At 38.7% G+C, this 115,126-nt stretch overlaps 1 protein-coding gene across 1 annotated transcript; it reads right to left on the bottom strand.

Annotated features, from left to right (window-relative positions):
* Window positions 1–20,471: 20,471 nt before the first annotated feature.
* Window positions 20,472–104,967, bottom strand: PPP2R2A (protein phosphatase 2 regulatory subunit Balpha). Its single transcript, XM_081238481.1, has 10 exons — window positions 104,643–104,967; window positions 102,722–102,796; window positions 51,376–51,473; window positions 37,337–37,502; window positions 30,533–30,645; window positions 29,644–29,821; window positions 27,676–27,840; window positions 26,580–26,749; window positions 24,004–24,095; window positions 20,472–21,470 (listed from the first exon to the last, which is right to left on the bottom strand). The coding sequence occupies exons 1-10, from the start codon at window positions 104,647–104,649 to the stop codon at window positions 21,191–21,193; spliced, it is 1,344 nt and encodes a 447-aa protein (XP_081094607.1). The 5' UTR covers window positions 104,650–104,967; the 3' UTR covers window positions 20,472–21,190.
* Between the last annotated feature and the right edge of the window lie 10,159 nt (window positions 104,968–115,126).

Raw genomic sequence — 115,126 nt, 5'->3', positions numbered from 1 at the left:
CCTACTCCCTATAATTTTTTTCTAATTTTCTTATAGATTTAATTTTTATATTTATACCCCTAATTCATCTGAAACTTATTCTTGTATGTGTAAATTGCTTAACTCCAACTGACCCAACGGTATTTATTAATTTTTAAGTCGTCCTTCCACCCTGATTTGAAATTGCACCCTTATCGCATTCTAAATTCCCACAAAAACGGGAGTTCATTTCAGGTTTCTCTACAGTAGCTCTATTAGATAACTATTAGAGGAAGTTTGTTAAAAATTTTTCTTTGACTGTTTAATTACTCTTCAGATGAACTTGGAGGGGATAACTGACATACAAAGTTGTCTTCCATTCAGACATATCCCTCCTTATTCTATTTTTATTAAAAATGTTAAAAGGTGTTCTTTAAAAAGATCTTAAACATTTCATAAACTTTTTTGAGTTTTAGTATAATCTTATACTCATTTTTAAAAAAATACATGATCTGTGGTTGGTTGAATCCGCAGGTGTGGAACCTCAGATACAGGGAGCCCATTGTAAAGTTATACATGGATTTTCAACTGTGCCCATAACCCCCATGTTGTTGAAGGGTCAAGTGAAGTTGGAATTGATACCGACATAGCTTCACTGACATAGAAAAACTCTGTTCCTGTATAGCTTCGCTCCCTTTTATGTTGTTATTGCTGCAACTTATGTCTTGATACATTGTATGCCCTTTAACCTAAACTTATAATTACTATTTTATGCATTATTCTTTTAAATCATATAGGAAACAAAAAGAGGAGTTAACAGACCAAAGCCATGGTAACAATGGTTTTATGTTTACCTATGTACTTACCTTTACTGGGGTTCATAAGTCTTTGAGTTACTGTCTAGTATCCTTTCATTTCAGCCTGAGGATTTTTTTTTTAAAGCATTTCATGTACTGAAAGTCTACTAGTGATGAATTCCCTCATTCCTTAGCTGGGAATGTCTTAATTCCATCTTCATCTTTGAAGGATAGTTTTGCCAGATACAGAATTCTTGGTTGGTAGTTCTTTCTTTCAGCACTTTAAATGTATTTTCCTACTATCTTCTTACCTCTGTAGTTTCTGATGAGAAATCAGCTCTTCAGAAATTCGTTTGTTTTATCTTTTAGATTCCACATATAAGTGATAACATACAGTAATATAACATACAGTATTTGTCTTTCTCTGTCTGACTTATTTCACTAAGCATAAATACTCTCTAGGTCCATCCACACTGTTGCGAATGGCAGAATTTCATTCTTTTTTATGGCTGAGTAATATATGTGTGTATATTACATATTCTTTATCCACTCATCTATTGATGAACACTTAGGTTGCTTCCATATCTTGGCTATTGTAAGTAATTCTACTGTGAACATTGGGGTCATGTATCTTTGCAAATTAGTGTTTTCATTTTCTTCAGATACATAGCCAGGAGCAGAATTACTGGATCATATGGTAGTTCTATTTTCTGTTTTTTGAGGAACCTTCATATTGTTTTCAGTAGTGGCTGCACCAATTTACAATCCCACTGACAGTGTACTAGGGTTCCCTTTTCTCTACATCCTTGCCAACATTTGTTCTTTGTAGACTTTTTGATGACAGCCATTTTGATAGGTGTGAGGTGATATCTCACTGTGGTTTTGATTTGCACTTCTCTGATGATTAGCAGTGTTGAACATTTTTTCACGTGCCTGTTGGCCGTCTGTATATCTTCTTTGGAAAAAATGTCTATTCAGGTCTTCTGCCCATTTTTTAATTAGGTTGTTTGGTTTTTTGTTTGTTTTTTGATGCTAAGTTGTATGAGCTGTTTATGTATTTTGGATATTAACCCCTTATTGGTCATATCATTTGCAAATATTTTCTCCCATTCAGGAGGTTTTCTTTTTGTTTTGTCTATGATTTCCTTTGCTGTGAAAAAGCTTTTAAGCTTAATTAGGTACCATTTGTTTAATTTGCTTTGTTTCTTTTGCCTTAGGAGACAGGTCCAAAAAAATATTGCTACCATTTATGTCAAATAGTGTTCTGCCTATGTTTTCTTCTAGGAGTTGTATGATTTATTTAGTAACGTATTGTTTAGCCTCCATGTGTTTGTGTTTTTTAAGTTTTTTTCCCTGTAATTCATTTCTAATCTCATAGCATTGTGGTCAGAGAAGATGCTTGATATGATTTCAATTTTCTTAAATTTACTGAGGCTTGATTTGTGACCCAAGATATGATGTATTCTGGAGAATGTTCCGTGTGCACTTGAGAAGAAATGTAATCTGCTCTTTTTGGATGGAATGTCCTATAAATATCAATTAAATCTATCTGGTCTATTGTGTCATTTAAATCTTGTGTTTACTTATTAATTTTCTGTTTGGATGATCTGTCCATTGGCGTAAGTGAGGTGTTACAGTCCCCCACTATTATTGTGTTACTGTCGATTTCCTCTTTTATAGGTGTTAGCAGTTGCCTTATGTATTGAGGTGCTCCTATGTTGTGTGTATATATATTTATAATTGTTATATCTTCTTCTTGGATTGATCCCTTGATCATTATGTAGTGTCCTTTTTTGTCTCTTGTAACATTCTTTATTTTAAAGTCTATTTTCCTGATATGTGTATTGCTACTCCAGCTTTCTTTTGATTTCCATTTGCGTGGAATATCTTTTTCCATCCCCTCACTTTCAGTCTGAATGTGTCCCTAGGTCTGTGAAGTGGGTTTCTTGTAGACAGCATATATATGGGTCTTGTTTTTGGATCCATTCAGCAAGCCTGTGTCTTTTGGTTGGAGGATTTATTCCATTCAAGTTTAAGGTAATTATTGATATGTATGTTCCTATTACCATTTTTTAAACTGTTTTGGGTTTGTTTTTGTAGGTCTTTTTCTTCTCTTGTGTTTCCCACTTAGAGGAGCTCCTTTAGCATTTGTTGTAGAGCTGGTTTGATGGTGCTGAATTCTCTTAGCTTTTGCTTGTCTGTAAAGCTTTTGATTTCTCCATCGAATCTGAATGAGATCCTTTCGGGGTAGAGTAATCTTGGTTGTAGATTCTTCCCTTTCATCACTTTAAGTATATCATGCCACTCCCTTCTGGCTTGTAGAGTTTCTGCTGAGAAATCAGCTGTTAACCTTATGGGAGTTCCCTTGTATGTTATTTGTCGTTCTTCCTTTGCTGCTTTCAATAATTTTTCTTTGTCTTTAAGTTTTGCCAGTTTGATTACTATGTGTCTAGGTGTGTTTGTCCTTGGGTTTATCCTGTATGGGACTCTCTGCACTTCCTGGACTTGGGTGGCTCTTTCCTTTCCCATGTTAGGGAAGTTTTCGACTATAATCTCTTCAAATATTTTCTCTGGTCCTTTCTCTCTCTCTTCTCCTTCTGGGACTCCTATAATGTGAATGTTGCTGCATTTAATGTTATCCCAGAAATGAATGTTGTCTTTATTTCTTTTCATTCTTTTTTCTTTATTCTGTTCCGCAGCAGTGAATTCCACCATTCTCTCTTCCAGGTCACTTATCAGTTCTTCTGCCTCAGTTATTCTGCTATTGATTCCTTCTAGTGTATTTTTCATTTCAGTTATTGTGTTGTTCATCTCTGTTTGTTCTTTAATTCTTCTAGATCTTCATTTCTTGTGTCTTCTTGATCTTTGCCTCCATTCTTTTTCCAAGGTCCTGGATCACCTTCACTATCATTATTCTGAATTCTTTTTCTGGAAGGTTGCCTATCTCCACCTCATTTATTTGTTTTTCTGGGGTTTTATCGTGTTCCTTCATCTGGTGCATAGCCCTCTGCCTTTTCATCTTGTCTATCTTTCTGTGAATGTGGTTTTTGTTCCACAGGCTGCAGGATTGTAGTTCTTCCTGCTTCTGCTGTCTGCCCTCTGGTGGATGAGGCTGTCTAAGAGGCTTGTGCAAGTTTCCTGATGGGAGGCACTGGTGGTGGGTAGAGCTGGCTGTTGCTTTCGTGGGCAGAGCTCAGTAAAACTTTAATCCACTTGTCTGCTGATGGGTGGGGCTGGGTTCCCTTCCTGTTGGTTGTTTGGCCTGAGGTGACCCAACACTGGAGCCTACCTGGGCTCTTTGGTGGGGCTAATGGTGGACTCTGGGAGGGCTCACGCCAAGGAGTACTTCCCAGAACTTCTGCTGCCAGTGTCCTTGTTTTCACGGTGAGACACTGCCACCCCCTGCCTCTGCAGGAGACCCTCCAGCACTAGCAGGTAGGTCTGGTTCAGTCTTCTATGGCGTCACTGCTCCTTCCCCTGGGTCCCAGTGCACACACTACTTTGTGTGTGCCCTCCAAGAGTGGAGTCTCTGTTTCCCCGAGTTCTGTCGAAGTCCTGCAATCAAATCCCACTAGCCTTCAAAGTCTGATTCTTTAGGAATTCCTCCTCCCGTTGCCAGACCCCCAGATTGGGAAGCCTGATGTGGGGCTCAGAACCTTCACTCCAGTGGGTGGACTTCTGTGGTATAAGTGTTCTCCAGTTTGTGTGTCACCCACCCAGCAGTTATGGGATTTGATTTTATTGTGTTTGTGCCCCTCCTACCATCTCATTGTGGCTTCTCCTTTGTCTTTGAGTGTGGAGTATCTTTTATGATGAGTTCCAGTTTCTTCCTGTCGTTGACTGTTCAGCAGTTAGTTGTGATTCTGGTGTTCTTGCAAGAGGGAGCGAGAGCATGTCCTTCTATTCCTCCATCTTGAACCAATCCTCTCCATTTTTTTTGTTTTTCATATATGATGTGAGGAAATGTGCTAATTTCATTCTTTTACATATAGCTGTCCTGTTTTCCTGGCACCACTTATTGAAGATACTGTCTTTTCTCAGTTTTATATTCTTGCCTCCTCTGTCGTAGATTAATTGAGCATAAGTATGTGGGTTTATTTCTGGGCTCTCTGTTCTGTTCCTTTCATCTACGTATCTGTTTTTATGCCAGTACCATACTGTTTTGATTACTGTAGCTCTGTAGTGTAGTCTGAAGTCAAGGAGCATGATACCTCCAGCTTTGTTCTTTTTTTCTTAAGACTGTTTTGGCAATTTAGGGTCTTTTGTGGTTCCATATAAATTTTAGGATTAGTTGTTCTAGGTCTGTGAAAAATGTCATGGGTATTTTGATAGGGATTGCATTAAATCTGCAGATTGCTTTGGGTAGTATGGACATTTAAAAAATATTAATTATTTTAATCCAAGAACACAGGATATCTTTCCATCTTTGTACCATCTTCAGTTTCCTTCATCAGTATTTTATGGTTTTCAGAGTATAGCTCTTTCACCTCCGTAGTTAAGTTTATTCTTAGTTATTTTATTTTATTTTTTATGAGATTTAAATAGGATTATTTTCTTGCTTTCTCTTTCTGATAGTTATTAGTGTACAAAAAAGCAACAGATTTCTGTATATTAAGCTTGTATCCTGCAACTTTGTGAATTCATTTATTACTTCTCCAATAGCTTTTTGGTGGAGATATTAGGTTTTTCTCTGTGCAGTGTCTGTCATCTGCAAATAGTGACAGTTTACTTCTTTCTATATTTTCTTTGGGAAGGTGTCTGTTAAGGTCTTTGGCCCATTTTTTAAAAATCAGATCGTTTGTTTTCTTTGTTGAGTTTTAAAAGTTCTTTGTATATTTTGCAGAACAGTCCTTTATGAGATATGTCTTTTACAAATATCTTCTCCCAGTCTGTAAATTATCTTTTCTTTCTCTTGTCAGTGTCTTTCAAAGAGCTGAAGTTTTTTATTTTAATGAAGTTCACCTTATCAATTATTTCTTTCACAGATTGTGCCCTTGGTGTTGCAATGAAAAAGTCATTGCCAAAAGCAAGGTCTTCTAGATTTTTTTCCTATGTCATCTTCCAGTTTTATAGTTTTATGTTTTACATTTAGATCTGTGATCTGTTTTGAGCTAATTTTTGTGAAGGATGTAAAGTCTGTGTCTAGATTCATTTTTCTTCTTTAGCCTATTGATGTGATGGCTTACATTAATTGATTTTCTTTTTTTTTTTTTTTTTTATAAATTTATTTATTTATTTATTTTTGGCTGTGTTGGGTCTTCGTTTCTGTGCGAGGGCTTTCTCTAGTTGCGGCGAGCGGGGGCCACTCCTCATCGCGATGCGCGGGCCTCTCACCATCTCGGCGTTTCTTGTTGTGGAGCACAGGCTCCAGACGCGCAGGCTCAGCAGTTGTGGCTCACGGGCCCAGTCGCTCCGCGGCATGTGGGATCTTCCCAGACCAGGGCTCGAACCCGTGTCCCCTGCATTGGCAGGCAGACTCTCAACCACTGCGCCACCAGGGAAGCCCACATTAATTGATTTTCTAATGTGAACTGGCCTTGCATACCTGGGATAAGTCCCACTTAGTTATGGTATATACTTTTTTTAATACATTGTTGGATTTGATTTGCTAATATCTTTTGAGGATTTTTAAGTTTATGTTCATGGGAGATATTGGCTTGCAGTTTTCTTATAATGTCTTAGTCTGGTTTTGGTATTTGATACCCCAAGTTTGGTATTTGGTATTAGGGTATGCTGGCCTCATGGAATGCATTAAGAAGAATCCTCTCTGCTTCTATCCTCTGAAATAGATTCTAGAGAATTAATATGATTTCTTCATTAAATGGTTGTTATAATTCACCAGTGAACCCATCGTGGCCTAGTGCTTTATGTTTTGGAAGATTTTTAATTATTAATTCAATTTTGTTAATAGATATAGGCCTATTTAAATGGCCTGTCGCTTCTGGTGTGAGTTTTTGCACATCTTATCTTTCAAGAAATTCATCCGTTTCATGTAGACTGTCAAATTTGTAAGTAGAGAGTTATTCATAGCATTCCTTTATTTTCCTTTTTTTTTTTTTTTTTTTTTTGTGGTACGCGGGTCCCTCACTGCTGTGGCCTCTCCCGTTGCGGAGCACAGGCTCCGGACGCGCAGGCCCAGCGGCCATGGCTCACGGGCCCAGCCGCTCCACGGCACGTGGGATCTTCCCGTACCTGGGCACGAACCCGTGTCCCCTGCATCGGCAGGCGGACTCTCAATCACTGTGCCACCAGGGAAACCCTATTTTCCTTTTAATGTTCATGGGATCTGTATTGATGTTCCCCTGTTCATTTCTTATATTAATAATTTGTGTCCTTTCTCTTTTATTCTTAATTAGCCTAGTGAGTGGTTGATTGATTTTATTGATCTTTGAAAAGAACCAGCTATTTGTTTCTTTTATTTTTTCTATCAATTTTCTGTTTTCTATTTCATTGATTTTTCTTTTAGTTTTTATTACTTATTTTCTTCTGTGTAGTTTTGACTTAATTTGTTCTTCTTTTTCTAGTTTCCTAAGATGGAACCTTACATTATTTATTTTAGACCTCTCTTCTTATTTTAATACATGCATTCAATAGTATAAATATCTCTAAAGCATTGCTTTCACTGCCTTCCACAGATTGTGATTACTTATGCTTTAATTTTCATTTAGGTCAAATATTTTTATATTTCTCTTGAGATTTATTTGTTGACCCATGTGTTATTTAGAAGTGTGTTGTTTAATCTGAGTCTTTTGTGATTTTCCAGCTTCTTTCTGTTATTGAATGCTAGTTTAATTCCACTGTGGACTGAGAGCAGTTATTATATGACTTCTATTCTTTTAAATTTGTAAAGGTATGTTTTAGGGCCAGAATGTAATCTAGCTTGGTGAATGTTTGATGTGAATTTGAGAAAAATGTGTATTCTGTGGTTTTGCATGAAGTAGTTTATAGATATACGTTATATCCAGTTGAACAATGGTGCTGTTGATTTCCACTATGTCTTTAATGGTTTTCTGCCAGTCTAATCTGTCCATTTCTTACAGAGGTGTGTTGACATCTCTGACCATAATAATGGATTCATCTATTTCTCCTTGCAGTTCTAGCTGTAAAGTATAAAGCTTTTTTAAAAATTAATTAATTTATTTATTTTTTATTTTTGGCTGTGTTGGGTCTTTGTTGCTGCACACGGGCTTTCTTTAGTTGCAACAAGCGGAGGCTACTCTTCATTGCAGTGAACGGGTTTCTCATTGCAGTGGCTTCTCTTGTTGCGGAACATGGGCTCTAGCAGAGTGGGCTCAGTAGTTGTGGCTTGTGGGCTCTAGAGCACAGGCTCAGTAGTTGTGGCGCACAGGCTTAGTTGCTGCATGGCATGTGGGATCTTCCCGGACCAGGGCTCAAACCCACGTCCCCCGCATTGGCAGGCAGATTCTTAACCTCTGTGCCACCAGGGAAGTCCCCATTCCTTTACTTTTAATCTATGTTTGTTTTTCTGTTTAAAATAAACTTTTTTGTAGGTAACATTTAGGTGGGTGGTGTTTTTTGATTCACTCTGACAATCTCTGTCTTTTATTTGGCACATTTAGGCCATTTATATTCAAAGTGATTATTGACATAGTTGGATTAATATTTACCACATTTATCACCATTTACTTTTCTTTTCTTTTTATTCAGTTTATTTAAACTAACTAAATAAAAACAGTTTACCCATTTCTCCTACCCCTGTATTGTGCCTCTGGTGACCACCAACCTCTTCTCTGTATCTATGTGCTTGGTTTTTTTAATTAATTAATTTATTTATTTATTTGATTCCACATAAAAGAGAGATCATATGGTAATTGTCTTTCTCTGTCTGACTTATTTCAGTTAGCATAATGCCTTCAAGATACATCCATGTTGTGGCAAATGGCATGATTTCATTCTTTATTATTGCTGTTGCTTGTTACTGTTTTCTGTTTTTTGCCCAGGTTCTTCCTATTTTTGTCTTCCACTCTTTTCCTGTCTTATGTAATTTTATGGGACATTTTATATGATTCCATTTTCTCTCCTTTCTTAGCATATCATTTATACTTTTTCCCCTCTTCTTTCAGTGGTTACCTTAGAGTTTGCAATATACATTTACAACTAATTCAGATCTACTTTCAAATAACACTGTACTGCTTCCCAGGTAGTGTGAGCAACTTATAATAACAAAATAATCCTAATTCCTCCATCCCTTCTCTAGTATTATTTATTTATTTATTTATTTATTTATTTATTTATTTAGGGCTCTGTCGGGTCTTCATTGCTGCACGTGGGCTTTCTCTAGTTACGGTGAGCGGGGGCTGCTCTTTGTTGCAGTGCATGAGCTTCTTATTGCGGTGGCTTCTCTTGTTGCAGAGCACGGGCTCTAGAGCGCAGGCTCGGTAGTTGTGGTGCATGGGCCTAGCTGCTCTGCGGCATGTGGGATCTACCCGGACCAGTGCTCGAACCCATGTCCCCTGCATTGGCAGGCGGATTCTTAACCACTGTGTGACCAGGGAAGTCCCTTCTCTAGTATTATTGTTGTCATTTATTTCACTTACATGTGAGCATATATACATCGTTGATATTATTATTATTTTGAACAAACTGTTATCTGTTAAGTAAGTTAAGAATAAGAAAAATACCTTTTTATTTCACCTTCAGTTATTCCTTCTCCAATGCTTTTCCTGTCTTTCTGTAGATCCGAGTTTCTGACCTGTATCATTTTCTTTCTCAAGAAAAACATTTCTTGCAAGGTAGGTCTACTGGAACAAATTTCCTCAATTTTTGTTTGAGAAAATCTTTATTTCTCTTTCCTTTTTGAAGAATAATTTCACAGTATACAGAATTCCAGATTTTTTTCTCTCAACATTTTAAATATTTTACTCTCTTCTTGCTTTCATGATTTCAGAGGAGAGGTCACTTGTAATTCTTATCTTTGTTCCTCTATAGATAAGGTGTTTTTTTCTTTAGCTTCTTAAGAATTTTTTTCTTTATTTTTGATTTTCTGTACTTTGAAAACAATATGCCTTGGTGTCATTTTATTTTGTTTTGTTTTGCTTTTTAAATTTTATTCAATTTTATTTATTTTTGGCTGCATTGGGTCTTTGTTGTGGCACACGGGATCTTTCGTTGTGGCCTGCAAGCTTCTCTCTAGTTGTGGTGCGCGGGTTCCAGAGCGTGTGGGCTTTGTAGTTGCAGCACGCGGGCTTAGTTGCACCGTGGCATGTGGGATCTTAGTTCCCTGACCAGGGATCGAACTCCTGTCCCCTGCATTGGAAGGCGGATTCTTACCACTAGACTAGCAGGCAAGTAGTCTAGGGCTGTGTTTAGGGCTGTGTCGGGTCTTCGTTGCTGCACGTGGGCTTTCTCTAGTTACAGCGAGCGGGGGATGCTCTTTTTTGCAGTGCATGAGCTTCTTATTGCGGTGGCTTCTTTTGTTGCAGAGCAACAAAACACCCTTCCTGTTTTGTTTTGCTTTTTTTTTTTTTTTTTTTTTGTGGTACGCAGTCCTCTCACTGTTGTGGCCTCTCCTGTTGTGGAGCACAGGCTCCGGATGCGCAGGCTCAGCAGCCATGGCTCACAGGCCCAGCCACTCCGCAGCATGTGGGATCTTCCCGGACCGGGGCACGAACCCGTGTCCCCTGCATTGGCAGGCGGACTCTCAACCACTGCGCCACCAGGGAAGCCCTTGTTTTGCTTTTATCCTGCTTGGTGTTCTGTGTTTTTTGTATCAGTGGTTTGGTATTTGACGTTAATTTAGGGGAAAACTCTTAGTCATTTTTTTCAAATATTTCTTTTTTTTCTTTTTCTCCTTTTTTCTCTTTCTGTTATAAGCTGTGTATGTTACACCTTTTGTAGTTGTCCTACAGTTCTTTTGTAGTTTCCCTAAACGGGAAAACGATGAAGGAGATCATAGCAAGGAACATCATAATTATGTGGCCAAAAAAAAAAAAGTGATAAAGAGAAAATCTTAAAAGCAGTAGCTAAAAAACGACACACGACTTACAGAGAGACAAAGATAAGAAAACAGCAAACTCCTCATTGAAATCTATGGAAGGCAGAGAGTATTGGAATTTCTTAAAAGTGCTGAAAGTAAAGAGTCTACCTAGACTCTATATCCAATGAAAATTTCCTTTAATAAATACATTACAAGATATCACATCATCATTAAATATGCCAACATCATAATAGCTACTGTTTAACGCCAGGAAGTTTGCCACGTAAATTACTTCATTTGATCCGCATCACACCCTGTGAGTTTAAGTATCATTATCAGTATCATTTTACCAATGAGGAGTCTAAAGCTTAGATACATTGAGTAGCTTTAGCAGGGTTATAGAGGACTAATCAAAAAGCCAGGATGTATTCACTCAATCATTCAATAAAATATTCTTTGAGCACTTATCAAGTGCCAGGCATGTTTTGGCATCCAGATCACTGCAGTTAAGAAAGCCTCTTTATTGTAGCTTCCTATCTCAGTAGTGAGACAGGTAATTATCAAGCGTGTGATTGAAATAACTTCAGATAGTAACGAGCACCGAGAAGAAAATAGAAGGTCAGTGGTTGGTGATTAAGACTCACTGAAGGAGATGTGGACTAGAATATAGTCTGCAGAAACCTCTCTGAGGAGTAGACATTTGAACTAAGACATAAAGGAGCAGCCTTGTGATGATCGGAAACTTGGCATGCTCAGAGCGCAGGCAGGAGGCCTGGGAACGGGAGCAGAAGGCACGGACGGGAGCACGAGAAGAGGAAAAGGGAGCGAGAGACAACGGGCTGTTCTTTAGCACTTGGTAAACTGCATTAGGGTTTCCTTGAGGTAGGGAAGCAGATTTCAGTTAAGGCAAAGTACATTACTGAGTAAAGCCTGAATTACTCCCAACTGCCCTGGTCAATGTCCCTTTCCCATATTTATTATGATGAGAAAAGCCACATGCAAGTGAGTTCCTAGTTAGGGGGGCAGGACATGTGGCCCAGCCGGCCCCACTCTGGGGGAAGGCCTGAAGATGAGTCTGTACCATAACACATGTTATTTACCATGAGGGGACATTTGTGTATTACGTATGAGTTAAGCTGTGTCTAGATGCCAAAGAGTTTGTAAATACTACACTGTATGTAGTGGATGTATACACATTGCCTTCATCCAAACCCAGTTAGCTAATACATCAGGTAGAAGGTGTTGTCAGACATTTACAATAGCAGCTAAAGTTATTGTGTACTTAATATGAGCCAGGCTTTATAGGTACCTCATATAGATAATTTCCTATTTAGTTCTCTCAACAATCTTACAAGTTAGGTATTATTACTATTTTACAAATAAGAAATCTGAGACGCTTGCAAAGTACCATACACAAGATGACAGTGATAGAGCTAGTACTCGAACCCAGAACCATTTGACTGCAAAGTACAGACTCACCGCTACTATGCTCCCTTTTCATTTTCACACACATGTGAATGAAGTGGCCAGTGTATTCTGGTTGTAATCTAGTTTCTTGGCCTCCAAGGCACTGTCTAGAAAAATGGCTCCAGTTGGGCCAGATTCTTCTTTACCTGGATTTACAGAGATCCCACCTGAAAACATCAGCTGCACTGCCAGGCACCCTTCCTTCAGAACTTTTTACTAATCACAGAGTTCCTACTTATTAGTTATGGGGTTATGCGAAGTTTAGTCTATGAGGTGTAATTATGTAGCATTTGACTTGTAGGAAAGGACTGGTTTCCTTTCAAATGCTCAAAAAAAAAAAAAATGCTGGCTGCCTGTGCATTCATCCGGGGAATGATTTCTCTCAAATTATAGTGTTACTCTCCTGTCAAGAGAAAGAGCCACGGTTGTATCATGCAGAAAATATTTTGCCTTGATCCCTGAAGTTTCATCGAGTTTGAGAACTCTGCAGTGTTACTGCTTTTGGAAAAATAAGGACCAAATGATATAAATCAGTCAGGAAATGGACGTACTGATCCACAATTTTGGGAACTGCTTTGGCACCTGTAATATTGATATCTAAATTAGGATCTTAAGGGAATTCCCTGGAGGTCCAGTGGTTAAGAATCCGAGCTTTCACTGCTAAGGGCCTGGGTTCGATCCCTGGTGGGAGAACTAAGATCCCACAAGCCACACGGTGCAGGGCCAAAAGAAACAAACAAAAATAAATTAGGATCTTAAGCTTGTCGCACTAACAAAGCTTTGTCTACACCATTTCTGGTGGATACTGTGTATCCAAATTTTAAATGTAGTCTATTGATCTAGAACTTTCACTTTCAGGAAATTGGCCTAACAAAATAATCAAAGAGTCTGTACATGGATAGTCATTGCAGCATTATTATCAACAAAAAATTTAGAAAAAAAAACTAGATGTGGCCAATAAAGTCAGCTTAATACGCAATGGTATATCCTTGTAATGCAGTCATTAAAAATGAAAATGTTTATCAGTGATGGGAAAATGTGGGCCATAATGTGAAAATAGTTTACAGAACAGTACGAATAGCACTCCATCTTTTGTATATATGAAAGCAAAACAAATGATCTCTGAGAGGTAGAACTGTGGATGGACTTTTTTTTTTCTTTACTGGCAGTCTAAAGTAGTGGTAGGACTGTGGGCTCTGGAGATGACCAACTGGGTAGTATTTACTAGCTGTGTAGCTCTAGGCAGGTTATTTGGAGAAAATTAATTTATGTAAAATCCTTAGTACAGTGCAATTATCATCATCGTCATCACCATTATAAAATGGAACTTAAGTAAAAATACAGATGTCTTTAACCTCAGAGAGGCATTGTGTGTAATGTAGCGCAAAAAACCATGGGACCCGGAGTACGAAAAACCGGGTCCCGTGTCCAGGCTTACCAGTGGTGAGACGCTGGGCGAGTCACATCCTCTCTGAGCCTGATCAAGGGTCGAACAGGGACAGTCATCCTCTCTCACTATCTCAGGGATGTAGTAGGGATCAAATGGGATGTTTCTAAGAGCGCTACATAAACCATGATGTACTCTGCAAACTATTTTATAATTATTAATTATATTGAGTATGAATTCCATGTCATACCCAATTACAAATAATTTTGCCTTGTTTTGGCCCTAATTCTAAAGCAGAAGAGGTGTAAACTTAGTGGTTTCGGAAGGAAGAGAAGTAAGTAAACATGGTAGAATAAATTGAAGAATGAGCTCTTGAGAGGCCTTCTCATCCAGTGACCAAATCAACTTTTCTGCAAGATCGGTCATCATTTGCTGCCAGCTGAGAGTGAAGGGAGGCTAAGAGGAGGAAAGAACTTTATAATATTTTCTTAGACTGGCAGGGTTCCAGGCGTGGCATCACACCACATCCTGACCACCTTGTTCTTTGCCACTTAAGGTAACAACTACATAACCTGATCAGTGGATTCTTCCAGGTGTTACTAAGTAAACTGTGGGCAGCAAGAGTCTGATCTAGATTGGGGCTAATAAATGAACATTTTCGTAGATACTGTGAGGAAGCAAAGTGTCACTTGGAAAACTTCAAATTATGGTGCTTCATTCCGCGGACTCTGCTGAGAAATTCAGAGAATAATACAATAATAATAAATTTCAGTTCTCCAAAGGGACGTATGTTACAGTTCTCTTTGTAGAGTGACTCACAGCTGTTGTGACCCTTGACAGAACAATTTTATATTGTGTCATCTTTCAAATGAGGAGTCTGGTTTAATGACATTTGAGGTCCCTTTAAGCCATAAAGTAATTCTTTATTGATGTATATAGATCAAGGTTAATTAATGCTACTGGGGCACATTATTTGGTATTTTGGAGTGAATACTTCACCTATACCAAATTTTCCCTCTTATAACCTTAATGGAGTTCAGAATTAGAACACCACTAATAGAAATGAGAATGCAATGAAGGAATAAAATGATTCATAATAAAACCATCAAACAGGGCTTCCCTGGTGGCGCAGTGGTTGAGAGTCCGCCTGCCGATGCAGGGGACACGGGTTCGTGCCCCGATCTGGGAAGATCCCACATGCCACAGAGCGGCTGGGCCCGTGAGCCATGGCCGCTGAGCCTGCGCGTCCGGAGCCTGTGCTCTGCAACGGGAGAGGCCACAACAGTGAGAGGCCCGCGTACCGCAAAAAAAAAAAAAAAAAAAACCATCAAACATAAAAATGAACATAAAATAACTTTTTCTCATTTTAAGTTGGAGAAGGACTTTCTAACCATAAATAACTCTTTGGTTTGACTATGAAATAATAAATGAAAACCCAGTTTATGGTATTTTGTTACAGTAGTCTGAGCAGACTAAGACAAAAGATAAGAGAATGTTGTGAATAACTGTGCTCATAAATGTGACAGCTTAGGTGAAATGGACAATTTCCTTGAAGGGCAAACTGCCAAAACTCATTTAAGAAGTGATAGATAATTTGTGTAATTTTATGTCTTCAAAACAATTGAATTCAGATAACAACCTTTCAGTAAGGAGGCCCAAGTGGCATCACTGGTGAATTCTACCCAACATTTAAGGAAGAAATTATATGAATTCTATCTACAATCTTCAATAATATAGGTGACGAGAGAAACATTTTATGAGGTCAGTATTACACTGACCAATGACATTAAAAAGTAAGGAAACTAGAGATCAATATCTCTCATGAACCTTGAAGCAAAAATACTGGTTCCACAATTAAAAATCAGTGTAATTCACCATGTCAACATTATGAAGAATGATCATTTTGATAGATGCAGAAAAAACATCTGACAAAATCCAACATCCATTCATGATTAAGAACTCTCAGAAAACTAGGAGTAAAAGGGAATTTCCTCAACCTGATAAAGACTATCTATAAAAATCTACACCTGATAACACTTAATGGTAAAAGACTGCATGCTTGCCCCCTAATACTGGTGACAAGGCAAGGATGTGTCTGATATCACCATTCTTTTCACCATCACACTGGAAGGTCTAACCAGTGCAGCAAGACAAGAAAAAGAAATAAAAGGCGTTGGAAAGGAAAACTGGAAAGACTGGAAAAAAATAAAACATTTATTATAAATAATAATCTGCAGACATGACTACGTAGAAAACTTTTTAAAAATCTACATAAGTGAATCTGGCAAGGTGTCAGGATACAAGGTCAAAATACAAAAATCAATCGTATTTCTAGATATTAGCAATGAACATTTTGGAAATTGAAAATTTTTAAAGTACCATTTACAAAAGCACACACAAAAAAACCCATAAAGTACTAACAATATATGTGCAAGATCTGTATGCTAAAATCTAAAAACACTGATAAAAGAAATCAAAGACCTATATAAATGGGGCGACATGCTGCATTCATGGATCGGAGGACAAATATTAAGAGGTCCACTCTCCCTGAACTGGTCTATGGATTCAGTGCAATCATCAAAATCCAAGCAGGTGGTTTTGTTCTTGTCAACAGGCTGATTCTAAAATGTACATAGCAAGGCAAAGGAACTAAAATTAGCAAAACAGTTTTCAAAAAGAACATAGTTGCATTACTTACGCAAAGCTACAGTGATCACGCAATGTAGTATGGGTGAAAGCTCAGACGTATAAACTAATGGAATAGTTCAGAAATAGACTAATGCTGTGTCAACTGATTTTCAGCAAAGGTGCAAAGAAAAATGAACCTCAATCTATATATGGTACATATATAATTTTTATATGTAAACAGATACAAAAACCAACTCAAATCAATCAGACGTAAATATAAAAACTGAAAACTATTAAACTTCTAAAAATATTAAAAATTTTTGTCACCTTAAGTTAGACAGATTTCTTAGATATGACACCAAAAGCATAACCCATTAAAGAAAAAGTTGAAAAAGTGGACTTCTGTGAAAATTAAGAATTTCTGCTCTTCAAAAAGCTCTGTGCCAAGACAAACCTCATACTGGGAGAAAATACTTATAAAGCATATGTGATAAAGTCTGGTATCCAGATTATAGAAAATAATGTCTGACTAGAAATATGCAAACACAAATTGGGTTACCATTTTTGACTTTTTCTGATTGACCAAGATAAAACACGAGGTTTTTGTCCATTATTGAGAGTGTGAAGATAGGGGTGTATTTGTGATGGAACTTCCATTTTTGGAACAGAAATTTGACAATATGTACCAAATCTTAAATACACCCATATCCTTTAATACAGTAATAACAGTTCTAGGAATGTATCCTAAAAATCTTACACACCAAGGCTGGTATGTATGGTCACTATTCCAATATGTCCACTTGCAAAAATGAAAATAAAAATCCATCTTGGTAACAGGCACCAGTTAAATAAATAAAGGATCAGCCACAGATTATGAGGCTATGCAGAGGGGAAATCTGGCTTAAAGTATGCCCAGAAGAGAGAGAACAAAAGAAATTCATACAAATGTGAATGGGAGTTTTCTCTGCATGATTAACTGCTGGGGTATTTTTTCTTTTTTTTTGGTCTATTTGAAGAACATGTATTCAGAAGGCAGAAGTTACTTTTTTTTTTTAGGAATTTAGACATTCCAGAGTTAACTCAGCATAAACGTGCAACCTGAAATTCCGGGTCTCCTTGTAAAGGAGAAAGCTAACATGGTACATAAGGATCTGATTTTCCAAGGGGAAGGGCGCAGACTGAGTCATCTGTGAGTGAGAGGGCAGTTCATAATTCTCTCCCAGTTTCATTTTTGCTACTCCTCCCGTAAGGTATGACCATGACAGCTTAGTTGATATTTGGGTTCCCCCTCTATCACTCACTCCAGGATCATGCTGAATAGCGGTTTTATCTGGGCATAAATACACTTCGGACTTTCCCTTTATCAGGTTCCCAATTTCGTTTTTAATAATGAAGCTCTTTCAATATAGAAACAGAATCTCATTTATGCATTCTCAAAAATCAAAAATTGTGTTGGTCAAGGCTTAACTGGTGTCCCCTAGTGGGAAAGTCCTCAACTAACTGGCTGCTGTTCACGTAAGTGCAAAACATTTTAAAAAGGTAAATAAATACTAGCTTTCTCCCTTTAGGCTAGTTTAATTATTTTTGTTTGCCAAATTCCTCCTTTTGCAGGAAACTAAAGTTTGTAGTGCCTTCCTTTTTATAGGTACGTGCTAAGGTGGGCCTTTTCATACGTATTATTAACTTTAAGTCTGCAAGGTGGGCGTTCATTTCTTACACAGTAGGTCACAAAGTTCAATACCATTATGCAGTAACATGTCAAGAAGACAAAACTCAATTTATCATTACACTTAAAACCAGCATCTGAGAACCTCAAGATTTTGTAAATTCTCTAAGCTTTTGATGAACACCAAAGAGTGAGACATAATGTCTTGACCTTATATGCAGTTACAAGATGAAGCTGAACGAGTTTCCAAGGCTTTCTGGAGAGGAGGGGTGTGTAAACCACCTCTTTTAACCATGGTGTCTCTCTCACACACACACAAAGCTTTAATTATCAACCGTCTGAACAGATAAATATCTAAAATAGTAGTGCTCTCAAATACTACAGTAAAATTGACTTGATTCTTGATTACCTAGCATATACCTGTCTTTTCTTTCTGTTTTGGGGGTAGGGGTTGGGCTTGGCTTTGTTCTTCCAGAAGTGCACATTACTATCTCCCCTTGAATTTTTATGTGGTAGAAGGAAGATGCTGAAGCAGTGTTCCCCAACAAGGTAATGGTTTAAATTTCACTAAAATACTTCTATCAGTAACTGTTTAGCTTTCACAAATAATTTTCCAAGAATAAACACGTTACTTGTATAAATACTGTTACAAACTAAAAGAACCTGTTTTATTATTTTTAGCTTTCCTTAGGAATGTCTGTGAACAGAATAATCCTCACATTGAAGGTTGTTTTTTTTTTTTTTTTAAATCCTCACTTAATTTGAAAGGAAGAAGAGTGTGAATGTACTTTTCCAGAAAGTCTCAGGGCTTCACAGAAGAAAGCTTAATATCCAATAGTTAAGTTATATAAACATGAGTTTATACAGATACAGATTTTATATAACTATTGCCCAGCCACTAAATAAAGATCAAGAGATTAACAGAATGAAAGTTCTTTTTCCTACCATAATTTTTCAAAAAGGTTAAGACAGAGGAATAGAATATGTATATATTTGTAGGTGTCAAGAGAAGAGGAGAATACAAGCAACTTGACAAGACTAAGTTTATTCTATAAAAGATTAACCACGACCATGAGTGGCCGGGCTTATAGTCTGCTACACCAAAGAAATTAAAAGTTGATACTTGAGAATATTGTTATAATAATTTATAATAGCATTCCTTTATAGAGGCATTTTAATTTAAGCAATGTTTCTCTCTTAAATATATAAAAGTAACCCCTAGTGTCATGGATGAGAATCATCATAGCTACTGCTAAATGAAACAATTTCCAAGAGCTGTTTGATGGTGTTATTTCAATACCTACACCCAAACTTTAGGGAAACAATCTCCCAAAAAGATCTTCTGGAAAACTGCCTGATCAGAGATAAAGAGTATCAGTGTCTGCTCATGGCAGGGGAATAGCCCACTTCCAAGTCAAGCATGAAGAAAAACACAAATTATGTATGTACCCAAGATCCCCAAATAAATTAGTAAAAGTACCATTAAGAATTATCAGACATATAACCAAAGTGTTTAAATACAAATTCAAATTTGTTAAGTCCAAAAGATACAGTAATTTTATTACATATAATTTCTCCTGTGTGCTAAAAACGTTAACTTACAAGACATAATATCTGTATAAGTGTAGAGGGAATTACGGTGGAATTCTTTAATCATTTTTCATTGGTGAGAAGAGAACAATAAGGTAGTGGACAAATAAGAAGAAGCACTCAGAGTCCTCAAAAATTCAAGGTTGTATATTACTGCTCAACCAAAACATACTACCATTCTCTAATAGAAATGCCTACTCATTTATCTTTTAAAAATAAAGGTCATTCTTTCTCCATTAAAGCTTCTGCAAGACTGACACAAAGGTTCATTCTACCTATTAAAAATAGGGGTACTCTTCATCTTTGGATAAGGTATCACCATTTAGGGACAATGTAGTCATATACATATTACTAAATTTTTATTTGAGACAGCTGTTAGAATCCATTAAGCACTTTTGGAACACTGTACCTTTAAAGTTTGTCTTTAACATTAATAGCTTTGGAAAACCAAAAAGAAAAGAAAAACATCTATGACAAAGTACATTTCATTCAGATTTGATAGCAGTAAAATACAAAAAAAACATTTAGTGCAGTCAGTGTCTATTTTATCTATATGTAAATCACTTGAAGATAGTTTTATGTTATGGTGTATGACTGACTGATAAAAAAAGTTTTAACTTGTTCAAAAAGTTTAAGACTTTGACTTAGTATTTAGTAACGCAAAAATGAGATTAAGCACTGTAAAGTCTTTAAAAATGAAGTTCTACAAATTTGGTTCCCATTTACAACCGTTTCATTAACAGATAATGAATGAAGTGTAGATACAATGTATCCAATACCCTTATAACTACAGTAAAAAAAAAAAAAATCTCTAGTAGCACGTATAGATCATGATATCCTTAGCAATATCAATATATAGTCAAAACATGTTCGTACAGAACCGATACCTCTCCTTCTCCATGTGAAAGAACACTGGTTAAAAATAATTAACAGAAATTCCCATAAAACAATGGAACCTCATTTCATTTCACTGCACCCAAAGCTATGACACAAAATATTGGCTTAAAGGGGTAGATGATTAAAAAGAAAAAGAAAACCAGATTCTCCATTCTTTGTCACTTTTATTCAGTAGTAGTTTTTTTTTGTCCTTATTTTCAGTGCCAGACACGGCAAGGAGTGATTACAGCCAACTGTTATGAAAACATTTGTTCGCAACACGCACCCCCTTTACCACTGACCCCAGACTGACTCGTTCCGTGTGCTTTCGTTCCTGCCTTGTTTATACCACCACCAAGACTGGGTGGAGGGGCGAGGGTAAGAGAGATGAGGGGGAGAGTCCAGGAGGCCGGAAGAGGAGGAATGCTACAAGCCACAGTAAGAAGGAGCTGTATTTAATTTAAAAAAGGGGGGAGGGGTGTACCCCACAAATGATACAGTAATGAGGATACACAATTAAATCCCATAAGCATGACTGAAGGCTTTCACTGTGTTTGACGTCATCACAATGGAAGGCATAAAAAGTGGAGTAAATCAATGTTGATACAGTCCAATCTAGTCCATTAGGCAAGATGGTGCAAGAAGTCATTTAAATTAAAAGTGCCCTACCCTTACCTAAATGGCTAGCAGACATGGAGAACACCACAGGGAGGAATCCACAGAGCTTTCTCCATGTAGCTATTAAAAATGTGTTGTCGAATGGCACATTGTCAAACACTGGAAAAGGGGCGCCACAATGGACCTCTCTCTTTTTTAAGTATGAATGCTAGATTCAACTATCTCAACTAAGCAGGAAGTGGGCTCTTCTGCTAGGAATGCCAACCCTAATTCACTTTGTCTTGAAATATATACAGATTGTTTGTAGTAGCTACAGCAATGATATTTTCCTTGGGGTGCCAGGCTGTATGAAGTATTTTCTTGTTGAAGTCTAGGCTGTCAACGCTTATTTCATCTTTCTTTCGCTTGCCACTTGCACACACTTTGCGTGGCTTCAGAACTGTGCGAGGTTTATTGTTTTCCCGTGATGCTTCTAGGGTTATGTCTCGCTTTGTGTTCCGGTCAAACATTCTGAAGAAATTATTGTAAGATCCAGTCATGACAACACTGTAAAAGTAGACAAAGCACTCAGTCAAATAATGAACATTAGTCTTCATTGGTGAAACCTTGCCTAGTACTCCAAAGAGCGAGCTACTTCAAGCAGATTTGGACTTAAGGAGGGGTCGGCTGACACCAACCCAGGGAACAATCACTGGAATAAACTAGGAATATAGTATTAGTAAACTTGATTTTCTATTAATGACTCCTTTTCGTGACTACCAAAACTGTCAGCAAAGTTGAAAGCATCCTCAAGTAAAGCTTGTAAGCACTACTGAATTATCTTAGTTGAATATTTTTGCAACTTCAGTCTATGCAACCAACCAGACCAGCCAGCTTCTACCAACCAACCAACAACAAAAAACAAAACAAAACGATGGTATACAGCTTTCTGTAAGAAACCAATGCTTTATTTTATGATTTACATTATAAGCTATTTATGTCCCCAGGACCCTGTCTGGTTCAGACAATAACGTCTTATGTATGCTTATAAGAAATCTGCTTCAGAGTATATAAAGGAAGTAGCATATAATACAACTATTATTAACAAAATCGTTTAATCTATAACACTAAACATATTTTAAGCAAGTATTTTTTGACAAATATTTTTAATAGCATCAGCCTGCAGGGGCGCCACGTTCTTGCCTAAACCCTAAGACAAGTTCTCTGTCAGTCCTACTCGCCATCATCCATCACGGCTCAACATCTGCAAAGCAGCCCAATGAGCAAAACTTCACATGTTTGAAACCATTAATAACTTACTTACATCCTTCCCACATGGTTTAAATTATTATTGTAAATAAGATTATAGGACACCGGGAACTGTTTAAGGTAATGCTTGAAAACATCTCTGAATATTTACAAATATTATACATTATACAGGGTCACATATTAAATACAAATGATTAGGACCTATTCATTAATGTCAGTTCTCCCAAAGGACACGTCACAACATTTTAACCAAACTCAGGTCGGTGCATACACCTGAAGGTAATAAAACTATTTCTTTTAAAATAATTTCTGTAGTTGAGACTGGCATCCCCCATGTTAGCTGAACTTGTGAGGTTTTAATGGATTAGGGCACCTAGTCTATGCTATTTTAAAAGGTGTTGTTAGCCAGCATTTCTGTGGTATTCTTGCCAAAAATGTATAACTGGAATCTAAACACGAGAGAATATTAGACAACACTCAAATTAAGGAAAATTCTACAAAATAAATTGCCTGGGGTTTTCAAAAAAGCCAAGGTCATGAAAGACAAGGGAAGAAGGAAGAACTCTTACAGATGAAAGGAGACGAATGAGCTGTGACAATTAAATGAAACATATACTTTTGGACTGGATACCAGATTTTTTTTCTCTGCTAGAAAGGACATCACTGAGAGAACTCGTGCTATTTATGGGGCTCTGTGGATTAGACGGCAGTACTGCCTCAATGCAAATTTTTCTGCTTTAGATGCCTATACTGTCATTATATAGGAGAGAGTCTTTCAAAAAAAATTTTTTTATGTTCAGGGAAATGAACAATTTTCCCTGACAATGGAACACGACGTTGAAACACTAGGAGGACGAGCTGGCCGTAGCACTGTGCCATATCCTGCTCCACCAGTGTCGCCTTCCCTTTCCTGTCTCCTTGACGCCTCGGGTGAGCAGTGGCGTTCAGAGACGAAGGCTGCTTGCTCCTACTCCAGGTGTGCTGTGGCCAGCCTACGGGGCCTCATATTATAATCAGATAAAAACCATTTTAAAAATCAGACAAAAGATAAATTATCCAAGTTCTATTATCTTCAAAAGCACCATGAAACCTGACTCATATCAAGCTTCAGCGATAAAACTATTGTTGAATAAAATACTCTAATGAGTACCTTGAAAGCAAGTTTAATAATACCAGAATTATGTTTTCTTTTACTATTGTCTGTTCTATTGGAACATAATAAATGAAATACATTTAAAAATGGAATGATTAAGACTTACCTATCCTTCGAAATAATGGTACACATTTTGATGAAGTTGTGGATTATAAAAAGCTTAATTACTTATGGTAATAGGGTTAAAATAATACATGGTAATTACCTCTTCTCTTCTATGAGGTATTAATGTAGTACCTGGAAAAACCAGTGTGTAACGCTGCAAATGAAGTATCTACTGCCTAAATATTTCTAAAAACAATTTAATAGCAAAGTAACAACCAAACTGAAATTTCACCATTTTAACCACTGGCATGTCAAAAATGTGATTGATCTGGTTCATAAAAGGTAAAGTTTAAAATTTATATCATAATATATCTAGAATTTTTTGGTATACTTTCACATTTACTAGTGAAACATAATGTTTAATTTTTATCTGCCAACTGCTGTAAGATTACTAAATTTATTTCAAGGAAGCCCTAGGAAAAATGAAGTTGGGAAATGTAATTTATGTCAGTTTAAATACAGGTTGGCCGTTAGTAAATGCAGCAACCATACTAGGAGTGAAGTAGGAAATTTCTCTCCTCTAATGAAATACAATTTGAATAAGAGGTTCAGTTCAAATTAAAATCAATTTACCTGTCAGATCCATTCCAACAACATTCAAATTTGTCAAATATGCAGTCATTTTCATATAGTGAACAAAGTTTACTTCTGAGGTATTCATGCACCTGGGGAAAAAACAAATATATATGTATACTTAGCTTACACCTTAAGGTCTGCTGCTCTTGAAATTAGAAAATGGTTTAACAAGTCTATATTTTTTTAAGGCATATACAAACACGTATACATACCTTTTAATCTCATTAAAACTCAATTCTCAAAACAAACAAAAAACTCAGTTCTCTGAGAAACAGTAAAGGTGTTTTATCCTTTCACAGACATCTGATCCCCCTTCCATGAACAGACATTTTCCTCTCGTACAACAGAGAAAAATACCCTTCTGGGCGTGGCACATGTACTCTACAAGCTCGACTGAAATATTTAGGCCAGAAAACATTTAAAACTGGCACAGATAAGAGACTAATTAAATAATACTATAGCAATACATGAATTTGCTAACACTTGATTTTCAGCCCATTAATTGTTGATAAAAAACATGCAATACTGTGGCTTTACTTCCTTTTTAACTACCATTTTTGGGGCATAAATAACTGAAGCCTACAATATCTTATTAAGTGCATACGTTATGTATTGCATGACCCTGCCCTAGTTTGGTGATGAATTATATGGTTATTCCAGGTATGTGTTATGGAAATATTTGATATACTTGTAATTACTTATACAATATCCAAAGATAATGGAAATGTAGCTCTGTTTTTTGAAGCATAATTCTATGTTTACTCACTAGTATTTCACAAAGGGATCAACTAGAAAATAAATTAGTTACATAAAAAGTATTCTGAGAAATGATACAATTCTATATTAATATTACTAAATTACAAAGGACAGTTCCAAAGTATTTGTTGTGATCATAAGGGGAAAAAAAACAAGTTTCTATCTCACTATTCTTTTTTACTTAAAGAGAACCTTAAAAAGAAGTAATGATAGAAAAGAGTAGGTACCTTGGGACTTCCCTGGTGGCACAGTGGTTAAGAATCCGCCTGCCAATGCAGGGGACATGGGTTCAAGCCCTAGTCCAGGAAGATCCCACATGCCGCAGAGCAACTAAGCCCGTGCGCCACAACTACTGAGCCTGCGCTCTAGAGCCCACAAGCCACAACTACTGAGCCCACGTGCTACAACTACTGAAGCCCGCGCGCCTAGAGCCCATGCTCCGGAACGAGAAGCCACCGCAATGAGAAGCCCACGCACCGCAACAAAGAGTAGCCCCCGCTCGCCAACTAGAGAGAGCCCACCTGCAGCAACAAAGACCCAACGCAGCCAAAAATAAATAAATATATATATATTTTTTAAGAAGAGTAGGTACCTTCTCAATGCTTAGAATTCTCTATGAAACAACCTAAAGTCACTTTAAGTGTCCGTTTCAATTATACATATTCAATAATAGCTGAATCTGCATTGCCACATTTGAGCATGATATGACTGTACTCCCAACCACTGATCTAGTACAGCATAGGCAGAAAAACTGCAAATCAGGTAAAATAGGTAAATCATGGTAATTCAGCCAAGTTTTAGAGTGCACATACAGGGTTTTTCACCAAACAATCTAAGAGAATGAAGTTAAGGTTCAGATCGATTATTCTCAGTGGGAATGGGGTGGTGGTGGTGATAGTGGTGGGGATCACTAGGATAGATCAGAATCTTGGCGGTTACACAAATTAATTTAAAAAACAAAGCAGTATTGTATCCCTTGGTTGTTTCAATGTAGCATTTATTTTGAAATTTCAAATACCATTAAGGAGACTCTTAAGTGGTTCATGTTTGTCAAAGAGGATTAAAAAGCTTGAGGAACATCCTTCTAATTTTACTGAGAATGTACAATGTGAAGAAGGTACCATTTATAAAGTCTGTGTTCCTAAAGCGGTGTTAAATGTTTCCTACACTGCAGCTTAGGGCATAACACAGGTTTCTACTGGCCCCCCGACCCTGTTCCCAGCTGTGCACATCTTCATTCTCTTCTCCAGAAGAAAGGGATCCACGGTAGCGGCTTGGCTGACAAGAAGAGAATCCAGAACTGACATCCTACAACAGAAAGGCAGCTCCTAAAGCTGCCTGCTGGGTTCTCCCAAGTCCTTCTCCTTTAGGTTAAGACAACAGTTATTAGCCAAAAGGAGAATGCTAGTTCACTTGACCGGGCACACCAAAGCTAAGCTCTAGTTCAACTAGCACGATCCAGACTCCATCCAGGACACCTCGACTAGGACTGACCGTTCTCCCCAATCCTCTTCCCCCAGACCTTGATAGAGACCGTAATTCCATCCTCACTTTAAATGTAGATAATGGGGAAAAAGTTATTACTGCACCAAATTGGTAGCTTTACACTTTGAATACACAAAGACAACCTATAGAAGTACATATAAGTTTAACATAAGGAAAGGCAGTGTACTCATGGATCTCTGAAGGAAAAAGCCTATTGGTGAACACGCACTGCATGGTACTGGGATTAACACATGGTACAAAATCCTTCTCTATAAACACTTAAAAGTAAGTAAACAGGTTATATACTCACTGAAAGAAAAAATTGCAAATACCTGGTATGTTTCCACAGGCCTGTTTTCCATATTTAAGTCCCAAATTTTGACTGACAAATAGTCTCTAGTCATCATATATCGACCACTATGGCTGAATTTTACATCAGAAATTGAAGAGATGATTTCAGAAAAAAAAGACCTGTTACTCGGATCTTCAGGTTCTTCAAACACTAAAAACAAGCAAAATAGGAGGGCTGAGGGCAATTTGTAAATATTCTGGCTTGGACAAAGCATTTACTCAAAAAACCATTCATCACCTCCTAAGAGTGAGCTAAAAATGGCAGGGTAATAAAGAACCGAAAAACATCTCTCTGGCTATAAGAACATACCCTCCCTGAGAGCTTCTTAAGAGAATGAGAGTGACTTAGTACTGAAGTCGAAGATGCAAAAGGACGTATGTAGCACAGCACCTTCCAGAGTCACTTGGCTAATTCAGCAGAACCAGATTCACTCAAGATGTCTGACTTCAGTGCACCAGTCTGAGGTCCTGCACATACCTCACTGACTTTGCCTGTACTATCACCATGAGAAACACACCATCCCCACCATTCCAACTCATACCCGCATTTTATTTTTTTAGTGGCCAGGTAAAATTATTTTGATAAGCACCATGTACCAATCTTCATGAGTTTTTAAAATCTTCAACAACTTGAAGATAAGAATAATGCGATCCTTTAATTTTTTAAACCTGGTACTTTTCAAACTTGTTTAAGCCAAAGAAACCTCATCTCAGAAGAAATCTTCCTAGGAAGCTCAAAACATAAAGGAAGAAAGGAAAGGAGGGAGCAAAAGAGAGAAGGGAGGCAGGGAAGAAAGGAACTGCTCTACTTGAGTACAGGGCTGGAGAACCCAACCCAAGGTCCCAAAGAATAGCATTCCATTAACAATACATCCACTGGGACTCAACAGACATGCCCCCAAGACAGCCTTCTATGCTCTTCCAGTAGAATACCCTATAATCCCTCATGTTGAGTCAGGCAGCTTACCAAAGAGAACACAGGAGGTTTAAGACTTGTAAACCTATGTAAATGTAGTTACCATGTCTGAAGACAAACAGAAAACGTTACCTTTTGAAAGCAAGATGCAATAAACTTACGTTTCGAATGCCTATCACAGAGGGCGGATGCCCTCATGTCACATAACCGGATAGTTCCTTTACTGCTGCTGTATACAAATGTGTTACAACTGTGTGGATGGAATTCTGCTGCTGTAATCACCTCTGTCAGCTCCTCCATATTGGCAGGCTTGATATCCACAATATCTGGACAGCATTTTATTAAGGAACTTCCACTTAGAAAAAAGGTCAAGCATAATTTTATGTTTTTCAAACCTAAAATTCATTCATAGACTTAATAAGCACAACTGTTAATTCTAAACTGCATATTACTACTTACATGAGTATAAATCCCAGAGGGATCAACACTCTTAATGCGTGAAAAAAAGTCTGAGACGAAAACATGGGTGAATTTTAAATCACCTTAGAAGGTAGAGGTCTTTTTTTTCTGAGTATGATACAAACCCCAGAAGCCATAAGAAAAAGACTGACACGCCATCTTCCTAAATATCAAGAACTTAGTGTACACTCCAAACAAAACAAAAGGGAAAATCTGGAAGGCGGCAAAAAAGGGAAACTGTTTGCACACAAACAATGGAGATGATTTACTTGATGTCAAAAAGGTGCTTTAAAAACAAAGAAATTCCAATAAGAATATAGGCAAATCCAACGAAAAATATGGAAAAGAACAAAAAGAAATATAAATGGTTGATAAATATGAAAACATGCTCAAATCTACTCAGGATGAAAGAAGCGAAGCAAAACAAGAGAAGTTTTCACTAACTACACTGCTAAAGGTATAGGAAAACAGGCTCTTTTATACACTATAAACATACCTCGTTTCATTGTGCTTCGCTTTTATTGAGCTTCACAGATACTGCATTTTTTTTATAAATTGAAGTTCTGTAGCAACCCTGCATCTAGCAAGTCTATCAGCGCCATTTTTCCAACTGCATTTGCTCACTTTGTGTCTCTGTCACATTTTGGTTATTATCACAGTATTTCAAACTTTTACATTATTACTACATTTGTTATGGTGATCTGTGATCTTTGATGTCACTATTGTAATTGTTTTGGGGTGCCATGAACTGTGCCCACAAGATGGTGAATTTAGTCAGTTGTTGAAAGGACAACCAAGGGCTTAGAACATTACATAAACTTAGTTGATAAAGCAGCAGCAAGGTTTGAGGGTACTGACTCCAGTTCTGAAGGGAAGTTCTACTGTGGGTGAAATGCTGTCAAACAGCACTGCAGACTACAGAGAAATCATTCATGAAAGGAAGAGTCAAAACTGACGTGGCAAACTTCGCTGTTGTCTTATTTCAGAGAAGTTGCCACACCTCCACCCTTCTGCAGCCACCACTACAGGTATGCCTGTATTGGTAGAGTATGAATAATAGTAGTGTTAATTTTTCAAATGATACCTATTTGGAAAGACATACATTAATACTAGTTATAATAACTAATATTTATCAAGAACTTAAATACTTAAAAACAAACATATATATACATTTCTATATATGTGTATAGTATGTGTGTATATATCTCATATATCACACATTTGTATATGCACAGAAAAATTTCAGGAGGATAACATAAACAATGAAAATGAGGTTTAGGAAAGTATTTATACTGCCACGCATCATGACTTGTATGAATTTCTTTTTCCAATCTTATTTTTATAATTAAAAACATTTTTTAAGAATAATACTCCACATATTTGTTTCTGTTACAAGAAACAGCTATTTAAAAAATTTTCTATTTTCATAGGTACAAAACAGATGAATTCCTTAAAATTCTAAGAATCCAATTTTTAAATTGATACATTATGCTTTTTATCAAATAACTTCAGCCAGTGTTTAATCGCTTAAACACAAAGAAAAAATGGTATAAAGTAAGAAGCTACTATAAAAAGAATCAAAACACACTAAGGAGAGAGGAAAATAAATCCAGTATGGGCACAACATGCATTCTTTACCAAACACCCAAAAAAAGAAACCAAATGGATACTAAAACTCCTGTCTGTAATTTCCAGGTGCCAAAGATTAATCCGCAAGTCATCTGCAGATAAATACGTTTCATAATCACTATTAATAGAAATTGAGTTGATGTGATATGTATGAGCATTGGCAAATATTCGTCGTGGACTGGCCTCAACCATTAGATCCATGGGCCTAAAGACCGGCACCTGTCAATAAGACACATGAAAAACCGTTGATTACAAGATGTTTGTTGTTTACAAGAGCGCTGAAGGTCCAGAACGCTGCATTACTCCAGTTTTTGAGGGAACATAAGACAGTACAATATTACACAGATTTCGTTTTATAAAGCAACTGATGTTGACTGCTTATGTAAAGTGTTGAAATGGGAAGAAAAATGAAAATTTACCTTCTTTTACAGACAGCAGTACTATGAGAATCTGCAGTTTTTCCCAGTTTCAATCTTTTGCTTGAAAGACTTGCAAAGCTAATAAATGTTTATAATTTAAAGTGGCTAAAAAGGAAATTAGCCCGAAGCATCTAATTCTTGGTATTTTTTAAATTGCAACCAGAAGATTTAGTCCATTTCTACTTTTTTCATCTCCAAAGAAAGTTAACCTTGAAACTTAACCTTCTAACAGCTGACAATCAAACCAAGAGAGCAGAAGAGAGTACGGTGGCACAGTATAAGACACAGGCTTGTGCTGAGTCCTGGTACAGCCCCTGACCACAGTGAAACCTCTCTGTAGATCAGGGTCTGTTTAAAATTTGAGTTTTTAACGTTCTATGTGGTTACCGAATCTTGGGAAAGAGCAGACAGTAATTATTCCTATTCATGTTCTGCTGAGTATCTATAACAGGAATACAAAACGTAATTCATCAGAATTAGAACCTTTTTTTTTTTTTTTAAATGTACTTACACGTAGTGTAGTGACTGTAGTAGGATCTCTATACCTTCCATCTTCCTCTTTCAAGTTATACCCTTCTGGTCTTTTGTCCCTTTCACTGATTTTCCATAATTTTATTGTTTTATCTGGGGAGAAAATAAAGAAAGTCCTCAAAAAAAAGATTAAAACTGATAGAAGAAGAACACTTTAAGATATATTTAAACACACCATTTCGTATCCCAAGAATAAAATCCCTGATCTGACTTAACAGAAAACAAATTTCCTACTACCAGATGAATAAAAACATCCATACATAGAAAAGCAGTAAAGAAATCGCACATTTATGTTAATGGCACTTGTAAAATTCCATTTGATATTAAAATCAAGTCACAGCCAGGTCCTTACCCTTCAAAAATAATTAAAGCTAAAGGGAAAAAATTGTATATTTATGTACATATAAACACATATATGTCTATACATATATACAAACATATACATATATAATGCTTAATATTTAATTTTGCCAGGAGATGGAAACAACCTAAGTGTCCATCATCGGATGAACGGATAAAGAACATGTGGCACATATATACAATGGAATATTACTCATCCATAAAAAGAAACGAAATTGAGCTATTTGTAATGAGGTTGATGGACCTAGAGTCTGTCATACAGAGTGAAGTAAGTCAGAAAGAGAAAGACAAATACCGTATGTTAACACATATATACGGAATCCCAAAAAAAAAAAAAATGTCATGAAGAACCTAGGGGTAAGACAGGAATAAAGATACAGACCTACTAGAGAATGGACTTGAGGATATGGGGAGGGGGAAGGGTAAGCTGTGACAAAGTGAGAGAGGCATGGACATATATACACTACCAAACGTAAAATAGATAGCTAGTGGGAAGCAGCCGCATAGCACAGGGAGATCAGCTCGGTGCTTTGTGACCACCTAGAGGGGTGGGATAGGGAGGGTGGGAGGGAGGGAGACACAAGAGGGAAGAGATATGGGAACATATGTATATGTATAACTGATTCACTTTGTTATAAAGCAGAAACTAACACACCATTGTAAAGCAATTATACTCCAATAAAGATTTTAAAAAATTAATTTTTACACAAACAACAAAGTCAGTTAAAATAGCCTACTATTTAGAATAAAAATGATAAAGAATATCTATCTCCCTTGGTCACACACTTCCTAGCAGTTGCTATCAAAGACTCCATAAATTTCTTCATAGGTCTGGATGGATCTGTTTTTAAAATCTTTCTTTTCCTCTGTTGCATCAGGGATTCAATTCAAGTAAGTAACAGGGCCTGAAAATAATTTACCAATTAAAAGCCTACGTCCCCAAGTCCTTCGATCCCTGGTCTGGGAAGATCCCACATGCCATGGAGCAACTATGCCCGTGCACCACAAATACTGAAGCTCGCGCACCTAGAGCCCATGCTCCACAACAAGAGAAGCCGCTGCAATTAGAAGACCTCGCACCGCAACTAGAGAAAAAGCCCATGCACAGCAACAAAGACCCGATGCAGCCGTAAATAAATAAATAAATAAATAAGAATATGTTAAAAGAAAAAAAAGAATATATAGCGTTTTTAAAAATAAGCTTTAATTGTGAAGTAAGTTTAGAGTTACAGAGCAGTTGCAAAGAGTGTTTCCATATACCCTTCACCCAGTTTTTTCTAATGTCAGCATCTTATGCAACCTCAGTACATGTGTTAAAACTAAGAAATTAACATTTTACATTACCATTAACTGAACTCCAGACTTGACTCTGATTTCACCAGGTTTTCCACTAATGCCTCTTTTCTGTTCCAGGATCCAAATAACACTGTATTAGTTGTCAAGCTTCCTTGGTCTCTCCGATCTTACCGATTTCTCAGACTTCCCTTCGTTTTCCTCACCCTGACAGCTCTGAGAAGCAGTGGCGAGGTGCTGTGTAGAACGTCCCTGAACTGGGTATGTCTGCTCTTTCCTCATGAGCAGACTGGGATCATGGGTTTTTACGGAAGAGCCCAGAGGCGAAGCCAGTGTACACACAGCACCAACGTGACTTTTCCGCTGGTGATGTTAGATTTGATCACTTGGTTAAGGCAGTAACTGCCAGGTTTCACTACTTCCCCCTTGCCATACTCTATTCTTTGGAAGTGAGTCACTAAGTCCAGTCTACACTTAAAAGGACAATTAAGTTACAGTCCCTGCACGGAGGAATATCTGTCCACATATTATTTGTAATTCTCCTTTGTAACAAGCGTTCCTTCTCCCCACTTACTTATTTATTCAGTCAACCATTTATATCACTATGGACTCAAGCACGTTCATTTATTATTATACTTTGTGTTACAATCCTGAAACTACACTTATAAAAGTATCACATTCTTAATGGCCCTTCATAAGCAAATGGATATAACACAATTTGAAACAGCGGTGCATACGGGCACCATAGAACTCTGTCATAGAGGGGTGGCAGGGACTCCTCCAGCCTGGCCACCCCTCTCTGCCTGGTGCAGAAGAGCATGCTAAGCTGCCCCTGGGGGTGCCCTTTGCAGAGACGCAGTGTACACAGCGAAAAACTGCTAACTGTACTAACCTGTAACCTAGTATTTCATCTGAACCCTCTGTAATCTTGTTTTTCAGCTATATTGCAGTTAAGTTATATGTGTTTTCTATGTGCTATTTAGTTTATATATATTTATATAATTTAGGTAAAGAATGATATATTGTAGAATATTTAACTTGTCCCCAAATCTGTAATATAAATGAACCAAGGCCTGAATTCTACATTTTGGGAGAAAGTATCACCTAAGTATGATAAGGATGACCCCCCTCCCCCGGCACATACACATCCCCATGATTATCTTATGGCCTGTTCAAATTCTTCATCCTTACTAAAGATCCAAATAAAGAAATCACGATATACTTATCAAACATTTGAAATAAGACATAATTAGTGTTTGTGGTTCCTAGTAGTGTTACAGGAAGAAAATTCTAAAAAAACAAAAAGAAAGAAAAAAACTTGGGTGAACAGAATTTTAAAACAAATTAAACTTCAAAACAAAAATTTTTAAGTGATAAAATTTGTAACTTAAGAGACTTTTAAAAACTTTTAATGGCATAAACAAAGGATCCAGAAGTACTACACAGTTTTAGTGCAGTGCCTGGGAACAAGGCAGGTCAGGAATTTTTTAAAAATCAAAATTCTTATGTTCTACAGTAGTGACCTTTTTATCTGGAGTTTTTGGTCCACAGTTGGAGGTACATGAGAATAATCAAACTCCATAAAACTGCATGCACAATTATGTGAATATACTCATTTTCTGTGAAGGGGATTATTAGATTCCTCAAAGAGAACTGTTGCTTCCAAAGAGTTAAGAACCACTGCTCTGCAGTGTTTCCCTGCACTGTGAACACTGATAACTTAAGAAGTCCACAACCCCAGCACCCCCCTCACCAGAGGGTCAGACCAGGGAGAGCCATGCCACCAACTCTCCTCTGTGGGTGTGCAGCTTTTACATAAAATCCAAAAAGCTTCTTAATAATAAGCTGTTAAAGCAACCTGTTTACGAGTGAACTTTGTATTATTCATATATTCAAAGATCCAGGGTCAAGAGATTAGAGTCGCACGTTTTTGCAATGTAGAGAAACTGAGGAGAATTCAGAGAAAGGCAAAAGAAGGTTAAAGAGAAAGAGAATAAAACCACTTGAAGAAACATTAAGTGAATAAAAGTTATAAGAAGGTGACTATGAAGTTATTTAAGTAAAAACAATCTGGGAGGGCTTCCCTGGTGGCACAGTGGTTGAGAGTCCGCCTGCCGATGCAGGGGACACGGGTTCGTGCCCTGGTCTGGGAGGATCCCACATGCCGTGGAGCGGCTGGGCCCGTGAGCCATGGCCGCTGAGCCTGCGTGTCCAGAGCCTGTGCTCCGCAACGGGAGAGGCCACAGCAGTGAGAGGCCCGCGTACCGCCAAAAAAAAAAAAAAAAAATCTGGGAAACACTGAACAGTTTGTGATGATCGTGGAAAGCCAATACAAAGATGAAAGTAAGATTAATTTGGGTTATTCAAAGCTGGAACGTTTGATCCTGTTTTGCACCGCTCTCCCCAGTAGTTTCTAATCTTTTTGTGAGTGTAAAGACCCATTACGTGTGGGGGGAAAAGGTACTATTGTGCTATATCTCACAGAGAAAATTATACGAAATAACAGAAAGATACTGCTCAGATTTAACAGAAGTTGACATTTTCCCATATTTGCTTTCTCTCTTTTGAAAGAATAAAGCTTTTCAGATACAGATTTTTAAGTCCCACTCCTCTTATCCTTTTTCCTATCTCACCATACCCAGACACAGCAGTTTGTAAAATGTCCGTACTTGTTCTAGCCTTCCACAATGGACTCTATTTTTAGCACAAAAAATACAGCCCCCACCCCAAAATTTGTATTTTACTTAGTATTAACAACAAAAAGACAGAAACCTACAATGCACTGTGTAGTGTCCTTTAAAATAATTTGTATCATTAATCAATGATTTTTCAAATTTACACAGGAATCCTATTTGGGAAACACTGTTGATTCTGTCCATAGAAAAATATTACATAGATTCACATAACCCAACCCAACCACTGCAATTTCCAGTGGTTTCTCCTTCCACTGAGCTTTTGTAGAGTTTAGTGTCTAGAAAGGCTCGCCTGGTTAAATGATGCCTTATCTCAAATCACAGAGAAGCACATGGAAACCTGCATGGAAGACACATGTGGATATAAATAAGAACTGAAAGAGATTTAAGATTTAATCCATAAGTGAACTGAAATGGGATTTGCTTCCAAATAATACTGAGAAGGAGGGGGAGGAGAAGTACCTGAGAAACACAACTGGTGATGAACTGAGAACTGTTGAAGCTGGGTGTTGGGTATATGGGGCTTCATTATTCTGCTTCAGCTTGTACTTTAAAAATTCCCCTCTATAAAAAGTAAAATGATTTAGCCTGTAAGAAGTGAACTGGGACTTCCCTGGTGGCGCAGAGGTTAAGAATCCGCCAGCCAGTGCAGGGGACACAGGTTCGAGCCCTGGTCCGGGAAGATCCCACATGCCACGGAGCAACTAAGCCCGTGCGCCACAACTACTGAGCCCGCGTGTCTACAGCCCGTGCTCTGCAACAAGAGAAGCCACCGCAGTGAGAAGCCCACACACTGCAACGAAGAGTAGCCCCTGCTCGCCACAACTAGAGAAAGCCCACGTACAGCAACGAAGACCCAACGCAGCCAAAATGTTTTTTAAAAAGTGAACCGCCAAAATTACTAAGAGCAAACACACTTCCTGGGACATTTACTTCCAAAGCAGAAACTACGTAAATGGTATAATTACATATTATTTGTGTCAAAGAGCAGTATCTGAAGTGCTATTTGAAATAACTCACTTACCTATGTAAGTTAAAACCGAACCAAGATTAGAAGCCAACATGTGACATGAGTAAACATATAACCTCCATCTAGGGTGCTCTAAGTTACAAGCTTTAAATCATTATTTCTATTTATTTTTCTCTTAGTAAGAAGAGAGGGGAATGCAGTTTATGTGCAAAGAGAGCGGGTAGGTGGTACAGATTTCAATGGACTTGTTAGGGAGAGCTTTGACAACCAGAAAAATTGGCACCGAAGAGGAAGCAAACATTTATGTTGTCAGCTAGTGGCATCATTCTGGGGAATGCATTTCCAATAATGGGATACAATGGGTGATAAGGCCTAAGGTGGATGAGGGCAGCACTTAATACTGTCTACTGGGTCACCCCCGAAGTCACTTGAGTTTACATTCTGCAAGTGCTTAAGAATGGTGAGGTCTAGGTGCTAAAATCTGATTTTATTAACACCGAGGGGATGAGAAAATGAAAGGTTTTCCCCAATCCTTGTGCCAGCCTCAAAAAACTTTTAATCTAAATTTTTACAGACTATGGCTACCCAGAACAGCTGGACGTACCCCTCAAGCACTCTAATGCTTCTCTTTAGACCCAAATCCACAGGGACAAACCAGGTCACACTAACTCATGTGAAAAAAATTTAGAAGAACAAAAGAAATGACCCACTTCTTAACCTGTCATAAGGGACTTTAAATTCTGATGGAGTCATTATATAATTCTAACCCTCACTTAATAACGTTTCCTGAACAAACAAAACAGTATAAGAAGCATCTTCTTACAGCCATAAGGCTCGCTGGGAAGAAGGCAATGAGTCAACTCCGGTTTGTGTCCTTCCTGGATGAGGATCAAGTAAGAGGAGCGCTCTCCTAGAGAGTATCCTGGAATGGGGGCCGTCCTTTGACAGAGTGTTTTGTATTTACAGTTTGAAATACTCTTTGGAGAGTTAGGCACACTTAAAAAGGAAGAGGAAAGGAAATTAATATTTACCGAGCACTCACTATGTACACTAGGAGTCATCACATTCACTCCTCACAGCCGCACTGTAACACAGATATTACCATCTCCAGTTTGCAGATGAGGGAAACTTGATTCAGTGTTAGTAACCTGCCCGAGGCGACTAAGCCAAGAAGTGGCAGAAACAGGATCTGACCCAAACCCAATGGTAAAGCTCATTCTTTTCACTACAAACTGTGTGGACCAGAAGAAGTGGACACCTGAGGATCTCTTTCAAAGAATTTAAAAACTAAAAGACAATAAAAAAGGGAAGACAAAAAAGAAGAGTTTACATTCTATATAGGGAAAAAATATTTCCAAATGTCTATTTGCGGAGATCTCTTAACAACTACTCCTCTTTGAAAAGGGGAAAGCATCCTACAGGCTATGTGTACATACTGGGCATATGAAAAGAAAAAATTTACACTTACCATTGGTAGACAATAAAAACTGAGCAGCATTTTTCTGGGGTAACCACCTAATTTTGTTGATCTTTTCTTCTATTTCTAAACTTTTCAAGTAGTCAAACTCTGGTTCATGGCTCTGAAAGGTGCTGTAAACATTATATTCTCCTCTGCTATGAGACTGGATTTTGTTCTAAAATGGAAACAAAAATATTTGGACCAGTTGAGAAATATTTCAAATTAATCAAACATATAATCAGTTCCAACAGACCCTGAATCTTATATACGTTATATTGTTTTTTATATTTAAAGGCTTTCAAGGAATAAATATAAATGCTTAAAAGAAAAAAAAAGGAAAAGCTAAATAAAGCCTAGTAATTAGGCCCAATTCATAAGGAAAAGCGTTATTAAAATACGGATCATTTTGCTGATTACTTTACTTTTATCTATGACATAGTACAGAGGACTACTGAGCACACATAACAAAAAGTAAAGATTAAATAAGAAAAGCTCATCAGGAACAGCTGGCTGAGGCACACCTTCTTTCTCTGCCCACTGTTTTAAGGATCAGTTCTCTATCCGTTACTTAACATGATGTATTGTCCTCTTCCTTTCCCTTTCTCATACCTGCCTTTAGGTCAATTCACTGCTGAAAAACTCTTTAAGAGAACAGCTCTCATAAATGCAACAGCACATCTGACCCCGACCTCCCCCACCCAAGACCACAGTTACAGGGCTCTATTACCCACTGAGCCCACATTCAGCAATACCCAGCAGGCCTCACGCCATCAACAACTGCGTACCTTCCTTGAATTATCTTTCTTATATTATGAGCCTAGCACGCACCAACGATTTATTTCACTTAGTATCAGTGTGAGTGAATATAACTTAAGCTATTGGATAAAGAGTCTACCTGTGAACTTCTTCAGTTAACACTACCTTAGCAAAAATGAGAGTTATAACCATGTTCAGAATTTTACCTTTTAATCCATCATCACATAATCTCACATAATCACACATCAAAAAACCTTTCCACCAAAAACATTAAATGTCTAGTTCAAAAAACCAATGGAAAAATAGTTTAAAAGAAAGATATTATTTATAATCAACTGTTTTAAGTAAAAGTGAATTAGCAAATGAAATGTTTAAGATTACTTGATAATAAGAATGACCTCTTAGTCATTATTATTATTTCTCCTTATAAAAAGAAAACTTTATTGAGTCATCATCTTGTAAGTGTATGTTCTGGGTTGTTTTTTTCCAGTAGCTTGATTATCTGGATTGATCATTCATGGTTACAGTTGTATGTGGGTCCTCTGACAGTAGTATCAATCATTACTGAGTGGGTTTGCCAATACTGAGAATGCAGAGCATACCATAGAACAAAATCCACACTGGGGATATGGAAAGGGTAAAAATCAAACTCAGAACCTTGGTCTCATTACCATACTCTTACACCAAATCTGATAACTAACCCATTTAATGTGTACACGCTAATATCTCACCAGAAGAAATTCCGTAAGGCTTCCATTGAAAGTTACTCAGTCTCTAAACGTTTGTCATGTTACTCTCCAAAAAAAGCTACAGTATAATGCAGTGTTTTTAACTTAAGCAAGAGACTACAGTACTATGTACACTAGGTCCCAGAGGTACAGAGAAATTTAATAACACAGAATCTCTGCCTTCCGGTAACTTGTGTGTGTGAAACTTTAGTCAAAAATAGAAATTAAGGTCCATATAATTCAGTTAAGCAAAACAAAGAGCCCAGGTAAGCAGGGCCAAGGTATATGCAGAGACTAGGTCTATCAGGGTCTGTATTTGATGATAAGGAAAAGAAAAGCACAACCATATAAAAATATTTTCTACAACAGAAAAATAACATCATCCTTAAGACTCAAGAATAACTACATGGGTCTAAACATGATCTATTACATGACTCAGAAACAAAATCATTGGAGGTGTTTGGCCGTCTCAATGGATTGCAAGAAGCACTGTTTCTTTCCGACAGGAAAAAAAAAAAATATATATATATATATATATATATGTATGTATATACACACACACACACCACAAGGAGGAAGTTACAGCTGACAAGTTAAAGATACATGAGGCATGTGCACTCTCTCCTGAAACTATGCTAAAATTACAGTGAATTTTTAAAGACAATGGATAAGAACAAAACAGTAACAGCAGCAGTGACAAATGAAAGAGGTCATAAAACAGATGCCATAAAACAATGACCAACTTAACGAACTGCAGAGAGCCGGACCCTAGCAGACGGTGCGATTTTCCCTAAAACATGGGGAGGGATGTTTCCATTATAATGGTCACGACAGCACTGTTCTCGGCACGAGCTAAGTACACTGAGCAAACGAGAAAAAGGAACGTAATCCCATGTCCTCAACACTGTGCCATTCGAACAAGAATGCATCAAAGTCAAAGAAGGCTATTTTTGTTTTAAAAACTCTCCTACAATCAGAGAGAATCATGATACATTCCAGAATGCTTCATATTTGGGTTTTTCTTGCACAGCTTTCCAGAATCTATTTTCTTAACCACACAATCTACTTATGTGAAATCTTCTTAATGAATTTAGAAGCGCTTCATCCCAACACCCGTAATAGTATCTGGCATATAACAGGCATTCAATAAAAATTTTCTAAATGAACAAAAATAAGAGCAAAAAGAATGAATAAAAGGTGGCACCAGTATGGTAAAGGGAAGCTGGAATTAACCTGGCAAATGGAGTATGGTGCAGAAATGAGGAAGAATGGGTTAGATGCACACACAGCAAGACAGAAGGTTCCGGAAAACACAGCTCTCAGTGATAAAGTAGGACACAGAATGAGGTGCAAGACAGGGTATTCTTCACATACATTAAAAAACACAGTCCACAAAAACAAAATCACATACTTCAACATGGACACAAACAGAAGCCACAAATACATAAAGGATACTATATCATGATCAAGTTTTAAAGCCACAATGAGGACAGTGTGGTGCTCACACGAGAACTGACAAATATACCAATGGAATAGAACAGATGGCCCAGAAACAGGCCTGAATTTGGACAAAAGTGGCACTGCTGAGCCAGGATGGTCTTCTCACTAAATAGTTTTTGGTTAATTGGCTATTCATATATAATAAAACAAACCCTGACCCTTACTACACCTCAAGCCACTCATGTAAACTGATTCCAGGTGAATCAGAAATATAAATGTGAATATGTCTAGTACAACACTGTCCAAGCGAGCTTTCCACAAATAGTCTGTATCTGTGCTGTCCAATATGGTAGCCACCAGCCACATCTGGTTACTGAGCACCTGAAATGTAGCTACTGTGGCTAAGGAAGTGAACTTTAAATTTTACTTAATTTTAATTAATTAAAATTTAAATAGCCACAGGGATCTACTAACTACCATACCAGAGAGCACAGATCTAAAAGATAACAGAAATGTAGATCTTCCTGGACCTTGGGGTAGAGAAGTATTTCTTATACAGGACAGAAAAAGCAGTTAAGTCTAGAGAAAACATTGATAAACTGAATTATATTAATATTAATAACCTCTATTTGTCCAAAGATACCATTCAGAAAAAGTGAAAAGGTAAGTCACAGAATGGAAGATAGATACTTCCAACAAATACAACTGACAAAGGGTTCATATATTCAAAAAGTGCAAAAAGCCTACAAATCAATAAGAAAAATGACAGACAATCCAGCAGAAAACAAGTGCAAGAGATTTTAGTAGGCACTTCACAAAAGATGATATCCAATGGCCAATAAACACATAAAAAGATGCTGAACCTTGGCGTTAATCAAGAAAAGTACAAATTAAAACCACCGTAAGATACCCTCATAACCTCTGAATGTTTAAATTTTAAAATTACTGACAATACAAAGCATTGGCAAAGATGTGGCACAGCCAGAATTTTCATATATTGTTCATGAGAATAAAATTGGCAGAACCACTTTTTACTGTGTTGTCTACCAAAACTAAATGCCTACCCCCCCCATGACATGATAATTTCATGCATGACAATGTGCACCAAAAAATCTGATCAAGAGTGTTCGCAGCAGCATTATTAAGCCATGAACTGAAACAACCAAAATGTCTGCATCTATTTATAACAGAATGGACAAATTGTGGTACAGTTTTACAAAAGAACATTATATAGCAATGAAAGTGAGCAAATTATTACACAAACATAAACTGAGCAAAAAGGCCAGACATAAAATACCAACTGTAGATTCGACTTATAAAACGTTCTATAACTACAAGCCAAACTAAGTGTTAGAAGACAGGCTTACAAGGGGAGGAAAGAGAAAGGAATGACTGGGAAGGGGAATGAGAAGGGTTAAAGGAAGGATGGGAAGTTCTGTGTGTGATAATACACTAGTGTTTTGTGCACTTTTCTGTGTATCTTTCAATAGAGCTTTTTAAAAAACAGCATATAAACTGTGCAGCCACTTTGAAAACGGTATGGGCGTTCCTCAAAAAAATAAAAAATAGGGTTTCACTGGTGACACAGTGTTTAAGAATTCATCTGCCAATGCAGGGGACATAGGTTCAAGCCCTGGTCCGGGAAGATCCCACATGCTGTGGTGCAACTAAGCCCGTGTGCCACAACTCCTGAGCCTGCGCTCTAGAGCCCGCGAGCCACAACCACTGAAGCCCATGAGCCTAGAGCCCATGCTCCACAACAAGAGAAGCCACCGCAATGAGAAGGCCGCGCACCGCAACGAAGAGTAGCCCCCGCTCGCCGTAAGTAGAGAAAAGCCCGCGCGCAGCAACGAAGACCCAGCACAGCCAAAAATAAATAAATTTATTTTTTTTTTAAAAAAGGGGACTTCCCTAGCGTTCCAGTGGTTAAGACTCCACGTTTCCACTGCAGGGGGCACAGGTTTGATCCCCTGTCAGGGAACTAAGATCCTGCATGCCACGAGGCACAGATGGGAAAAAAAAAAAAAAGAACTACCATATGATCCAGCAATCTGGTATACATCCAAAATAATCGAAAACAGAATCTCAAATGAGATTATTCACAATAGCTAAGAAGTGGAAACAACCTAAATGTCCATCGACTGATAAATGAATAAAGAAAATGTGGTGTGTGTGTGTATAATATACATTTAATGGAATATTATTCAGCCTTAAAAAAAAGGAACTCTTGTCATAGGCTACAACATGGATGAACCTTAAGGACATTATGCCAAGTGAAATAAGCCAGTCAAAAATGACAAATACTGCATAATTCCACTTATACGGGGTATCTAAAGTAGTCGACCTCATAGAAACAGAAAGGAGAATGGTGACTGCCAGGGACTGGAGGGAGGGTACAGAGGTTCAGCTATGCAGAACTGGGGGATTCTGTTGCATAACAATGTATATGTGGTTGGCAAAATTGTATTGTACGCATGGATATTCTGCCACAATTAAATAACAAACAGCACACAAAAACAAAATACAGATTATAAGAACACATTCAAATGGTTATCTATGAAGGAGAGGTGCATGGGAGAATGGGAGCACATTATGCAAATAAAAGTTAATGTACATGTGACTACACACGTGCGTGCACGTGTTTGTTTACTTAAAGAAAGGGCCTCACCATGATCTATAATGGTAGTGTCATGAACTCAAGTATGCCCCTGAGGTTCAGACAAGCCAAAACAGAATATAAAACAGCAGTAAAATCCAATGATGTTTGAGCCAAACAAACATTTGGAAAGAGAATTAGAACTTCATTTCTTACACAAAAATAAATTCCAGAGGGAACAATTAAATATTTAAAAGTAAATAAAAGCAGCCAAAAGAAAGTACAATGGCAACTTTCTATAGAATTCTGAAGTGAAAAAGAGCTTCTACGTATAAAAATGAAAGCAAAGAGCAGAGAAAGGTGGACGTCTGTCTGACTAGGTAAGAATATTTAAAGGTTAAAAAAAAGTATACTGGGGAGAAAAGTGCATCTTAAGACAACAGGTTACTATCTTTCATGTGTAAAAGGTCCTTAAAAATAAGTAGGAAAAATATTAACACCCTCCTCTGAAAGATGAAAAGGTCATTTACCTAAAAAATGATCAGCAAATATATGTATTAACTACTCATCATCATTAGTATTCAAAATTAAGGAATAATGTTTTGCCTTTAAACTGATGAAGAATAAAAAAACATGATAATGACCCCTGTTTTAATGATGAGAATATGGACAAAGTCATATAAAGTATATGAGAGAAGTATAAATTTACACAACTTTTCTGGAGGATAATTTATCCATACTTATTGAAAGCCTTAAAAAGGTACTCAACAATTCCACTTCAAAGTATAACCTAATGAAAAACAATGATGAAAAGATGTATGAACAACTTAATGCATAAACAACCTAAGTAAATTATTCTTTGTGGAAATGATACACAGTTTTCATATTTTCCACGATAAACATATTAAGAATAATCAAGAGTTAAAAATGACTTCTTTGAAGGAACATCACTTGACGTTCTATAACAGCTAATTCTAAATATATAAAAAACTGCCTTGTGTTTTTACTAACTTCCTCTGCCTTAAATGAAACTCTGTGAAAATACAGAAAATATTTACTTTGCTCCTAGACCAAAACACAAAAAATTTTAGAAAACATTACATGTATTTTCGTTTGGTCACATAAAAATGAGAAAAAAAAGGATTTTTTTTTTTTTTTTTTTGGCGGTACGCAGGCCTCTCACTGTTGTGGCCTCTCCCGTTGCGGAGCACAGGCTCTGGACGCGCAGGCTCAGCGGCCACGGCTCACGGGCCCAGCTGCTCTGCGGCATGTGGGATCTTCCCGGACCAGGGCACGAACCCATGTCCCCTGCATCAGCAGGCGGACTCTCAACCACTGCGCCACCAGGGAAGCCCAAAAAAAGGACATTTTTTAAGCTTCCACATAGAACACTATGAAAACTTAGTTACCGTTTTTTAATGCTCCTTTAATCCTATTACTTGTTAGAGACAACCATTTGTTTTATATTTCAAAATGTAGTTGACCCTTGAACAACATGGGAGTCATGGGTGCCAAGTCTCTCTGCACAGTGGTAAGTCCACGTATAGCTCGTACTTAGCCCTCTGTATTGTGGCTCCACAGCTGTGGATTCAACCAACCATGAATTGTGTAGTACTGCAGCATTTACTACTGAAAATAATCCATGTGTAAGTGGACCCACGCAGTTCGAATCTGTGTTATTCAAGCATCACCTACAGTTAGTTTAAAGAGTTTTTGAGTCTTGTCAAACAGCAATTCAGGGACAGTGACAGAAATGGTACAAAACAAAATCAATTCATATCAGATAACAAACCACTATCAATGCACTCAGCAACCTAGGGGAGTTTTCTAGAATAGAGCAAAATACAAGATGGTGTAAACATAAAACAGACAAAAAATTTTCAAACTTTTTCCAAGCTCATCACAGTGATGGTAGTTGAAATACTTGAAGATTTTACAGGATCCTATTAAATTATATCCAATAGTAATAAGCTAATGCTCATTCACTGAGTGCTTATTATGTACTATGCTAATCAATATGTAATCTAGAAGAATGTCAGTCATAATTTCCTATTTATAAAACTACAACATAGGGCTTCCCTGGTGGCGCAGTGGTTGAGAGTCCGCCTGCCAATGCAGGGGACACAGGTTCGTGCCTCGGTCCGGGAAGATCCCACATGCCGCGGAGCGGCTGGGCCCGTGAGCCATGGCCGCTGAGCCTGCGCGTCCGGAGCCTGTGCTCCGCAACGGGAAAGGCCACAACAGTGAGAGGCCCACATACCGCAAAAAAAAAAAAAACAAACTACAACATAGTGGGAGAGATAAAAAGGATACCTGGTTGAATCAATTAGAAAATCAAATCAAGTGGTATTATTCTTTACCTATGATATTCAAATAAAATTTAAAGAAAATGTGTTACGTTACAATTAATATACAGTTGACCCTTGAACAACGCGGGTTTGAACTGTGCAGGACCGCTCTTACATGGATATTTTTCAATAGCAAATATGACAGTACCACAAATCAGCAGATGTGGAGGGCTGACCATAAATTACATAGGGATTAACCCCATGTAGTTCAAGGGTTAACTGTAATGCTTTAAAATGTTATAAAATCTAAAAGAGTTAATGTGCTATTATTCAGATTATCTAACTACCCAGAATAATTTATTTCTAAACCATGACACAGAGTAAGAGCAGGGCATAGAGCAAATAATTTTAATTACTGGGAATATTAAGAAGTAAACTGAAACTAGAAATCTGGATAATAGATGGCTGAACAAGAGGGGTGGCTGGATGAACGAGTGAATACAAACGAGGACTAGAACCCAGGTCTTTAAACTCTCAGGTCTTTCAAACTCGTTCCAACTTTTCTCTCGCTAAGCCTCTACAGAGAAAACATCATACCTTAATGGCTACTATTAAGAAGTCTGATAAGTACTTTTCTCATTACTATAAAGTTAATGAAACTGATTTTCTTGTGTGATTTACACCATTTAGGCTCATTACTTAAAGGAGTAAGATTTTTTTTCATTGTGGATATTCATCCCAATTTATACAGAATTAGCTTTTTTTTTTTACCCACGACTAGCTGTGTGATCTTAGAGGAAACATTTATCTTCGCTAAATCTCAATTCATTTATAAATCTGTAATAAATTGAGGCATAGTAAGTGAGCATAACATCTTCGTTATTTTACTGTGAAGATGAATAAGATTTAGGGAGCTTGGCAGAGGGTCTGGCATATAAACTGTTGTTGCTATACCCATGTCAGAATGGGAAAAGCAATGGACAGGGAATCGGGATATGAAGGTTCCAGAGCAAGGGTTCGCTTCTCTGTTAACTGTATGACTCTCCACGAGTAAACCTGCTGTCTGAGCCCCCCAGTTTCTTTATTGGTAAAAAGAGATTGCATTACCAGAGGTTACAAATTTGGGGCCCACAGACTACTCAACACCCAAGGGTCCATGGGATTTTATAAACTCGGATGTGGTAGAAATTTACATGTTATTTTTACTAATCTCTAGCTGAAATTCAGCATTTCTTTCAATTATGGATGTAGCAGCAGGCCACAGTGTTAGCAATACCACGACTTTGTCACTATAGAAATGACATGTTTTAAAATCACACTTCAGCTGTTAGTCACAAAAAAACACAGATTGCTCAAAAATAAGTGTTTTTAATAAATTGAAAAATATATTTCAATAGTTTCCTTCACAATCCTATGTACTTTATGCACTTAAAACATTCTTGAGAAGTCCACAGACTTTACCAGGCTACTGAAGGAAGCTACGGCACAGAAAGGATTAAGAACCCCGCAAACCCTATAAATTTTAGCTCTGAATTTCTATGAACACACCATATACATAAAAAGTTCAAAAGAGGCAAAACAAATTCACAGTTAGTTCGGGATAGGGGGTAGTAGTGACAGGATAGAGAGGCTTCTGGAGTGCCAGTAATATCCCATTTCTTGACCCAGATGATAGTTACACAAATGTATTTGTTGTGAAAATCCATAGAACTGTACACATATAATTCTATGCATTTTTCTATATGCATGATCTATCTTGGAAAAACAGTTTAAACATATTTTTAGATAAGATAGCCTTGAAGCTGTATTTTGGAGCTTTTATCATTATCCTGGTATTGGAATGAAGTAAATTTTAATTTTAATTTTCTATCAGGTTAAGTCCCCAAAGGAGTTTATTAAAAGTAAGTAAAAGTAAGTAAGTAAGTAAAGTAAGTGAGTGAGTGAGTAAATAAATAGATAGATAGATAGAGGAAAAGTGATAGTGTCTCTGGCTTCCAGAAATTCTGATTTGGTGGTTTTGAAGTGCAATCTAGGAATCTGCATTTTAACATTCTGGTTAAAATTTTTAGGTGGCTAGGTGCACTTTTAGGTGATTCTAACATTTTGTACTCTGAAAGCACAACCTTAGATTAAAAAAATGAATGAAAAATGGAGACAGGTAAAGCCAAGCCTGGTAGCTTAGAAAAGGAAGCTTATTTTATAGATATTTTGATTTGGAAGAAACCACAGTGGTAGTATTTTCTTGAAGTTCTCCTATTCATTCCACAATACTCCTGACAGATGGGCATCCAATTCTTGCGTACTTATTTCCATACACAAAATAAACTAATCTCTTCTTCCACATGAATCCCTAAGTTACAAGGCTCTTCGTCGTCTCTTCTTCTCCTGGCTTTACAGCCTTAGTCCCTCCCACCATTCCTCCTCAATGTTTCTAAACCTGCTATTCTGCTTGGCGCACAGTAAGTGCTATGTTAAGTGAACAGGGCCACATCACTCTAAAACAGTAGGATCTGTCCCTCCACCTAAACAACAGACTAAACCAAGCCCTTTGTATAAACGACATTGAATTCCGTTAAACCACATCTTGATTTTGAGTCCCATTCCAGTCTTTCTAAATAATTCAGAAAGGGAATACAAACATATTAACAATACTATCCATCTTTTGAGATAAGCACACGAAGCTTTCTTCTATACTCTGTTAAGGAGTTTTGGGAATACCACATTAAGAACAAAAAAATGAGAAAGAAATCCTAGAAAGTAACCAGCAGTCATAGAAAACAGAAAACAAACGCTGCATAACAATCCAGAAAGAAATCAGAAAGGAACCACCTCTCTGCTCACTTTTCTCCTTAACTGTCCCTTAAAAATATCAACCCTCCCCCAACACTTTAGCTTATCATGTGTATCAAAAAGCCTCAGAGGAATGTGAAGAAGTTCTGAGCAATCCAAAGCCAACAGGAAACCAACTACTTCAACAACTGCTGATCACCTAATATGAGCACCCATAGAAACAAAGAACCCTTAAAAACTACGGAACACCGCAACTTAACAGCTGCATGGAATCTCCCTCCAAATTATCATTATCAGAAGGAATGTATTGCACCATCCACTTTGTTGTCCAAAGCCATTATATACAAGCTGTGAACACTAGTAAGACGGGTCAGTTATTTCAGGACATGCTATAAAGAACACTGGATTAGACTCAAAGTTTTGGACTCTGACCATGTGATGCACATGATGCCTAAAGTCGATTTACCCTTGTGCCTCAATTTCCCTACACGCCCTGCTTCTATCACAAAGATTCTGTCAAATAGAAAACTATTCAAACGTGTTAGTTATAAAAATACTATTAAATAACAGCAGAAAATGTTACAGGAACACCAGGCTGAAATATACTCAAACTGAATGAAGACCCTGTTTATTGACCACCCAGTTTCTCTGCCTGGGAAACAGATGGACAGGCAGCAAAGTGTGCCCGACAAGATGACAGGAAGAGGACCTGCCACACCTGAAGGGTAAAAGTGAGACAGAAAGGTGGGTTAAAGATGTCAGAGTTTGATGTGCAAGGTTCACTGCTGCTACAGTATGATCTTTTCTTCTTAATTAAGGGCAATAAAAAAAAGTGAGTGGAAATATGTAAATCTCCAGTCAAGTGAATTTTAGCAAGGAACGCTGACACGGTAGACACAACAGTTCAAACATCACTGTGTTTTGCAAAGAGGGTTAGCATCACCATCAGGGTCTAAGAAATGCTCACTTGTTAAGTGCCGGTGTACCTTGGGATGTATGTATAATAGCTGTGGTTGTTAGAAAAAGCTGGATTAAAATTTAGAGATCCAAGGTCTAATCCCAGCCCTTTGCTATTAAACTAAGCAATATAACTTTATTATGTAAACTTCTGCTAGGATTTACCTAAACATTAGGAAAAGACTATCTCTAAGTTCTCTTCCAGTTTTTAAACTGTAACACTATTTTACAGACGTATAGCTATGAACTCATAAAATCTAACCTAAATATGTTACGCACTGATATAAATGTAAGGTACACACATTTATAATCAACGACATAGATGCTGAATGTCCTGAAGACAGCATTATATTAGAAGCTCCAGTATAAGACAGGGCTTAAAAATGTGTAAATTATATTAGATAAAATGCATCAGATTAATATTAACAAGATCAAGTTTCAAGAGGGAAAGCCAGTAATTATCATCTTTGTTATTTAATCTATCCTTTAAAAAATACACTGATATTTATATTAAGTAATTTTCAAAAGACACGCTACTAATCTGAGTTTCTAGATAATTAATTTTTGTCTTTAACTCTTTTTTTTTTTTTTTTTTTTTTTTTTGCAGTACGCGGGCCTCTCACTGTTGTGGCCTCTCCCGTTGCGGAGCACCGGCTCCGGACGCGCAGGCTCAGCGGCCATGGCTCACGGGCCCAGCCGCTCCGCAGCACGTGGATCTTCGCGGACCAGGGCACGAACCCGCGTCCCCTGCATCGGCAGGCGGACTCTCAACCACTGCGCCACCAGGGGAGCCCTGTCTTTAACTCTTAAATGCAGTTAAGAATGACAGACAACTTACACTTACACTTTTAAAGAACACAAAGCCCCCATGTGAAATGTAGGCTCTCTCAGAAACCCTCAATGTAAATCCCTTCAAGATGGAAGTGCTTAGGAAACAAACTTAATTTTAAATGCTTTTCTCCAAACACCCTTCTTTAAAACAAAAGTGTAGACTGCCATGAATTTTCAGTTAAAAAAAAAAATACACGGAAGGGCAGAAAACGCCTACGGGAAAGCCAGCTCTAAATGCTGAATAACAAAATTAACACTCACATTTTGGTTACCTAACATGAAAGACATCAGAGCGCACTGAGAGAGAACATGTTGGAAGTTCTGGGTTCTGGTTGTTAGCTCTGCCACAAAGAAATCAAGTGATCTCTTAATAGCCTGGCTTTCTCATTTGTAAATAAAGGGAAAGGGTAATGACCTGTAAGGTTCCATTTCGACTCTTAAGTATTTCAAAGTTCTTATGGTCACGTTTTTAGCTGCTTGAAAACAGGAACAGAAAACTGATTTTGCCCCCCTTCCCACAAGATCATTCTCTGTCAAGAAAAGCTTGAGTCTTATTTTCATATTTTCTTCCAACCAGAAAAAATAATAAAAGGAGACATATTTAGTGTTTGTGCATCTTCGAATCAGACACTATTAATCATTTCTTTTAAAATTAAATTACCTACCTCACTGGGTGTTGTGAGGATTAATTCATTAGTGTTTGTAAAGCACTTTGAGATCCTCAGGTCAAAGGCGCTATAGAAGTGCAAAGTAGTAGTATTATTACTAGATTCTTGCTTATTTAAGGAATTTCACAATCCTTTAAAAGCTAACTCTGTGTTATGATTTAGACATCTATTTGTAAAACTCTGCATTTTATCCACATTACTTTTAACTCTTCTTGAATATCTTACAGATAGACAGGGGCAGAATGTTTGGAAACAAATGATAAAGGTTTAACTTTGATCTACAAATGGAGGGAGAGACTAAGGGAAAATCCATTGTGACAAATTTTGTTCAGCATAAAATTTTAGTGAGAAATCTTGTCAACCAGATTTAGAAGTGTGCCTAAGTTGTACCCAAAACAAAATCAAACCCTACTTTAATCACAGATTCTGCAATGAGAAATTCCTTTCTTCAAAGAGAAAGGGAAACAATTTTCAAATCAACTCCACTTTAAGAGGGGTACTGAGCTTATAAATTACGTTACATGCGTATACATGCAACTGTCATTTAAAACCTTTATACTTAAATCACAGTAATAGTATTAGTATAAACTGATGTCAAAATAATTGAGCAGCTTTTTCTTTAAACTACGCTCCCACCCCCAATTACACAAAGCAAACTATGCACTGAAAAAGAGGTCAAAGCAATTTTGCTTTATGGAATTTTAAGAGGAAAAAAAAGAGGGCCAAGGCTTTAAAACCAGTTAAAATCTTTTATTCCACACTTCCCACCCCTTTCTCTAACCAAATCTTCTCACAGTTAAATCAAAACAACACACACACGTACACATACACACACAGAGAGCTAAGAGAACCAGAGCCGTCTATACATTGGATACTCTGCTCGATAAACACACTTCTTTACAAATCTGCCCCACATCCTCTGATGAGATTCTCCAGCATAAGCTCCAGTCCCAAGAGCAAACTGAAATTTAGATATTAAACTTTAGATACTTACCTCCTGCTCCTGTTGAAAGATGACGACTCTACCACCTTTATCTCCGGTTGCTAGTAATTCTCCAGAATGATTAAATTCTACTGTAGAAATTATATCTGCTGTATAATTGAAACAAAAATGAAAAAAAAAAAGACATTAGTTCTTCTTTCCCAACTCACTACAGAGTTTCTTAATGAGAACTTAGCATGTTTTTCCTAATACATTCCAAGTCTATATATCAACCTGCCATCAGAAATAAAGTAAATCTAAAGTTCTTTCATGAATATTTTGGTTCATCCAGAAGAAAAGAAACTCCCCGGAGTAAACCAGTGACACTATTTTAACAAACAGGAACACAACAAATAATAAACACTAGTGCTTTATTAATATTTCACTAAATTCATGAAGGTAAAGAAATCAACAGCTTGTGAAACATTCTATGACAGCACCATTAAACATTAATATCGGTAATTATTGTGCTAATTTTCTTTCTGATATACTTTTGATAAGCTACTTTATGCAAACCCAAAGATGGTCTATAAAATTAAGACAGATATAAATAAAATGGGGAAATTTTTAAAATGTAAAAATAATTGCAGGTGGAAATTTAACAATCATAAATATGTAAATTCAAATTATGGCTTCTTAAACAAATGTTTGCAAATAGAACACACTTATACCAGCAATGCTTTGTGCTATGCACCTTCAACATGCACAGCTCTTCTTGTGGCTCCCAAACACAGCAGGGGCTACTAGAATCAGTCATGTTACACCCAAAGTCGGTGCTAACTTCACAGTCAAGTTCAAATAAAATTATCAGGGTTTTTTCCTTGCTTTTTGACACCAGAGCCATTTTCCTAAAGAAAAAAATCTAAGTTACAGAATTGGGCATTAAGATAAAGCAATTAAACTATACAATTCACCATTTTTACAAGCATTATGCCAAATTAGGAAAGACCCCATCATATGCATGTTATATAAACAATCAAACTTTTACTACAGGAGAAGGGTCATTTTCTTGCCTATATTATTAGCTAACTGTAAGAATTTTAAAATGTGACTTTATATAGTAAAGAACACTGTATACTTTAAATTTTAACACTTACTGACCAATGTATTGTATCATATCAATAACCTGTCCAGCACAGCATTTTACCATTTTCATTTTAGTGATTTTTCCACGTACAGCTTGATTTTAGAAAGCTTTCTTTGCTTCCTCCATTGTCTAGGTCCAAGGCACCTTACCTTTTTGGAACTCTCTGAGAACCTACTGAAAGTTCACATGCTGTCCCAAGAAACTGTACATATTTAAGTACACACAAAAATTTGCATATAATTTCAAAAGGTTTGGACAGCATCCCACCTCCAGGTTAAAACCTTTAGCCCAGACAACTCACCGTGGCCGGTGGTGTCAAGAGGAAAGAATAAATCTAGTGTTTACACTACATGCATATGCAACACCACGGGGTAAAACTGAATATACTGTACTATTCTGTTAAGCCCAACGTCAATAAATACTTAAAAGCCATTCTATTAGGTGTTCTGTACTGTATTTACTTCTGTAGTAAATATAATGAAGGATTAAAAACACAGAGTCCCTGCACTTAAAGCACATTATAGTATAGTTAGAGAGAGAAAGTAAGTAGGAGCTAACAATATCAGCACAAATAGTTACAACTGATTTGAAGGCTAGATTCTAAAATTAGGGAATAAGGTAAAAGCCATACCCAGTAAAAATTATCTTTAAATTCAAATCCCTCAGGCAGGCACCACTTTGGAGATGAAAACTGTTTCTCTTGTTCTTTTAAGTCCAACTCAGCCAATTTTCCCTACAGCATTGATAGTTTGTGATTTCTTTGGCTAACTCATCAAATGAACTAGTTAATTTGAATATAAAGTCATGCTTCACCAAAAACACCTTATCTCTCGACTCCAGTGTATGCTCTTGGCTTGGTGAAGTGCTCACACCTGACACCAACTCCAGATTCACTCTCCTTTTCACTCAGTGGAATAACAGGAAGAATAGGCTCAGTATTTAAATTATTTCCTCTTTCGCCAGGTCCAAATTGTTGCAGCCACCTAAATTAATTCCTTGTTAGGTAGATGAACTATCCAGATAAGACTTAACAGGGCATATGTCAGTGATCACGGTATGACCAGCCTGGCTGGCCTCTCTGTTGGGCAGCGGTAAAAAGTAGGCAGGACAGAACGCTGCAGGATGGGCTCCATTTCCAATGGGGAGAAATGTCGATCTTCCTTAGGTGAGCTGGACAGGGGGAAATCTAGAGGTGATTAAGTCAGTAAGGAGATCATTATAATAAGAGGATTGAGGAGATCTGGGACGGGGGTGGTGGCAGTAGGGATTCCACACCTGTATTATTCTTAGAGACAGAACAAGAATCAAGGAATAGAACAGCAGGCACAATACCCCCAAGTACTGAAGACATCACTGACTCACACAGCTGGTTATAATGAGGTCACTGAACATCGGACGGGGAAGGGAAGGAGACGTGTGCGCACGTGCATGGGGGGAGCACATGCAGGGGGTGTGGAGGGGAGGACGGAGAAGAGGAAAAGACCAATAATTTAGTGCAGGACGCAACAGGAATAGTAAGACATCTGCTCTTACAATGTGTCACTTCTTATCCTAAGAATGGTTATTTTACAACAGGAGCTGCAGAGTAAAGTGAAATGATAGGTGTTTAGTACCAAACCAGCTTTGCAGCAAGGGTACAAAACTCTAAGAGGTACACTTGAGACAGGCTGAGGAACCCTAGAAACAAATGGCCTACACGGTGAGAGGCTGAACGTCAGGAAACGACAAGAAACAAAGATCTACATCATAAAAGTCAACCCTCTTTAAATCCTTGAGGGAGAGAAATATTGAGTGAAAGGCATACAATTTTCTCATTTTAGATATTTTTAATACACTACTGTTTGTGACTATCTTGCCAAAAGCCAATGAACAAACAGAAAATTTTAGAAATAGCTAACCAAGCACTGATGCTTAGTGAGTAGTGTAGAGGAATTTTATTTGGGGGAGGGGTGGGCAGGCAGATTCATGGCCTCCTTGCTGTGGTTTTTATACTGCATATATTTAATATAGCCATATTTCAGATAAGTAAATTATTTTCCTGGCTTGTATGATGAAGTTAAATAGGTACCACGCCATGGTGTCCCCTCCTCCTTCCCCACAATAAAAGAAAGGGGAGAAAAGAAACACCATGATTTCTGGATGCTTGGCCATCCGCACATGTGTGAGAGAGCCACCATATACACAAGCACCTATTAAATCTCCAAGTGTATGACTGCTTTTAAAGTTTTTCTGAGTTGTAAAATGCCTAGATCTCACAAGGTCTCACTGAGAATACGACATAAAAATGACGAATAGGGCTTCCCTGGTGGCGCAGTGGTTGAGAGTCCGCCTGCCGATGCAGGGGACACGGGCTCGTGCCCCGGTCCGGGAAGATCCCACATGCCGCGGAGCGGCTGGGCCCATGAGCCATGGCCGCTGAGCCTGCGCGTCCGGAGCCTGTGCTCCGCAACGGGAGAGCCCACAGCAGTGAGAGGCCCGCGTACCGCAAAAAAAAAAAAAAAAAACGAATAAAAGGGAGAATAAGATCAAATTCTGCTTTGTAGACCAAGAAAAATATCCAGGAATCCGTTATGGAGTATGCTATGAAACTGAGCTTTGAGCTGTATGTGCTTCTACACCCTGGTGTGCCAAGAAGGGGATATGGGTTTGCCTGGATACGGCAAGCACCCAAAACCTGTAACCTCCAGTTTTGAGAAAGCTCTTTACCTCAGTGTGCCATACAAACATCTCTGTTTTCAAGTGTGCCAGGATGTGTAAAAGATGAGGAAGCACGGCTCTAAAAATACTGCTCCCACATCATGTGCACTGATACCCAAATGAGCTTGGTCAAATACTGCTTGCTACCTGTGTTTTTGAAAGTAACAGTAACTCTGCTCCTAGAAAATAGTCTTCTAATGTTCTGATTCCTATGCCACTGAAAACTATCACAGAGTAGACGACTGCAGGAAGCCTACAACAGCACCGTTCGACAGAACTCTCTCGTTACCATGGAGGTGTCCTGTATCTGCGCTGTTCATACAGTAATCACTAGCCACAGGTGGCTCCTGAATTTTTAACTTTAGCCGTGTGTCTAGGGGCTATCATACTGGACCGCCTAGGTCTAAAACATTACAGAGTGGACGCTGACTTCTACTGAAAAGCCAAGAATGCTGGAACTGGGAGAATTTTGAACCTTTAAACAGTGCACTATGGGTAAAATAAAAACTACTGTGCACACACACACCCAGATTGTTACCTCAAGGAGCAGGCTGAAAATATAAATGCATTTCATGAAAATTTAGATTCCTGAATACTATTTTTAAAACAAACTGTTAATGAAAGCCTCAAAAACTTGAGAACACTTTACTCTTGAGATTAAAGTCACTATCATATACTTTAAAAAGGCAAAGACATTAGCCTCACTGTTAGAGTCATATTACTGAACTCAAGGCAGGGTCCAGTGTAACACATCAACTAGGTCTGTTCTCATAAACCAACAAAAAACTTCCTCTTCTAAAGAGAAAAATAGGAATCTTTCCTATGACCAATAAAAATGTTATTTCACAATGGAAAAAAACACCTGTGTTAATCATCTAAAGAACATTCTAATACAGTTAATAAAAAGGAAGGACTCTATCAGAACATCAGTCAACGGTCCTACTGTGCCTTAAGTCAACACACAGCCATTTTAGGCACACACTAAAGCGAGATTTAAAAGGCACAATCCGATTTTCGGTAAGAAAACGTAACACAACGTTTTTGACCTTTGTTATGAAATTCTATATACTATTAATAAAAACCAAGGAATTTTATAATGTGTTATACAAAATGGAACTCTAATTTCTTCCAACCTCTTCGTTCTAGACTGTCAGCGCCCAGGTTTCATCCTAAGAAGGTGAAATAATCACTTTCTTTTGGGGGTGGAACGGTAATCGGTGCTGGTGGGAATGACAACAGCAGTGTTACTGGTCTGTCTTCGCCTCATCAGGCGCACCACCCCATCCCCTTGTTACCTACCTTCTCTATTTCTTATGGACTCTAATAAACAGACTAGGACACAATCAATCAGACAACCGAAGGTTCAAAAGTATAACACGCTCAGCATAAAAATCAGATGAGGGGGCCTCCCTGGTGGCGCAGTGGTTGAGAGTCCGCCTGCCGATGCAGGGGACGCGGGTTCGTGCCCCGGTCCGGGAGGATCCCACATGCCGCGGAGCGGCTGGGCCCGTGAGCCATGGCCGCTGGGCCTGCGCGTCCGGAGCCTGTGCTCCGCAACGGGAGAGGCCACAACAGTGAGAGGCCCGTGTACCGCAAAAAAAATAAATAAATAAAATAAAATAAAAAATCAGATGAGGGAAAATGAATAGATAGTATCTATAAATGGTAGTAATGAACAATAATGACTTTTTAAATATTAAGTGATCAAATTATTAGTAGCTCTGACATTCTCTAAATACTTCAACTCCTGCACTGTAAGACACCTGATGGGGTTACTCATTGATTTTATCATTCCATTTCAGGACTACAGTCCAAATAAATAATTTGAAAGAAACCAATTAAAATTAGTACCCACACGGTTACAGCTGAGTTATTAACACACTGGCATACGTCATTTTATTGCACTTCTCTTTACCATTCTTCGCAGGTACTGTGTTTGTTTACAAGTTGGAGGTTTGTGGCAGCCCTGCGAGGACGAAGTCTATCGGCACTGTTTTTCCAACAGCGTTTGCTCACTTCATTTCTGTGTCACATTTTGGTTATTCTCTCAATATGCCAAACTTTTTCATTATTATTATTATTTTATTTTTAACAGTGATCTGTGATCAGTGATCTTTGATATTACTATTGCAAAAAGATTATGATAGCATTTTTAAAAAATAAAGTGTTTTTTCAATTAAGGTACCTACGTTGTTTTTTTTAGACATAAATGCTATTGCACACTTAAGAGACTACAGTGTAGTGCAAACAACTCTTATATGCGTTGGGAAACCAAAAAAATTCATGCGACTCTACTTACTGCAGTCATCTGGAGCCAAACCCTCAACATCTGAGATGTGCCTGTTATGAAATAAGCCAAACGTATTTCAAACATCCGATAATGAGGAAATATAAAAGTAACCTCTAGTACACAGGTTGGAAAATTATGGCCCACCAGCTGTTTTTGTAAATAATGTTTTATTGGAACCCAGCCATGACCATTTGTTTATATATTGTCTTTGGCTGCTTTCACTTGACAACAGCAGGGTTGAACAGTTGAGACAGACTGAAAATATTTACTATCTGGCCCTTTACAAAAAATGCTCCCCAACCCCTGCTCTAGAATATTAATATAATTGGATATTAACATTAAATGAACAAACATGGCTTATGTGGGTACAGAGACACAACAAACTAATGTCAAAGCACACACTGTCTACAGACAGGCACAGCTATAAGGTGCCAAGCACTACACTGAGTGAACATTTACATATTCCTCCTTTAATCCTTGTAATACCACTATGGCACAGACATCATTTACAATTAATAGGAGTGTACGAAAGCACGGAGAGATTAAGTAACTTGCCTATCACACCTCTGTCAAGTGTCAGAGCCAAGATTCAAATTTAGCAGGTGTGAACAATCATATGGATAAGGTGGCAGCACAGAATCCTATAAATCACTGGATGACGAATAAAGAAATAATATATGTGTTCAGTTTACTGCTTCTTTTTCATTGCCAAAATGTCTGTGTTCAATAAAACACGTAGAGTCAAACTACATCACCTTTATACTATTTACTAATGACCACATCACAGTTACTTGTAGCCCTACCATAAAACGGAGCATTTTTTTCAGCACCTGCTATATTCAAGGGGCTGGGTGATCCACAGTCTAAATTCTACCGTCTAAAGGGGCTTATAAGCAGAATGTAATCACAACAGATAAACAGTTAACCAAGAAAAGATTTAGTAAATGTTTAAGAGAACCAAAGAAGGAATATTGTAAGGCAAAATAAACAATTATAAAATGAATTCTAAGACATAAAGACTGAGTAAACATATAAAGATGCTCCCTTCATTTTAAAAATAAAGGGGGAGGAATCAACTAGAATAAGCTGCTTACATGTTTTTACCCATCTGGATTACAGATTCCCAAAAGTTTCACTTGAAACATTTAACACAGCATCCACTGAATGCTGACAAACCTGATTCTGTTATTTTTCTCAATATGATTAGTCTATTAAAAAAATTTTTTTTACTGACCTAAGAGAATTTTTATTGTTAAATATAGATACACTTTTTAATGAAACAAGAATGTGCAGTATTTTTTCAATAAAATTATGTCAGATCACAAACATTTTTACTTAATCCTAAATTTAACTTAACCTGGTCCAACCTGTTATTTATTCTTATTCCGCCCAGAAAACAATGCATATACTTTAACCCGTATCGCAAATTCACTTGCTCACAAAAACATTACTGAGCACTTACTTTGCTATCACTGAGACATCAGTATTAAGAGTCCCCCCCCATAAGAGCAGCTCACACTTACACAGTGCTGGGTACTGTGCTAAGTACCCCTCAATATGATTAGTCTTGAAAGCTAAGTAACACAGAAGAAAACTTAAAAGGTTAAAATTCATAAAATACTATAAACATTGCTGCAGCAAATAATTCTAAAAAATTCAGGCCTAGCTACTTTATGCATCACAAGATAGCATAAATCTCATGACAAGAGGCTCACAAAAATTCTATGAATAACCATGGTTTCTTAAAATTCTACATTTTAAATTTTATCTCAGAAGGGACCGCTCTGGCGAAAAAAGCAAGTGTCTGCGAAGACTTGCTGCAAGGGCAGCTGCCAGCGGGGCCTTCTAGGCATCAAATGAAACTTTCACGCCTGGAAGAAAATGAGCTCATTAGCAAGTTGGCTATGCTGAATCTTGCTTTTTTGCAAATAATATTTAATTTCCCACAAAACTCTACTAGGTAATCAGTCTCCTTTCCTTTTTGTTACATTTCAGTAAAAACAAAGGTTAACAAAGAACACTACAACTAACTGCATAAACGAAGGTGTCCCAAAAAAGTACCAATAAAAATGTGAAGTAACTTAGCACTTCCTCTTTCAAAAGTCTGAAGTGAAAGACAGAAGTCAAAATTAAAAATCTGTAATTGGTCTTCCGCTTCTGGCCACGGGGGAGTAAGACAATCTGGATTCAGCCTCTAGCTATGAATGACTAGAAAACGGAACAAAATATATGAAACTGTTTTCAGACAACGGACAACATGGAGTTTAGGACTGTGAACCCTTAGAGAAGAGTAAGTGAACCAGGCCTGTATTTGCCCTAACTTACCGCCGACAGTGCGGTGAGTCAGGAAGAATCCAAACATAGGCCAGCAACCTCACCGAGTTGTGGAGTCAGAAACTGGGGGTTAGGGAAAGCCAAAGCAGTTAGATTTTTTGGATAGAGTACAAAGAGAAAGTTCAAGGGATCTACAGAGATCACTAAACATCTTTGGTTTAATACTGATCTGAAGACATGTGGTGTGCCACTCCACAAGGCCTAGAAAAGAACCATCAGAAAGTTTACAAGGGTTCAGAATAAAGAGGTCTCCCACTCAGTCAGAGTAAAGAAACCTCATAATTAATAAGGAATCAGGAAGAGTCCTCAGAAGGGTATCACCTTAGTGGTGAGACTAAATCAGCACCATATGGAATTTGTCTTGACAAAGCTTAAAAGCAAACATTGAAAAACTGATCTCAAGTAACTTAACTACTTGCAAGGACGGAATCCGACAACAACGTAAATTCATGTCTGGCATCTAAAATCACCAGGAATGTAAGGAAGCAGGAAAATACGACCCATAACCAGAAGAAAAACAAACCAATAGAAACAGAACCAGAAATGACAAAAATGATGGAAGAATCCTTTTTAGAAGACAAGGGCCTTAAAATAGCTGTTGTAAATATGCTCCATGTGCTCAAGACAAAGAAGGAACATCTGAAAATGAAAAGTACACAATTTGAAATGAAAGATACACCGGATGGGATTAATAGATTAGATGCTGCAGTAGAAAAGGTCAAGAACTTGAAGGCCTAGTAACAGAATCAAAACAAAATGATGCAGAAGGGGGGAGAAAAAGAACAAAGACTTGATTTATAGGATAATATCAAGGTTTCTAACATACGTATGTATCACTGCCGTCCCAGGAAAAAAGGTGGGGAATATTTGGAAAAATGACCAGTATGGAAGTGCTCAAGCATGACGACAGCATATGTAGAAGAATCAAACCAAGGGATAAATGCAGACTTCCAAAGGTATACAGTAGTGGCAACTCAATAAACTTCATTAGTTGTTTGTTAGTGGTGTGACTGCAAAATCATGAAGAATCCCAACATTTCAAAGCATAAATCCCCGACTGACAAAGTAAACTTCAGTACACACATTAAACACATACCAAAAGTACCAAATAGAGTTGGGGTTTTAGGCTTGGAAAATAAAGTCTTTTTCAGCACCACGAACATTTGGCAGAATATTCTGAATCATGCAGACCACGGGACAACTTCTTCCTGTTCAAGACTGTCCTGCAAACTGCACAATAGCTAGCATACTCGGCCCATGCCTAGTAAGTGCCAATAATGCCTGTAATCATTGGTAAAATTAGGTAAAAAAAAGAATTCAGTAGGACTAGAGTTTATTAATATGTATATATTTGATAAAAAGGTATGGTGAAGATGTAATGGTCATAAATTTTTATACTCAAAAGATTTTTACTTTATACTTCATATACTTCAGAGTTACTAGGAATAGAAGAGTTGACAATAATTATAGAAGGTGGACAAATCCTTTTCCACACCTGACAGATTAAAAATAGGTAGGGAGGGCGTCCCTGGTGGCGTAGTGGTTGAGAGTCCGCCTGCCCATGCAGGGGACACGGGTTCGTGCCCAGGTCCGGGAAGATCCCACATGCCGCGGAGCAGCTGGGCCCGTGAGCCATGGCCACTGAGCCATGGCCACTGAGCCTGCGCATCCGGAGCCTGTGCTCCGCAACGGGAGAGGCCGCAACAGTGAGAGGCCCGCGAACCGAAAAAAAAAAAAAAGGTGGGGAGGCAGGGAAGGGAGAAAGAAAGGACACTTGAAAAATATAATTGATACACACACACACACACACACACACACACAGAACTTTATACCAATATAAAAATACATATTTCTTCCAAAGGGCTTTGCAATTTAAAAAACTCAGGTGCAGCGACAGAGGCCCTTAAAAAATTCTACTTATGAAGACCACATTCTCAATCACAATAAAATTAGCTAAAGATTAATAACCACTGGTTCTAATCAACCACTTAGTAACCTTAAACCTCTAAGGGCAAAGATAAAAATCAGTACTGCAATAAAAATATTTTAAAAGGTTTACAAAAACGTTAGTATATAAATATTTAAGTATTGTTCTTTTTTAAAGAGATACAATGATCACTATAAAACTAACCAACTTATAAAAACTGAAAGAATAAAAAACCTGAAATCCCACCACAAGGGATAACCATAGGTAATGAATGAACCATCTTTTAAGCAAACTCATGCAAATTGCAAAATATGTATGAGATGTATTGATATTTATATATGTTATAACTTCTGTAAGACCAATTTCAGTAATGGAATTATAATTAAAATTAACTTTACTCTTTTTTTTGATCACACAAATAACTACTTTGTAAAAAACTGTAGTCATCTACTCTTAACCCCTCTTCTGAGAGAATTTCAGTATAGTATATCCTTCCATAGTTTGTCCACATGTACTTCCCATGCTCAGTACAAAAAAAAATCTATTGTGCTGAGAAAGAATGTTATCTACATTATATCGCTGTTAAAAAAAAACGTTACAAATCATATTTGATCCTACTTGTATAACATAAACAAAACGATCAGAGCATTATGGAATTGGTGACCAGAGCTTATTTAGACAGGGAGACCAGTAACAGATACACGAATGACAGACAAATCTCTACAAAGTAAAAAAAAGTAACAAGGTAGCACTACACACCATTCAAATGACTAAACTTTTATTTAAAAATTGACAATGGCTGGTGCTGGTATTGAGCAACTGGAGCCCTCACATACAGTTGGTAGGAATGCAACCCACCTTGGGGGAAAAATTTGACAGTTTCTCATAAAGCTAAAAACAAACACCATGCAACCCAACAACCACATTACTAGATGTTTACCCAAGTCAAATGAAAACTTACATTCACACAAAAATCTGAACGCAAATGTTTATAGCAGCTTTATTTGTAATCACCAAAAACTGGACACAAACCAAATGATCCTCAACTGGTGAATGAATAAACAAAATGAGGTATATATCCATGCAATGAAGTACCACTCAGCAAAAAAGAAAAAGGAACAAACTACCAATAGAAGCAGTAACATGGATAAAATCCAAAATGCATTATGCTAAGTGATAGAAGCCAGATTTAAAAGGCTACACACTATATGATTCCATTTATCTGACATTCTAGAAAAGGTATAACTACAGGGATAGGTGTGGGGTAGAGGCTGACTCCAAGGGTAGTCAGGCTGACTTCACAAGATGGTATCTTCCTCGCTTTTATACACAAGTCAGAAACTACTTAATACATGTACACATAACAGAAAAGTTCCCCATTTTTCAAGCGTCATGGAACAAAATCTATATAACACAAGAGTTAACTGAGCTGGATCTTTTCGTCTTCTATAAGTTTATTTTATCATAATTTTGGACTTACAGAAGAGTTACAAGGACAGTACAGAGAGTTCCCATCTACACTCACCTAGTTTCTCCTATTGTTTACATCTTACATTACCAAGGTACATTTGTCACAACTAAGGGATTAACACTTGAATATGATTACTAACTAAACTCCACAGTTTTGTTCAGATTTCACTAGTTTTTCCCTACTGTTCTTTTTCAGTTCCAGGATACCACATTAGCTTCCTATGGTCTGTGACAATTTCTCAGGCTTTTCTTGTTTCTGTTGACCTTAACAGCTTTGAAGAGTACTGGTCAGGTACTTTGCAGCATGTCTCTCCATTTGGGACTGTGTTTTCCTCACAGCCAGACTGCAATTATGGGTTACTGGCAGGAAGATCACAGAGAGGAGGTGCCATTCTTATCACATCACATCAAGGGTACATCCTACCAGCATGACTTATTGATGACAACCCAGATGACCTGGCCAAGGTACTGTCTGCCAAGTTCCTCCCTCCAGTCACTCCACCCCCCCAGAATGTACTCCGGAAGAAATCACTAAAGGGGCAGAGAGAGAGAGGGAGAGGGAGTGTGTGTGTGTTAAGCTCCATCCCTTTGAGGGGGAGTAGCTAGTTAAATTATTTGGAATTCTTCTGTATAGGAAATTTGTCTCTTCTCCCTCATTTGTTTATCCAATCAATCACCTATCAGTAGGAACTCACAGGCATTAATGTCATACTTTGGGTTATAATCTAATAATATGTAATTACTGTGTTGCTCAAACGGTCCCTGATTTGGCCACTGAGAACTCTTTCAGACTGGCTCCTGGGTCCCTCTGACATATTCCCATCCTTCTGGTTTTTTTGAGCACTTCTGGAATATTTATTTTAATGTGTAAATTTCAGATATTCTTAATATTACCACAAATTAAAGATGACTTCTAACTCATTCTGTAGTGACCTACTAAGTTTTAAGAACGGAATTCTCTCAGTTCTGAAGAGAAGTATAAATATACGGAGAACAAAAGGAAAGACTAGAGCACCGTAACTAACTCTCATCCTGGGATTATCTGACCGAGACTGAGACTTCTATCCTGGAATAGATTCTCATTTGGTCAGCTGAGGTTCTAAAAGTTAAGAAACTGTGTGTGTTGGCCTTCTTAGAAGTCTTAGCACATGCCTACAACTTGGATTTCATAATTCTAATCTTCCGGTACTCACTGCTTTTTTTTCTTTTCAGATGTTGGGGAAGTGGGGTGAGAACACAGCAGGCAAACTACTTTCCGTTATAGTCAAGGGCCTGCTGTCAAACCATCCGGGCACATAACAGAACAGAAATTAATTCTCATTTTGATCCAGTTTGCTTCAACACTTAAGAGTTCTCATTAAGAAGCCTGATATCTTGTAAAGCAAATAACGTCTAATAAAGACGTTAAAAAATAAAATAAATGTAAAAAAAAAAGCAGCATGTTATCCTTGTTCGGACACACGACCATTTTCACGGTCTTTTCTCCTCTCTTCCTTTAGTATACCCTATGTGGAGAACACTGAACTTCAGGATTGCCCCACACAGCTAAGCAGAATGTGATTCACCCAAATTTCTTCTCAAAGGTAACTAATTACTCCCTAGCACAGAAAATACTTTGCTGGATAATGCAGCTATAAAATGCCAGTTTTTTGATAAAGGGTAGGCAAGCTGAAGGTACAGTTATTTCCCTACAGACCGCTATGATGTTCCTTTGTCACTGCTGACCTCTAGAGGGAGCTCAAAGTTCTCGTTACTTTTTCCCAAAGGTCAGGACGCTCCTCCCACAAGTTTGCTGTGGCCAAAACTTAAGAACGTTTTATTTCGGCACCCCAAAAAGAAAGTTAAGTGTGTGCCATCCCTTCAGCAATTTCTTGCCCCGCAGAAGTGAGTAAGACGTGACCTGCTCACCTGCGGCGAGCAGGCCCCAACCACTTCTGTCTCTCTCCCTTCCCGACTCCTCTTTCCTACTTTGCACTGGCTAAGGCAGATCACTGTAGCCTGAAAGGCTGCAGGGAGGGCGGCACTCCTGCTGACGGTAGCAGCCAGTGCACCTCCACCTCCCTCCCGCCAGGGCACATTGGCACGGAGGTGAGGCGAGGCTGCTCACATCTGCTCCAAGGACTGAGGGATCATTACCTTAGCACACCTCTACCACATTCTTGGGGCCACATCTGCAGGGAACTTGTGCAGGAAGTGACCAGAAGTCAGACTGGTCATTTCCCCACTGTCAAATTGCCATTTCTCCTGTCTGTATGACCCTAAGGAAGTAACTCAGCCCCTTGAAGACTTAATTTCCTTATCTTTAAATACCCACTTCAGAGTTGCTTTTAGGGCTAAACAAGCCATAAATGCAAAGAAATGATCCCTGAATGAGGCACACAGTAGGCACACTGGTTAAAAGAAGATGTGGGCTGGGGTTTGAGCTCTGCTGCACAAAACAGAAACAAGCAGTTTCCCTTGTTTCTAGACTATTCCAGTGAATCAATCTAGCCTAGGTAAAAAAAAGTTCCCCAAATGGTTCAGCTGAGCTCCCAGGAGCCTGAGGCTAAAGCCCAAACTAGGAACAAAGTATTGCAGCTGCCGGGCTTGCTGCTTCTCTGTAGATACACTCAAGAGGCCTCAGGTTGAAGCACAACTGGTTGAGGATAGGATCCTGTACTTCTATCTCTTGGTCAAAATATCACCTCGATTTTACCATGATTTCCAAGAACAAAGTAAGCGCTAACGACCTTCATAATAACCCTTTCTCAACCTCTGACTCAGTGACCGGGAACACATTATGAGATAAGCTCAACAAAGACCGCTGGCTATTGATGCTCATACAGAACCTACATTGTAATGTTGCCATGAGAGTCAGGGTCCATAAGGTGATTTCCAGAGATGTGTTCTGGAACCAGCCTCCCTTCTTTTTTACTTGTTCCTGGATAATCTGATATCATGTTTGGATAAAATGGAATGGAACAATACCCTCCTGCAACAAAGAACAGAAAGATAAACAGTTGCTAATACATTTAGTCTACAGGGGTGATTTAACAAACAAGCCTTGGTGTATTAATGTTATATATAATGTTAGAAAGTAGAGCTCTAAATTGACCATTCTAAGCCTAGTTACCATCTTCATTAGATGTTCACCAACTTTTAACGGACTCATAATTAAGTCCACTAAACAAATCATCTCATTAGGTTGCCTTATCGAAATAAAATGCAAATAGTTTCTCGTGGAGATTATACAAACAAGCAGTACTGCACAAAGCTCCTGCATCTATGCATGCCTTATTAAAATATTTTTATAACCAGATGGGTATCTGGTTATTAATATCTGCCTAAAATCTTTACAAACTAGGATTATTATGGCCACGTTATAAGAACCTGAAAGCACTTCACTGACCAACCAGCGCAAATTTGTTTTCTGGTAGAATTCCTTCAAACTGGGTACAAAGAGGCAGAATATTTAGAAAAAGAGGTTAGAGGACTTTAAGATACGATACAAATAACGTTACCGAATTTATTCTGATGACACAAGGAAGCCCACTGGGGAGTTTTAAATATGAGTAATTCAATTAGACATGCACCTTAGGTTACTCAGGCTGAAGTGGACTGGGAATTGGGAGAAGGTTAAGTACAGGGAAGTCTGGAGACAAACCTAGAGTTACTCCAGAAATCCTGGTAAGCAATGAAGGTGACCTGAGTGAATCAGTATTAGTGTAGTAACAATATTATAAGTAGCCAACATTTAAAATTCACTGACAGTATGTTAGGTATTTAATCTTCATAACAAATCCATGAAGCTAGTGGTATTAATATACCCATTTAACAGATGAAGAAACTAAAGCATGGAAGCAAAAGAGGGCACAGAAGTGTACAGACTTTACAATTCATTTATGAAGTGTATAAAGCAAGGCTTGATCATTAGGAAGCTGGGGAGAGCTGAAGATGAAAGCAAGAATAATGTCCAGGTTCTCATGCTGGCTGAATGTACTTATTACCATCAATGGACAGATATTTTACCTTACTTTAGGTATTCTTTAATAGCATCTAAATGGCAGGTCCAACTTCAGGTAAAAGAAAAAAGCTAAGCACCCATTGGCTAAGTTCAAAAGAGCACGTCACGAATGATTTCACCAAAACTCTTAACCAAAAGGAACACATCATACATTACTTCAAAAAAAGTAATTTCGTTCAGAGCATTCTTTTTCCTCATCTTTTCCTTTTTTATCCTTTTCTTCTCGGTTCTGGTAGGTTAGTTTGCTCTAGGTGATAGTTCTCTGACCTTGTTTCAATTGTATTTACACTGCAACTCATTGTTTCTGCTATACTTTTTAAACAGTTATAATCGTATTTTTCAAATAATTTGAAATTAATTTCACGATTCCATTTTCAAAGATGCAATTTCTTTCATGAATCTTACTCAAAGAGAATTAAAGTTTTTCTCCACTTACTTGAACTAAAAGTTCACTCCTCTGACAACTGATTTTATTTTTTATAAATCCTGCACATTTTTGTTTTTGCTCATTCCTTCAACAAATTCTTAAGAGAGTCATTCCTTTAACAAATATTTTACTGAGCATCTAATACATGTTAAGACACTCCAGGTTATGCCAGCATTTCTAGGTGCTAGGGATATGGGAGTTCATAAGACAGACCAAAAAATCCCTGCCCTCATGGATCATACATTCTAGTGATGGGGGCATATGATAAACAAATGAATGATAAATATAAAATGTACCGGGTAGTGCTAATAAGTACTATACAAATACAGTAGGGTAGTCAAAGAAAGCCTCCCTGAGGAGACGACTTAGGCAGAAACCAAAATGAACAGGGAATTAGTCATCCAAGCTTGTAAAGTAAAGCATTCCAAGCAGAGGACCTAAGTAGAAATGAGTTTGCCAAACTTGATAAGACGAATGCAGAATAACGTGGTAGAAAAGATGGAGCATTTAACAGAGGCCAAACCATATTTCAGCCTTGTAAGCCATGGTAGGACTGTGGATTTGTCGTAAGTGATAAGAAGCCATTGGAGAGTTTTTAATTTATGTTTTAAAGTGCTCATCTGGTTCATAAGTTATTGCAGTAGCCTGAGTAAGAGATGATGATGGTCTGAACTCAGGTGGCAGCCAGAGAAATGGATGAATTCAGGATACAATCTGAAGACAGCACTGCAGAACTTGCTGAGGTTTCAAGAGGTGTCACAGGAGGTGTCAAAGGATGATTCCAAGGTTTTAGAACCACGTCCAATGGAGGAAAGTCAGTGCCATTTACTGAGGAGAGACACACCAAGAAAGAGCAGGTTTGGGGTAAGAAAGGAGCCCAAAATTCCATTTTCACATCTTTGGTGTTGATTTCGACCAGACACACATGTAGAAATGTCATCCAGGCAGCTAGATAGATTTGACAGCTTATGGGAGGAAGAGGAGATATAAATTAGAGTATCATCAATTAGTAGAGGCATTTAAGGACTAAATGTGATTTCCTAGAGAGCAAGTACAGATAAGAAAACAAGGTCTGGTCTGAGGACTGAGCCTTCAGGCTCTCCCACCATTAGCTGAAAAGGAGAAAGCAGCTAGGAAAGGAGATTGCACCGGTACTACTGGTGAGGTAAGAAGAGCTTTTCTGGGCTTCCCTGGTGGCGCAGTGGTTGAGAGTCCGCCTGCCGATGCAGGGGACACGGGTTCGTGCCCCGGTCCGGGAAGATCCCACATGCCGCGGAGCGGCTGGGCCCGTGAGCCATGGCCGCTGAGCCTGCGCGTCCGGAGCCTGTGCTCTGCAACGGGAGAGGCCACAACAGTGAGAGGCCGCGTACCGCAAAAAAAAAAAAAAAAAAAGGAGAGCTTTTCTGGAAGCCAGGCAAAGAGAGTCTTTCTAAAAAGAGGCAGTGATGGGGAATTCCCTGGTGGTCCAGTGGTTAGGACTCCGCGCTGCCACTGCAGGGGGCAGGGGTTCGACCCCTCGTCGGGGAACTAAGATCCCGCATGCCACGCAGCACATCCAGAAAAAAATAAAATAAATAAATCAATAAATAAAAGGAGGCAGTGATGAACTGTGTCCGAAAGTGCACAGAAATCAAGGGAATGCTGAGAATTAAACTTGGATTTGGTGACATGCAGATTTTGGGGGTGATTTTGACAAAAGTGGTTTCAGAGAGTTGGTGTCCTTACAATAAAAGTTATTTCCTGTGGCTTTATTTTACAGTTGTCAGGAGAAGCAGCCCTGGCACTGAGCTGTCTAGGTTGAAATCACTGCTCTGACACTTTGAAATCTGGCTTGTGAAGGGCATATCCTCTTTACGTCCGACACTGATGAAGATTCTCCCTGACTTTTATATGTCTTGGATTCTGCTGGGAAACAGAGGGTTAAGCAAACACTGAAGCCGACTCATCATGCTCCAGAGGTGCTGACTTCTCAGGGGGCTGGGTATACTGAGTGTAGTGTGTTTTCAAGAAAAGCACTTGAGTGATACACGGGGTCATTCCAAGCCTGAAAATGCTATTCTATTGCCCTACGTGAAGGACAGTTTCACCAATTTAAGATTCTCAGTTTACACAGTTTTTTCCTCAAAGTTTTCTACATGGCACTCCACTCACTGTCTTTTAGCACAGCATGGTTCAACAAAACCTTCTGTGATCACAGAAATGTTCTATTCTGCACTGTTCAACATGGTAGCCACTAGCCACATGTAGCTATTTACTGAGCACTTGGAACGGCCAGCAGTGAGAGAACGAATTTATTTTAATTAAGTTTAACAGCTACACATGGCTAGTGGCTACCACTAACTGGACAGCTCTAGCATACAGAAGACAAACACAATGTCTACTTGATATACCTTCCTTTGCCAGTAACCTGTTTCTTGTCTCAATACTTGTACTATTTATTTCCACATCTTAAAATTTAGAAATCCATTAGGCTATTTCTAGGTGTGGATCCCATTTATTTTGCTTGGTATGCACTTCAGTTATCTGTAAAAGAAGAGTATTAACAGACCCTTCCACATGGAAGTTGTACAGAGATTTTTAAATGAGTTTCAACTTGCCAAACACGTGGCACAGAGTAAGTGCTCAATAAGTGTTAAATATATTCCCTGAGCCCTTTTGATCTGTTCTCTCTGACCTCTCACTCTGAACTTTTATTCTACATGGAATCTACTATTTGTATTTCTTGTATTTTTGTCTATAATATTCATCTTATATTTTCCTGAGTTGCAGGGGTATTTCTACAGCCCTGTTACTTCCTGCCTCCAAAGAGTCAATAGTTAAGAATCACATATTTCACTTAAGAATTCCTTTTTCTGTTCTCTGATACTTTTTCTTCAAATGCTCAAGAGTCTCCTTGAGAATATTAATTAGTTCTTCTTTAAATTTCAATGTCTTCTCTTGTTTCTTGAAGTAAGTCTGTCACCTTCTCTTAGACTGCATCTGTGTCTATCTTTTTGTGTATTCAACTTTAAAGAGAAAGGTCTATGTTTATGCAATATTGGGAACTGTGTTGGGTTCAATCAAAAAACATTTAGACCAAGTTCAAATCTTTGGGGATGGGGAGGTGTTTACATTGTTACTTCCTGTATTAGTTCTCAACTGCTGCCTAACAAATTACCCCAAATTTAGCAGCTTAAGACAGTGAACAAGTATTATCTCACAGTTCCCATGGATCAGGAATCTGAGTGTGGCTCAGCTGGGTGCATCTCACTCAGGATCTCTCAAAAGGCAGCAATGTGTCAGACAGGGTACCTGCCATCTCCAAACTTGATGAGGGCCGGTGCGGGAGGGTCTGCTTGCACACCAAGCTCATGCACACGGCTGCGGGTCTTCAAGGGCTGCTGGCCACATGAGCTCCACAGGGAAGCTCACAAAGTGGGAGATGGCTTCCCTCAGAGCAAATGACAGGGCTGCCCAAAAGGCTTTGGTGGAAGACAAAGCGTTGCTGTAACCTAACCTTGAAAGTGACACCCCATCACTTTTGCCACACTTGTGGAAGCAAGTCACTAGGTCCGGCCATACTCAAGGGGAGGGACATGAGTACACAAGGACATGAGTAGGGGGCAGGGGTCACTGGGGGCCATCTTAGAGGCCGTCTGCCACACATTACCCTTAGTCAGCTTATCAATTCAGCAGTATGTGGTCAGGAAGCAGGACTACAAGGCCAGAGAAGGAAGCTTTAGAGCAGGGAGTTTTAACATTGTGCTTCATGGTTAGTCTCTCTCCTACAACCATGGGTAGCCAGCCCCTCTCAACTGGTCACATTCCCCTTGGTAAGAACCACGCTGAGTCATTCAGCGTTTAACCTTGCTTCAAAGTACAAGATACCTCACCAACCAACTGCCCCACGAACCACCTTCAATTCTAGCTCTGGCTGCTCAAGGTAGGTTCCTTTAGTCACACCCCAGGAGGGATTCTCAACCACATAAATGAATCCAAGTCAGCTAATAAGGACTTCCCTCACTATGTTTCTCATCTGTACCATCTCCTGCCAAAATTCTTTTTAGTTTTGTTACGGCACTCTTCCAGGGTTTCCAAGGAAACTGAACTCTCCCCATTATGCTTCTTGGTCATTTCAGTGTGTTTGTCTGTTTGTTTTAACACATGGGCTTAGATCATCATCCTCCACTGGAAGTCAACACAGCGATTTGTTTAAGTAAAGCACTTTACACATTCCTTCAAAGACTCTGTTTTGATAAATATGACAGGAAATACTTGTTGGTTTTCTTAGTCATATAATTCAATCCTGTTGTTGGATAAAACAGAGACGTTTCAATCTACACCAGTTCCCAAGATATATTCTACTATGGTAATTTAAATAACTAAATTTTGCTGATTTCTAAAAAATGCAGTGTCACCAAACTTAGTTCAGTTTAAGATGCGACTAATTAGAAAACTTAGCACAGAAACGCTTTAACGTTATCTTTAGAGGAATCACACACACAGCTGCTCTGCAGGATGAACTAATCAGAGAGCGTTGTAAAGAAGCCTCTACCACTATGTGTCCAGCAGGGGGCACCTAGCACTATGGGATGGACATAACACTTAAAAGACAAATCTGAAGTAAAAAACACCAACAGCATTCTCACTCACAAACGAAAATACCCATTTTTGGTTTAACAATAAAAAAATATTTTCCTATACCGTATTATTCCTATACCCCACCCTCATTCCCAGGAAGATAATTTATTCACCCTATTTCCTTAGCATACTAATAAAGTGGGAAGGAAGAGAATCAACAAAAACTCAATCAGATGTCAACAAATTTTCTGATGTGATACTCTGGTACTGGATAATCGGAATTCAGGTTCTCTGTCTTCTGCTGATGAATATGTAGAAAACAGAATTAAGAAATACCTTAAGTAGACACAAGGCCACCACATACTGCTGCACAGGATCTAACCTACACAAGCAGCCATCCTGTACAGACATAAAAGGCACAGTGCCTAAGGCTTAACCCTGTATCTGATCTCAACAAATTTCTAGGTGATATGTTCTGAGTCAAATGGCATTTTCAAACATTTTAGCACTTCATTTAAGGAATAAAATTACTTGTTATCTTAGCAAAGTTGTAGGAAACAAAACCAATGCACAAAAATCAGTGGCATTTCTATATATTAAAAATGAGCAACACAAAAAGGAAATTCCTTTTACAATAGTATCAAAAAGAATAAAATATTTAAGAATAAACTTAATAAATGAGGTGAAAGACTTACACAAGGAAAACTACAAAACGTTACTGAAATAAATTAAAAACATAAATGGAAAGACATCCCATGTTCATGGATTGGGAGATTTAATAGTTAATATTGTTCAATATTACCCAAAGTGTTCTATAGACTCGATGTAATCCCTATCATCCTGATGATGTTTTTTGCAGAAATAGAAAAATCCATCCTAAAATTCATGTGGAATGTCAAGGGACCTGAAAAGCCAGACCAATCTTGAAAAAGAACAAAGTTGGAAGTCTTACACTTCCTGATTTCAAAAGTTACTGTGAAGCTAAGAAATCAACAGTATGGGACTGGCATAAATGCAGACATATAGTCCAATGGAATAGAGAGCCTAGAAATAAACACTATTCTACTCCACATCTGATCACACATGACCCTTCCACACATGGTCAAATGCTTTCTGACAAGGTCGTTTCAACACATGGTGTTGGAAAAACTGGATATCCACGTTTGTAAAAGAATGAAGTTGGACTCATACCTTATACCATTTACAAAAACTGACTTAAAATGGATCAAAGACCTCAATGTAAGACCTAAAAGTAGGACTTCCCTGGTGGCGCAGTGGTTAAGAATCCACCTTTCAATGCAGGGGACACGGGTTCGAGCCCTGGTCCAGGAAGATCCCACATGCTGCGGAGCAACGAAGCCCATGCACCACAACTACTGAACCTGCGCTCTAGAGCCCGTGAGCCACAACTACTGAGTCCACATGCCACAACTACTGAAGCCGGAGGGCCTAGAGCCCGTGCTCTGCAACAAGAGAAGCCACCGCAGTGAGAAGCCCAGGCACCGCCACAAAGAGTAGCCCCCGCTCGCCACAACTAGAAAAAGCCTGCGCGCAGCAAGGAAGACCCAACACAGCCACAAATAAATAAATAAAATAAAATTTTAAAAACACCTTAAACTATAAAACTCTTAGAAGAAACACAGGGGAAAAGCATCATGGCACTGGATTTGGCAATGATTTCTTGAATATGACACTGAAAAACAGGCAAAAAAAGAAAAAATAAATTGAACTTCACCAAAATTAAAACCTTTGGTGCAAAGGACACAAGTAACAGAATGAAAAGGCAACACATGGAATGAGAGAAAAACGTGCAAATCATAATCATATAAGGGATTAATATCCAGCATATATTAAGAACTCCGACAGATAAACAACAAAAAAATCCCCAATCTTAAGACAGGCAAAGGACCTGAAAAGACATTTCTCTAAAGATATACAAGTGGCCAATAAACACATGAAGATTTGCTCGGTATAACTAATCATCATGGACATGTAAATCGAAACCACAGTGTAAATCAAATCCACTTCACATCCATGAGGATGGCTATTATCAAAAACAAAAACAGAAAATAACTAGTGTAGGTAAGGATATGGAGAAACTGAAGCCCTGTACAACATTGCTGGTGGGAATTAAAATGGTGCAGCCACTATGGAAAACAGTACAGTAATTCCTCAAAAGTTAAACACAGAATTATCTTATGATCCAGCAATTGCAATTCTGGGTATATACTCGAATGAACTCAAAGCACAGACTTGAACACCAGTGTTCAAAGCAGCGCTATTTACAAGAGCCAAAAGGTAGAAACAACCCAAACGTGCATGACAGATGAATTGGATAAACAAAATGGTATATACCTACAATGGACTATTCAGCCTTAAAAAGGAAAGAAATTCTGACACATGCGACATACAACATGGATGAGCTCTGAGGACTGTTATAGATGGAACGTTTCTGTCCCCCCGGCCCCCAAAATTCATATGTTGAAATTCTAACCCTCAGTGTGATGCTCATTAGGAGGTGGGACCTCTGGGAGGTGAGCAGGTCATGAGGGTAGGGCCTTCATGAATGGGATTAGTGTGCCCTTACAAAAGAGGCCCCAGAGAGCTCTCTCTCCCCTTGTGCCATGTGAGGACACAGTGAGAAGACAGCAATCTGTGAACCAGACACAGAATCTGCTGGTGCCTTCACCTTGGACTTCTAAGAACTGTGAGAAATAAACTGTTATTTAAGCCACCCAGTCTCTGGTAGTTTGTTACGGCAGCCTGAATAGACAAAGATGAGGGGCATGTTAAGTGAAATAAGCCAGTCACAAAAGAACAAACACTGTATAATTCCACTCTTATTAGGTACCTAGAGTAGTCAGATTCATAGAGACAGAAAGCAGAATGGGAGTTACCAGGGGCTGGGAAAGGAGAGAACTGGGGAGTTACCATTTAATAGGTATGGAGTTTCAGTCTGGTAAGATGAAAAAAATTTCTGGAGATGGATGGTGGCGAAGGTTGCACCATAATGTGTCATGTACTTAATGCCACTGAACTGTAAACTTATGTATATTTTATCACAATAAATTAGTTATCTCCCATAAGAAATTCCAAGGTAGGGCAATTAAATCCAATGTTAGTTAATTCACCAACTTATTTAATTAAAGATCCAGGTTCTTTTCATCTTTACATTCTGACAAAAGATAGCTACAGGGTTGGGACCTAGAGTTCTCAGTGTGGGAGAAAAAAGACATAAATACAGAATGGGAGAGGTAAGGAAGAACTCTGTGGCAGTCCATCGAAACTGGCTGATCAGTATAAACTGGTATTTTAAAAATCTTATGACAGAGTTATTTCAATCATATATGAAAGTAGGTAGAGAAGCAAAGTATAACAAATTCCCACGTACCCAGCTTCAGCAATCACAAACTCATGGCCAATCTTGTTTGATCCATAAAGTCATCCCATATAATTTTTTGCACATCCCAGATATCAAATTATTTCACCCTTAAATATTTCAGAAGTTATCTCTAAAAGATAAGACCACCACTCTTAATATAGCTAAACACCATACCTGAAAAAAATCAATAGTACTTTATCCCACCTGAAAAAAATCAGTATTACAAATATCAAATATCCAGTATATGTTCAAATTTCCAATTGTCTTGCGTCAAAAAAAAGTTTAACTATCTGAATTACGATCCAATACGGTTTTCAAACTGCAATGGATTGATACATCCTTTTAGTTTTTTTAATCTATAGGTTCCCCCTCTTTTTCTTCTTGTAGTTTATCTCTTGATAAAACGTACTGCAGTTCATCCTATATGAACTCACGATTTAAAAACAAAACCCAGGACTTCCCTGGAGGTCCAGTGGTTAAGACTCCCGACTCCCAACGCAGGGGGCACGGGTTCGATCCCTGGTTGGAGAACTAAGATCTCGCATGCCTCACAGTGTGGCCAAAACAAAAACAAATACGCCTTTTAATTTCCTAGTTCTGTCTAGAAAAAAAATGACAGGGCCTAGGAATAAAGATATTCCAGCAGTAAAGAATACACTTAGTACATATGATGGTTTCCAAATACCATTCTCTACTAAAAGAACACAAAACTTCTTAGAAAAATAACTCCCAGTATGGCGGGGGGACAAGTACAACTGGAAACATCTTGTGTCAAAAGAATAGGGAATATTAAAAGACTGACTGGGACACGTAAAGGGAAGAGACTTGATGGGTCTCTCACTGGCCAAATTTAGGACAATTTGAGCATCAAAAGAAATGGTGGCATTAACAGATTGTTAATACACTGAACAAAAAAGAACCTACAAGTCCACATTGACACTAAAAAGGAAAAGAGTCGGGAAATTAGAAGATCACCATTCTGCATCCACCAATGTAATAACTGCCTCAGGCAAGGACCATCAGTGATTCACTTATTAATTACAAAGGAGGGAAAAGGGCCTTTTCTGAGAGATCTAGTATATACTGTATGACCAAGAGATCAATCATCAATAACAGGACAAATTTATTACATGATGGGATGCACCAGGAAGCACACTCGATGTACTCTTATGTAATCTGTCTTCTAAAAAATGTTTAACATTGATTTAATTGTGAGGAAACAATTGGTGAAATCCAGAAAGTGAGATATTTTATAACAAGCTTTGACTCTTCAAAATTAACAGAATGCTTTGGTTGGATCCTGAATTGAAAAAAATAGGTTTTTTTTTTAAGGACAGTTTTTGTGTCAGTTGGGGAAGTTTAAAAATGGACAGTGTAATAGAGAACATTTCTGAATTAATGCTAAATTACTTGGATATCATAATGGTACTGTGGTTGTGTAATAGAATATTCTTGCTCTTAAGAGATAAAAGCTGAGTTATTTAGGGGTAAAGCATCATGCTGTTTCCAATTTACTTTCAAAAAATTTAGAGGCCGGAGTGCAGGTATAGATAAAGCAAATGTGGCAAAATGTTTACAACTGGTGAATATAAGTAAAATAAAGAATGGTTATCATCATATCTATTTTTCAATTTCTTTGTGGGCTTAAAATTTTTCAAAATAAAAGTTGGAAAAGGAAGGGATACAGGGATATAGCAACTCCAGATACATTCTCGTACAATGGCAGCAAAAAAGGAAGCTCTCTCCTCTCTGGGTCTCTTTTCAATGGGTTGCAAAGCCTTTCAGGGAACCACCCCTCTGGTTCCTGCCCCCAGGAGAGAGCTCTTCATATTTCATTGTATAGATCTAATATTATCTGTCTGACCTCATTTCACATTTAGCTTAGTCCTAAAACTATGAAGCCACCTATAATGGGGGAAAAAAAGCCAGACTGGCCTTTTCCTATCTAACCAGTGTGAAAACCAAGATCTAAGCTGGCATGTTTCTCCCAAATCTTCACTAAACCAGATAATCTCCCCTATTCTAACCAAGCTATCTATATAGGGCACCCATGACTGGGGGAGAGGGATTCATGCCTCTTACAAAGGAGATGTAGGCCTACTCCACCCCACTTCAAACAAGACACAATCAAAGTTGAAGATTTTAACTGTTACTACTCTAGAACCTATTCCATTCTGCATTAACCAACATTTTATCTGACAATGAAAGTTACAGTAGCATTTTTTTATTTTTTAATTTCTTGAAGAAGATATCTAATGTCAGTTAGGTGCAGATGAGGTAGGAAGGAAAGAGCACTGAACTAAGGAATCATCAGGCCTGAGTAAAAAGTTCTAAGACTGACCCTGCAAGTGGCCATTTCCGTCTTTCTCCTTTTAGTAACAAAACACCGATACTCCCCACCGGGGGGCCCTCCATCCACACCCCCAGCAAAACCACGCACACAGTTTTTAACAGGAAAGTAGAGGTTACATTTCTTGGGCTCTTCTAAGGCCATGTGACCAAGTTCTGAACAATGGGATATGAGTATAAAATTTCCATGGCACATCCTTAAAAAGAAGCTCCTTGTCCTCCTCTCTTTGTCTCCCTCCCAAGGGCTGAACACAGATGTGAACCAGATCCGGCCATGCAGATAAGAGCAATACACTACGGAAGAGTAAAGACGAAGACATAAGAAACCTGGGGTGCTGGATAATCCCAGGAAAAAAGCAGCTTATCCATTTCCCACTCCTCTCTACCACTGGTGGCTTACATGAGAGAAATAAGCTTCCAATTTGGGGAACCACGGGGTATTTGGATCTTTTACAGCAGCTTGGTCTATAATAGCTTGTGTGACTCAGGGTACTTTTCTGGGCCTCATTTTACTGGTTCACAAAACTGAGATGAATGATATGAATGCTATTAACTTCTTTAGCTGGCTGTATTTTCTTTTGTTTTAAAAAACTAATATATACATTTAGTAAAATAAAACACTGAAGTTTTATATGTTTAAATAAATGGGATGACATGTGAAAACACGCTGCACAATTTATATACCCTTTCAACAAATAATTACAAAATGCCCACTGAGTGCGCCAAATACTGTTACGTGCCTGAGATTATTCAAGATGCTAAGAATAAAGTGGTAGAAATAAAGAAATAGAGTTCATTGCCTCATGCGTGAAAACTTTAAACTTGAGAGAAAGCCTATAATAAGCAAGCAAACAATAAATAAGATTATTTCAAATAATAATGCGGGTGAAAAAGAGGGAAAAAAGCAGATAACACTGAGTGTACTTTGGGGTTGGGAGGGGACTCGAGTTAACTTACACTGGTAGTAAGGCCATGCAAAAATTTGGGTAATGTACGTTCCAGGTTAAAAAGGCAAGTTGAAAGCCTTCAGCAAGAACAAGACTGTGTATGTGTATGTTCATGGAACACAAGGAGGAGATGACAGAAAAGATCTCAGAGTAGGCAGAGGCAGCCTGGTACTAAGTATACAAATGGTATAGTACTAATATCAGGGGATGAGTGCTTCTGATAAAAAGAGAGAAAAATTATTACTCCCTTAATTCTGTCTTGGTTTCAGGAATAAGTGATGTTCCCAGCAGAAAATTATGAACTTAGTTGCCCTGCAATCAGTAACTGACTATAATCTTAATTTATTCACTTTGGGACAAACATTTCAACTAATTAAAAGTGATTTTAGAAGTAGGAAAAAAACCTTAAAAGTCATTAATATCTAATAAAGCTCAAGCTTTCGCTTGACATTTTAAAGATGTGAACAAATTTCACATATGCATTCAGTCAACAAATATCTCATGAGCTTCTACTACGTATGCAGATGCTGAAGGTATCACAGTAAATAAAGACCTGGTCCTTGCAGAGTTTAATGTATCAAAACACGCTTCAAAGTTTAAAAATTATAATAGTACATTTTTAAAAAACTCACTCCTTTTGGCTGATTCTTTAATGTCTAAAATTTGGTTTGAAAATAGTGTCTTTTACTTTAATTTCTCTCATTTTTTGCTCTAATAGAGGGAAAGATTCCACAATTTTCCAAGGCTTATAGTATATGGAGAATAACAGTACACAACGTTAGAATTTAAATATGAGAAAACAATTAAGTCTACCTTTACATTGAAAGAATTAGAAATATGAATTCTGTGAATTCTCCTGTTCCATGGCAGAGAAAGTGATTACCAAGTGTCCTGCCACATGAAGGAAACAGAACTATATTTATTGATCTACCTGTTAAACGTGGAGATGCCAAACACTTCATTTAACTCTCCCCTTTAGATCCCACTAAAACGACAATAAATGAATAAAAACAGTTTAAGATAATAAGAACAAAGGAACATGCAGGGAAACAGCAGAGGACAGTAACAAATGTGCTGGAAAACAGAAAGCAGGTAACTTAGCAAAATAAAGGAAACCGAAAACTAAAAGCACGTGGAGGGGGTTGCCAAGGAGAGACGTGGAGATTCCCCCTGCAGACTCACCCCGCAGACCATGCAAGGGGCCAGCACAGGACAACAGTGAGACATGGGGCTCAAAACAAGGCTACTGGTTGAAACTTCTCCATAAGATGCAGAGAAGTCCTACTCTCAAGGAGAGAACTATTTAGTTTCTGAAGAAACTGAGCCAGAGAAGATATCGGTTGGAGCTGAAGGTAAAGTACCAAACTGAAAACGAGATCAAGTGAAAGGATGCATACTCAGCAATGAGCTGACCTTCCTGGCTCTCAGGATGCCAGCAGCCAGGCTTAAGATATGACACCCCCCACACACACCTGCCTCTGAAAGTGTTCCTTCTGTTGAGACGCTGAGAATCCCCGGCTCATCACCTTACAGTGAGCCCACCAACTGATTCGCTCTGTCAAAGGAACTCAAAGGAAACGGAATGCCAAGATTAGACTGATCTTCTCAAAGATACTCCGTCTACAAAACAGAGGTTGCTGAAAAAGGAATACTCCACAAAAAGCTTTTAAAAATATAATAACTGAGGGCTTCCCTGGTGGCGCAGTGGTTGGCAGTCCGCTTGCTGGTGCAGGGGACGCGGGTTCGTGCCCCGGTCTGGGAGGATCCCGCGTGCCGTGGAGCGGTTGGGCCCGTGGGCTGTGGCTGCTGGGCCTGCACGTCCGGAGCCTGTGCTCCGCGGAGGGAGAGGCCACAGCAGTGAGGGGCCCGCGTACTGCAAAAAAAAAAATATATATATATAGGGCTTCCCTTGTGGCGCAGTGGTTGAGAGTCCGCCTGCCGATGCAGGGGACACGGGTTCGTGCCCTGGTCCAGGAAGATCCCACATGCCGTGGAGCGGCTGGGCCCGTGAGCCATGGCCGCTGAGCCTGCACATCCGGAGCCTGTGCTCTGCAACGGGAGAGGCCACAACAGTGAGAGGCCCGCGTACCGCAAAAAAAAAAAATAATAATAATAAATTTAAAAAAAAATATATATATATATATATAAAATAACTGAAATTGGAAAAATCAGTGAAAGAGTTAGAAACAAAATTGAGGAACGCTCCCAGAAAGAACAAAATGTAAAAATGATGGAAAATAGAAGGGAACCCCCCCCCCATAAAAACTAGAGGATCAATGCAGAAAGTCCAAGATTCACATATTAGGGGTTTCAGAAACAAACAGAGAAGAAAAAAAACTAAAGGAAATGAATCTGCAAGTTTAAAGGGGCCAACGAGTATTGGCCCAACTAACGAAAAAGACTCACACCATAGCACATCGTCCAGAGAGGAAAAAAGAATAGTGTGCTACAGAATAGCAACAGGCTTCTCAAATGCAACACTGGACAGTAGCAGACAGAAGAAATGCCTTCCAAATTCTGAGGAAAAATGATTTCCAATAACCAGCCAAACCCAAAAGTGTGAAGGCAGAATACAGACATCTTTTCCAAGCAGGTAAGATCTCAAAAACTACCACCCATGAAATCTTTCTCATGACATACCAGATGCTGTACACCACTAAAATGAGGGAGTAAACCAAGAAAGAAAAAAACATGGCATCCAGGAACAAGGAGATCCAACACAGGAAAGGCAAAAGGAGTTCCCACGATGTGATAAGAACAAAGGAAAATCCCAAGGCTAAGCAATAAACTTAGAAAACACCCAGAGCATCAGAGGGACAGAGCTCAAGGCAAAAGTGAAACTGGTAGAACATACAATGTGCTTCAAAACGCTGTCAGGAGAGCTAGTCTCCTGTCAGAGGATTTGAGGGTGATTCAGTGATAGGTTCACAGAAAATGAAGCAAATCACTTCTGACTGAAACAGCATGACGGAGAACTCCAGGGGTCGAGGGGAGAGGAAATAATTGATTACCTGATTCTTTAGACCATGTAGAAAACTATATTGAAAGGCTACTGAAAGGTGTAGAAAGGAAACAGTGATGGTAGATTAAAACAAAAAAACAAAAACAAATGGAAAAACACGGTAATTATTATCCCTAGAAAAAACAATGTCATAGCAGAAAGGATATAATCATAATTCATTACCTGGCAGCGTGAACAGTATTTATATGGACATAATAATGTCTACTTTTGTATTTGTTTCCTATGACCGCTGTAACAAATTACCATAAATTTGGTGGCTTAACAACAAAAATTTATTTGCTTACAGTTCTGGAAGCCAGAAGCCCAAAATCAGTTTCACTGGACTAAAGGTATTGGCTAGGCTAGCTCCTTCTAGAGACGCTAAGAAAGAATATGGTTCCTTGCCTTTTTAAGCTTCTGGAGGCCACCTGCATTCCTTGGCTTGTAATCCTTTCTTTGCTTCACTTCAACCTCTTGCTTCTGGTGTCACATCTACTACTTCCTCCTTAGATCTTCTTATCTCCTCCTGTTTTCCTTACAAGTACCCTTGTGATTACATTTAGGGCCTAGGAGGATAAGCCCAAATAACCTCCCTGTCTCAAAAAATCCTTAATTTAATCAGATCTCAAATCCCTTCATCATATAATATTGACTCATTCCCAGGGTTACAAAGTGGGTATCGTCTTTTGGGAGGGGGAGGGAGGCATTATTCAGCCTGTTTAAACTCACTCTAACATTGGTTTAAACAATAATAATGGTACAACCACCCTGAGGAAACAGAGCAGGAGCAGTAAGAGGGACAGAATAGAGCTCAATTCGTAGCTACTATTTATACCTGAGGATGTCTAAAATTGATAAAGAGCCGTAGGAGCAAACTCCCTAGAACTAGGAAAACAAATTCCAGAAGAAACTGCTAGAAGAGTTTGAAGAAGCGGAGTCAAGGTGAGGATAGGTGAGGAGGGACAGAAAACTCAAAAGCATTTTGAAACTAATGACTTGTTAAACTATGTACATGAGCTGTATGGATAAAATGAAAATCAGCCTAAAACAAAACTAAGATTAGGTGGCCGGGGAGGGAGAAAGCCTTATTGGAGACTGAAAAGGTCACTCAAGGCTAATGAAACAAACAGAAGAATCACAAACACAAAAATTAAAAGGTTAGTCATTTATACTTATTGAAACCTGTGTTAGAGATTATGAAACAACCAATTACGGAGTTAAGATTTCACTTCTTAAAGCATCCTTTTCACAGCACTGGGGGACAATCTACTTATAAAAGCAAATTAGCAAAAGCAAGCCCATAAGTATAGTAAGACCTTGGCCTGCGCTGAACTGAACTTGCAAACATGGATTTAACCTAACAATTAGGGATGGCTAAAGTGTAGTGTACTATGATGCAAGCTGTTCTTTTAACAGCGAGTACAAAGCTTCCCAGGAGGTGTTTATTCATTTATTGAACAACTGTTAACTGATGTGAGAAGAGCACAATGGGTCTATTCAGTATGTCAGAAATGCTGAGTAAAAGAATTAAGAGACTACCCTACCTGTTCCCCTTCCCCTAAAAAAGGCTATAAACTGCCTTGGCGCTCAAAGTGTGGACCGCAGACCACCAGAGCAGCCGCAGCAACAACATGGCCGTCATTGGAGCTGGTTAGAAGTGCAAAATCATAGGCTCCACCCGAGACCTACAAGCAGAATCATAATCTCCATTTTAACAAGATTCCCAGGAAATTCGTAAGCACATAAAGCTTGAGAAGTACCTGTACTGGGCTAACACCATCCCTCTGACAACAAAACAGCACACCTCTGAATAAGGAATGGAAGAGAGAAATAGGGTGCTCACTGGTACCATAAAACTTGCTTTCTCTTCAGATGCCTTTTTTATGAGCTATCCATATACTCGTCAGCCTACTCAAGGTTTGGTAAAGCATTCAGATCATCATAGAAACAGCTGAGGAGTGGAGGAAAGAAGAGTGGGAAAATACTTATAATATAAAAGAAGACTGTACTTATAATGTTGCCTTAGATGGGGCGGGGGGTAAGCGATAGGGCTTTTTTAGAGCCTCAGCAACTAAGGGTCAATACCTGTAACGAGATTTTCCTGATATCACACCTTCAGGTGTCCCAAACTCCACTCTTACCTGCTCAGGGAAAATGAAGCTAATGGTGAAGGCTGCTTTGGGCTCTACTGCCTGTTCCAAGTTCCCCACCCCCACTCCCGAATTATATTATTCTTGAGAGAAGATGTGGAGTACACAACCACAGGGAAGAACAAAACACTGGAGGAACTTGAGAAAAACGGGAAGATGAGGGAAAACATTAAAAAGAAAAAAAAAAGCTTGAAATTTTGTTGCCCCACGTTTTTTTAAAACATCTTTATTGGAGTATAATTGCTTTACATTGTTGTGTTAGTTTCTGCTGTATAACAGTGAATCAGCTATATGTATACATATATCCCCATATCCCCTCCCTCTTGCATCTCCCTCCCACCCTCTCTATCCCACCCCTCTTGGTGGTCACAAAGCACCAAGCTGATCTCCCTGTGCTATGCGGCTGCTTCCCACTAGCTATCTATTTTACATTTGTAGTGTATATATGTCCATGCCACTCTATCACTTTGTCCCAGCTTACCCTTCCCCCTCCCCATATCCTCAAGTCCATTCTCTACGTCTGCATCTTTATTCCTGTCCTGCACCTAGGTCCTTCAGAACCATTTTTTTTTTAAGATTCCATATATATGTCTTAGCATATGGTATTTGCTTTTCTCTTTCTGACTTACTTCACTCTGTATGACAGACTCTAGGTCCATCCACCTCACTAAAACTAACTCAATTTCACTTCTTTTTATGGCTGGGTAATATTCCATTGTATATATGGGCCACATCTTCTTTAGCCATTCATCTGTTGATGGACACTTAGGTTGCTTCCGTGTCCTGGCTATTGGAAATAGTGCTGCAATGAGCATTGTGGTACATGACTCTTTTTGAATTATGGTTTTCTTAGGGTATATGCCCAGTAGTGGGATTGCTGGGTCATATGGTAGTTCTATTTTTAGTTTTTTTGAGGAACCTCCATACTGTTCTCCATAGTGGCTGTATCACTTTACATTCCCACCAACAGTGCAAGAGGGTTCCTTTTTCTCCACACCCTCTCCAGCATTTACTGTTTGTAGATTTTTGGATGATGGCCATTCTGACACGTGTGAGGTGATACCTCATTGTAGTTTTGATATGCATTTCTCTAATGATTAGTGATGTTGAGCATCTTTTCATGTGTTTGTTGGCCATCTGTATGTCTTCTTTGGAGAAATGTCTATTTAGGTCTTCTGCCCATTTTTGGATTGGGTTGTTTGTTTTCTTGATATTGAGCTGCATGAGCTGCTTGTATATTTTGGAGATTAATCCTTTGTCAGTTGCTTCGTTTGCAAATATTTTCTCCCATTCTGAGGGCTGTCTTTTGGTCTTGTTTATGGTCTCCTTGGCTGTGCAAAAGCTTTTAAGTTTCATTAGGTCCCATTTGTTTCTTTTTGTTTTTATTTCCATTACTCTAGGAGGTGGGTCAGAAAGGATCTTGCTGTGATTTATGTCATAGAGTATTCTGCCTATGTTTTCCTCTAAGAGTTTTATAGTATCTGGTCTTACATTTAGGTCTTTAATCCATTTTGAGTTTGTTTTGCCACACATTAATTTTAAATTAGTCAAATGAATAGGCAAAGTGCCAAACCCCAGCCTGACCCCAATCCTGATGAAATTAATCTTCCCACTTCTGTCTTTGGATTTCCCAAATTCCTAACCCAACCAAACTACAGTTGTATTCATTAATGCAACATACACTTACTGAAAGTGCCTGTAACCTGCCCCAAATCTCAAAACCAACTAGATTTTTTTAAATTTATGGGCTCATATAGGCTTTTATTCTTCTGTTAATTGTTAATCTGCTAGCATTACGTAACTAAATAACTGCACCTACTAAATTTTCTGAGCACTTATTATGTGTCAAAACTAAGCACGCACATACATTTAATCCTCTGAATAACAAGGCAAGTCTATTAATTACCCCCATTTACAGATAAGAAAACACACAGTAGTTCTCAAATGTTTGTTTCCTTACCCTTTGGCCTTCCTTTGCCTGTCAAAAACAAACAAACAAAAATCACTTCTTTTAGAAAGTTTTCCACATCTACTCTTGACCCAAATTATTTCTTCTCTGTGCTTCCATACAACCTCCCTCAGGTATAATATGATGGGGGGGGGGGAGGTGGTGCTAATACATATGAATAAGAAAGACAAGCACCCCCAAAGAACAACACACAAAGGACAGGGACAGAATCTACACACTTAAACACACGCAAACAAGTAAGTGGAAAAGATTTTTCTGAATGGTAGTATTGTGCCAGACACTGTCAACAGGTCAGGAAATGGGCACTCCCATTTACTGGTGGAGGAAGGGAAACCCAACACCACCTTTCTATGGCAATTTGGTAATACATACCATTAGCCTTAAAAAAAAAGATCACACCTTTTGACTATTATGTTCTACTGCTAGAAATATACCCTAAAGTAATGATAAAATTCTCACAAGGATATTCATCATAATTTATAATAGCAAAAATCATAAACAAATGAAACGTCCAAACTAAATATACCAGACATCCAATTAAATAACATACAGCCATTTATCTTCTGAAATGTTAACTGGGAAGAAGGCATAATACAAAACTATATGTGTAATGCCAGCTTTGAAAATATACATTCACAGCAGAAAAAGGACTATACACTGGAAAGATCTATGCCAAAATGTTAATAGATGTTATTTAAAAATGGTGAGATTATATGTGGTTTTAGTTTTTTCACTTACTTATGACGGTTTTGAAGTCAGAAGAAACCAAGGTTCATCCCCTGGCTCCCCCACTTACCAACTGTGTGACCCTGGTCAATTTACTTTATCTAATCCTTGATATTCTCATGTATAAAATGAAAGTGGTAATACCTATCCTCCGAGATTAAATGAGATAATGTATGCAAAGTGCTTATACTAATAGGCAATCAGCTAAGTTCTGTGAGCACTTTTGTGTGTGTGTGTGTGGTACGCAGGCCTCTCACTGTTGTGGCCTCTCCCGTTGCGGAGCACAGGCTCCGGACGCGCAGGCTCGGCGGCCATGGCTCACGGGCCTAGATGCTCTGTGGCATGTGGTATCTTCCCAGACCAGGGCACGAACCCGTGTCCCCGGCATCGGCAGGCGGACTCTCAACCACTGCACCACCAGGGAAGCCCAATGAGCACTTTTAAAAAAATATCAACATTTTATGTTTATATTCAGAAAGTTATTTTTCCTTAAAGAATAAACATTTGTAACATTAGCAAATTACCACATAACAAGAATTTGATAGAGCTGTATTCTCATCAACTGAGCAGTATACAAATCAGGACATTTTAGCATTTTAAACAATGTTAACCAAATTCCCAAGAAATTCATCTGAGAACTAGAGATGGTGGATATGTGAACAAAGGGACCTATGTATTTATTGAACAGTCAGAAAGACACAGTAGAAAAAAAAAATTAGGTCCTTGGGATCTAGCCTACTCTATAACATCTACTATAATCTTAATTAAATAATCACCAAAAAGACCAGGTCACTTCAGACTCTACCAGGAACAGTAAGATTCAATTCCAGAAAGCTCAAGATCTAATTTAATAAGGGGTAAGACACAGACCCCAGGTATCAATGAACCCAAACTGTTATTTTTAAAGACTTTGATATCTTAGACATTAATAATTATAAATTTTACTTAGCTTTATTGCACACTAATTGCAAACCTAGATGTACATCCCAAACATATACAACCTTCTCAGCAACTCTTCAGGCTGAAGATACAGAAATCACCAGTTAAAAGAAATTGGTAGCTAAGGGGGCCTACAGACCTTTCCTATCATGGATTTCTGGAATATATTTTCCTACTTTTAAATCTAAAATGATGAACATGCTCCATTAAGTTAGAAACATGCAAATATGAAATACTTCTGGAATAACATATAAGAAATTTGTGACAGTATCTCTGGGGACACAGAACCTGGGAGAATGGGGTAAGAGGGAGACATGCTTTCTATGTATACCTCTTGTACTGTTTGTCTTTACCATTGTATACGTCTGTGTGTGTGTGTGTTTATATTAAATTCTGGTTAGTAAAATACAAAAATGATTGCCTTATGTTTGGTTTGTAAAAAAGATATGCAAACTAGATTTGCTTACTACAGTGGAGAAAGTCAGATGTAGATGTGGTCTGTATATGAGAAGTACTACAAAACAAAAGTTTTTTCTTTTGTAAATGGGAGTTTTTAATTGGCTCTAGAAATTTTTTTAAGAAACAGAATCTTACCTTGTCTCTCCTGTTTATTTTTTAGTTTATTTACTATTATTATTTTTTCAAATTCAGTGTACAAGTCAGCAGTTTTTACTGTATTCACAGAATTTTGTGACCATCACCCCTATCTAGTTCCAGAACATTTTCATCACCCCTTAGAGGAACGCTGTACCTGTTGGCAGCCACTCCCCTTACTCCCACCCTTCACGAGCCCTAGCAACCACTAATTTACTTTCTGTCTCAATATATTTGCCTATTCTGGACATTTCATATATATGGAATCATGTAGTATGTGGATTCTGTGACTGGCTTCTTCACTTAGCATGCTTTCAAAGTTCATCCACGTTGCAGCATGTATCAGTACTTCATTCTTTTCTGTGGCTGTGTAAACATTCGTGTTCAAGTTTTTGTGGACACAGGTTTTCAATTCTCTTAGATATATACCTAGGAGTAGAATTGCTGGGTTACACAGCAAATCGGTGTTTAACTTTTTAAGGAACTGCCAAATTTCAAATGAAGGTTTTGAAACACAGGATACAAAGGAAAGGGACAAAAGGGCTTGTAAACTACCACAAACATTTGCCTGGAGAAATCTCCACTTATATTCATTAGTAAATTCAACTCATGACCATCTGAAAACACTGAAAGACATATTTATGTCTTAAAAAGACTTGAGACATGCTTAACAAGTATGTGTTAATAACAGAATGCTCCCAGAGTAAAACTGAGCATTCCCGACTTAAAGGACTATAATTCTAACAGTAAAGGAACTTCCAAATAACTTCAGTTAGCTCTCACTTTATTTCCATGAGGCCTCGGGCATCAGTTACATAAATAAAATACAACACTTCAAAGTTATAGTGGGGTTTTCTTTCTAGTTGGTATTGGATTTTCTTACCATCATAGCTATAAATAACATATACAAACATCTCCATATGCCTTCAACCTACACCCATGACAACTGTCATCTACTTTCACAGAATAAAGGCCCTCCAACTGATAACAGCTTATTTGCAGTTAACTCTTTCAAAAATGTGGAAAATGCTCATGTTATGAGACCTCAGAATTAACACTACTACTTAATGTTATACACTCCTAGTTTCTCTAAAGCATAAATATAGACATCTCATTAAAAAAAAAAAAGATGAGATACATGTGATTCTTTGAACAACCAAGTATGTGTACTACAACACCATCTCAATATCAAGCAAAGTCAAGTCAACTTGGAAAAGGGGAAATGATTTACTACTCATATCCCAGCATTACCTATAAAAGTTTTACATACGATTAGTCAAGGATCTCCTGGTGACATGAACTGGTTAATACCAAAGGCTACAATGGAGAATGCTTATTGTAATAAAACTGACCTTCCTTAATATACCTAAAGTGATGGATTCATGTCTTCTATTTCTCTCACATTCTCCAAAATATTGGGCACTCAACAAGTACTTGTTGACTTGTAGATGAATACCTAAGGTCTCACCTTAGCACCATTCCCTATGAGAACCCGAGATTTAGATTTAATCAAATAGTATTTTTTTTAAAGCTGAACCACAGAGAAGCAACATGGGAGCCTAAAAAGTAGACAGAACAGTTTTACTAACTCATAGTCTTAGATTAACATTGCTCAACTTCTTGGAGCTTCAGTGCCCTTGTGTACAAAATGACAATAATGTCTACCTCAAAGGCTATTGTTAAGAAACGCAACCTTGTTCATTCCTTATCTACAATTTCATTATAAAGAAATGCAATGCAGTTATCACATTTTCCTATTATGGTGAAGACTCAGCCTAATTAAAGTACACACAAAACAACATACTGACTGTCTTTACTGTTAGTTTTACAGTAATGAAATGTGACTTACAAAATCTATGGGATTTTCTATTTTTAACCAGAAACTGCAAATGAGGTGAAACTTTGGTCAAAAATTTAGATTTTGCCTAATCTTACCCTGAAATAGCCTACAAAATAAAGTAACCCAGTTCTTGTCCTCAAACTGTTAATCTGGAATAACAGATTTGTATCACAGCAGTACCGATCTGTATTCTTTAATATCCTCTAATCTGATACTTTCATGTTCTGCTTAGGGTTCTTCCTGTCCACCTCCAATCACTTACAGAAAGTACTTATAGGATGTTCCTCCCCACAGAACCCCAGCTATATATAAAAAGGCTGGAAGTACACAATAGCTAAGAGGTGGAAACAAACTAAGTGTCTGTCAAAAGATGAATGGAAAAACAAAATGTGGTATATACATAAAATGAAATCAACCTTAAAAAGGAAGGAAATCCTGTCACATGCTACAACATGGATGAACCCTGAGGATATGAAATAAGCCAGTCACAAAAAGGCAAATACTGTATGATTCCACGTGTATGAGGTATTTGAAGTAGTCAAATTCACAGAAACAGAAGGCACAGTGGTGGATACCAGGGCAGAGGAGAGAATGGAGAGTTGTTGTTTAATGGGTCCAGTATCAGTTTTGCAAGACGAAGTTCTGGAGACCTGTTTCACAGTAATGTGAATACAGTTAGCACTACTGAAATGTACACATAAAAATGGTCAAGATGGGGGCTCCCTGGTGGTGCAGTGGTTGAGAGTCCGCCTGCCGATGCAGGGGACACGGGTTCGTGCCCCGGAGCGGCTGGGCCCGTGAGCCATGGCCGCTGAGCCTGCGCGTCCGGAGCCTGTGCTCCGCAACGGGAGAGGCCACAGCAGTGAGAAGCCCGCGTACCACCAAAAAAAAGGTCAACATGGTAAACTTTATGTTTTTTTACAATGAAAAAAACATTAGGGAGCTAAAAAGTACTTCACTTAAAGATGTGGTTCTGCTGCTAGAAAAAAATAATTCTTGTCAAGGGGAAAAAAGAAGACTACGAGCAATCCCTTCCCTACCACAAATTCTTATAACCATTTTTAACGTTGCATCCCTACATAAGGAATCTGACAAGAGTTACTGATTGCCTACAACAGCTTGTTTTCTTGAAATACAGCCTTCCCAATCTATTAGCCAACAGAAAATATTAAAGATTCCTCTTATGCTATCTTAAAAACACATCTACTCCAGGCCCACAAGACTCGCACCTTGTGGTAAACTGGGAAAGAAAAAAAAAAGACATGGGGAAACACCAAAAAGGTTGTTTCCACTTTCATAGGCAGCTGACCTGAAACTACAACGGCAAGTTCTAAAAAGTAACATTGTTCCAGATTTTCAAATAATTTAAAAAATGTTCCCACCAAACCCTTTTACCTACTTCGGCTTCTCTCTTAATACAGACTACTGAAGAAGAATTTAGATTCCTTCTGAATGAAGTATAAACAAGCAATTAGATAAAAATCCAATCCTGTAATATTTTTATCCATGGTTAAAGAGACAGTTTTTAATTAAAAAAAAAATCAAGATGGGAATACACTAAAGCTGTCAGGTCCAGTATCTTAGAAGATTCATCCCTCTAATATTATATCAGTAACAGTAAGTACTAAGAAGATTCCTAAGAAAGAATACCCTTTTAACCGTCCAAAAACTATCGTTACCATATAAAATATCCTTGACTCCTCCAACTTAACCATATAGGCATATAATCATAGACAAATTGTTAGATTAAAGCAGAGGCTCTTAAACAGGGTCATTGGTCCATGAACCCCCTTGAACTGGATGAAAGAGATCATTCAAGGACTTCAGAAAAGAAAATTCCAGTTGATATCTGAACATTCAGAGAGAAAGTCAACCTATAGAAACTAAAATTACAAGAGCCTGACCCTTGGTAAAGTGGCACACAGAAGCATTCAATAATGAATTGCCAGGAATTCCACATATGCCACAGGCAAAGATCTAGATGACATTTTAATCAGCTACAGCTAACATTAACTAAAAATGTCCATATTAATAAAAAATTAGCTATTTTTAAAATAAACTCAATGTTTATTTTAAAATGTTTAAACATGGATGGAAAATTGGTAAAGCTAGTTTTAAAAGTCCTACATACTTTGACAATTTTTTTAAAATGGTAGAAAAGTAGCCACAAAAAACCCCTGAAAATACTAAGCAATAAATAGTTGATACTGCATTCTTCGAATGGGAAACTCAGCAACTATTTAAATATAGAATTATGTTGCATTTTAAAGTAGTATTTAAAGAAAAACACTGTTCCTTCTCCTTTCCTCCCTTTAGTGGTTAAGAGTTGAAAATAGTTACCATGCCAATTCTGTGCCTTTCTTTCAAGAAAAAAATAACACATCAAACCACTACATGTCGGGTTCAAAATAAAACGCAATGTAAAGGGCACCAACTCATTTCTAATGACCAGGCAGCCAACCCAGAAATGGCACTAGACTAGGCTTTAAGGAATTCAGTAATCCTACATTAAGTATTAATGATAGCTGGACCTCAGCAGAGATAGTGGGAAAAGCCCTAAAAAACTGAAGGCAGATTTAATTTGGTACCTAAAGAACAGCAAGGGAGGAAGTAGGCTGAAACAATCTGAAGTCATAGGAAAGCTTTAAATACACATGCACAAAAGCAGCACTTTATGATTCTTTCTGATCACTTACAGTTCATTTTTTTTTTTTTTTTTTTTTTGCAGTACGCGGGCCTCTCGCTGTTGTGGCCTCTCCCGCTGTGGAGCACAGGTTCTGGACGCGCAGGCTCAGTGGCCATGGCTCACGGGCCCAGCCGCTCCAAGGCATGCGGGATCTTCCCGGACCGGGGCATGAACCCACGTCCCCTGCATCGGCAGGTGGACTCCCAACCACTGCGCCACCAGGGAAGCCCCCATGAGATTCTTTTAAAGCAACAGAACAATGAAATTAACAGACTAAGCCCACAGTTGTGAGGTATTTCTGGATGGCAGAATTTCCTTATACTATTAAAATCTGAAGACCCCAAAGATATTTTAAATTTTCAAATACTTTCTTATTTAAAAATGTAATAAGCAGGGACTTCCCTGGTGGCACAGTGGTTGAGAAGCTGCCTGCCAATGCAGGGGACACGGGTTTGATCCCTGGTTCGGGAGGATCCCACATGCCCCAGAGCAACTAAGCCCGTGCTTCACAACTACTAAAGCCTGGGCGCCCCAGAGCCCGCGAGCCGTAACTACTGAAGCCTGCATGCCTAGAGCCCGTGCTCCGCAACAAGAGAAGCCACTGCAGTGAGAAACCCATGCACCACAACGAAGAGTAGCCCCCACTCGCCGCAACTAGAGAAAAGCCCACGTGCAGCAACAAAGACCCAAAGCAGCCAAAAAACAAGAATGTAATAAAAAGCCCTACACATTAACAGAAACGTTATAAAAAGAAAAAAAAGAGACTACTGCCCCCCCCCCAAAATTAGTGAGAAGGCTCCCCTGGGTGGCGCAGTGGTTGAGAGTCCGCCTGCCTTGCAGGGGACACGGGTTCGTGCCCCGGTCCGGGAAGATCCCATATGCCGTGGAGCAGCTAGGCCCGGAGTCATGGCCGCTGAGCCTGTGCTTCTCCGCAACAGGAGAAGCCACAACAGTGAGAGGCCCGCGTACCGCAAAAAAAAAAAAAAAAAAAAAAAAAAAATTAGTGAGAAGAACGGCATTGTTTTACATTGCTGCAAATCTTTTTAATGTCTGACTTAACAGAAGATGCTGAGATTCTCTTAATTGCTTCTGCATTCAACATACTACACTATGTTGTGTAGGTTAAATATATATGAAGAAATCCAGTCTTAGGTATGTAGTTGGTAACGGAGGTATAGTTTCTTTTTTTAATAGATGTTGACTTTTATTTTTTTAAGCTTTATTTATTATTTATTTAATTTTATTTATTTTTGGCTGTGTCGGGGCTTAGTTGCAGCATGCGGGATCTTCTGTTGCAGCACACGGCCTTCTCTATAGTTGTGGCGTGCGGGTTTTCTCTTCTCTAGTTGGGGCGCACAGGCACCAGGGCGCGTGGGCTCTGTAGTTTGCAGCACACAGGCTCTAGCTGAGGTTTGTTAGCTCAGTAGTTCTGGCACAAGGGCTTAGTTGCCCCGAGGCATGTGGGATCTTAGTTCCCTGACCAAGGATCAACCTGTGTCCCCTGCATTGTAAGGCAGATTCTTTACCACTGGACCACCAGGGAAGTCCTGGGAGGAATAGTTTAATAGGCTTTTCAGGTAGTTACGGATGTCTCTTTGATACTACAGCAAAACTCAACACGTGATAGTTTCTTAAAGGTTTATGGAGTCTGAAACCATATCAGTTGTCTGCTATATTAGAATCCAATGCTCTATCTTGCACTTTTACTTATGCATAACTTTTTAACATCACAAGCACTGGCCATTCAGTTATGCAGATTTTCCAAATGTTGACACATTTCATCACACAGTATTAAAAATCACAATCATTAATATTACTACTGATCTCATCTGAAATATCTGTAAGTATTCAGAAGTTATCAAGCTCAGGAGACACACGTTTTCCAAAACTTTGAGTTTGCTTGAAAGCTCAGATTTTATCATGGGCAACAAATACTGTCCATTGAGGTAACAGATTCACCGTTCATTTGAGAAAATGTCTGTCAAATATACAAGTCTAGGTAGTTTGTCAGTAGCTCTTTCTAGTAAAAATAATGTTCCATGAAAAGAGCAACTACTTCAGCTTGAAACAAATAATTGCACCCATACTTTTCCTTCAACCACTGTACTCTGTCTGGCCTAGAACAATGCTTTAAGTGTACTTCCCATTCTGTCACACAGAATGCTCACCACACATGTACTCAAGAGCCAAGACTTGGGCTTCCCTGGTGGCGCAGTGGTCGAGAATCTGCCTGCTAATGCAGGGGACACGGGTTCGAGCCCTGGTCTGGGAGGATCCCACATGCCGCGGAGCAACTACACCTGTGAGCCACAACTACTGAGCCTGCGCGTCTGGAGCCTGTGCTCCGCAACAAGATAGGCCGCGATAGTGAGAGGCCCGTGCACCGCGATGAAGAGTGGCCCTCGCTTACCACAACTAGAGAAAGCCCACGCACAAGAAATGAAGACCCAACGCAGCAAAAAATAAATTAATTAATTAAAAAAAAAGTCAAGACTTTCAATAGCAGAGACTTGACAAAATTAATTTTTACTGTTTCATCAAAGACATTACATAAAACAGGCATTTTAAAACTGCTGGTACATGGCAATGAAGATTACCATGACTACTGGTACCATTTGGTGCCAAGGCCTTGATACATGCTAAGATGCCAGCAGATTTACCAACCCTTGCTTTTGTACCATTGGTGCAAATGTCAACACAGTGAAAAAGGCAAATATTATCTTAGTATTATTATGAAAATAGTTTCAACTTCAGAGACCTTCTGATACAGTTGAGGGGTTGCCAGACCACACATCAAAACTGAATAAATGATCGCTATTTTGACTGTGGTTACAGACCCCCTGTGACCAGAAAAATGCACCTATGTATAAGCACACACATTACAACTTTACATACAACATCAGAAGGTTCAAAAATCCCTTATCGAATGTCCTAGCTTAAGAATTCCATTAGCAAAAGATTCAGTAAATCTCCAAATTGGATTTAATTACTTCAAAACAACAATAATCTACTTGGCATTACAAATAAACTCTAAACAAGTCACATTCCAACAAGCTCACACACCTTCACCTAAACTAAAAGAAGCAGCTCAAGTTTTTAAATAAATAAAATTACATGAGGGAAATATAAAGATCTGAGGTAAGAATCCCAGCTCTACCACCTGCTCAAGGAAACAGTTAGTAAACTAGCCTTCCTAGCCGAGTTTCCTGTCTCTATGGAAAAACAACAGCGTCTATTTATTTCAAAGATTAATAAATTAATATCGATAAAGCACCTAAAACAGTACCTGGCACATAATTGAGAAATCTAATTTATATATTAACAGACTTTACTTCTCTTTCCTTCTACTAAGGAAGCAACTTGCAGACCTTTGATTACTCAATTTTAATTTCCATTATCACCGAAGAGAAGGGAAAAGAGATTGTAATTGAGAATATTAGCTAAAACATCTATCTCCAACCCTTTAATTTTCCGATTTAACAGCATAAGAAGCTTAAAATAAAGTTTACCTTTCTTCCTGCAACTCAACTAGGCAAATATAGATGTATAAATATGTAATATATGGTAATCTTTTTACTGATTTAATAAAATTAATTCTTTGCTTTAGTCTCTCATCATTCTGCTTATTCCACAATTTTCAAAAATTTTAAAATATAGTTCACTATAAGTGAGTATTAAAAAATACCTAAGTGTAATTTTTGGTTTATTTTAGTAACCTGAGACAAAATGCCATTATCTCTTGTATTTTTTTTTTTTTACCAATAAAGGGGTAAGAAAAAAATTTTAGCATCTTAAAAGAAAACAAGGATACTGCCTAATACTAGATAAATATGATCATTCATGTTATTTAATGGGCGAAGTTACACTACTTTAAGTGATGGTACTGCATTAGTACCAGACTTCTGTCAGCAGTAATGCTAGTGCTGAGAGAAAGAAGTGTGACATGCGAAACAAGGTAAGAATGTTAACTAATACTTTTGCTGTGAGTCATTACGTTTTGGAATACAGCTGATGTGCCAATATTCTGAAATTTGCAAAAAATGGGGTTCTACTATTTTCTTCTACTAATTGACCCTAGTGCCTAAATCTAACATGCATACTACTCTAAGAAACACAGAACACAAATGATCTTAAAATCTATTTATATTGTAGCATAAAACATACTGAATGGATTTAAAACCCTCAAATTTTGTGTGATACCCCAAAGATTATTTGCTTCTCAAATTTTATTTATGTCCTTATTCAGGGAGTATTTAGACTCTCCCAATGAAAGTTTTTTTTCCCAAGAACTAGTCCACAAGTCTAAGTCCAAAAATAAACAGGAAGCAGTGTTGAAAAGATGTAATACATTTAGATCCAAGTTTCACTGACTTCATGTAATAAAATCATACCCTAAAATAATATCCTATGAAAGAAAGTTTAAGAATGTCAAATATGGAGATGAGGAAAATTATACTTACATTAATTAATGAAAATAAAAATTTATTATTTAATACTTAATATTAAATGGTGAAAATTTGCATTAAAATAATTAAAATAACCATATTGGTTAATTTTTCCTTATCTTTCACCCAAAATTACACACTTCAGATTATCCACGTGTATTTGAATTTTTAATAATTTTATTTTCACAAGTAAGATTTGAACAAATTAACAAATTATCAGAATTGCTACTGCAAAAAATCATGAGGAAAAATTCCTTACTGTTTCACATTAAAATGATGAACTTGGTTTTCTAGTTTGTTGAAACTAGATTTTAAAAACAAAACCAATAATATCTCTATTAGTAAATAACAAAGAACTGGGAAGGAGTCAAGTCATGAAAGTTATAAATGGGACAGCACTGGCCACATGTTGATGTTGGGTGATGGGAGTTCATTATACTATTCCATCTTCTTCCTGTAATGTTCAAAATCTCCATAATGAAGTTTTTTAAAAAATCGAAAAGAACTAGGCAAATTAAAAAACAGGCAATTATTAGCTTCAGGGAAAATGAAGGGATGCACAAGAAATGAGCAACACTCCAGTGTAGTACCGGCTCAGTAGGGAACATCTGCATCCTCGTAACAATGTAAGCACTGACTTCTAATTTAACCACAACATGTGATGTAACGCTGGGGTAAACGGACAAAAACGTCAAAAACAGCTTAATCTTCATCTACCATGGAAGGAAGTCAATTGAAAATGTCTAAAATTGAAAGAAATAGAAGTATAATTTTATTCACAAAAAATGTAATTAAGCCCAAGGGAATACAGCTAGAAGAAGGGTTCAACATAATTGCCTTTAGGAGGAGGGCTAAGGAGGATTAGGGAGTGAGTGTGGAAGGGATTGCCATTTTTCATCCTTTAGTACAGTATGGGATTTTTTTAAAACCTTTTTCATTGTGAAGTCTAACAAATATAGAAAATCAAAATCAAAACAACAATCTTCAGGTTAATCAGTTATTACAAACATCTGTACAACCACCATCCAGGTCAATTTGCCATCCCATGAGCCTTCCCAGAACCCCTGGCAATCACAACTGCCTATCACTGCTTAAAGATAACCACTACCCTGGCTTTTACAGTTAATTACTTTGTAGCTATTCTTTATAGAGTTTTACCAGCTTCATATGTGTCTCTAAATCTATGGTTTAATTCTAAATGTTTCTGAACTTTATATCTGTGGAATCAAAGAGTATGTACAAAACATATACATACCATTTTCCTCACTTTGGCTGATGAGAAGCTGCTAGTAGCCTTTAAAGACAATTGCCCAGTTTCCTCATTCTCCTGCTCTCCCTTACTCATCATAAATATTCAAGTAATAACAATAGCTAAACCCTTATTATGTGCTGGGTTTCTGTTTTAGGAATATTAACTCATTTAATCATCAAAACAACATCCGAAGACCAGTTTTACTGCCATCCTCATTTTACAGACGGGAAAACGGGCACAAAGAGGTTGAGTTAACCCGCCCAAGACCATACAGCTAGTAGGTGACTGGGCAGGATTCACACCATGGACTTTGTGCTCTGACCTACCTTCTCATGGGAGAATAGCTATCAATAAAGGAAAAACTAAAAGTGCAGGATATGATAAAATGTTATTACTGTTACTATGAAGGTTAAAATAAAAACTACATGAGAATGATTTTAGTGCCTCATCCTTCTCCCAAACAATTAGCTATATTAAAGGTAAACTACTTGAAGTGCCTGAAGAGCCGTGTGCGTAGAATAAGTACCCCAACACAGGCTATAACTGTCCTGTAGGGTTTACATGGGCCAAAAGACAATGAGAGTATCTGATCAAATGTCAAAATTCTGTCTTAGTTCTGTAATGTTATTTAAGGAAAAATTCTGAGCCTTGAGTAACTAAGTCCACTGTCTTATTTTTAAATTAAGGCCCCCAGAGAGTCTAACATCTCAAACAATTTAACTTACCAGTAATAATAATGTGGGGCTGTCTCTTTTCTAAGACATCTTTGAGAGTTAACAAGATTAAGAGTACAAGAACAACCGAAATCAGCTAATCCAGTTCTGTTTTCTTAAGGCTAAGCATACTGGAACTCAGAAGAGTACTTACCCAAAGTGACATACACTAGTCTGTCACTAGGATAGAAACCCAAGGTCTCCTCGCTTCTTTCTACTACACGGTTATATACCATCAGTCCACTTACAAAGCTGCCAAGTAAATAAATTCACGATTGCCAAAAGTATGTCTCAGTCACGCCACCTTTCACCCATACTTGACCCCCTTCATAACCTCATTATAGTAAATTTTCTTCCTCCATTCAATAAATACTGGACACCTACTGTGTTCCAGGCTTTCTTTTAAGCATAGCAGTTTATATACAGAATGTCCCACATACAGCTCACGGTACAACAGTAGAGGTTTGGGGTGCTAATATTATAAATACAAAATGCTACGAAGGAAGATTCTTAAAGTACTCCCGAAAAAGGGAGATGAGTAAAAGGGTTACAGGCATGACCTGAAGGATAAATATGATTCTGACAAGAGAACTGTGGCAGGAGTATCAGGCATTCCAAGGTAGGAACAGCAAAACAAAAACAAAAACAAAAAAAACCACGAAGCCCCCAAGGTAAGAGTGTACAGGACTTGTTTGAAGAACAGTATCCATTTAGCTGGATCGTAAACCACACTAGCAAATAAACTTAGAGAAGTAGGGGCCATACCAGTGAGAAGTCTCACATTCTAGACTAAAATATCTGAATATAATTCATAAGCCTGTGGATACAGTGACCACTAAAGATTTCTGAGGAAAATAAAACTGGGATGGCATTTAAGATTAACTTAGAAGCAAAACATGACAAGAAGCAGGGAATCATTTAGGAAGTTAGAGCAATCCTGATGAGAGATACTGAGAACCTTAACCAAGGTAAAAGTGGGTATGGAAAGAAGATTAAAGCATTACAGGAGTAAAAAGAGTATGCCATGACAGCTGAATACATGTAGGAGGGGAAAGACAATTTGGTGCCTTTGATGGAAAAGAACTTCGGATGTACTGTTAACAGAAAACAGGCAAGCTAAACGAAAGGTTGAGCCAGATGTAACCCATTTAGAGACTATAATCTAAACCAAGGGGGAAATGTATTAATCTTACTTTATTTCAGAAAAGTAAACCTTCTCTTAGTAAAATAAACATAATAGACTATGATGTGCAAACTACAGTATGCAAAAAACCCAAATTAAAGCTGCATAATTTGAAAATTGGGTGCTTTTTATACTTACTGCATTTGTATAGACATAGGTACTAGAATAAATCATGTTTCTATTAAAATATACATACCAAGCTTCAGCATAAGATACTAGGAATGCACTGTATGTTAAAATTAATATTTAACAACCACAGATGAAAATTATTTAATGAATCAGTTGCAAAATGCAGTTACTAAGTATTAGCAGAAGAAAATTACCACTGATCCATCATACATGTCACAAACTATCATTTGGTTCAGTTAAGTTTGGAATCATCAATTTCTTCTGATTAAATCAAATGCATGTGGTCTTTGCCTGTTTAACAGTGAACTACGTGCAGGGTTTGTATTCTAGACACCTTGGAGCCCTAGTGCTCAGCATTTAGGAGGCCCCTAGAAGATCTGTGATAAAGGGAATAAATGGGCATCAACAAAGGAATGTTTTTCAAGTATAAAGCACTTTCATAACTTGGCGAGTATTACACAACAGCACAGAACTAATGATCCAATATCTGAGTGCCTGCTGTTCAATAGGTAATGGAATTACAAAATGAGGAACACATGACTCCTCCCTGGAACTTAGGATTTATTTCTCTGAACAAGCCAAACACCACAGGCTTCATCGGAAGACCCTGATTTACACTATTTGTATGACCATCAGTGAGTCTCTTAACTTCTTTAAGCTTCCAGTTTCTCATCTGAAAGACAGATGAGGATTCAATAGAAAGAAATGTGAGGGCGCTCTGTATCAGAAGTACAGTGTATGCCAAGTGGCTCCCCACACAACTCAGAAAACTGATCAGGTACTTAATTAAGAATGACATCGAGGACTTCCCTGGTGGCACAGTGGTGAAGAATCCGCCTGCCAATGCAGGAGACACGGGTTCGAGACCTGGTCCGGCAAGACCCCACATGCCGCGGTGCAACTAAGCCCGTGCGCCACAACTACTGAGCATGCGCCCTAGAGCCTGCGAGCCACAACTACTGAGCCCACATGCCACAACTACTGAAGCCCGCGTGCCTAGAGCCCGTGCTCCACAACAAGAGAAGCCACCACAATGAGAAGTCCGCGCACCGCAACAAAGAGTAGCCCCCACTCGCCGCAACTAAAGAAAACCCATGCGTAACGAAGACCCAACGCAGCCAAAAATTTTAAAATGTAAATAAATTTAAAAATTAAAAAAAAAAAAAAACGAATAACATTGACACAAGCAAATCCAAGCATTCAACTGGCTCAACACAAGGCCATCATCCTACCGTCACCTGGAAAAACCCTCAAAACAAACAGTACACTGACAGTAAGTCAGAAATAGGATCTTATTATGAGGACAACACAATCCAGAGACAGATAATTTATAAATTTTCACTAGACAAATTTTTGAAAATTAAAAGTACATATTTTAATTTATCTGAATATTAGAAAATTCCTACTGTAATTCAAACACACAATACTATTAAAATTCAAACTTTAATATTTCTGAACAATGAAATAATAAAACTACTTTATAGAATATAATGTCTCCTCCATCTCAAGACTTCCTCCATCTAAGACCATCTCAAATGAATGCAAAATCCTAAAGTTTCAAAACTTTAGAATTTTGAAATACAATAAACAAATCTGGGGAAAAAAACTAAAGCCCTTCCACTGATCAAATCCAGCTTCAAAATACACAACAATAAGCTCTCCAGAAGACATGCTATATATCTATAACACCGTTATTTTCTTATCCACCTAAGTTAATCTTTACAAGACAATTAAATGCAACATTTGAGCCAGCATTTCTTCACAGAATATGCCAATCAACACCACACGCTCATAATAGGCAAGTGCAGAAAAACTAAAAATCTCCCCTCAAAAATGGAAGATGCTATCAAGAATATTTCTGAGCTAAACACTGATGGCACCTATTTCAACTAAATTATCTAAAAACAGTGTACAACCATGAAAATGCATCACCATTTATTTGTACGTGAAATTTACACAGCAAGGACACCTTTAGTGCATGGACCTTAGACTTTTCTTGTGACGGTTTTATATATATCATCATCTAGTGCTCCTTACTTTATTCAGGAAAAAAATAATAATAAAACACGGCATAAGTAATAAAAAATTTAAGATTATGTTCCAGAAAGATGACTTTTAAAACTGTTCTTTCCCTGCTTGGACAACAAACATAAAACGTCCTTAAACTAGAACAGACTCAGCTGAAAGGAAATCCTTCAGCAACAGAGATTTTGTAAAGGTTCTATATCCAAATTCTGCATTATTAAATGCTTTCTTACCTTCTGCTACATCATCATCTACTGCTCCTTTCACCTGAGAAAAACACCACTGAATATCATTCCCTCCTCCAGCTCCTGGAAAAAGAAAACATACCAATTAAAACTGAGTCTTACTCATGTTTACTCTCATAAACACAGAGATGGCATCCATAGTTGGCATGATACTAACAGCCTGGTACTGCCCACACATACAACCACCACCCCACAGCACTAATCTGGAAAAAGGTTAGTCCCCAATAGTTGGTATTGCATTAAAAAAGAGAGAGATTCCAGGTCTGAAATATTTAAAGGCCATGTACTATCGTTACCATTGTACATCAGTTCAAAAGTTCCCTTCCATTTTCCCTTCCCCTCAGACACAGTAAAAGCCTTACTTCAAGCAAGACCTACCAGAGAAAAGTAAATACCGAAAGTTAAAGAGTTTTCCTTTAAGGCTACAAAAGGCTGCAGGAGAGTTAATAAGGTTAAGCTACCATAAAACACGGAACGAAGAGAAAACTTCAGGAACATCACTGCCCGAGTGAGAAGCGATGATTCATATGACCCCTATCACCACAGCGTACAGACAGCAAACACAATCTCACCACCCATTTCTTTGCAGTTCATTACCAGCAAATCACTGGCTCCAGAGAGGAAAAGAAACTGAATTGAATGCTGGTGAAGAGATTGCCAAAAGGAAGCTTGGTTTGCCTCCCTTCACCTAATCCGTCAGAATCCAAAGGACCTGGCAAAGAATTAATTTCGCTCATTTGTCATCATCTTGGACAGAACAATTTTAATTTCACTTAATCATTCAACAAGGCCAAAAAGCAACTTATGCATAGCAAACCCTAAGTCAATCCAATATGTTAACTTTTTTACAGGTTTGATTATCTATCTAAATATTGATAAAAGCACGGAAAACTGGTTTAGTCCCTGAATGTTTCCATTTCACTGCCAAGCAGGGAGGGGGCAACGTCCTGGATCTATGGAGAAAGAAACTGAATCTAGATCTAGGACTGATTCTACCAGAGGAAGGAAGATATTCAGCAACACCAAAATGTACAAAAATAATCCTCGAAGCAATTACCTTTCTCTTCCTTCACCTCCATTCCTTGCTAAATATTCCAACCTGGTTTTCTCTCTGCATCTCTCCCCCTCCGCCCCAAGCTTTTACCTAAATCTCTCTCCTCTTGGCTATTTATATCTCTGAGCTCCACAACTATTTTAACTAACTCCATGAAACCCTTTTGGGAAAAGGACATCTGCACAAAGCTAACATGCAAAACGGAAAGTTTAAATTACATTTTTCACGCAACTCGCTGTATTAGAGGCCTTGCACTCTTTGGACCTAAAGGGTAAAAAAAAAACGAAAGGGAGATGGTTCCAGACAAAAAAAAAAATTCAGGCTTACAGTCTCCAAAATATACGTACCCACAGTGGAAAGAAATACACGTTATGTCCCCATTGTATTTTAACTTATAAAGCACTCTTCCTTCTCAGTGCAAAATATATTTATTTGTAGGAACACCCAAAAAGGCTTGCAGCAGGGAGAAACACAGGAATTAAAGGAAGAGCCGCAGAAAAGCCCCCTGGGGGGGGGCGGGGGCGGAGGTTCCACCGGGCTCCCAAGCGCAGGGACGAATCGGCACTCGCCCCTACCCCGCCCCACCCACGCCTTACCCCTCGGCTCGCCGGCACACACCCCACCCCCACCCATGCCCAGGCTCCAGCCCTCCTGTTCAAAGCCATTTCGATACCACAGCGACCACTCGCCTCTCCAGAACCCGCCCCACCCCCACCCCAGCCCACTTCACCAATTCCCCGAAATCCCAGGGGTGCCCCGTGGCTCTCCGAGAGGCGCAAGCAGTCGCTAGGGGGTGATGGAGGGAGGAGGAAGGAAGCAGTGCCTTGTCAGTGGAGAGGGTGATTTCTCCTTTACCTGCCATGTTGCGCTGCAAATGGTGACCCTGCTGGGTTCCTCGGGGTCTCCGCTTCCTGAACTCACCCCCCTCACCTGGGGATGGGGGGGTAGAGAGGGCGGATGGCGGCGGATGGCACCTGTGGGGGGAGGGGGCGGGGGTCGGGGGAGAAGGAAGGAGGGGCTGGCACACCAGCCGGCGGGATGGTGGATTTCACTCTTGGTCTTCCCCACTCTTGCTTTTTCTCCAGCGGCGGCGGCGGCGGCTACGACAGCGACGGCGGCGGCGGCAGCGGCAGCGGCAGGGCAGGCGACTCCACTTTCAAAATGGCGCCGGCTGGCCTGGCCAGTGACGTCACCAGGAGGGCGGAGCCACAGGCCTGGGCCGGAGGGGCGGGGCGGGGCGAGGGCTGGAGCGGGGAGCGGAGGGAGAGGGGCGGGGGAGCGGCCCGGCGGGCTCCTGGCCCCGCCCCTTCCCGCCTCGCCCCGCCCCTTCCCGCCTCGCCCCGCCTGCTGCGTCCCCTCCGGCCTGGCCCGCGCGCTCCCAGTCTCAGGCGGTTCCCCCTCTAACCGCCCTGCCGGTCCCAGTCCGAGGTCCTGCTGCACATCGGTGCCCACACCGTCGCGCCAGTGCATGGACTCTGGGGCCGGCTCAGTGGTCCAGTTAACGTGGTCGCTCGTAGAGATTGGTGGGGTCCTGTGTCTTTGCAGAGAATACCCGTACTGTATTGCTACTTAAAATAATGACACTGTGGGGCAGCCCCGCGGCCAGTGAAATACAGGGACGGTAGCGCTGACTCGTTGCTCAGGCAAGGTGAAAGTTCGCGGATCTGAGGAGAACGTAGCTGGGCTGGTGCCATCTGGGTGAATTAAATTACCTTCTCATGGGCCCTGGAACTGAGGCGAGAGCCCTTGGCAAAGGAAGGCAGTTAAGAGTGGTTTCAAAAAAGAAAACTCAGTTTGCTAGCAGCAGAATATGCCCGAAAGGGTGGCCCAGGTCTGTCCGGCCAAAAGTGTAGAAATAGTAGTTAAGATGGGCTCTGAAGCCAGGATGCCAAATGCTGACTCCACGCACGAGATGAGGGTAACTATCCTACCTTATAGATTGTTTCGAAGATTAAATGACTTAATTTGAGTATATGATAAACGTTAGCTGCAGTTATTATTAGATTTGTACTGAAAGCATCTTCAGTGGAGTTAAAGGGTATAAGGAAAAAAATAAACTGGAAACACCAGTCATCAGTCAAGAGGGGGTGTGTACTTCTTTCAAAGACGCACTAAAGATGCAGTCACTATATACTGTACACTTTACTTATCTCACTTAATCTCCACAATATTCCTGTAAGATAGAGAACCACAATTTCCACATGAAAACTGTGAAAACATCCAGGATTTAACCTTCAGGCAGAAAGGAGTGATAAGGCATTCAGAGACCAAGGAGAAGTTTATGATTATTTATATACTTCCTCTCCATTATCTCCACTTTCTGCCTTATTCTCTCTTTTTTTTTTTTTTCCTCCGGTACGCGGGCCTCTCACTTGTGGCCTCTCCCGTTGCAGAGCATAGGCTCCGGACGCGCAGGCTCAGCGGCCATGGCTCACGGGCCTAGCCGCTCCGCGGCATGTGGGATCTTCCCGGACCGGGGCACGAACCCGTGTCCCCGGCATCGGCAGGCGGACTCTCAACCACTGCGCCACCAGGGAAGCCCCTTCTGCCTTATTCTTGATCTGTGGAGCAGTTCGGTTTCAAAATTCCTCCACAGTGGAACAGCTGCACCGTTGTATTATTATTCCTCCGTTTCTACATTAATATTTTTCATGTAACCAATGAACAAACCAAAACTAAAAATCCACCCTGTATCTGTCATCTTTCAGCTACCTGAAAGATACAAAACTTTAATGCAGTGTGTGTGCTGTACTGACTTCTATTTTGGTTGATTTCGTAAATGTATTTCTCTGGATATGCCTTTACTCTTTGTTTTCCTTTTCATGTTCTCTGCCCTTGTTCAGTAACTCAATCCTATACTCTCTAAAAAACCTTAACCAGAAAAGAGAGAGAATAGATCATTAAACTAGAGGACTGGCACCCCTATACACAAGTCATTTTTCTTTTTTATGCTTCATTTTTTTGCCATGTGTTAAGATTTGTGTCTTCACACTTCCTGAAAAATGATTTGGTCTACATAAATGATTTGTTCTTCTTAGGCACTAAAGAGCCTGCCTAGAAACTGGGATAATTTTAACAAAAGTTCATATAGCACTGACTATGTGCCGTGTGCTGTTCTAAGAACAATACATAGAGTCTTGAAAGTACTACATGTCTGTGGAAGCTGAGATGAGCCTAATACGCAAGGATCAGTGCCCTCTGGAGCCCTGGTATGAGTGACCTGGCACTTTTTAACCCTGGTCAGTCTTTTCAGTGGACCACAAACTCCCTTCCTTTTCTTTGAATGGCACTTAGGAAGAGAGGCCAGAAGACCCATTAGCCCAATGACAAGAGTTGCTCTTGTTCATCTCCCTGTCCTTATCTTACATTCTATCTTCCATCCTCTGCACTATAGCTCTGTCCCTGCTACTTCACAGAAACAGTTTTTGGCAAGGTCATTAACGGTCTTCAAGTTACCAAATGCAATGGTCACTTCTTTGGTTTTCTCTTTCTCTCCTTCCCCAAAGCATTTGAAGCTGCTGATCACCCCATGCTTAATGAGACCCTTGTTTTTCTTGACACATTATTAGTTCCCCCCAAACTTTCTAAGCACCCCTTTCAGCTTCCCTTGCTGGCTCCTCCTCTCAGAACACCCTCTAAATATTAAGGCAGTCCTGTCTCTCTGGGTCTTCTTCTCTAATTTCACACTCTTCTGGGCAACTTCATTCAGTATTTACAGATATTTACAGGTGTAAATACCATGTATTTACCAGTGACTGCCAAATCTAGACCTCCAGCTCTGTTCTTGCCTTGGAACTGCAGACACACACCTCTACTTGCCTATGTGACATTTCTACAGATGTCCAATAAACATTTCAAACAAGGGACCTCCCTGGTGGCGCAGTGGTTAAGAATCCACCTTCCAACGCAGGGGACGTGGGTTTGGTCCCGGGTCGGGGAACTAAGATCCCACATGCCGTGGGGCAACTGAGCCTGCACACCACAACTAGAGAGCCCGAGTGCCACAACTAGAGAGAAGCCTGCACGCCACAACGAAAGATCCCACGTGCCGCAGCTAAGACCTGACACAGCCAAATAAATAAATAAATATATATATATTTTTAAAAAAGATCCCACATGTCTCAACTAAGACCCAGTGCAGCCAAAATAAATAAATAAATATCTTTTTTAAAAATGTAGATGTAACTACCTCCAGGAAGGCTTCCCTGATATTTTCCCCATTCCCTACCCAACTTAAGCTGTGTTAGATGCCCTTCCAAAATATTCTCATAAAATCTAATGCACTGGGGCTTCCCTGGTGGCACAGTGGCTAGGAATCCACCTGCCAGTGCAGGGGACACGGGTTCGAGCCCTGGTCCAGGAAGATCCCACATGCTGTGGAGCAACTGAGCCTGTGCACCACAGCTACTGAGCCTGTGCTCTAGAGCCCGCGGGCCACAACTACTGAAGCCCACGTACCTAGAGCCCATGCTCCGCAACGAAGAGTAGCCTCTGCTGGCCTCAACTAGAGAAAGCCGGTGTGTGGCAACAAAGACCCAATACCGCCAAAAATAACCAAATAAATGAAAAAATAATAAATTTATTTTTAAAAATCTAATGCACTTCTCTCTTACTAGATCATGTTAGAATTATCTAAATATGTGTCTGTTACTAGACTGAGTTCTGTGAGGGTAGGAAGTATGTCATATTCACCTCCATATCATAAGCCACCTAATTTGTTGGATTGATGGATGAGTGAATAAATCTCTCTGGCTTGGGAAGAAAACCACTGACATGTTGGCTCCTTATCACTTACTGTATCCTAAGTGTTTTCCCTCCCCCTTCTTAATCCTGGAAGAAAGAGACATTTTACAAATTATCTTGGTCATGCTGATCTACATTTGTTAGGCAATAGTTGGTTAAAGATGTAAGTTGCTTATAGGCAGAGTCATCCCCACTACTTCCAACTGGTCCTTTGTCCCCGAATACATATTATCTAAGAGAATCCCATAGACACCATTCCCTCACCAACATGAACCAAGTGCTATTATGCAGGCATTTTTCCACGTGAGCCTGAGCCAGAACTTCAACAACTGACCACATGTCAGATGCACAAAGTAATAGTTCCTAGCAGAGATGGGTTCAGCTTAGGCACACCAAGAGGAAAACTCCCTCTGGGTTTTCCTGATGATATCCTTCAGTCTGTAAGGCCTGGAGGTGTTTTGCTTCCAATCTGAGCTGAAAGGCACTAAAGGACACCCACAATCTCACCAGCAGAACGGAGCTAACGGGACTCACCCGTGGGTTTTTGCAAGAAGGCTTTTTAAAGAATGTTATATGATGAGAGGAGAATCACTTGAAAGTTGTTCTTTTCCTTGGAGTTAAGATGAACACAAACCTCCTCCACAGTAAGTAGAAGTGGCACTTAGATGTTCCTCTCCTCTAGGCAGTTAGAACTTAGGGTGTCTAGGAAAACCCATCAACTCAAAGGTAAAAGGTGAGGTCCCTGGGACTTCTCTGGCGGCCCAGTGGCTAGGACTCTGCACTTCCTCTGCAGTGGGCACAGGTTCAATCCCTGGTCGGGGAACTAATATCCTGCATGCCATGTGGCGAGGCCAAAAAATAAATAAATAAAATAAAAATAAAAGAGAGAGGTGCCTGATTAGAAAATGATATCATTTAGGAACTATATTCAATATCCTGTGATAAACCATAATGGAAAAGAATATGAAAAAGAATACATATATATGCATAGCTGAATCACTTTGCTGTATAACAGAAATTAACACATTATAAATCGACTATACTTGAATAAAATAAATTTTAAAAAGAGAAAATGATATGGTTTAAAACACTGGCAAACCCGTCAGAGCCACGCTTTCTGATATGGAACAGGTTCAAGGGCTTTACAGGGAATATTATAAGCAGATGTCAGCTTTTTACAGAATTTCTTAATATCTATAAATTTGGCCTGGAAGACAGTTTCCCAAGACTCTGCAGAGTCTAGACTATAATGACAATTCACCCCACAATGTTCAAGGTGTAGAACTCACTATGAAATCACCAAAATATCCTACACTAGCAGGTGTTTAAGAAAAACAATAGTGAACCCACCAGGAGGATTATTATGTCATCAAACGTTTGGGAAAACAGAGGAAATTGCTTGTGTTTTAGGAAAAGGATACAAAATACTGATACAGTATGATCAAAGTCGTACAACAAACATACACCAGATATGTAGAGTCCAAAATACAAAGGAAATGCACAAGGTGCTCACAGCAATGTCTCTGGGCAGTGACACAATGAGTAATTTTTTCTCCTTTGACATTTGCATTTCTCCAAATATCCTATAATCTGTATATATTAGGGAAAAGAATAAACTTAATTTTAAAATCCATTCTAATGCTGGTAGTAGAGCATGATGATAAAGTCTATGTTCCAGATTTCCCACATTAAAGTAAAGGTTGTAGTCCATTATAACTGTATACACAGATGTGATTTAATCCATGGCTTTACCCTAAAACCGAGAAATTTCTGTTTTGGTCTTTTAACATTATGTATATTTAAAGATGAAGGAGGGGCTTCCCTGGTGGCGCAGTGGTTGAGAGTCCGCCTGCCAATGCAGGGGACACGGGTTCGTGCCCTGGTCCGGGAAGATCCCACATGCCATGGAGCGGCTGGGCCCATGAGCCATGGCTGCTGGGCCTGCACGTCTGGAGCCTGTGCTCCGCAACGGGAGAGGCCACAACAGTGAGAGGCCCACGTACCGCAAAAAAAAAACCAAACAAACAAAACAAAAACAAAAATAAAGATGAAGGAAAGATTAGTAAATTCATGCCATTACCTTCTGTTTATAAATTGCAACCAAAAATCTTGTCTTATGCTTTCATGGGAGATACGGTCTATAAATATACAGCCTGAAATCTCCTTGGTGTGACATGTAAACTTTATGAAATTAAACATTATCTCTGAAATCTACTTTCAGTGTTGTTTATTAAATGATCATAAATGCTCTGTAACATAGACAAAGTATTATTCAAAAGGCCTACTTGCTTGACGTATGTCTGTTTCCATGCTGTAGATCTTCAAGGTGGCATTTGAGTTTAGCTATGGCACCAGTACATGTTTTACGCTTAAATAACAGAAATGTATAGGCTCAAAGTTGAAAGGAAATTCACACTAACTAGTCCAGTTCTCACAATGGATATTTGAATTTCCTATTCAAGATGCCCTCCAGTGTTCATTCAGCCTTTGCTTAAAAACTTCCAACTAACCAAGGACTAAAATCTATTCTATTCTTAGATGGCTATAATCACTAAGTCATTCTTCCCTGTATTGTACAGAAGTGTACCTCACTGCAGCTGTATTCTGCAGAGTCTGGCTCTCCCATCTGGGACCTCTTCAACATGAGAACAAAAGTGGTTTAGATATTGGAATATAATCATGTCTTCCAAATTTTCTCTTCTCCACAGTAATTAACTTAGCTTCTTCAAAGCTTCCTTCCTTGATCCAGCTTTGATCTATGTATCAGTGTATTATCTCAGTCAATATCCTCTGCATATAGTCTAACTGTTCCAAACCGTCATATAATGATGCCCAGAACTAAATATAACGATGCAGGCCTGACAATTACCCATCTGAGTGAAATTGTTACCTGCCCTCTTCTGCAAACCATATTTCCATTAGCCAAGAGTCCACTGGATTTGACAATCACATACTGTGATCTGGGCCCTTTTCCCTGCATAGCTGTTAACACATACACAGTTCCTTAATCTTTTTTCCCAGTGGTTCATTTTTTGGATTGATACATAATCTCTGGAACATAGCAGGAACTTGATAAATATTTGGATAAACAAATAGAAGGTTTTATCTTATTCTCTATTAATTGTTTCCTTCATAATTGAGATTTTATTAGTAATAACTTGATGACCAGTTCATAGAAATTATGAATAATTTGTAAGAAAACCTAAAAAGTCATGTAGTTATAATTCTTTCTACAAAATTATTCCAAATACTTGTCAACTTAAAATTTGGTAGCAAAATGTTTTTTTATTTTTATTATATTTCAAATTTATTTATTTCATCTTATTTATTTTTGGCTGTGTTAGGTCTTCGTTGCTGTGCGTGGGCTTTCTCTAGTTGCTGCCAGCAGGGGCTACTCTTCGTTGTGGTGCGTGGGCTTCTCAGTGCGGTGGCTTCTCTTGTTGTGGATCACGGGCTTTAGGCACGCGGGCTTCAGCAGTTGTGGTGCACGGGCTTTGTTGCTCCGTGGCATGTGGGATCTTCCCCGACCAGGGCTCGAACCCAAGTCCCCTGCATTGGCAGGCGGATTCTTAACCACTGTGCCACGAGGGAAGCCCGCAAAATGCTTTTTAAACGAGGATGTCAAATATATTATCTTAAGGCATTGATAAGTTCTTACATCTGGAGCCCCCTGATTCCATGATTATCAGTCATACTACATGCTCAAAAATTTATACATTACACACTAACAAATTATTAGGAAAAAGTGGACTACCACACCCAAAGATATTACCGCTAGCTCATATGTCTGACAGGGGTGCCTCTTTTTGTTTTTTCTCTCTCTTTTTTGGCCACACTGCATGGCTTGTGAGATCTCAGTTCCCCAACCAGGGATTGAACCCTGGCCCCAGGCAGTGGAAGTGCTGAGTCATAACCACTGGATCGCTAGTGAATTCCCAGGAGATGCCTCTTAAAAAGAGCTTTCGGGACTTCCCCGGTGATCCAGTAGTTAAGACTTCCCTTTCCAATGCAGGGGGTTCAGGTTTGATCCCTGGTCGGGGAGCTAAGATCCCACATGCCTCGTGGCCAAAAATCCAAAACATAAAACAGAAGCAATATTGTAACAAATTCAATAAAGACTAAAAATGGTCCACATCAAAAACAAAAACGAAAATCTGGGCTTCCCTGGTGGTGCAGTGGTTAAGAATCCGCCTGCCAATGCAAGGACATGGGTTCGAGCCCTGGTCGGGGAAGAACCCACATGCCGCGGAGCAACTAAGCCCGTGCACCCCAACTACTGAGCCTGCGCTCTAGAGCCCACGAGCCACAACTACTGAAGCCCACGCGCCTAGAGCCCATGTTCTGCAACAAGAGAAGCCACCGAGATGAGACACCCATGAACCACAACGGAAGAGTAGCCCCCGCTTGCTGCAACTAGAGAAAGCCCACACAGCAATGAAAACCAAAGGCAGCCAAAAATAAAATTAAATTAAATTAAATTTTTTAAAAATCTTTTAAAAAAGAAGAGAGAGAGAGAGAGTTTTCAGGGAGTTTCCTGGTGGCCTAGTGGTTAGGATTCTGGGCTTTCACTGCCGTGGCCCGGGTTTGATCCCTGGTTGTGAAACTGAGATCCCCCAAGCCACGTAGCCATAAATAAATAAATAAATAAAAATAAAGAGAGCTTTCAGGCTCCAGCTCCAAAGATTCTAATTTACTATGTCCCTTAAGAAGCTTCCAACCATATGATCCACCAATCCCATTTCTGGGTATATATCCAAAGGAAATGAAAGTAAGACCTCAAAGAATTATCTGTGCTCTCATGTTCAGTGCAACATTATTCACAATAGCCAAGATATGAAACAAATCTTAGAGTCTGTCAACAGAAGAATGAATTTTAAAAATGTGACGTATATATAGGGATATTATTCCGCCTTGAAAAGGGAGATCCTGCCATTTGAAGCAATATGGATGAAACTGGAGGACATTATACCAAGCGAAATAAGCAAGACACAGAAAGGAAATACTGCATGATTTCACTTATGTAAATCTGCAAGAGTCAGACTCATAGAAGCAGAGAGTAGAGTGGTGGTTGCCAGGGGCTGGGAGGGAGGGAGGAAGGGGGAGATGTTAATCAAAAGGATACAAAGTTTCAGTTACGTAGGATGAATGAGTTCTGGGGATCTAATGTACAGCATGGTGACTATAATTAATAATACCATATTTATCATACACTGAGACTTTGCTGAGGCTTCCTGGCGGTCCAGTGGTTAGGACTCTGAGTTTCCACTGCAGAGGGCAGGGGTGCAACTCCTGGTCAGGGAACTGAGATCCCACATGCTGCGTCGTGCAGTCAAAAACAAAATTTGCTAAGACAGTAGATTTCAGATGCTCTCATCACACGCACACACACACACACACACACACACACACACACACACACACACCAGTAACTGTGAGGAGATGGATACCTTAATTAGCTTGATTGTAGAAATCATTTCACTCTCTGTGTATAAAATGCCATGCTGTACACCTTAAGTATATACATAGTTTTTATAAATCAATCTTCTAGATGAATCTGATGTGCAGTCAAATTTGAGAATCACTGACGTAGTATATCTACACATTTGATCAACATGCTATAAGGTGTCTGATGGAAATTATTAATAGGAAATGTTAAGGGGCAGGCTACTTATAGCACACCCACAAAACAGTGTTCTTCAATCTATTTTCCACAAGATATTAAGTATTCTGTGGGGGGAAAAAAGGATTCTATGGTCAAAAATGTTGGGGGACACGAGGTGTAAATGGGTTCTTTACTGTGTGATTTTTTAAAATATACAGTTGACCTTAGCACAACACTGGGGTTAGGGGCACCCACCCTCTGAACAGTTGAAAATCTGCTTGTAACTTGTAGTTGGCCCTCTGCATTGGCAACTCCTCCAATCCGAGATTCCCAGCCACAGATTCGACAAATCACAGATTGTGTTGTACTGTAGTATTTACTATTGAAAAAAACCTGCTTATAAATGGAGCTGTGCAGTTCAAACCTGTGTTTTTCAGGGGTCACCTGTACCTTGTGTATCTGTAGCAGATGAGATCTAACGTGAAGCACTCCCCCAAACATGGGGGACAAGAGACTGATCCATTAGCCAGTGTTATTTGAGTATAATCATTCAATAGTGAAGTATTAATTTAAATGAAGAAGAATCTAAACCCACATTTCTCCATATTTTCTTATAAATAAAAAAATTTTACTGCAATTCCATTTATTTTCTTTTTTCTTTCCTTTTTATGTCTTTAATATTTTTTTTTAATCTTTCCCTAAAGATGCTCTTTTTTTTTTTTCCCCCCCTAAAGATGTTCTTTCACTCATAGACTGTGGTTGCTGGAATGAGCTTGTACTGGCTCTTGAGAGTTGATTGTTAAATTTTTTAGGAATTTCGTGAGCTGGTTGTCAAAAAACAGACATTATTAGAAATTAAATTATGTAAACATACAATTAAATCATGTATGTTATAAACAAAGGTAATAAATACTCAACTCTCATCACTTCTTAATTATTTTACTACATTTTACTATTTACTAGGTTCTTGGGGTTACTTACATCTATTGTAACT

Source organism: Mesoplodon bidens (assembly GCF_964165515.1).
Source record: "Mesoplodon bidens genome assembly, chromosome: 6".
NCBI lineage: Eukaryota > Metazoa > Chordata > Mammalia > Artiodactyla > Ziphiidae > Mesoplodon > Mesoplodon bidens.
The sequence above is the reverse complement of the archived record's forward strand: the minus strand, read 5'-3'. Positions and strand labels throughout refer to the sequence as shown.

Coding starts and splice junctions, on each gene's coding strand:
- PPP2R2A (XM_081238481.1), bottom strand. Junction 29,822..30,532: donor CTACAGTCACTACACTACGT/GTAAGTACATTT, acceptor TCTTATTGACAG/GTGCCGGTCTTTAGGCCCAT. Junction 26,750..27,675: donor CTGTGATAGGCATTCGAAAC/GTAAGTTTATTG, acceptor GCTTGTTTTTAG/TGTTTGAAGAACCTGAAGAT.